This window comes from Sphaerodactylus townsendi, linkage group LG05 (genome assembly GCF_021028975.2).
Source record: "Sphaerodactylus townsendi isolate TG3544 linkage group LG05, MPM_Stown_v2.3, whole genome shotgun sequence".
NCBI classification, from domain to species: domain Eukaryota; kingdom Metazoa; phylum Chordata; class Lepidosauria; order Squamata; family Sphaerodactylidae; genus Sphaerodactylus; species Sphaerodactylus townsendi.
In genome coordinates, this window is record NC_059429.1 from 136,542,341 (window position 1) to 136,676,558 (window position 134,218).

At 52.8% G+C, this 134,218-nt stretch overlaps 2 protein-coding genes across 2 annotated transcripts; one reads left to right on the forward strand and one right to left on the reverse strand.

Moving 5' to 3' along the window:
- The first annotated feature begins 38,230 nt into the window (after positions 1–38,230).
- Positions 38,231–75,111, forward strand: BPIFB2 (BPI fold containing family B member 2). Its single transcript, XM_048498982.1, has 16 exons — positions 38,231–38,359; positions 41,470–41,605; positions 44,596–44,701; positions 48,023–48,127; positions 50,052–50,186; positions 53,034–53,091; positions 55,129–55,189; positions 57,205–57,296; positions 60,881–61,069; positions 62,250–62,303; positions 63,478–63,648; positions 64,784–64,851; positions 67,118–67,163; positions 68,615–68,678; positions 72,487–72,563; positions 74,614–75,111. Exons 2-16 carry the CDS (start codon positions 41,500–41,502, stop codon positions 74,653–74,655), a joined length of 1,374 nt encoding a protein of 457 aa, XP_048354939.1. The 5' UTR covers positions 38,231–38,359; positions 41,470–41,499; the 3' UTR covers positions 74,656–75,111.
- A 2,514-nt stretch (positions 75,112–77,625) lies between these two features.
- On the reverse strand, positions 77,626–109,500 carry LOC125433559 (BPI fold-containing family B member 4-like). The gene is made up of 14 exons (XM_048498180.1): positions 109,378–109,500; positions 107,722–107,826; positions 103,854–104,009; positions 102,853–102,916; positions 97,511–97,574; positions 96,199–96,290; positions 95,329–95,505; positions 91,723–91,779; positions 90,637–90,804; positions 88,784–88,851; positions 87,389–87,431; positions 83,103–83,166; positions 80,359–80,435; positions 77,626–78,305 (listed from the first exon to the last, which is right to left on the reverse strand). The coding sequence occupies exons 1-14, from the start codon at positions 109,404–109,406 to the stop codon at positions 78,282–78,284; spliced, it is 1,188 nt and encodes a 395-aa protein (XP_048354137.1). The 5' UTR covers positions 109,407–109,500; the 3' UTR covers positions 77,626–78,281.
- Between the last annotated feature and the right edge of the window lie 24,718 nt (positions 109,501–134,218).

Sequence of the window (134,218 nt, forward strand, 5' to 3'; positions counted from 1 at the left end):
AGCTTTCTCAAAGGCTTGGATGACTTCGATGGGAGGAGAAGTCGACCCATGCATACCTCAATCTTGATCCTTCTTTGATCTGGAGATTGCAAGGTCCTTTGCTAAGACCAGGTGGATCGAGCAACAGCTGCAGAAGGCCATTACGCGTTTCACATCCCGCATGTGAACTCCCCGGCTCGGCTGCACCTTTGTGGCCACCGGCGGTAGCAGAGAGCTGGACTAGATGGACTCTGGTCTGATCCAGCTGGCATTTTCTTATGTTCTTATGTTCTTAAGAGACAGACATCAGTTCACCTAGAGAAAATGGCCCCTTTGGAAGGTGGACTTTATGGCACCTCCCTTCCTCCTCAGGTTCTGCCCCCCCCGCCACAAATCTCTGGATGTTTCCCAACCCTGAGCCGATGGGCACAAGTATCGTTTTGTTGACTTTTGCAAAGCACCCGTCGAGGATGGTGACAAGAGACAATGATAATCAAAGTGACTTCTCTTTCCTCAGGGCTCACTGAACATTGGGAGAACTGCGGAAAGCTTTCCAAAAGTACGTAATTTTTCTTCGACCGGAAGGGCCTGTGTTTGCGGAACCTTGTGAGAGTCCCAGGCTAGGCCCAGAGGAGAGGGAAATACAGTGAATACAGATGGAACCAATTAAAAGTGTGTGTGTGTGTGTGTGTGTGTGGTTGGGGGGGGGACGGAACCTGCCAATATTCAGTGCAAACACACCTTTCCCTGTCTTAGGATGAACTCTGGAAAAAGCAACTTTGCAGATTTGTAGCATGGCCTGTTCGTTAGACCCTGCGTGTTTTCACGCTTTCCAGACAAACATGGATTCATAACTTATCAGCCCCCGCCAGCATGGTGCTGGCAGGGGCTGATGGGATTTGTAGTCCATGAACATCTGGAGAGCCGCAGGTTGCAGACCCCTGGACTAGGGAGAAGCAACTGGCCAGTGTCTATGCTGCTGCCAACATACTTCTTTGATCAGTCCTCCAGAGTGCTTTCGCACCTGTATTTAAAATATGTGCATTTGTGGCGTAGGAGGTGAAGAGCTCGTGTATCTAATCTGGAGGAACCGGGTTTGATCCCCAGCTCTGCTGCCCATTTTCGCCAAGTGAGGATCTTCTTCGGGGGGATTCAGATTAGTCCTGCGCACTTAACACACGCCAGCTGGGTGACCTTGGGCTAGTCACAGCTTCTCGGAGCTCTCTCAGCCCCACCCTCCTCACAGGGTGTTTGTTGTGAGGGGGGAAGGGCAAGGAGATTGTAAGCCCCTTTTGAGTCTCCTGCAGGAGAGAAAGGGGGATATACATCCAAACTCTTCTTCTTCTTCTTCATTAAAAAAAATAAAATGATGGATGCACAATATAAACAAAGAAGCACATCCACTTCCGCCCCCCCCCCCCGAAAAAATCCAACCACTCTAAAAAACAAGCGGTAAAACATCATTTTCTTGGCTGGTATGTCTGTCTTTGTCCCATGCACATCATGAAGCTGAGCTCATGCTGTGAGTGAAATTTCCACTGGGACTGCTTCCCCCCACACTATATTGTGTACCCTAAAAGATATGCCTTCGTCCAGGCTATTTCTGGAACGTTTTGAAGTCAGGGTAGGTATCCTTAGCGGAAAAAAACGCCTTGCCTTTTTCTGCTACAGCTTACTGGCCTGTGTACCGGAGCTGCTCATATTGTCTTGAAGATAGAATGTACCCGGATCTCCGTCGACCTGCAGCCTGGACACGCCTCTTTGTCCGCTTCCGTATCCACGTCGGGTGTGATGCGTCAAATTTCACATCGTTTCTGACATTCAGTTTGGTAAGCGGTGGTGGTGGGCAGTGGCATAGCGCCAAGGGGGTTTGTGACACACCGGGCGTGCACCGGTGCATGGACGTGGGCGTGGGTGTGGCGTGGTGGGTGGGGGCACAGCAGGGGTGCAGGGTGCATACATGCCCTGGGCGCATTTCGGCCCTCGCTATGGCTCTGGTGGCGGGGGTATAGACATTTGGGCTGTCCGGCTGTTGTTCTGCATCCCTTTATTAACTGGGCTTTGGCTCCCTCTGGGAATGAACGGATGGCTGTTGGACAGTAGCCATTCACTTGTCTATAGAGCAGTGGTGGCGAACCTATGGCACGGGTGCCAGAGGTGGCACTCAGAGCCCTCTCTGTGGGCACGCGTGCACAGAGTTCGTCATGTGATAATAGTGCAATTATTTCAGGGAGATTATTAGCATTAAACCTAAGACCTAGTTTTGGGGAAGCAGTGTAGGTAACCCTGTTAAGCGCTGTTAAACCCCACTGATTTTCATGGGAAGAACAAAAGCATGATCCTTTACATGGGAGTAAGCTTGGTTGCTGGCAATGGGGCTTGCTTCTGAGTAAACCCTCCTAGGGTCATGATTCACCCGTTGGAAGAGTTGCACGGTTGCTTCAAAGCAAAGCCACCGACAATACCAAGCTTACTCCCCGAGTAACCCCACGCCTCGAGCCAACTGTTTTTCTAAACTAAAAACCTCAATATTCAGGTTAAATTGCCGTGTTGGCCCTTTGCGATAAGTAAGTGGGTTTTGGGTTGCAATTTGGGCACTCGGTCTCGAAAAGGTTCGCCACCACTGGCCTAGTGTCAAAGGGTAAGGTGTCAATAACAGTTATGCCAAACTATTTGGGTGTCCTTCTTTGGGTCTCTGGCCTGGTAACAGGAAAATTGAGAACTAGCAAATAGTTAACATAGAAAAATAGTGAATAAAGAGAATGTCGTGAACAAAGTACACCTTATAGCCCAGTTGTGGCGAACCTTTGGCACTCCAGATGTTATGGACTACAATTCCCACCAGCCCCTGCCAGCATGGCCACCTTAAAATTCAGATGTTATGGATTACACTATTCCCACCAGCTCCCTGCCAGATGTATCTGGATTAATTCAAGCCCCTGCCAGCATGGCCAATTGGCCATGCTGGCAGGGGCTGATGGGAATTGTAGTCCATAACATCTGGAGTGCCAAAGGTTCGCCACCACAGTTATAGCCCAACCTAACTTATAAGCAACTTCAAATATTCACATAGATACTGAGCACTGGAGAGAGGCTTAAAAGACGCCTGGGAAGACCACTAAGCGTTACCATCATCACAAATGGTTAACAGTTGCATTCTCAGAATGCTATCAGTGGTCGGGGTACCATTTAATTCCTGATATGGAAGTTATCGGGACCTCTGTGGAACCTTTTTCCAACTGCCTTTGAGGGACACCCTGAGATTGTGGAGAGGCCGAACATAAGAGCATAAGAACAAGCCAGCTGGATCAGACCAGAGTCCATCTAGTCCAGCTCTCTGCTACTCGCAGTGGCCCACCAGGTGCCTTTGGGAGCTCACGTGCAGGAGGTGAAAGCAAGGGCCTTCTGCTGCTGCTGCTGCTGCTGCTCCCGAGCACCTGGTCTGCTAAGGCATTTGCAATCTCAGATCAAAGAGGATCATGGTGGCAGAAAAGCATTCAGTATCTATTCTGTAGCATTTGGCCCCATTCGTTTCATAGAGAAAGGGGTGTGGGCAAAGATCAGAGGACCTGGAGCCAGACGGGTGTGGCTATAGGGTGGAGCTTCTAGAAACTATTGCCGCCCATTTACTCTTCTAACACAACTGCCAGCCACACGCTAAGTTGGCCCTTGCTGGAGATCATCAAAAGCAGACTGGTGTTTGACTGGATTCGTGAATATATCTCAAGAGGGGACCTTTGGGTGGCAAGGCAGGGCTCCGATGCCGGATGCAGACACCCTCCAATGACCTTCCCGTTGCTTTGTGTTTTCCAATTACAGATCGGCTGTTTGAACCTGTACTTACATGTCGACTGTCATAGAGAGTTGCTGTTGGTCTCTGTGTCCCTTGGAAGGTAATAATGCCACCAAGTCTGAATTGGTGGTTTAGGCTGGGTATTTTTGAGTCAGAGAGGTGGGCATCTAGGGAGCCAGCCGGTCTGCTCTCAGATTCTCTGGGGGGGAAGCCACCCATTCGCAGTTATGGGCGGACTGGTCCTGCCATTGATAGTAGAGGTTTTCAATGGGCTACTCAAGCAGAAGACCACATCATGCTCAGCTCCAGCATCAAGGATAAGAACATAAGAACAGAAGAACAAGCCAGCTGGATCAGACCAGAGTCCATCTAGTCCAGGTCTCTGCTACTCGCAGTGGCCCACCAGCTGCCTTTGGGAGCTCACGTGCAGGATGTGAAAGCAATGGCCTTCTGCGGCTGTTGCTCCCGATCACCTGGTCTGTTAAGGCATTTGCAATATCAGATCAAGGAGGATCAAGATTGGTAGCCGTAGATCGACTTCTCCTCCATCAATCTGTCCAAGCCCCTTTTAAAGCTATCCAGGTTAGTGGCCATCACCACCTCCTGTGGCAGCATATTCCAAACACCAATCACACGTTGTGTGAAGAAGTGTTTCCTTTTATTAGTCCTAATTCTTCCCCCCCCCCCCCCCAGCCTTTTCAATGTATGCCCCCTGGTTCTAGTATTGTGAGAAAGAGAGAAAAATTTCTCTCTGTCAACATTTTCTACCCCATGTATAATTTTATAGACTTCAATCATATCCCCCCTCAGACGTCTCCTCTCCAAACTAAAGAGTCCCAAACGCTGCAGCCTCTCCTCATAAGGAAGGTGCTCCAGTCCCTCAATCATCCTCGTTGCCCTTCTCTGCACTAATTCTATCTCTTCAATATCCTTTTTGAGATGTGGCGACCAGAACTGAACACAGTACTCCAAGTGCGGTCGCACCACGGCTTTATATAAGGGCACGACAATCCTTGCAGTTTTATTATCAACTCCTTTCCTAATTATCCCTAGCATAGAGTTTGCCTTTTTCACAGCTGCCAGGCATTGAGTTGACATTCCCATGGAACTATCAACTAAGACGCCCAAATCCCTTTCCTGGTCTGTGACTGATAGCACTGACCCTTGTAGCGTGTACGTGAAGGATGATAGCTTAGGCTTGCTGGCATCATTCCTGGCTAGTGACAGCATGGGAGGAGGCCACTGGTGAGCGTACACCTCCTAACATCACCACTGTTGGCTGGGGCTGAGCCACAGTGCTCTTGAGTCATTTCCACGACTGTCCGAGCTCACTTGCCACTGGACAATTCATTGGATGACGTTTGGCCTTGAACCTTCATACTGAGCAAGTGTTTAAAACACAACCTCCCCCACTGTCCTGTTCCTTGGCTGTGAAGGGGCATTGGGGCACAAATCCCCAATGGATTCTTGGGTGGAAATTCAGGCAAAGAGGATGCAGGAATCCTATGTAACTAGTTCCGCGCTGAGTAGGGAGGGGAAGGCGTGGCCATCATCTGTGTCTTGCATCCCTGAGCCCATTTTCCTGGACCTTTTGCTGAAGAGATGGCTTCCCCCTTCTGGTAAGAAAAAGCAGTGGCGTAGGAGGTGAAGAGCTCGTGTATCTAATCTGGAGGAACCGGGTTTGATTCCCAGCTCGGCCGCCTGAGCTGTGGAGGCTCATCTGGGGAATTCGGATTAGCCTGTGCACTCCCACACATGCCAGCTGGGTGACCTTGGGCTAGTCACAGCTTCTCGGAGCTCTCTCAGCCCCACCTACCTCACAGGGTGTTTGTTGTGAGGGGGGAAGGGCAAGGAGATTGTAAGCCCCTTTGAGTCTCCTGCAGGAGAGAAAGGGGGGATATAAATCCAAAACTCTCTCTCTCTCTCTCTAATATGAATTTTCAAATAGATTTTAATGGATTCGAAATAAGTTGTATTGGTTATATATTGTAGCTGGAGTTTTTTTTTTTTAGGTTTATCGATGTGTTACGACTTTTATTAAATAACCTGCACTGAGACCTTCGGGTATTAGGTGGGCTAAAGATACAAACAAACAAACAAACAAATAAGGGGCTTCTTTTTTTTTCAGTGCGTTCCGGATCAAGACCACTTGTGCTGAAGGGGACGAGTGCGAAGGAGACGTAAGTAGCTGGTGACTTCACGTGATCTTCTTGGCGGTGCCAGCCTCACGCACCCCTGGTTTCCTTGGGCATTAATGGGTTAAATCAGTGGTTCCCAAACTTATTTGGCCTACCGCCCCCTTTCCAGAAAAAATATTACTTAGCGCCCCCTGGAAATTAATTTTTTTTAATTTTAATAGCAATTAAACAGAAAGATATATGTATTAATGTTTCTACCTTTTTCGAAAAAATATAAAGAAATGTATTAATTAGAAACATTGGACTTTGAAATTATGAAACTATTTATGAACTATTTATGAACTACGTTGTTCAAAGAAAAATTAAGCATTTTGAGCGGAATACATAAATCAATTTTTCTAAATCTTCTCTTCTTTCTTGTATGCTTTCACCGCCCCCGTACAGTTATTCATCGCCCCCCCAAATGCACCTGTGGCCATCACCGCCCCCCTGGATCGCAGCAGCACCCACCAGGGGGTGGTGGCGCCCACTTTGGGAATCACTGGGTTAAAGAGTCCTATGGAAAATTTAAGGCAGGGGTGTCCAACTCTGGTGCCCCAGATGTTTGTGGACTACAATTCCCACCAGCCCCTGCCAGCATTGGCCATGCCAATTGGTTATGCTGGCAAGGACTGATGGGAATTGTAGTCCATGAACATCTGAGGCACCAGAGTTGTACACCCCTGATTTCAGGGGTTCTCTCATGGAATTTTAGAAATCAATCCCGAGACTGCCTATGCATTCATACTCCGGCCCTTTTCGCACAAATCATCTAAAACGTTTGTGAAATGTTTGTAAAACGTTTTGAATCCCCTCCTTTACCATGATGTTTGTTTCACTCACCTCCTCGAAACGACTCACGGTTGACATGAGGGTTCCTCCTTTTTTAAAAGGTATTTGTTGAATCGTTGCCTCAACGTGTGGGCGAAACGTTAGGAGCAAAAACTACCAGACCACAGCCACACAGCCTGGAAAACCCACAACAGCCAGTTGATTCTGGCCAGGAAAGCCTTTGGCAAGACACAAAGAATCCATCTAATAACTGGCATTAGGTCTATGCAAAGATGACTGGGGCTACGATTACAGAACTGGCAAGAAGCAAACAAAAAAACTTATCTAAAGTATGACATTCCATCCTGCAGAAAAGGGGTCACTAGACAATGCAGCCATAGTAGCTGAAAAATATTTAAAAAACACTGCCATTTACTAAAAGCCCACTCCCCCATAAAAGTGTCCTCCAGATCCATCCCATTATATGACATGTGAAGAAACAGTCTTGCAAGTCCTGTTTCTTTGGGTCCCTGGAAGTCAGAAAATCTGTGGCTGCTTAACACGCTTGCCTCTTTTCCTTAGCAGAAGTGGTGTAGGAGGTTAAGAGCTCGTGTATCTTCTTCTTCTTCTTCTTCTTCTTCTTCTTCTTCTTCTTCTTCTTCTTCTTCTTCTTCTTCTTCTTCTTCTTCTTCTTCTTCTTCTTCTTCTTCTTCTTCTTCTTCTTCTTCTTGGGATGGGGGTTGGGGGGGATGGTGGTAAATTCAGATGTGGGTTCATCTTTCTCTGGAGTCATTCCCTCTCTTCCTGATCAAAAAGAATGGAAAACTAGCCATTTGGGTTTCACAATCTCCATCCCGGTGAGTCATTCTAGAAAGGTATGAGACGATACCTCTTTTGCCATTAATGTGGCCAGAGTCATTTGCATTTGAAAGCGCTAAAGTACTGGGTATTTGGGGAAAGGATGAACCAGACTGGCTGTGCTCCAGTAGCATTTCCTCCTGATGTTTTGCCTGCATTTTCAAAAGATGCCAGCCACAGATGCAGGCAAAACGTCGGGAGAAAATGCTACTGAAACACAGCCATACAGCCTGGAAACCCCACAACACCCCCAGTGATTCTGGCCGTGAAAACCTTTGACAATACATTGACTCTGAGTTGTGTCTGACCTTCTCTTGATATCTGAATGCTTTCCTTTTGCAGCAGGGTGCACTGCAGGAAATATTTCTGGAACCTTTGACAGCATGGATTATGAACCAAATAAATGGTAAGTATGGTTAAGAATTTCCATACGAGGTAAGACTGAACCATTCACTGCCTTTCTTGACTTGAAAGGTGTGTTTGACTCTATCTCGAAAGCTCTCCTGTGGAGGAAGCTAGAACTAAGTGTCATCCGCATATTACTGTTTCTCATTAAGAAGCTGCATACTTCTACAAGCTGCCACGTTAAGTGCTCTTTGACAGGACGGCTCACTGAAAAGATCCCTATTAATAAAGGAGTTAAGCAGGGCTCTTTGATCCTGTAAACTGCTGGATATCAGTTTGAGCTCTCCACCTATCTGCTCCCTGGCTTAACCCCATGCCCAGACAGCCGGGGTGGGAATCAGAGGAGGCCTCGATTGGTGTGCTGCAAGATCAGGGAGAATAATGCTTGATGGAGAAGTGGATAGGTGAGGGTTACCATCTGACCTGGACAGAGGCGTATCAGGGGGAAATGGTGCCCGGGGACAACACCTGCTCCGGATGTCCCCTGCCACTCCCTTGCCACCCATATACTTGGGAGCAGGGGCAACTTGGACAGGCACCTGGCAGCAGGCTGGCTCTGTCTTTAGGCACCTCCCCCATGCTGACCCAGCTCCTTGGAGCCGGGTCAGCATGGGGGAGGGGTGGGTGGGGGCGATTCCCCCCACCATTGCGTTTGGGGTCATTTGAGCCCCCTGACCCCATGGGCACCTGGAAGCTGAAATACTCTAAGGCTGTTTCCGCACGGGCCAAAAAAGCAGGTAAAACAATGGTGAAAACAGCGTCATGGGTGGGGAGTTCACATGGCCGCTGCTGCTAAAACAACGCTGCAGCAATGTAGCAATGCTCCAGCGGCCCCACAACGGTGTATTCAAAAATCGCTCAATGAGCAAGTCTTTTCAACAACGGCGCTCTGCAGCCGGCGTTGTGTGAAGCGCCCACCAGGAATTGGTGCCGTAGAGCCCGCCCCCCACAATGCCGGCCCGCACTGGCCAATCCTGGTGGAGAATGCCTGTGACATCTACCCTGGGGAAAAAAGAACGCCGTTTGTGAAGCCCAGCCATGTGAAGCGCTGTGGTTCAGCCGATGCACTACCTGTCCACGGAGCACCCGCCCATGCAAACGCTCCATTGCTGCAGCGTTGCCAGTAACACAGGCAGCACAACGCTGTAATTGGCTATGCAGAAACAGCCTAAGCCAGTGATGGCGAACCTTTTCGAGACCGAGTGCCCAAATTGCAACCCAAAACCCACTTATTTATTGCAAAGTGCCAACACGGCCATTTAACCAGAATACCGGGGTTTTAGTTTAGAAAAACGGTTGGTTCTGAGGCATGCATTGCTCAGGAGTAAGCTTAGTGAAGCAACTGTGCAACGCTTCAAATGGGTGAATCACGATCCTAGGAGGGTTTACTCAGAAGCAAGACCCACTGCCAGCAACCGAGCTTACTCCCAGGCCAGCCTAGATGTGTGTATGTGGGGGGGGTGATTTTCCACCCCCCTCCCAAATGATGAACTCTGTGTGCGAGTGCCCACGGAGAGGGCTCTGAGTGCCACCTCTGGCACTTGTGCCATAGGTTCGCCACCACTGGCCTAAGAGATGTTTGGATTTGAACCAAACCCTGCTTCCAGATTCTCAGAATCTCGATTCCATCCCCAGATGGGACCCTCTCTGTGTTGCCCCCCCCTTTGACTCTGGCGATCTAGAATAGTTGGCCTTGTGCTTATTGAAGTGCAGGGTAGCCATTGGTCTGTAGCCACCTTCCCCCGGGTGCATAATACAAGGCTATCCCGTGAGTAGCCTGACCTGGATGACCCAGGCTGGCCTGATCTCATGAGAACTCTGAAGCTAAGCAGGGTTGGCCCCGTTTAGCACTTGGACAGGAGACCGCCAAAGGATGACCAAGGGTGTTCTGCAGAGGAAGGCAATGGCAAAGCACCTCTGCTCATCCCTTGCCTTGAGAATCCTACATGATTGCCGCAACTCAGCTGGGACTCGATGTCACTTTTGACATGCAGCAGGGGAATGGCTGTGGCCCAGTGGCGGAGCATCTACTTAGCCTGAAGAAGAAAGGCTCAGGTAGCAGGTGATGCAGAGGACCTTTGTGACGCAGGTGACGCAGAGGAGCAGCAGTGGCGTAGGAGGTTAAGAGCTCGTGTATCTAATCTGGAGGAACGGGGTTTGATTCCCCGCTCTGCCGCCTGAGCTGTGGAGGCTTATCTGGGGAATTCAGATTAGCCTGGGCACTCCCACACACGCCAGCTGGGTGACCTTGGGCTAGGCACAGCTTCTCGCAGCTCTCTCAGCCCCACCCACCTCACAGGGTGTTTGTTGTGAAGGGGGAAGGGCAAAGATATTGTAAACCCCTTTGAGTCTCCTGCAGGAGAGAAAGGGGGGATATAAATCCAAACTCTTCTTCTTCTCTTCTTTGTCGAAAACCTGGAGAGTCTCTGCCAGATAGGTGAGACAAGACCTTCCAATTTCAATAAGCCTTTATTGGCATACAGATCATACAATGTAAATACAATTAAAATGACTAGATAAAACTTCACACTGGATCATAAGTTCAGTTCGCAAACCTCCGCCAGAAACTTTGCCACTGCGAGACAACAGTCAAGGTCATTACAGTTTAAGAGCATATTTACTTAATCTGTCAGGGTTTTCATAGAGTCAATGATTTGTAATAATAAGCTGGATCTTGGATACTGGTAAAGTGGGCAGTGGAGGAGAATGTGCCCAATGGAATCCAGCTGACCTGGACTGCAGGGGCAAAGCCTCTTATCGTTTGGTAGACCCTCAAGTCTTCCTCTATGGAGCGGGGAGGGCATAATGTTAAATCTAGCCAGCATGTAGGCTCTCCTATATATAGGGTTGGTAAGCGTTGCAATATAGTAGGCTGGGTTTCCCTGCACAAATGGAATGGCCACGTTCATGGGCGAGCAGGATTTGTTGGCCAAGCTCTGCAGTTGTTGATAATCCATTGCTAAACAAGACCTTCCTTGACAACCGAGGTGTCTGGCAGCTTCCAGAGCATTCACAGAGTTCTCCTTCGTGAGCGCAAATGTTTTCAGTCGGTGCTTTTCATGCCAGTTATGGCCAAGAATTTAAAGTTTTTCTTCTTCTCCTCCTTCTCTAGTTGTAGTAAAGGCCGGCATTCATTTACCTTCCTTGATTGGCTATCCCTGTGACTCGTGCGAGCAGACTGTCTATCTCCGGGTGAGAAGTTGTGCATTCATTTAATTGCATGGTCAATCTAGACCCTGGGGAGGCATTACCCTACTTCAGGAGGCAGCTGGGGATGGAGAGCTCCCATCTTTCCTGTGGCTCTGATGCCCTCAACATCTTCAGTGCTCACCTGTCCCTATGCGCTCAACGCTCGTCTTCTTTCACTCCTCGTCCTTTCCTGCCTCACCTTGGAAGCGTTCAGTTGGAATCGTGCACAGCTCCTGCTCCTTTCGAGTAGACTTTTGCAGGAGGACCTCTGGGTGGGGAATTCAATCTAGGATGGTGGGGGGGTGTTTTCCACCTTGGATGCCAGCACAGGTGGACGGGGGAAGGTCAAACGGCAGAAGCAAGGCTCCCTCGGTCCTGGCCCCTGCCTGGTGAGAGCCAGCATAGTGGTTAAGAGCAGGTGGATTCTACTCTGGAGAACCGGGTTTGGTTCCCTATTCCTCCACCTGAGTGGCAGAGGCTTATCTGGTGAACCAGATGTGTTTCTGCACTCCTACATTCCTGCTGGGTGACCTTGGCCTGGAAATGGTTCTTCGGGACTCTCTCAGCCCCACCTAACTCAAAAGGTGTTGTGGGGAGAGGAAGGGAAAGGAGCTTGTCAGCCATCTTGAGTCTCCTTAAAGGAAAGGAAGGTGGGGTATAAATCCAAACTCCACCTCCTCCTCCTCCTCCTCTCAGTTGTGTGAGACTAACCCTGAGGCTCGGTCTCAGTTCGGAAAGTTCGGAAAGATGGAGAAGTCCCGCCAGGCCTATGGTTGAAGACAACGATTGACATCCCCTGTTGGACCCTTCTAGGGTTTACATCCTGGTGGTTTTGCTGTTTCCCATGGCTCATCCACAGCATATGGGGGATTTAAGAACATAAGAACTAGCCTGCAGGATCAGACCAGAGTCCATCTAGTCCAGCACTCTGCTACTCGCAGTGGCCCACCAGGTGCCTTTGGGAGCTCACCTGCAGGAGGTGAAAGCAATGGCCTTCTGCTGCTGCTGCTCCTGAGCACCTGGTCTGCTAAGGCATTTGCAATCTCAGATCAAGGAGGATCAAGATTGGTAGCCATAAATCGACTTCTCCTCCATAAATCTGTCCAAGCCCCTTTTAAAGCTCTCCAGGTGAGTGGCCATCACCACCTGTGGCAGCATATTCCAAACACCAATCACACGTTGTGTGAAGAAGTGTTTCCTTTTATTAGTCCTAATACTTCCCCCCAGCATTTTCAATTAATGCCCCCTGGTTCTAGTATTGCGAGAAAGAGAGAAAAATTTCTCTCTGTCGACATTTTCTACCCCATGCATAATTTTATAGACTTCAATCCTATCCCTCCTCAGACGTCTCCTCTCCAAACTAAAGAGTCCCAAACGCTGCAGCCTCTCCTCATAAGGAAGGTGCTCCAGTCCCTCAATCATCCTCGTTGCCCTTCTCTGCACTTTTTCTATCTCTTCAATATCCTTTTTGAGATGTGGCGACCAGAACTGAACACAGGACTCCAAGTGCGGTGGTGGATTTATTACTAGGACAATATCTGTTAGGATTGTTACTGTGTTTTCATTAAGTTTTATGAAATTTGTGTAAACCAAAAGGAGGGGGAAACTTTAAGATTGCTAGCCACCCTGAGCCTGGCTTCGGTTGAGAAAGGGTGGGATACAATTCAGACAAATTGGAACCAGCCAAGGTTGGTGTCAAAAATGCTGCCAGAGGTGACCTGGTGGATGTCACCTCCTCTGGCAGGCTCAGAATAAATCAGCCCTGATAGTGTTGTGGCCACTGAACCATCTCCTGGCCACTATTGTCCCTCTAAGAGCAGCAGTGGCGCAGTGGTTAAGAGCAGGTGCATTCTGATCTGGAGGAACTGGGTTTGATTCCCCGCTCTATCGCCTGAGCTGTGGAGGCTTATGTGGGGAATTCAGGTTAGCCTGCGCACTCCCACAAATGCCAGCTGGGTGACCTTGGGCTAGTCACAGCTTCTTGGAGCTCTCTCAGCCCCACCCACCTCACAGGGTGTTTGTTGTGAGGGGGGAAGGCAAGAAGATTGTATGCCCCTTTGAGTCTCCTGCAGGAGAGAAAGGGGAGATATAAATCCAAACTCCTCCTCCTCCTCCTCCTCCTCCTCCTCCTCCTCCTCCTCCTCCTCCTCTTCTTCTTCTTCTTCTTCTTCTTCTTCTTCTTCTTCTTCTTCTTCTTCTTCTTCTTCTTCTTCTTCTTCTTCTTCTTCTTCTTCTTCTTCTTCTTCTTCTTCTTCTTCTTCTTCTTCGACAGCAGCCCAATGAGGTGCCTTCCGGTTAGTTGGTACCATAAATGCTCGACAAGGGCAGACGCGTGACCATGCGTGGCTGATGTCTACTGATATTTAATCTTCACCCTCTACTCTTCTCTCTGTGTTTTTTCGTTTTAGCGCCGGGCGTATTGTGGCTGCAGGCTAAAATATGTCCACAAGTAGTCTGAGAAGGACAGAAATGGCCGCTCTGTGGAAGTCGTATTTGATGGTTCTCGCGGGACAAGACCTGGAATGCCGGAAGCTACTAATTGTTCTGCGTCTGTTCTTGGGCGGAGTCTGTCACGAAGAGGGTGATCTTCCCAGCTTTAAATACAGCAAAGGCTTTTAGCAATTTGTCCAGAGGCGGTGTTTATGTGCTCACAGTCGATTTTATGTAAGGATGCAAAGGCTGTTTCCATTAAATAATCATTTATACTGACTTTGTAAGTCTGGAATGATGGGGGATTCTCGGGCTCGTGACTTTCTCAGTCATGTCCTTGTTAACACGAACATGGCCCTTAACACTTTTAACCCATGCCAATGGCTTTTTCTCCCACCCGGGACGTTCCACAGGTATATATACTCCACTTGCTTTACTACCATCAGATTGTCTGAAGATGCCAGCCACAGAGGCAGGCGAAACGTCAGGAGAAAAGGCTACTGGCACACGGCCATACAACCCGGAAAACCCACAACACCCTTATGTCCTCATTGCTAATTGCTAGCTGAGATATTCACACATAGAATCGTACAGACCATCTAGGGGCCATACAGACCATCTAGGCCAGGAGTCTGCAACCTGCGGCTCCCCAATTGCCATGCTGGAAGGGGCTGATGGGATTTGTAGTCCATGAACATCTGGAGAGCCGCAGGTTGCAGACCCCTGATCTAGGCCATTTAAGATCAGCCTAAAGCATCTGTGACGAGCACTTGTGCATCAGCTCACAAGTACCTTTCCACCCATAATTCATACTAGCAGGCCTGGCCACGCGTTGCTGTGGCTGAGTCTGATGAAGTGGAAAAGAAAGAAAAGGGGAAGCAAACGGTTCGAACATGTGTCATTGCACAATGCTTGCAAGGGAGGGGAGAGGCAAGGGGCCCTTCGCTCCCCTCCCTCTCTCTCGTTCCCTTGCATGGCAACACGGCCGGTCCCTCCCTAACGTTCCCCTTCCTTCGCTAGGGTGGGTGGGTCATGTCCAGATGGCGGGCCCCATCCCTTCCACTCCATAAGGTAGTGGTTTTCAAGGAAGGCATGGTTATTTCCCTTGTATCAGAGGGTGTTGCTTTGATGACCAGCAGATGGCGATGTTGCGGAACAGAACTATGGTTCCAACTGTCACAGGTGTGGCATGTACACAATAATGGGCACAGTTGTGACATGTACACAACAGGAGGTGTGGAAACAGTATGGAAACCTGGCCACACGCGAATGTGACATTGTGTGAAAATTTCAAAGCAATCAGTCCAGTAGTTTGGGAGATTACCTGTCAGCAGAAAAACGCACTGATAGATTTTTATATATATAGAAGATTGTGAGTGCTATCCTCTGCTGCCAATAGGAAGAGTTCCTTGTCCTCTAAGTGACAGCCCTTCACTTCAAGAAAGCAATCATGTCTCCCACCTCAACTTACTCTTCTCCAGACTGAACATTCCCAAGTCCCCTGAGCCATTCCTTGTAGGTCTTGGTCGCCAGACCCCTGCATTAGGTACATTTAGTTGTCCAGTCATGGAAGTGAGTTACTGAGTGCAATAAATCAACCCCCCCAGAAGTAAATTGTAAAAAGTGGAGCTTGCATTTATTCAAACAGATTCTGTTCACGTTCACATTGTAGCTGATAGAAGGACAGAAATTTAATCGGAAGAGTACATTTCCCTGTCACAAATGACCAGCTGGTCTGGCATCATGTATGTGCAAGCATGAGATATTGTTTCTACAGGACAGACCTGTAAATACATCTTACTCTATGCAGTCCATGTAGAAAGTGGGAAGAAACAATGGCTACTAAGAGAGAAATAGGAAGGGTCAGCTCCCAGGTTCAGACAAACAGAGGAACATCCCATTCAAGAAATAATCTTATGCACTTGTAGTGATTTAGCGCCCCTAAAGTCCAGGCAAGCTGAGTTACTCCCTCCAGCCCTCTGATCATCCTTGTCACCAATGCAGTGTACAGTGAGACTATGACATCTTACAGTTTGAATGTTACGCTTCTGTTGATACACGCCACGACCGCATTAGCCTTTTTTGCTGTTGCATCACACTTACTGCTCATATTCGGCTTACATTCTACCCATACCCCAAGATCTCTGAGTTACAACGATGCAAGGGCAATAAATCTGATTTCTGCGTCCCTGAGTCTGGTTATTGCGGGGAGGTCGGTGGGCAGTCCTGGTTTCCAAATCTGCTTCCCCAGCCCCCTTGTTCACTGCCAGGAGCCATCCTGGCAAAACTGTCTCCCCCACCCAAGCCAACAGCATGGCACTTGAACAGTGAAAGCTGAAACCATGGCCTCCTGGCACCTTGACTGGCACTCCTCATGCACGAAGAAGAAAAAGAAGAAGAAGAAGAAGAAGAAGAAGAAGAAGAAGAAGAAGAAGAAGAAGAAGAAGAGTTTGGATTTATATCCCCCCTTTCTCTCCTGCAGGAGACTCAAAGGGGCTTACAGTCTCCTTGCCCTTCCCCGCTCACAACAAACACCCTGTGAGGTGGGTGGGGCTGAGAGAGCTCCGAGAAGCTGTGACTAGCCCAAGGTCACCCAGCTGGCGTGTGTGGGAGTGCACAGGCTAATCTGAATTCCCCAGAGTAGCCTTCACAGCTCAGGCAGCAGAGCTGGGAATCAAACCTGGTTCCTCCAGATTAGATACACGAGCTCTTAACCTCCTACGCCACTGCTGCCCCAAAACCATGAAGAGTTGGTTTTTACACCCCGCTTTTTCTCTTCCATTAAAGAATCTCAAAAGTGGTTTACAAACACCTTCCCTTCTTTTATCCACAACAAAACCCTTTGTGCTGTAGGAGGGGCTGAGAGAGTTCTGAAAAAACCATGACCAGCCCACGGTCACCCAACAGGCTTCAGGTGGGGAAGCAAACCCAGTTCACTAGATTAGAGTCAACTGTCCTTGTGGAGGAGCGGGGAATCAAAGTCAGTCCCCCTGAGGAGAGGTCCCCCGTCTTAATCGCTACACCACGCTGGATCGGTGTATGGGGTGTGTGCAGAGGTGGGATCCAGCAGGTTCTCACAGGTTCCCGAGAGTAGGTTACTAATTATTTGTGTGTGCCGAGGGGGGTTACTAATGGGCGATTTTGCCACGTGATGTTTGCCTTAGTTATGCCCCTCCTCTCAGCAGTAGCGCGCAGAACTTGAAGCAGTCTAGCAGGAGGGGCACCGGCGTGCGTGGCAGCCTGCGCCTGCGTGCATTCGTTTCCCGCCCAAGGACCGGCACAGTGGCTGCGTCCTTGCCACAGCCCCTCCCAGGAATGCCACGCCCCTGGAATGCCTGGCCACGCCCCCGTCGTGCCCCACCCAGCCCCATTGGCGCTACGCCACAGTTTGAATCCCACCACCATGGGAACCTGTTACTAAAATTTTTGGATCCCACCACTGGGTGTGTGCATGTGGATTCATACTCTTGCAGCAGCATAGAAGAAGAAGAAGAAGAAGAGTTTGGATTTATATCCCCCCTTTCTCTCCCGAAAGGAGACTTAAAAGGGCTTACAATCTCCTTTCCCTTCCCACCTCCATCCCCCCCCACAACAAACACCCTGTGAGGTGGGTAGGGCTGAGAGAGCTCCGAAAAACTGTGACTAGCCCAAGGTCACCCAGCTGGCATGAGATGGCGTGCACAAGCTAATCTGGTTCACCGGATAAGCCTCCACAGCTCAAGTGGCAGAGCAGGGAATCAAACCCGCTTCTCCAGATTAGAGCGCACCTGCTCTTAACCAGTCATGGTTTTTTCAGAACTCTCTCAGCCCCTCCTACCCCTCTTAGGTGGTTTCTGGATCCCTCAACCGTTCCCCCACTCAATGAAGTGTTATTCCCTCTCCCCATAAAGATCCACCCTTAGGAGCAGCAGTGGCGTAGGAGGTTAAGAGCTCATGTATCTAATCTGGAGGAACCAGGTTTGATTCCCAGCTCTGCTGCCTGAGCTGTGGAGGCTTATCTGGGGAATTCAGATTAGCCTGGGCACTCCCACACACGCCAGCTGGGTGACCTTGGGCTAGTCACAGCTTCTCGGAGCTCTCTCAGCCCCACCCACCTCACAGGGTGTTTGTTGAGAGGGGGGAAGGGCAAGGAGATTGTCAGCCCCTTTGAGTCTCCTGCAGGAGAGAAAGGGGGGATATAAATCCAAAACTACTACCCTTCTTCTTCTCCTTCTCCTTCTCCTTCTCCCCCCCTTCTCCTCCTCCTCCTCCTCCTCCTCCTCCTCCTCCTCCTCCTCCTCCTCCTCCTCCTCCTCCTCCTTCTTCTTCTTCTTCTTCTTCTTCTTCTTCTTCTTCTTCTCTTATACCAGTAGTGATATCATATGCCTAGCAACGCCGATATTTTGCCAACGGGCTTGAGAGCGGCCTCCCTCCCACCCTCCCTGCCCCGGTCTTGGACCTTATCTTATTTCCCTGTAGATAATCCCCTTTGCTAACTGTCACTCACTCCTGAAGTACTGTTCTGTTGTGTGTTTTTTTAAAGTTGTCAAAATGGGAGCCTGAAGAAGGAGGGGGAGTGAGAGAGAGAGAGAGAGATGTAGAGAACAGGCTTGGCAGGTTTTTCTAAGAGATCAAAGCCGGAGGCAAACATAAATCACTGGGCAGGGTGGAGAGAAAGCGGCAGCATGAGTAACTTGAACTGACAGCCGCAGAAAGAGGGAGAGAGAGATGCGGGAAGGGAGTTTGAAGGGCAGATCCTAAGTCTAGCATCCTTCTGCTCTACCTGTTTAGGGTTGCCAACATCTGAGTCGGCCTGGAGATCCCCTGGAATTACAGCTCATCAGGGTGAAAGGTCTGGAGTCCACGCCCTACGAGGAGAGACTTAGGGAGCTGGGGATGTTTAGTCTGGAGAAGTGAAGGTTAAGGGGGAGGACATGCAGAGGTGGGGTCCCGCAGGTTCTCACAGGTTCCCGAGAGTAGGTTACTAATTATTCGTGTGTGCTGAGAGGGGGTTACTAATGGGTGATTTTGCCACGTGATTTTTGCCTTCGTTACGCCCCTCCTCTCAGCAGTAGTGCGCAGAACTGGAAGCAGTCTAGCAGGAGGTGCACCGGCATGCGTGGCAGCCTGCGCCTGCGTGCATTCGTTTCCCGCCCAAGGACCAGCGCAGCGGCTGCGTCCTTGCCACAGCCCTGCCCAAGAATGCCCCGCCCCCGGAATGCCTGGCCACGCCCCCATCCTGCCCCGCCCAGCCCATTGGCACTACGCCACAGTTTGAATCCCACCACCATGGGAACCTGTTACTAAAATTTTTGGATCCCACCACTGGTGACATGATAGCCATGTTTAAATATTTGAAGGGATGCCGTGTCAAAGAGGCAGCAAGCTTGTTTTCTGCTGCCTCAGAGGCTAGGTCCGGACATGGAGTCATGGGTTAAAGGTGCAGGAAAAGAGATTCCACCTAAACATTAGAAAGAACTTCCTGACCATCAGGGCTGTTGGCAGTGGAATTCACTGCCTCGGAGGGTAGTGGAGTCTCCTGCTTTGGAGGTTTTTAAACAGGGGCTGGATGAACATATGTCCGGACTGCTTTGATTGTGTGTTCCTGTATGGCAGGGGGTTGGACTAGATGGCCCTTGAGGTCTCTTCCAACTCTATGATTCTATGATCCTCACACTACAGTGAGATGAGTTCGCTTGGCAAAAAATCCACTGAAGTCCAAACCCCTGCCCAGATTTCACCTCTAATCTCAAGGAGTTCCCCAACCTGGATCCGGCAACCCTAACCCCCATCTCCGTCAGTGGCCAAGGGGTGGGGGCAGAGAAGGACCCGGCAGCCCTATCGGTGCCACAAGCCCCACCCTCTGCAGTCTCCGCTGCCAAATCCCCAGAAATTTCCCAACCCAAAGCTGGCATCTCTGGATCCTGTGTGGGGTGATCTTTCTGGAAATGCCCGCATTGAACTGGCAGTGCTTGAATTAGACAGGAGCAACTCCAGTTCTCAATGATGTGGTTAGTCTTTGCGTTTGTGTGGAGAGGGAGGAACAACCTTCCACAATCAGCAAATCAATTTATGAGCAAGTCAGTTTAGCTTCCTCCCTGAGAAGCTTGATTTCTGCAGGCAAGGTACTGTATTTTCTATGAGTCATAGGATTCCCCCTTCCCATTGCATATACGAATGGGTGTTGTTTGAATAGTAGAATGTCAGGTAAAACAAGCAAGATGGAAGGTCGTCAAGACCCCCTACAAGGGTCAGTGCTGTCAGTCACAGACCAGGAAAGGGATTTGGGCGTCTTAGTTGATAGTTCCATGGGAATGTCAACTCAATGCATGGTAGCTGTGAAAAAGGAAAACTATGCTGGGGATAATTAGGAAAGGTTTATATTTATTAGAGCCGTATTAACTGATATTTAATGGTTTTAATCTGACCTATGTGCTCTATTTTATATGTTGTTCGCCGCCCTGAGCCCTCCGGGGGAGGGCGGTATATAAACCTTAATAATAATAATAATAATAATAATAATAATAATAATAATAATAATAATAATAATAATAATAATAATAATAATAATAATAATAATAATAATAATAAAGCTGTGGTGCGACCGCACTTGGAGTACTGTGTTCAGTTCTGGTCGCCACATCTCAAAAAGGATATCGAAGAGATAGAAAAAGTGCAGAGAAGGGCAATGAGGATGATTGAAGGATTGGAGCACCTTCCTTATGAGGAGAGGCTGCAGCGTTTGGGACTCTTTAGTTTGGAGAGGAGAGGTCTGAGGGGGGATATGATTGAGGTCTATAAAATTATGCATGGAGTAGAAAATGTTGACAGAGATAAATTTTTCTCTCTTTCTCACAATACTAGAACCAGGGGGCATTCATTGAAAATGCTGGGGGGAAGAATTAGGACTAATAAAAGGAAACACTTCTTCATGCAACGTGTGATTGGTGTTTGGAATATGTTGCCACAGGAGGTGGTGATGGCCACTCACTTGGATAGCTTTCAAAGGGGCTTGGACAGATTTATGGAGGAGAAGTCGATCTATGGCTACCAATCTTGATCCTCCTTGATCTGAGATTGCAAATGCCTTAGCAGACCAGGTGCTCAGGAGCAGCAGCAGCAGAAGGCCATTGCTTTCACCTCCTGCAGGTGAGCTCCCAAAGGCACCTGGTGGGCCACTGCGAGTAGCAGAGAGCTGGACTAGATGGACTCTGGACTGATCCAGCAGGCATGTTCTTATGTTCTTATGGATCTCCTGGGTCCTCTTGAAATCCTCCTCATGCAACATTTGCAGTAAATACCTCCGAGGCCACGGAGTGTCTTCACTTTCCTTGTGTTTCACAACAAGACCGTCAAGCTGCAGTACTGGTGGTTCACCAAGAGATGGCATCTTGGGACATGCTAAGTCTGCTCAGCTGGATTTGAAATTTAGCTCACTTAGCCAGTCGCACGAAGCGTGTGAGAACCACAAGCGAATGTTAAACATTCAAGTTGAACCAAAGTAGCAATGGCATTTCTTTACTTGGCTACTGGTGATGAGGCAAAGGAAATAGGGTGCTGGGGTCCCCAGTCCAAACCACCCAGAGAAGTTTCGTTAGCCTTGACCACAGCCACGGCTTTTTCAACTCTGACCCCGGCTTGGCGGAACGCTCTGTCCGGTGAGACCAGGGCCTAGAGCAGGGGTAGGGAACCTTTAACACTCAAAGAGCCATTTGGACCCATTTTCCACGGGAGAAGAAAACACTTGGAGCTGCAAATAATTTTTCACATTTAAAATAAAGATAACACTATATATAGTGGGTTTTTTTCTACCTTTTACTCCGCTCATTCTGAGAAGCGCATGGATGCGCCCGCCGTGCTGCCTGCAGGGCGGGCAAGGATGGGGCCGGCGGCTCTGCTCGTGGAGCCACAGTGCAAGGGCAGAAGAGCCGCATGCGCTCTCGAGCCGCAGGTTCCCTACCCCTGGCCTAGAGGATCTTATGCAATTCTACAGGGCCAGTAATAATGCACTTTCAATCCACTTTCCACAATCTATTTTTAATCTTTCATTAACTTTAAAGGATCTCGTATCTTCAAACTTAAACAAGTTACTTAAGTAAAGAAGCGCCTTTGCACTGTGGTTATCTGTTTCATATCGGTTTAAGTTTGAAGAAGAGGAGGAGGAGGAGGAGGAGTTTGGATTTATACCCCACTTTAATCTCCTATAAAGAGACTCAAGGTGACTTACAAGCTCCTTTCCCTTCCTCTCTCCACAACAGACACCTTTTGAGGCTGGGAGAGTTCTGAGAGAACTGGGACAAGCCCAAGGTCATCCAGCAGGAATGTAGGAGTGCGGAAACACATCTAGTTCATCTAGTTCGCTCTGTCACTCAGGTGGAAGAGTGTGGAATCAAACCAGGTTCTCCAGATTAGAATCCACCTGCTGTTAACCACTACAACACGCTGGCTCTCATAAAATGCAAGGAGTTTGTAAGCTCTTTTACCAAGTGTAAATTCAAGTGTTTTGTATCGTGTGTCTGTTTCTTTGAGGTGGTGTGTAATAGAAACTTAATTCTCTAAGGCATAGGTGTCAAACTCACGGCCCTCCAGATGTTATGGACCTCAGCTTCCATCATCCCGCTGGCAGGGGATGTTGGGAACTGTAGTCCATAACATCTGGAGGGCCACACGTTTGACACCTGTACTCTAAGGTATATTATGCAATATGCAAGAAATGTGTTTCAGCGCATCTGTAAGTATTAGCATGAGCAGGTTTTGTTAAGGTGGGTGTACCTGTTTATAACTCCATTCAAACAACCGAGATTAATTATTAATAAACACAAGTACGTATCATTTAAGTTGTTTATTACATCCTTACAGTATATTTATACGTACCCATTTTTATACACTGCATAACTCATTCATAGAAATGACACGTTCACGGTTATCGTTGCCAGCGTGCATCTGGTTTTTATGTGGTTGTGAGCTGAGCTCATAGACCATTTAAATTGTTTTCCCGCATCGCTACAAGGCGAGCCAAGATTCTTCTCCTCATTACTGTCCAAAAGAGGCTGCCGACCGCTTTGCCAAAAGCCCCCAATAATTTTCCAGCTAAAGTTCAGTCCCTTCCAGAACCCGCCCCGAGGCAGCTACGCCCCAGCGGTTCCATTTAATTGTTTAAATTATTTTTATCCGGCTGAAAAAGTTCCCGAGGCTGCTTGTAAGATTCATAGCTAGAAGACAAGCAATTATAAGCAGATAATCAACAAAATCAGTGAGATAAAACTGCCTCAATAGATTCACACCAAACAACAAGATGAAACGGCTGCGTGGCGTGCGCCAAAAACCGAAAGGAAAAGAGGCATTTTTAATACTCTCATCCCTGTGATCTCAGTCCAAAATCTACCGTTCAATTTCTCAACAAGGGCATTTAAAATGCTTGGGGAATGTTTTAAAAAAAGAACTATTTTCTTAGTTTTTGTCGTCATAGCATGGAAAATTAAAGTGGTTCTGGAGGGTTTTCCGGGCCGTGTGGCCGTGGTCTGGTGGATTTTGTTCCTAACATTTCGTCTGCATCTGTGGCTGGCTTCTTCAGAGGTGTATCACAGAGGGAAGTCTGTTACACACTGTGTCTAAATGAGAAGGGAAAGTTTAGTGGGGTATATTGTCCATGTCCCAGGATGGGGAACCAGTCATTAAGTGTTTGGGTGGAACTTGCTATGCAAAGGTGTGGTTGAGTGCATTGTATTGTGGGTGGGGTTACCAGTCCATTTTTTAAGTACTGGGAGCCAGTCCACCAGACCACGGCCACACAGCCCGGAAAACCCACCAGAACCAGTTGAATCCGGCCGTGAAAGCCTTCGACAATACATTGAAAAGTAAAGTGTTTTACTTGAAAATGGTTCTTTTTTTTGTTGAGGGGAGGTGTCTTTGGAGCTATAAAATCTGTGCATATTGGCAATTCTCGTATCATTTCAACGTAGCTTCAAAGACACCTCCCTCAAAACAAAACAAAACAAAAAGACAAATGACACATTCCCATAATTGGCAGGTAAAACTGAAATGATTTGTGCACTTTATTCACGGAAATGGCAGGCAGCTGCGATGCCCAAGAAAACGTTTCCCTAGGAAACTTCAGCAAATGGGAAGAAGCATGGAGAACTAGAAGTGGCACCAAAGTGGCGTGCACAACAAAAATGAAAGCGAGGGCTTCTAAATCAGGCAGGAAATATAAAAGTTTTCCTGGGCTCCACACAGCGAACAGGAAATGTTTTAAAAACAGCTTCAGGTGAAAAGTTGCTAGTTTAGGGTTTTCAAAATAAAACATTTTGAGGAAAAATAAAACATTTCCCAAACGGGTTCTGGTGGGCTTTCCGGGCTGTGTGGCCATGCTCTGGTAGATCTTGTTCCTAACGTTTCGCCTGCATCTATGGCTGGCATCTTCAGAGGTGCGTCACAGAGAGAAGTCTGTTACACATCATGTCCACGCACTTCTCCCTGTGATACACCTCTGAAGATGCTGGCCACAGATGCAGGCGAAACATTAGGAACAAGATCCACCAGACCACGGCCACACAGCCCGGAAAACCCACCAGAACCAGTTGAATCCGGCCGTGAAAGCCTTCGACAATACATTTCCCAAACATTGTAAGCAAAAATCTGCATGGAAATCCTGCAGGAAACATTTTATTTAACTTCCTTTAAAAATTTGTTTTTGTGTGTGTGGTGTGCAAAGGGCCAGTTACAGTGAGGGAAGCTAGAAGGAAGTCCCTGTGAGAGTTGCAATCAGGGTAAACAGAGACACCAGCAGAACAGAGAAGAGGAAAATGGAAGAATCCGACCCATGTCCACCTGACAAGCTCTACAGAATCCTTGGTAGAGCCTCCGAGCTCCAGGTGGTGGCTCTCCTGAGATTACAACTGATCTCCAAACTACAGAAATCAGCTCCCGTGGAGAAAATGGCCACTTTTGGAGGTGGTCTGTATGGTATTACAGCCACTGAGGTAATGTGGTGTAGTCAGTGGTGGAATCCAACATTTTTAGTAACAGGTTCCCATGGTGGTGGGATTCAAACTGTGGCGTAGCACCAATGGAGCGGGACACGACGGGGGCGGGGCTGGGCATTCCGGGGCGGGGCATTCCTGGGCGGGGCTGTGGCAAGGACACAGCCGCTGCGCCGGTCCTTGGGCGGGAAACGAATGCACGCAGCCGCAGGCTGCCACGCACGCCGGTGCACCTCCTGCTAGACTGCTTCAAGTTTTCCAAGCATCATACCATGTATTGAATACAATTGGAGTTTCAAGAATTCTACGAAGGAAAGAAGATCAAGAAGGAAAGGAGATCAAGAACTTTCCATTGCTTGGTTAAATGCACTGGTCCGAATCAGAAGGCCTTACAACAATTGAACATTTGATTTAGAGCTGGAAACCCTGAAAGCTGCCGGTGCATATTGATTGACTTTTGTATAGAAAAATCTAGTGAGACCTAGACTGCTATTTTTTTGCTGTATTAATGGCAAACTTGCAATACATAACCCAACTTGTGTTATGGTGGAAGCAGTGGTGGGATCCAAAAATTTTAGTAACAGGTTCCCATGGTGGTGGGATTCAAACTGTGGCGTAGCACCAATAAGGCTGGGCAGGGGAAACGAATGCACGCAGGCGCAGGCTGCCACACACGCCGGTGCACCTCCTGCTAGACTGCTTCAAGTTCTGCGCGCTACTGCTGAGAGGAGGGGCGTAACTAAGGCAAAAACCACACGGCAAAATCACCAATTAGTAACCCCCTCTTGGCACACACAAATCATTAGTCACCTACTCTCGGGAACCTGTGAGAACCTGCTGGATCCCACCTCTGGTTAAGAGCAGGTGTAGCGGCACCAAAGATTCAATCTAGCATAGAAACCTGTTAGTCTTGAAAGCGCTCCAGTATGTTTGCTGTTCTTGAATGTCCCCAAATGAGCAAGTTGTTGGGGATCATGTCACCATATTGTCAAAGGCTTTCGCAGCCAGAACCAACCGGCTGTTGTGGGTTTTCCAGGCTTTGTGGCCACGGCCTGGTCGTTTTGGCTTCTGTGGCTGCCATCTTCAGAGGCGTATCATAGTGAGATGTGACATGACTCTTACCGTGGCTCTCCTCTGAAGAAGTCAGCCATTGATGCAGGTGAAATGTTAGGAGCAAAAACTACCAGACCACGGCCACACAGCCCAGAAAACCCAGAACAGCCAGATTGTCAGGCCTGGCTCCCACTGGGCCTGGAGCCAAGGTCACCCATGGCCTTGTTGTTGTCTGTAGCTTGGGACCTTGATCAGAGATGGGATCCAGCAGGTTCTCACCAGTTCCCGAGAGTGGGTTACTAATTATTTGTGTGTGCCGAGAGGGGGTTACTAATTGGGTCTGCTTTTTTGTTAGAAATTCCATTAGGTCCAAAAATCATCAAGTCCTGTTGTTCTATGTGGCTGGTTAGCGAAGGTAGAAAACGGGATAATGCTCCCCGTTGGGCTGTTTTAAAAACATGTTTTAGAAATATGGTCAAGTCCCTTGTTTAAGGAAAGTCTCCTTCTTTTGATTTCTAGAAACAAAATGAAGTATTTGAAAGTATTAAGTATTTGACAGGCAGTCAATTAGAGGAGAAGTAGTTGTTTCTGTTGGCAGGAGATGATAGGACTTGCTATGATGAGTTTAAATTATGGACAGAAAGATACCAGCTGGAAATTAGGAACTTTATTTTTACAGTAAAGGTTTTTTACAGTAACAGAGAAATTATTAATGCCCCGCCCCCGGAATGCCCGGCCATGCTCTTGTCGTGCCCCGCCCAGCCCCATTGGCGCTACGCCACTGTTTGAATCCCACCACCATGGGAACCTGTTACTAGAATTTTTGGATCCCACCACTGGCCTTGATGGTTTTCTACAGCTTGCTTTGGAACTAGTGAATTATGCAAACTTCCCTCCTATCTCCCATTTCCCGGAGAAGGGAGGATGTCTGTTGTAGCTTGGTATCTCACAATAATGTTGCTTTCACATTGTCTTTTCTTATGCCAACTGTTTTGGGAACGTCTGGGGGGGGGGGACTGTCTGAAGGAGCGATGTTTGAAGATATATACTGGGGGAAGAAGACAGAGCATTAGCTCTGGCTTTCTGAACCCCGGGTTCTGACACAGTTCAATAAAGCTCTAGAAATATTCCTGAGTCTCAATTATTGACCGGAGTAACAAGCCCTTGTACAGACTGCATCACTCTTGCCTGCTGGAGGTCTAACGCTGCATCAAACCCAGCTTGTCAGTGGAGCAGAAAGAAAGCAAACCCAGAAGGTAAATAACTCTTTGTGGAGCTTCGAGGAAAGTTTGCTCTGCCTACACGCCCTCTTTGTAAGTAGCTGTGGTTTCAAAGAGCTTCACGCTTGGCAAAGCATGAAATGACAGCGGCCCGGTCCCCTTCCATCCTGGAGATCCGCTCTGAACTGCCAAATGGTAACCCAAGGGCATATGTTATTAAGGAGGCTGGGTCGCACGACCACGCTGGCATGGTGGAAATAAGACCTCAGGGTGCAAGATTGCTCCCGTTTCCCACTCAGGGCCGTCTGTGGCTGTTCCTACAGTTACCATCCTCCAAGCCAGGATTTGGAGATCTTATGGAATTGCATAAAACTCCAGGGACTTTTACTAAGATATTACCAGTGGTGGGATCCAAAAATTTTAGTAACAGGTTCCCATGGTGATGGGATTCAAACAGTGGTGTAGCGCCAATGGGGCTGGGCGGGGCTCGACGGGGGTGTGGCCAGGCATTCCGGGGGCGGGGCATTAATAATTTCTCTGTTACTGTAAAAAACCTTTACTGTAAAAAAAAAGTTCCTAATTTCCAGCTGGTACCATAGTTCTAAAACATGTTTTTAAAACAGCCCAACAGGCTGTTTAATCCCGTTTTCTACCTCCGCTGACCAGCCACATAGGAAACAACAGGACTTGATGATTTGAATCCCACTACCATGGGAACCTGTTACTAAAATTTTTGGATCCCACCACTGTCTGTATGGCATTACAGTATGGTATTATGATTTGAATCCCACCACCATGATGATTTTTGATTTTTGGACCTAATGGAATTTATGATGATTTATGATTTTTTGACCTATTTATTTATTTATTTATTTATTTATTTATTTATTTATTTATTTATTTATTTATTTATTTATTGGATTTTTATACCGCCCCATCCCCGAAGGAATTTATACCTCCCCATCCCCTAATGGGATTTCTAATGGAAAAGCGGACCCAATTAGTAACCCCCTCTCGGCACACACAAATAATTAGTAACCCACTCGCGGGAACTGGTGAGAACCTGCTGGATCCCACCTCTGGATATTACACTTAGGAAGAAAAAATGAACTGCACAGATATAGGATGGAGGACACCTGGCTTGACAACAGCCCATGTGAAAGGGATCTGGGAGTCTTACTAGACCACAAGCTGAACATGAGTCAGGAGTGTGATGTGGCAGCAAAGAAAGCCAATGCCATTCTAGGCTTCATCAAGAGGAGTATAGTGCCTAGATTGGGGGATGTAATAGTAGCTCTGTATCCTGTGTTGATCAGACCTCATCTGGAATACTGTGTCCAGTTCTGGGCGCCACAGTTCAAGGAGGATATTGACAAGCTGGAGCATATCCAGAGGACGGCGGCAAAAATAGTAAAAGGTCTGGAATCCACACCCTATGAGGAGCAGCTTAGAAGAGAGATATGTTTAGTCTGGAAAAGGGAAGGTTAAGGGCAGAGGTGGGATCCAGCAGGATCTTACAGGTTCCCGAGAGTAGGTTACTAATTATTTGTGTGTGCCGAGAGGGGGTTACTAATTGGTGATTTTGCCATGTGATGTTTGCCTTAGTTACGCCCCTCCTCTCCGCAGTAGCGCACAGAACTTGAAGCAGTCTAGCAGGAGGCGCACCAGCGTGCGTGGCAGCCTGCGCCTGTGTGCATTCGTTTCCCGCCCAAGGACCGGTGCAGCGGCTGCGTCCTTGCCACAGCCCCGCCCAGGAATGCCCCGCCCCCGGAATGCCCGGCCACGCCCCCGTCGTGCCCCGCCCAGCCCATTGGCGCTACGCCACAGTTTGAATCCCACCACCATGGGAACCTGTTACTAAAATTTTTGGCTCCCAGCACTGGTTAAGGGGTGACATGATAGCCATGCATAAATATCAGAAGGGACGTCATGTTGAAGAAGCTTGCTTTCTGCTGCTCTGGTGACAAGGACAAGGAGTCATAGATTCAAGGTGCAGGAACTTCCTGATGGCAAGGGCTGTTGGGCACTGGAATACGCTGCCTCGGAGTGTGGTGGAGTCTACTTCTTTGGAAGTTTCTCAATGGAGGCTGGGTGGCCATCTGTCAGGAGGGCTTTCATTGTGTATTCCTGCGTGGCAGTGGTTGGACTGGATGGCCCTGGGGGTCTCTTCCAACTCTATGCTTCTATCTCCTCCCCCCACCCCAAAAATCTTCAAAGTATTTAAACAAACTGTAATGTGGAGAATGGAGTTTGATTCCTCACTCGTCCACATGTGTCGGACTCTTATCTGTTGAACCAGATTTGTTTCCCTTCTTCTACACAAAAAGCCTGCCGGGTGACCTTGGGCCAACCACAGTTCTCTCAGAACTCTCTCAGCCCCACCAACCTCTCAAGGTGTCTGTTGTGAGGAAAGGAAAGGAATTTGCAGACTGCTTTCAGACTCCTTACAGGAAAGAGGGGGTGGGTATAAATCCAAACTGTGGCGTAGGAGGTTAAGTGCTCATGTATCCAATCTGGAGGAACCGGGTTTGATTCCCTGCTCTGCTGCCTGAGCTGTGGAGGCTTCTCTGGGGAATTCAGATTAGCCTGCGCACTCCCACACACGCCAGCTGGGTGACCTTGGGCTAGTCACGGCTTCTCGGAGCTCTCTCAGCCCCACCTACCTCACAGGGTGTTTGCTGTGAGGGGGGAAGGGCAAGGAGATTGTCAGCCCCTTTGAGTCTCCTGCAGGAGAGAAAGGGGGGATATAATCCAAACTCTTCCTCCTCCTCCTCCTCCTCCTCCCCCTCCCCCTCCTCCTCCTCCTCCTCCTCCTCCTCCTCCTCCTCCTCCTCCTCCTCCTCCTCCTCCTCCTCCTCCTCTTCTTCTTCTTCTTCTTCTTCTTCAGTAGCACAATGCAAAGGAAATGTCTGTTCTAGTATTATCTGGTTGGGGTAAAAACGTCAGAAGTGTTCGGTCTTGCAGTTGTTATTCCTTCTCCCTGTTTTCAGTTTGGACATTTGTAAGAGGAAGTAATTTTTCCCCTGGGTCGTGTAATAGTGAAAACCTTGGAAAGATGAAGCAGAATCAAAAGGAGAAGTGGAGGCTCCCTTTGCTGCCCATTAATGTTGATGGCACCAAACATCTCCCGCCGAGAACATCTCCCTGCAGAAGGCACAAAGATGTCCTGCATTCCAGGCAAGAGAATTTAACTGGTTCCATCAGGCGGGACGATGCGAGAAATATCTATAGGCCAGGGCCAGTCTTACATAACTGCAAGCAATCGCTTTGCCAAGACCAGGAGGAGAAAGATGGGAAAGAGCGCAGGAGGCAAACAAACTTCTTTGTTTAGAGGAATGGGTGGGAACGGGGCATGTGGACTCAGGGCAAGGAGAACGAGCCAGCCAGCAACTGAGCCAGCCGGCAGCTGGCCCACTGGCAGGACGTGGAATGTTTTGTCAAGAAATTGACACAGGGGTGAGCGCACGCTCTCGCGCCCCGCTCACCGTTTGAGCCCTCCCCAGAGAGAGCTTTGGCATCCCACAAACTTCTTCTCCAAACTGAACTATGGGTCGGACAGGACGGTTTTGTGAATGGACTGTCCTTCACTGTCTAGATATGCTTTTTGGCTAAGCAAAAAATAGAGTTGTCGAAGGCTTCCACGGCCGGAATCGCTGGGGTGTTGTGGGGTTTCCATGTTGTATGGGTGTGTTCCAGTAGCATTTATCTCCTGATGTTTTGCCTGCATCTGGAGGACCAACAGCAGGACATAGGCGTTTTCCCCACAGACAAAATATTCTGGGATAGACCCGGGATCATATATACCAGGATGTTTTTATCCTGGTTTCTCCGTTCGCACAGCTGCCCGTCCGCTTGTTCAGGCTAGGAGGAAGAACTCCTGTGAATCATGCATGAACCCCCAGTTTATTTTCATTTTCCACATGAACGTTTACGTTGTTTACATAGTTTACGTACGTTTACGTACATTCCGTTTTTCCGACATTCTGATTGGCTGCAGCTAAGGGGCGGGGAGAGCAGGTGGCAATGTTGGAAAAATAAACTGGCCCATCTCTCACGGTGTTTGCATGGACATGGGATCGGCATGCGCTTTTTCAAAAGAACTGCTAATTTCGTCGTTTTTTGAAAGCCACGTGACAAGGCAAATCTCAGGGGGCGGGGCCCGATTTAGGCACAGAAGGCTTGCGGAATTCATGCCCAAATTGGGATGGTTCACTTTCTTATCCCAGGATATATTGGCCATGGGGAAAACGCCATAGAGACATAGGAGCCAAGACATCAGAAGAGCCCTACTGGATCAGACCAGTGCCTCATCTAGTATAGCATCCTGTCTGACACAGTGGCTTCCTCTAGATGGCCAACAACAGAGCATAGCAGTGGAGTCTTCCCCTGACATTACCTCCTGGCACTGGGATTCAGAGGTTAATCACTTCTGAACATGGGTGGTCTGTTTCTCTCATTGGTTAGTAGCCACTAATAGACCCTATGAACCTGTCTAATCCCCTTTGAAAGCCTTATATGCATGTGGTCATTACTCAGAGGTGTATCGGGGGTGGGGGAAAATGGTGCATGGGGACAATATCTGCTCCGGGTGCCCCCCAGCCCTGTGCCCTCCCACCCCTATGCCCCCCACGCTTGGGAGGCGGGTGATGGGGTGGCTTGGATGGGCACTGGAGCGACAGGCCAGCTCCAAGCCACTCCCCCCACCTCCCTGCAAGCCACCTCCTGCCCTCCCCAGACCCTGGGGAGGGTAAAATTTAATAAATAATAATAATAAATTTAAATTTAATTTTATTAAATTTATTTATTTTATTTATTTCCTTAAGCTTTTATACCGCCCCATCCCCGAGGGGCTCTGGGCGGTGTACAACATAGGAATAACAATATAAGATAACTAAAACATTTTAAAAGCAGCGATAAAACCATAAACTATTTCTAATAGATATACCATAAACCCAATAAAGTAGATGGCGTTCAGCAGTCTAATTTTAAAAGCTCCCTCCCCTCCCGTAAAAGGGGAGGGGTGGCGTCCAGCATTCTGATTATAAGTTCACTCCCCCCCCCCAAAAGGGAGGAATGGCGAGTCTCATTAGATGGCAGTTGGCCCAGATGTAAAGGGCCAGGGGAAGGGGGGCACCATCAGCGGCCGGTCCCTCCAAAGGCCCGGCGGAACAGCTCTGTCTTATAGGCCCTGCGGAACTCACTAAGGTCCCACAGGGCCCGGACAGTTGGAGGAAGAGCGTTCCACCAGGCCGGGGCCAGAGCCGTAAAGTCCCTGGCCCGTGTGGAGGCCAGCCGCATCGCCGAGGGGCCAGGGACCACTAGTAGATTGGCCTCAACTGATCGAAGAGGCCGTGTAGGGACATATGGGGTGATGCGGTCCCGAAGATACGATGGTCCCAGGCCGCGTAAGGCCTTAAAAGTCAACACCAGCACCTTGAAGATGATCCGGAACTCTACTGGGAGCCAATGCAGCTGACGCAATATGGGTTGGATATGTGCCCAGGTGGCGCTACCTGCAAGCAAACGTGCCACTGCATGCTGAACCAGTTTTAGTCTCCGGATCAAACGCAAGGGAAGGCCCGCGTAGAGCGAGTTACAATAGTCTAATCTGGAGATGACCGTTGCGTGGATCACAGTGGCTAGGTCCGCTTGGGAGAGGAAGGGAGCCAGCCGCCGGGCCTGGTGGAGATGGAAGAAAGCAGCCCGGGTTGTATGGGCTACCTGGGTCTCCATCGAAAGAGACAAATCCAGGTGGACCCCCAGGCTGCAGACATTCTATTAAATTTAATAAATAATGATGATGATGATGACGATGACGATGACGATAATAATAATAATAATAATAATAATAATAATAATAATAATAATAATAATAATAATAATAATAATAATAATATAAAAGCCAGCCTGCAGGGAGGCAGGGGGAGGGCACCACGGCAGGCAGCCCAGGAGGTTGCCTGCCGCAGTGCCCATCTGAGCCGCCTTCGCCCCCACCTCCGAGACTCACCCCTGAGAGCCAGGGGAGGGAAGGGGGCAGCTTGGATGGGCGTGACGTACTGCCTGCAGGGACAGGGGGTAAAATGACCCCCAGGTCAGCACAGGGGAGGAGGAGGTGGGGTGATTTTGTGCCCCCTGCCAGTGTGCCCGGGGTCATTTGACCCTGTCCCCATGGGCAGTACGCCCCTGCCATTACTACATCCTCAGGCAGTGCTTTCTACAGTTTAGTCACTCATTATGTAAACTGATATTTACTTTTAAAGTGTTTTTACTTGCTCCTGGCTCACTTAGTATGCTACTACCTGGTACTGCAGTCTAAAGAAGTCAACATAATTTATTCTATAATTTAGAAGAGTTGCTGATGATATATGTACATATAAAGAAACAATGTGTATATATATGGGAGATGCCATTTGGTACTTTTGCTCCCCCCCCCCCCAAATGTAGATCTTGCCCGTAGGTTCCTCAAAAGCTCCACTTGGCTTTGCGGCCGCCCTCGAAGAGCCCTTAAGGGCTTTTCCTCTCTTCATCCTGATTAAGTTGCCCGCTGGGATTAATGTCAAGAGGTAAATATTTTGTTTTTCAAACTGCTCCTTGTCTCCGTTTCAAGCCCGGAGAGATAATGCCAGGAATACGCAGGCAGGCGGCCAAAGGAACGTCCCCTCCGGTCCACAGGAAACCCAAGCAGCTCCACTCGTCTCCAGCCTTGTTCCCTGCTACGTGGCGACCTGGGATGGGAAGGAAGGGCCTCTTGGTGGTGCCGGCATCCCTTTGCCCTGTGCACCACTGCATTAATCCTGCATTGATCACTGCATTGATTGTCATGCCCTTATATAAAGCCGTGGTGCGACCGCACTTGGAGTACTGTGTTCAGTTCTGGTCGCCACATCTCAAAAAGGATATTGAAGAGATAGAAAAAGTGCAAAGAAGGGCAATGAGGATGATTGAGGGACTGGGGCACCTTCCTTATGAGGAGAGGCTGCAGCGTTTGGGACTCTTTAGTTTGGAGAGGAGACGTCTGAGGGGGGAGATGGTGGAAGTCTATAAAATTATGCATGGGACAGAAAATGTTGACAGAGATAAATTTTTCTCTCTTTCCCACAATACTAGAACCAGGGGGCGTCCATTGAAAATGCTGGGGGGAAGAATTAGGACTAATAAAAGGAAATGCTTCTTCACGCAACGTGTGATTGGTGTTTGGAATATGCTGCCACAGGAGGTGGTGACGGCCACTAACTTGGATAGCTTTAAAAAGGGCTTGGACAGATTGATGGAGGAGAAGTCGATCTATGGCTACCAATCTTGACCCTCCTTGATCTGAGATTGCAAATGCCTTAGCAGACCAGGTGCTCAGAAGCAGCAGCAGCAGCAGCAGAAGGCCATTGCTTTCACATCCTGCACGTGAGCTCCCAAAGGCACCTGGTGGGCCACTGCGAGTAGCAGAGAGCTGGACTAGATGGACTCTGGTCTGATCCAGCTGGCGTGTTCTTATGTTCTAATCCCGGATCTTCTTTCTCTTATCAGGGGCATCTGGGAACGAGAGCGGCAAAGGTGGGACTCATTCTGACGCAGGGCGCTGAAGACTCAGGAAATACAACAAGCACACGGCAGCAAGGGCCCCTCTTAGCTATTTGTTTGTTTGTTTACATTATTGGCAGCCCAATCCAGGGTGGGGTGGGCAGATCTACCTGTGGAGCCGGTGTGGCCTTCCACCAGTGTGGATGTCCACCCCACTGGAGCAAGGACCAAATTCACTGGTGGAGGACGGGGACCTGATATCCAGGCATCTGGGTGCCCTTTATCCCCACTGCCTGAAGTCCCAACCGTGGTGGGGGTGCACAGATGTCCGAAATGGATGCTAGCGTAGGGAGGGGGAGGGGGCATTCCCAGGGGGGGTAAGGTGTCAGGGGGAATTGTATCTAGATGATTCAGATGCATTCCTAGCTCAATGTAATTGCTACAGGATATATGTAACCAGCCTGCTACATGTTACCACTGCCGTTCCGGGGGCATTCTTTCCTTGATCTTTGCTTTATGGCTTCACACGCTGAGTAGATAACTAGGCTTGCCACTGTCGCGTGGGAAACGGAATTGTTTCCGTTGTTCTGTGGGGGGCAGGATGCCAGGTGGCTTTAGCTCTATCTACTGCCGACCTTGGGGAGCCTTAGCTCCAAACTAACTCTTTCTCACATACTTTGGGGAAATGGGAGGGGGGGACTCACGTTAGAATAAAGAGTAAAGAGGGTAGCAAAAGCCAGGTTCACCAGAACTGGCTGTCAATAAAAGCTGCCGATTAATAATACAGAGTCCATTTATTGTTTCAAAGTTCGAGACCTAACATAAATCCATTGGCCCCAATGAAGGGATTTTCCAAGGTAGGAAGACCTCTCTCTCCTCACACCTCCAGAAAGCCCTCAGGAGACAGCAGGGCTGTTCCCGGCTGCCTCCACGGCGTGGATTGGGCTGTTCTTTGCAATCCACTTTTCTCATTGGGGCTCAAGCTGGATTACAACACAGTGAGTCTATTCATTCATTTAACAGATTTCCAGGTTGCTCGTTTTCGGCCAGCTGGCAACATCTTCAAAACTCAGTATCACAACTCTAAAACAATACATATGCAACAACATATATAAAACAATCTATATTTACAAATTAAAACTAATTTTCGGACTAGGTACCAATCGATAATAATAAAAATCACCAATAGAGGAGGGAGGGAAAGAAAGGGAAGTCAGCCAGAAGGAAAACCTTCATTGCTCTCAATTAACAGAATGGAGCATTCAATAAACAGTGCAATAGGATTAGAATTGGAGAACCAACAAGAAAAGCTAAAACCAGAACTGAAGCGAGGTGCTAACATGACACATTAAATGATGCAAAATGACATCGTTTTGGCCCTTTCTGCCCATGCAGATTAATGGACTTTCAGTCCACTTGCACAATTGTTTGAAAGTGGGTTTTGCTGTTACGCACAGTAAGATCCAGCTGCAAAGTGGATTGAAAGTGGATTGAAAGTGCATTATTCTGTATGCGCAGAATGGGCCCTTGTCTTACTGGCCCTGTAGAATTGCATAAGATCCTAGAGGCCTAGGTGGCGGTTCTGAGCACTTCCAGATAATGGACTACTTATCAGTTCTCGCCAGCATGGCCAATTGGCCATGCTGGCAGGGGCTGATGGGAATTGTAGTCCATGACATCTGGAGTGCCAAAGGTTCGCCACCACTGCTCTAGGCCCTGGTCTCACCGGACAGAGCATTCTGCCAAGCCGGGGTCAGAGCTGAAAAAGCCCTGGCTGTGGTCAAGGCTAACGAAACTTCTCTGGGTGATTTGGATTGGGAACCACAGCACCCTATTTCAGAGGTGGGATCCAGCAGGTTCTCACCAGTTCCCGAGAGTGGGTTACTAATTATTTGTGTGTGCCGAGAGGGGGTTACTAAGTGGGTCTGCTTTTCCGTTAGAAATTCCATTAGGTCCAAAAATCATCAAGTCCTGTTGTTTGCTATGTGGCTGGTTAGCGAAGGTAGAAAACGGGATCATTCTCCCTGCTGGGCTGTTTTAAAAACATGTTTTAGAAATATGGTAAAGTTCCTTGTTTAAGGAAAGTATCCTTCTTTTGATTTCTAGAAACAAAACTAAGTATTTGAAAGTATTAAGTATTTGACAGGCAGGCAATTAGAGGAGAAGTAGTTGTTTCTGTTGGCAGTAGACGATAGGACTTGCTGTAATGAGTTTAAATTATGGACAGAAAAATACCAGCTGGAAATTAGGAACTTTTTTTTTACAGTAAGAGTTTTTTACAATAACAGAGAAATTATTAATGCCCGGTCCCCGGAATGCCCGGCCATGCCCCCATAGTGCCCCGCCTCACCCCTCCCCATTGGCGCTACGCCACTGTTTGAATCCCACCACCATAGGAACCTGTTACTAAAAATTTTGGATACCACCTCTGGCCCAGGCCCCAACCTGTAAGACCAGGGCCCTGCGGGACCTCTTGAAGTTCCTCAGAGCCCACTAGACAGAGCTGTTCCACCAAGCACATGTTTGAGGTGGCAACTTTGTTCTCCACCTTGGGCTTCCCCTTTCTCTGCGCTCCACTTTTTAATAATTTATTTTGGAACTTCTTGAACTTTATTCTCGAACTGGCTTCCTGTTGTAATAATAAGCATTGAGTGTCCGAAACAAAATTTGGGAATTTCTCGATCTTTTAGGTGGAGCCATTGAGGCAGTTGGACTGAGTTCTACCTGAACCAGTTTATTGTATGGGAATTTCTAGTAAACAGAAATTGTGTCATTCATTGATTTTGAGTAAACTACAGGATTTTAGTTATTGCACAGGTTTTATGTTATATGATGATAACGCTGTTAAAATTATTATCATGCCCTTATATAAAGTCATGAGCGCCACCCCACTGGAGGCTCGTGTCTGCCCTCTGCCTGCCACATCTCCAGCTGTCCGGGCCCTGCGGGATCTTGGGGAATTCCTCAGGGCCTGTAAAACCGTGTTGTTCCACCGGGCCTTTGGAGTGTCCAATCGCTGATGTGGTGCCCCCTCTCTGCTCTCTGCTCTTGCGCTGTTACACCAGGGTGCCCCTCATATTGAGGGGCCTGCCGTTCCTCCTTCTTGGGGTAGGTTTTAAATGGGTTTTTTTGGATGCCTCTTATTCATTCATTCATTCATTCATTCATTCATTCATTCATTCATTCATTCATTCATTCATTCATTCATTCATGTATTTAATTAATTAATTAATTAATTATTAACCACTGTTTTATATGAAGTTTTAGAATGTTTTATTGATTATTAATTGGATGGAGCCTATGTGATCGTTTATTGTGTTGTATGATTTGCTCCTTGTTCAATACTGTTTGAATTTTACGTTGTAATAATCGGGCCTCGATTCTCGGGGATCGGGCGGTATAGAAATTTAACAAACAAACAAACAAACAAACAAACAAACATCTGGAGAGCCACAGGTTGCAGACCCCTAACTGGAGATGGTGGGAATCGAACCTGAGAGCCGAAATGCCAAGTAGATACTGCGCTGCGCCGCTGAGATATTGTCCCTCCCAGCATGCAGTTCATCCCAAAGACGCTACCTACACGGTCAGTGTTCGTCCTGAAGTATTTTGCCAACAAAGAGTTCTTTGCAAATGCCCAGCAGCTGCTAATGGACTGTGAAGATCGCCTTGACGGGCTCCCAGGATGTGGCTATTGTGCCACCTCAGCGGCTTTAAGTTCTGCTAAGCCTTGATAAATTTGGGCTGGCAAAAATGGCCCTTGGTGACTGATGGCATCCCTCACTCAGAAGCACTTTGTGGGTGGTGAGCAGAAAGTGCTCCATTTTCCCACTGTGCTCGGAGCCTCAGGTAAACATCCAACACCCTTGTTAAACCTTGGGTTGGCATCTCTCCTGGCTGTGAGCTTTCTATTCCCCACTCCCTGTTGCCTATATAAAACCAAGGCATGGGCTAGACCAAGGACAAAGGAGGGACCAATCAGTGTCAACACCTTAGAGATCTGTACAGGTAAGGACCTGTTTCTGGTGTTTTAGAAGCCGTGGAGATATAGGGACCTTTTCATGCTGAGTGGTTAGTATTTGGAGGGAAGCCACCAAAGATGTTTAGGGTCACACTGCAGAGGCAAGTAGCGTTCATCTGCGCTGGCCTGGCTAGTCTGATCTCATCAGATCCTGGAAGCTAAGAAGGGTTGGCCCTGGTCAGTATGGATGGAAGACCACCATGCTATGCAGAGGTCTCTGGCAAACAATCTCTGTCTTGATCTAGGTAGCGTAGGCTAGCCTGATGTTATTGGATCTCATAAGAACATAAGAACATAAGAACTAGCCTGCTGGATCAGACCAGAGTCCATCCAGTCCAGCTCTCTGCTACTCGCAGTGGCCCACCAGGTGCCTTTGGGAGCTCACATGCAGGAGGTGAAAGCAATGACCTTCTGCTGCTGCTGCTGCTCCTGAGCACCTGGTCTGCTAAGGCATTTGCAATCTCAGATCAAGGAGGATCCAGATTGGTAGCCATAGATTGACTTCTCCTACATAAATCTGTCCCAGCCCTTTTTAAAGCTATCCAGGTTAGCGGCCATCACCACCTCCTGTGGCAGCATAGTCCAAACACCAACCACCCGGTGCATGAAGAAGTGTTTCCTTTTATTAGTCCTAATTCTTCCCAGCCCCCAATACTTTCTAATGGTATGCCCCTGGTTCTTAGTATTGTGAGAAAGAGAGAAAAAAAAATTCCCTCTCTGTCAACATTCTTTTCACCCCATGCATAATTTTATAGGACTTCAATCATATCCCCCCGTGGATGTCTCCCTCTCCAAACTAAAGAGCTCCTGTGCTGCAAACGTTGCAGCCTCTCTCCTCATAAGTGAAGGTGTGCTCCAGTCCCTTCAATCATCCCTGTTGCCCTTTCTCTGCACTTTTTTCTATCTCTTTTTGATATCCTTTTGGAGATGTGTGTGTGGCAACCAGAACTGGACACAGTACTTCCAAGTATGGGTCCCATGACCATCGGCTTCTATATATAAGGGCATGACGATCCTTGCAGTTTTATTATCAACTCCTTTCCTAATGATCCCCAGCATAGAGTTTGCCTAAAGTGAGAAAAGTTTGCCTAAAGTGAGAAAAGTTCAGAGGAGAACCAGCTGTCTAGGGAGAAGGTGAGCTCCCCCTCTCTGGCAGTCTTTAAGCAATGGCTGGACAAACACGTCTGGGTTTCTGTGGGCTGATTCTACTTTGAGCAGGGGGTTGGACTAGATGGTCTGTATAGTCCCATCCAACTCTATGATTCCATGCGTGACACCTCCTTCCTCTTGATAGAATCAGTCAATGATAGAATCAAACTCCCCCTTTTGCCTAAAATCCAGCTACACGGTTCCTTTCTCTTATCCATCTGAAATTTGTCAGGAAGGATTCTTCGAACAAAGGGTAGAATTTGTGGGATTTTACCATGACAGGAATAGAAGTGGGGAAACTCCCAGAGAGAAATATGTTTCCTTGTTGAAAGAAAAATTGTGGGGGAGAGGAACGTGAATAGATAAAAGAAATCACTTTTTAAAACTAAAGCTGTGAGTGCTTTTTAACAAAGCAAGACGAACAAGGGAGCGGGGAGAGAAGGGAGGGAACAAGGGAGGGAACTTTTGACAAAGTTCCTCACCAGAGACTGTTGAGAAAACTCAGCAATGAAGGAATAAGAGGGGAAGTCCTCCTATGGATTAAAAACTGGTTGAGGAACAGGAAAGAAAGGGTGGGTATAAATGGGAAGTTCTCACAATGGAGAGATGTAGGGAGTGGTGTCCCCCAAGGATCCGTATTGGGACCAGTGCTCTTTAACTTATTCATAATTATTTTTCCCCTAATGTCCAGTTGGTACTTTTCTGTTTGAAATTTATACTCATGATTGTGATTCCTATCCTCTGTTGCCAACGTCCTCTATGTGACAGCCCTTCCAATATTTTGAGAGAGCAATCATGCCCCCCCTAAACCTCCTCTTCTCCAGACTAAACATTCCCAAGTCCCTGAGCTATATCTTGAAAGCTGCCATGGAGCACACAAAGGGCTGAGCCTTCAAGGTAATAGTGAGCTTTTAAGAACACCACAACTTCAAAGCTGAACGAGCCTGCCTTAGAATAAGACCAGCTAGGGCATGGATAGAGTAAGAGTACACCAGTAGCAGGGCTGTTACATCACATCCAATTTAGTTGCAAAGGAAACAGAGTAGATGGGTGTTTAAGACTATTCCTAAACCAAAAACACCTGCACTTGAATATAGTGAGGAATTCTGGAGGCTTCTCTCCATTAGCCTCAGATTGTCTGTTGGTGGCATATTTTTTTAATTCTCAAAGTTTCTACCCTGCCCATTCTTGTAGGGCTCAGGGCGGCATACAACCGCTAAAAATATACAGTTAAAACACAATAAGTTCAATAAATACAATAAAATACAATATACTAAAAACAGCCCAGTGAAATGGCGCTAAAGACTCTCGCCTTTGCCCACGGGAGGCCAAGTATAATGGAATCTAACCCAGCTGGCTGGCTGGAAATGCCTGGAGGAATAGCTTCATCTTGCAGGCCCTGAAGAACTGGTTCAGATCCAGCAGGGCCCTAGTCTCATTAGGGAGCTTATTCCGCCTGGTTGGGGCCAGGACAGTAAAAAAAAGCCCTCCTGGCCCTCTTGTGCATTTTCAGCCGATGTCCTTGGGGCCGAGAGGATCACCAAAAGATTCCCTTCCTCGGATATATCTATAAAGTAAGCTCTTTTAGGGCGCTTTTCTCCCACTTTACCAGTAGCTGGGCAAGCACTACTGTAGGCAGAAGCTGGGTGGAGTCCCCCCCGGCACTCCCACCACTAAGCGGTGACAGACGAGTCACTCGGGTATGTCACCTGATGTTGTGCCAAGTTGTCGCTACTCTCAGTGCGCGCTGGCTATTCTAATGCCTTCCAAATGGCGCTTCTTCTGATGATGATGGGGAAGCCCGTTACGTGCACCAGAAATGACGCATGCCGGAGAGCAGCGCATGCATATGGGGGGTCGTGGGCAAGTGGGGGGTAAAATGCCGCCGGTAGGGTCAGAACTCATAAAGATCTCCTGGAGAGTTCTCAATTCTCACCTTCTGGTCCAGATTGCCTGGCAGTTTCATCCCTGCAGGAAGATGTTCAAGCTGTGCACTCTGGGTATCATTCTGTGCGTCTTGGCACCGTCTCACGAGACCAGCCCTGGGACTGTGGTGCGAGTCAACCAAGAAGCCCTAGAGTATGGTAATGAGTGTGCTCTGTCTGTCAGGGGAGGGGAGGCAGATCGGCTTCCCTTCAGCTTTGCATCTCTCACTCTTTAAAAAAAATGCTTTAATGGGACCTTTGAATCCCCAGTGAGGGGAGAAAAAGTGGGTAAAAATATTTACAATATATATTGGGGTGCTGTGTGGTTTCCGGTTGTATGGCGTATTATACTTAGTAAGGCATTCTCCTCCTGATATTTTGTTCAGAGCCTATTGAGATCTTCTCAGAGGATCTGGAATCCCTCTGAAGATGCCTCAGATCCTCTCTGGAAGATGCCAGCCACAGATACAGGCTATGTAAACATCAGGAGAGAATGCTGTTAGAACACTAGCTCGTTGGCAGAACATGGGCCATATGCCAGTCTCGAAACCACACAGCACCCCAGTGATTCCAGCCTTGAAAGCCTTCCACAATACATTTAATATATTTATTTATTTAAAACATTTATTAGCTGCCTTTCTTCCTTACAGAGAACAAAGTATCTTACAATAGAAATATTAAATAAAGTACATGAATACATTAAAAATGAAATCACAATTCTGGACTTCTCTAATTAAACACAGTTCGAAATAAAATTGTCTTCAGCTGCCTCTTAAAGATTGGAAGTGAAGAGGTCAGGCACACCTCCATAGGCAGGTTGCGGCGCAACTGTGGGGCTGTCACTGAAAATGCCCCGTCTCACCCACCACCCAAACAAGGCTCTTTGATTGATGGGACTAAAGTCTAGGTCACAGGAGTGAATTTGCTATCCAGGAGGTTATGGATTCAATTTCACTTCCATCACGCCAGGGGCTGGCAGGGGCTGATGGGAATTGTAGTCCATAACATCTGGAGTGCCCAAGGTTCGCCACCACTGGTCTAGAGGGCCTCACCCAGTGATCTTAAAAAGCCTGGGAAGGAATATATGGCAAAAAAAATATTCATTGAAAATGTTGTATTCACTATGAAGGAAGATCAAGCGGAATATTTTATTGTCGAAGGCTTTTGTGGCTGGAATCACTGTTTTGGGGTTTCTGGGATGCATGCAGTGGTGGGATCCAAAAATTTTAGTAACAGGTTCCCATGGTGGTGGGATTCAAACTGTGGCGTAGCACCAATAAGGCTGGGCAGGGCACGGCGGGGGCGTGGCCGCCATTCCAAGGTGGGGCATTCCTGGGCAGGGCTGTGGCATGATGCAAGCCGGCCGTGCACTGTCCTGGTGGGTAAAACGGTCGCAATCGCAGGCAGGCTTAGGCTGCCACGCGACGCCGGGTGCAACCTCCTGCAAGGATCAGTTTCAAGTTCCTGCACGCCACTTTCATGCTGAGAGGAGGGGCGAATTCAAGGGCAAAAAAAAAATCACGCGGGCAAAAATCACCTAATTAGTAAACCCCCCCTCTCGGGCACACAATAATAAAATCATTAGTAACTTACTCGAACCTGTGAGGAACCTGCTGGATCCCACCTCCTGGATGCATGGCCATGCTCCGCTATATTTTTTCTCCTGGACGCTTCACCTGCAGTCCATGGTTGGCCTCTTCAGTGTATAAGGTAGCAGTAGAAGAAGTGGAATATATATAATTCCTGTGAAATAATCTTGCGGGTGTGAGTAAAGAACCATTTGCAAATTGTTAAAGGAGTTAAAGGTGCAGTTTGCAAATGTGATTTGCATGTGTTAAGTGGAATTCCTCCATTTTAGCATTTGCATAACTTTGAAAATGAACAGTAGAGCGAATGGAGTACAGTGGTACCTCAGTTATCGTTGACTTCAGTTTTCGTTTATATTCGGCCGACTTTTTTCTCTAAGCAAAATTTGTCTCGCTTTCAAGGACTGGGACTCAAGGTTTTCGCCCTCAAACCCAGAAAAAAAATTTAATTCTAGAAAGAAAGTCCCCACAAAACCAAAACCTACGAAAAGTCCATCGATTTAAATGGAAACTGATCTGGGGGTTTGAGGGAGTTAGTTGAAAGGCAGAGGGAAGCTTCCCTTATATTTGGCAGTGACCTCTCCCTTGATGTCATCACTGCCCTAAAAAAAAAAAAGGAGCTCCCTCTGCTCTCCTGGCTTGGCTTCCTCGACAACCCCGAAGTTACGGAGAGGGCAGAGGGAGGCTCTGATCTAGCAAGTGACACCCACCGAATGTCACCGCCCAAATAAAAGCCTCTCTCTGCCTCCCCAGCTGGGGTTTAGTGAGCTTAGCCAACAATCCGTCTTCAAGGCACTTTTCTCGAAGTTCCTCAAATGGATTAATTCGATTTTATTATTGGATTCCTATGGGAAATGGTGCCTTGGTTTTCGTCGATTTCAGTTTTCGTCGATTCCTTTCCGACGAATTATCCACAAAAGCTGGGATACCACTGTATATATACTTCCAACCTGGATATTTCACAGGGTAAAACTAAATAAATATAATGAATGGAAGCTGGAGCCAATTCTTAGGAAACTAGTGTGGTCTGATGGTTAGGACATCAGAGTAGGAGGTGGTCGACCTGGGTTCAACTGTCTGCTCTGTCATAGAGGCTTGCTGGGTGACTGTAGGCCAGTCACACATAGGGTTGCCTGCCCTGGGTTGGAAAAATACCTGGAGATTTTGTGGGTGGAGCCTGGGGAGGTCAGGGATAGGGAGAGGCAGGACTTCAACAGGGTATAACGCCATACAGTTGTTGCACCAATGCAGCCATTTTGTCCAGGGGAACAGAATTTCTTTGTCTGGAGATCAACAGTAATAGCAGGAAATTTCCAGGTGCCACCTAGAGGATGGAAACCCCAGTCAAACATTCTCAGCCTAGCCTACCTCATAGGGTTGTTGTGAGGATAAAATGGAGAGAGGAGAATTATGTACGCGGAGGACAAGGGCAGGAAAGGAAGAGAGGAGGAAAGAAAAAGTAAATGTTAGAGCCGTACACCAGGATTGCACAGTGAAAGGAAGTTTTTTTTGTGACAGTTTGGGGAGGACCTTTCTCAAGCATTTTGTATCCTATCTCCACAGTCAGCCAGCAAGGACGACCATTCCTTTTGAAGGGTCTGTTGGCCATACAGATCCCAGCTTTTAAGCCCAAGGGACTAATATTCGGGTCACTCCTGAATATCGTGGGGTAAGTTGTGCCACGTCTTTAACTCCATGCATTCTGTCAAGGCAGTGTGTGGCTGTTTGTGTGAATGCAAAGAAAGAGAGGCTCAGTTTCCATCAAGCAGGAAAAAAGATTTTTCAGATCCTGGGAACTTCTCTGCCCCACAGGAAATGAATTCCAGAACAAACGTTTGGGAAAAAATGTGCTTTTTGAAAAAAATAATAATTTTCTTTTTTAAAAACCAAAATTCCTAGTCTTGGGCTGAGATTCTGTCATCAAACCTATAGGTGGTTGTGGAGACATCAAAAACACACGATGAATGTACTGTCGAAGGCTTTCACGGCCGGAATCACTGGGGTGCTGTGTGGTTTCCGGGCTGTATGGCCGTGTTCTAGCAGCATTCTCTCCTGACGTTTCGTCTGCATCTGTGGCTGGCATCTTCAGAGGATCTGATAGTAGGAATGGAAAGCAAGTGGAGTATATATACTGTGAGGTCAAAAGGTGAGGCCCTCTGAAGAAACCATGAAAATGAACAGAATTTGGCTGCCAGTGTTGAAAAACTCTAGAATCAAGACAGTAACTAACCAGCTCCACACAAACACAGGACAACTATAGACAATAGCAATCAAAGGGAACAAAGACCAGGATACTTCTATTCAGATGCAATCACCTATTGACCTTGCTATCTTCATTGTTACTCCCAGGCTACAGACTTCTTTGTGACTCACATACCAGGCTACTCTATTCAGAGGGCCTCACCTTTTGACATCACAGTATATATACTCCACTTGCTTTCCATTCCTACTATCAGATCCTCTGAAGATGCCAGCCACAGATGCAGGAGAAACATCAGGAGAGAATGCTGCTAGAACACGGCCAGACAGCCCGGAAACCACACAGCACCCCACATGATTAATTTCTTCTCTAAGCATGAAGCTAGTTTCAGAGAGTTATCTGTGCTGACTAGATTCAAGTCTAGTAGCAACTAGAGACCTTTCTTCCCAAATCCGGGTTGAACCCACTCTTGTGCGAATAGCACAGGGGCTGAAATGCTTTTTGTCCTGGCCGTTTTCCCACCTTTCCTTATTTCTGTTTAGTTTTTGCTGAGCTGCCGGCCGGTATGACTCACCCCTCGCCATTTCCCAAACGTGCCCCTAGCATGTCTTCTCCCCATGGCAGCGATCGGGAGCGCCATTTCACCCATATTTGAACAGGAACACATTCACAATAAATGGAGAAATGGACATTTTCCTTTTTTTTAACAATTGGTGCTCAAAATAAGTAGAATAGAATAGAATAGAATAGAATCTTTATTGGCCAAGTGTGATTGGACACACAAGGAATTTGTCTCCGGTGCATATGCTCTCAGTGTACATAAAGAAAATACATTTGTCAAGAATCATAAGGTACAGCACTTAATGATTGTCATATAGGTCTAGTAAGCAATCAGGAAACAATCAATAGTAATAAAAACATAAAATGTAAAATCATAAAATAAAATGAAATGTCAGCACAGGCTATAGTCATACAGTCATAATTGGGAGGAGATGGGTAATAGGAATGATGAAAAAAGTAGCTACGCAGATGCACACCTTTGAATGTCGATGGGACATATTGATTTGCTCCGGTGGTGGGATTCAAATAATTTAACAACTGGTTGTTTTACAAGCATCATTTTAACAACCGGTTCTGCCGAAGCGGTGTGAACCGGCTGGATCCCACCACAGCTTTGCTCCCCTTTTGGGCAGATTTTATTATTTTGTATATCACAACATTGGTTGTGGTGGTGGTGGTGGGGGGGGATTTGTATGCTTCATGTTTACATGTGTCACAGTTTCAAAGCCCCAAACTTTTTTCCAAGCTGGAGAAATGGGAGCCAGAGGTCCTGTTTGGGCCCCTGGGGTTAATGTAGATTCTACACCAATCAAAAGCATTCCCTTAGCAGAGGGTGGGAATGGGTGGAAGGGGGGGGGGCTGTGGTGATGGAACAGCCAATCAGAACACAGAAAAATGGGATGTTTGCGCCTGGGCAGCTTCGTTTGCATTGTAAAAAAAATAGCAAGTTCATACGAAGGGCAGAACAAAAACAGATTGTTTCCCCTGTCCTCAACTTAGTTCCTTCATGGAAAATGGGCACCCATGAGAAGGAAAAAACCAGAATAAAATGGGCCCAGATTGAAAAGTAACAGATGCAACCCATTATTATTATGCTGTGCAGAATCGACTTCCTAAGAGGACAAAATGATCGTCAGGGTATAAGCTGTTGAGAGTCACACCTCTGCAGAATCAAAGCTCCCCTATCATAGGGGAAGGAAAGGACCAAGGCAATGGTATTATGCCACAGAATCCACTGCCCAAAGCTTCTATTTTGTTCAGGAGAACTGATTTCTGTCAGCTGGATGTCAATTGGGAGATCTCCAGATCTTTCCTGTAAATTGGCAACACTAAGCTATCATATCTGTGTGTGTGTGTGTGTGTGTGTGTGTGTGTGTGTGATGTGATGCCCCATTTACATTCTAGAAAGTGAGTTGGGAGAAACTTGAGGAAGTGCAGATTTCCTTCCTTCCTTCCTTCCTTCCTTCCTTCCTTCCTTCCTTCCTTCCTTCCTTCCTTCCTTCCTTCCTTCCTTCCTTCCTTCCTTCCTTCCTTCCTTCCTTCCTTCCTTCCTTCCTTCCTTCCTTCCTTCCTTCCTTCCTTCCTTCCTTCCTTCCTTCCTTCCTTCCTTCTCACAATACTAGAACCAGGGGTCATCCATTGAAAATGCTGGGGAGAAGAATTAGGACTAATAAAAGGAAACACTTCTTCATGCAATGTGTGATTGGTGTTTGGAATATGCTGCCACAGGAGGGGGTGATAGCCACTCACCTGGATAGCTTTAAAAGGGGCTTGGACAGATTTATGGAGGAGAAGTCGATCTATGGCTCCCAATCTTGATCCTCCTTGATCTCAGATTGCAAATGCCTTAGCAGACCAGGTGCTCAGGAGCAACAGCTGCAGAAGGCCATTGCTTTCACATCCTGCATGTGAGCTCCCAAAGGCACCTGGTGGGCCACTGCGAGTAGCAGAGAGCTGGACTAGATGGACTCTGGTCTGATCCAGCTGGCTTGTTCTTATGTTCTTATGTTCTTATGTTCCTTCCTTCCTCCTTCCTTCCTTCCCTCCTTCCTTCCTTCCTCCTCCCTTCCTTCCTCCTTCCTTCCCTCCCTTCCTCCTTCCTTCCTTCCTTCCTTCCTTCCTTCCTTCCTTCCTTCCTTCCTTCCTTCCTTCCTTCCTTCCTTCCTTCCTCAGAATTTCTAAGGCTGGATGTAATTCTGGCAGTCACCTAATGATCCCTTGATTTTCCAGTATCCACATCAAGGAAGTTCAGCTCCCGCACATCTCTGTGAAGCTCATTCCAAAGACTGGCGTCCAGATTTCCTTCAGCAGCAAACTCCACATCAAAGGCAACATGTGAGTTTGCAAACAAAGCGGGAGGGCTAATTGGGAACAAGGCGTGGACCCCGTAGTTGCCAGGGGTTCCTAAGCGGGCGGACAATCTTCTTTCCTGCCCAGTCCCTGCGACTCTGAATTGTGCACCTTCCCTTAAAATCCAGGGCCACCAAAGCAGTATCCTCTCTAGTTTACCTGATGCAGCAGCAAATCTGTTTTGGTCTCAGTGTAAGTCCTGCTGATAAAGCTATCCCTTGACCTGGCTCTCTACCGCACACGCCTTTTGATTCCTGTGTTTGAAGACTAGGGATGGGGCTTTCTGCTCCCACTAACCCAGGTTGGGGTCCCTGCCTGTAGCAATGGCAGAATCATTTCTAGAGTGAGCCATGGACCAGCTCCAGGGGGACAGGGCAGGGACATATGGGGCCAAATGTCCCCGTGCTGCGGCCATTTAGTCACGTGGAGGGCAGAAAATCGCGCATTTTCAGTGGACCATTGCTGTGTTCAGATTTGGGAGTTGGGGCACGTTCTATAATGTGAGACTTTGAGATGTTTTTTGGTCATGGTGGGGGAAGGTGGCTGCCCATACTTAAGGGGCTCAGATTTTGCGCTGGGCTACATTTTCCCTAGATATGCCTCTGACTAGCTGCGTGATGGGAATTGAAAAAGGCCCCTATATCAGGTATTGGTACTGTCCATTATGCTCCATCCGTCCTATGGGGAGGGGAGCTTTTGGAGTGCAAGTTAGTTGCATCTCTGGAGGTGTTCCACAGGGTTAACTTTTTCAAAAGGGAAGGAGCTGCAGTCGGGGAGGTTCCTTGGAATGCAGAACTGATGTGAATCTCAGTTATGATTATTATACCACATTTCTTAAAAATGCAGTTTGCGCCATAAAGAGGCGGAGGCAGTTGCCTACTGTAAACAAAGTTTACTGACTAGAAAACAGGGAAGGGTAAACTTGGAGACAAAACAAGAAAATATCTTTCTAACTGGCTAGCTCCATTAGCTAGCTTGTTCCTTGGCTATTACGTGGCTAACAAGCTACTAGAGAGAGAGAGAGAGAGAGAGAGCATGTGCAGAGAGTTTCAAAGGATATATACGGTACCTATAGCCCACGCGCAGACCTGCATGTATCTCATGCCGGGTCTGCTTGACCAATATCTCAAAAAGGATATTGAAGAGAGAGAAAAAGTGCAGAGAAGGGCAACGAGGATGATTGAGGGACTGGAGCACCTTCCTTATGAGGAGAGGCTGCAGCGTTTGGGACTCTTTAGTTTGGAGAGGAGACGTCTGAGGGGGGATAGGATTGAAGTTTATGAAATTATGCATGGGGTAGAAAATGTTGACAGAGAGAAATTTCTCTCTCTTTCTCACAATACTAGAACCAGGGGGCATCCATTGAAAATGCTGGGAGGAAGAATTAGGACTAATAAAAGAAAACACACTTCTTCACGCAACGTGTGATTGGTGTTTGGAATATGCTGCCACAGGAGGTGGTGATGGCCACTAACCTGGATAGCTTTAAAAAGGGCTGGGACAGATTGATGGAGGAGAAGTCGATCTCTGGCTCCCAATCTTGATCCTCCTTGATCTGAGGTTGCAAATGCCTTAGCAGACCAGGTGCTCGGGAGCAGCAGCAGCAGCAGCAGGCCATTGCTTTCACCTCCTGCAGGTGAGCTCCCATAGGCACCTGGTGGGCCACTGTGAGTAGCAGAGAGCTGGACTAGATGGACTCTGGTCTGATCCAGCAGGCTAGTTCTTATGTTCTTAATAGGAGTCAATTACCTGGTCACTGACTTCTGACCTCACTTCTGAACTAATTAGCATGTACAACATCAACTCCTTCATTACTTGATTGTGTGACTGGCGCTTGCCAAATACCAACAAGAACATACCAGAGGGGTTCTCATTCCATACTCATCGTGTGTTTTCTTCTCTTCTGTAGCTGTGAGTGGAAACTGGGGTCATCCATCACGCTTGATGTCCGGGTCAGTCGCAGCCCCCACGGTTGCCCCGTCCTGAGTATTACCGCTTGCAAGTCCATGTTGGCCGATTTTCAAGTGCTCTTGGGCGGTCATAAGTAGGTGGCATCTATTTTATTCATTTATTTACTGACTTCTTTTATCGTCCGCCTTTCTTGCGGAGACTCCAGGCCGAGCGCTGAGCGCGACACAGTTATTCATGTTGTAAGCCACCTTGTGCTCCTACGAATTAGAAAGGCAGCTAACAAGTGTTCTACCCTTGAGGTTGATACGGAAGTTACAGCTGGTCCAAAACGCGGCGGCCCGTTTGCTCACGGGGGGCGCCTTCCGTGACCGTAGTCGACCTATATTGTGTCGCCTGCATTGGCTCCCGGTTGAGTTCCGAATCATCTTCAAGGTATGGGTGCTTACCTTTAAGGCCTTACGCGGCCTGGGACCCTCATACCTTCGGGACCGCATTACCCCATATGTCCCTACTAGGCCTCTGCGCTCAGCAGAGGCCAACTTGCTGGTAGTCCCTGGCCCCTCCATGATGTGGGCCAGGACCTTTACAGCCCTGGCCCCTGCCTGGTGGAACACTCTTCCCCCAGCTGTCTGAGCCCTGCGGGACCTTGGTGAGTTCCGCAGGGCTTGTAAGACAGAGTTGTTCCGCTGGGCTTTTGGGGTGTCCAGCCACTGAAAGTGCCCCCCCTCACCCCCCCTTTTTTCATTTTACAGGTAGGGTCCATTCCATCTGCAGGGCCCACCCTTTTTCTCTCCCCCCTCGGGAGGGTCTAAGAGGGATTTTGCGGGGCTTTGCTATATTATGTATTAACTTGTCAGTCACAAGCCTTTATTGGCATAAAATAAACATACAAAATCAGCATACAAAATTTGCCCATTATTGCTCACAATTATAGACACTGGTACTAAAATACTAAATACTAAAATATATACATGGTCCTTCTGTAACTATAGGACATTCCTTCAGCTAAGTTAACTCACTTAAACGTCATCGGATACTGACAGAAGCTAGCAAAATTACTGCTGGCTATATGTGGTCATAATACATAGACATTGGTTGGTATTCATCTAGACTTACGTCTATTATTGTTAGCAGAAATTTTGCTACATTCTCACACACTGTGGGATCCATGTTGTTCAAAAGCATAGGTATCTTAAGAGCATCAGTTAGATTGTTATACAGAAATGTATTAACTTGCTGCATTTTAAATATGTTATTAGTGATTTACTGATATTTGATTTTCTGTTTGTTTGTATTTGAATTTTATGTTGTTCACCGCCCAGAGCCCTTCGGGGGGGGTTGGGCGGTATATTAGTTTGAAAAATAAAATAAATAAATAAATAAATGCAAATAAATAAATGCAAATAAAAATTATGCTAGGTTTCAGCTCCGTCTTCAGATTTCTGCAGTCCAAAACCTGCTGCATTATTTATCAGATGCCCCATTCCTGTTAACTGAAGGGAAAGGAGCTTGTAAGCCACCTTGGGCCTTTCCCCACTTTTCCCTCGTCATTGTCACAAGCACCAAGAATTCCCAGCGCTGCATCCCTGGTGCATTTCGCTTCTCTACTCTACCTCTGCTGGCTCTGCTCTTGCTGGGTCAAAAGCTCTTTGCAAGAGCTGCTTAGGGATGCCTCAGCTGAGGGGCGCTGACAGCTGCAGCGCTGGGCTTGTAGGCTGTCGCCTCCTCGTGGGAGTGCAGGGGACCCCGCACTACTCTCCTCAAGTAGCGCGGGGCTTAAGGTAAGTGGGGAAAGGCCCCTTGAGTCTCCTTATGTAACCTCAGCTTGTGGGTTCTGTGGGGCAGTACTTGGAATGAGTTGCAACAACAATTTTTAAACAACAAAATGGTTTACTTTTCTTTACAATTAACACTTTTAAAACATCAACATTTAACGTTACAATTCAAGGTCCTGTTCAGGTTGCATTTCAAGTCCTTCTATTTACAGTCTACTGATATTGCCAAGTCCAAATCTTCTTTGCAAGTTGGCTGGCTCCTGAAGACTCCAAGGGCTTGATGAACAGGTTGCAACATGATGAAGGTCTCCAGGAGAACTCTCACCCATTACAACCACAAAAGAACCCTGAAACAATAAACTCCAACATTTACAACACAGCAAAACAACAACTACCTTCCCAGTAGTTCCCAACAATATTGCAAATTACCTTAACAAGGTGTTAAGGGCTTATAGAAATCAAGGTCCGAGTCTGGTAGCCTTGTCCTCCGCAAAAGAGCTCTTGTAACCCTCTCTGTTGTCTTCAGTCTCCACCCCCTTACTGGGTCAACCCATTCTGGGCCAACCCATTCTGGGCATGGGGGTTACACTTACAGGAGAGAAATGTGGGGTCGGACGCCACTTATATTTATCATACTTATTATATTTAGTCCTTCATTGTTTCTATCGCTGGTTTTAAAGGTTTTAGCTATTTTGGCGATTGTATTATGATCAGAGTTGTGCAATCGCCCGGATTCTTCGGGATAGGGCGGTATAAAAGTCTTTCCCGGGGAGATTTTAAAAATGGGGTTGGCGGACGCCTTTTATTGTTAACGCTGTTTTAATGGTTTTAATAATTTATTTATGTTATACCTTGTGTTGTACACCGCCCAGAGCCCTTCGGGGAGGGGGCGGTACAAAAGTTTAAGTAATAAATAAATAAAAATAAAATAAAGAATCAATCAATCAATCAATCAATCAATCAATCAATCCAAACTCCTCTTCCTCCTCTAAACCTGACCTTAGATGTCAAGCTGGGGCTTGTTTTTAATAAGAATGCTTTAGATATCTGACAACGTGGTTTGGGGGTGGAAGGGTGCGTTAAGTCCCTCCGTGCCTACTGATGCCCTTTTTTGTTAAGTACACCAACGTCTCCCCCTCCAATGACAAGTATTTATACTGTTTCTCCACGACTGATATACCTTCTTTGCTTCCTCCCTTCTTCAGTTTGCTTGGCTTCGTGAGGCCTATGCAGGACTTCTTCCGTGCCATGTTAGTGGACAAGGTACAGTAGCCCAGGAATGTCCCATTTGGCTGGCAACAGTAGCCCCCCCAAAAGCATCCAGTCTCCATCTCTCAAACACCAGGCAACTAGCACACTGGAGTGTGGTCTTTATTCCTGGGTGCGGGGAGGAGGGTGGTCGCCATCCAGAAGAGGTTGCTTTCATGAAGGTCAAATCAGAACCAACGGGTTGAAATTCAATCCGAAGAGCTTCCCCCTGAACATTAGGAAGAACTTCCGCCCAATGTTGGAATTTGGCCGAATATGGATCAGCCCAGTCCTGTGTGTGAGTGTAGCAAAGGAGCTCTTCCAAACAAGCGTCTACAAAAAAGAAGGGAAAACGTACATTTATTTCGAGTAACTTCGGCTCACAAGCATTGTTCCAGGTGAAAAACAGATAGAAACCATAGTCCATAGGCCAATTGCAGTCCAGGGATGTTAGGATTCGAGCAGTTCCCATCATCCCCTGCCAGCACCATGCTGGCAGGGGATGATGGGAACTGTAGTGCACAACATCTGGAGGGCCGCGAGTTTGACACCTATGGTCTAAAGAGAACTTTCTGTATCACAAGTGGGCATTGCAACACGCCATCAGCAGAGGTGGGATCCAGCAGGTTCTCACAGGTTCCCGAGAGTGGGTTACTAATGATTTGTGTGTGCCGAGAGGGGGTTACTAATGGGCGATTTTGCCACGTGATTTTGGCCTTCGTTACGCCCCTCCTCTCAGCAGTAGCGCACAGAACTTGAAGCAGTCTAGCAGGAGGTGCAATCAAGGCGTGGCAGCCTGGCGCTCGCATCTTCGCTTCCTCTCGCCCAAGGATCGCGAGTGTGGCTGCCCCTTGCCACAGCCCCGCCCAGGAATTCCCCTCCCCTGGAATGCCCAGCCACATCCCCGTCGTGCCCCGCCCAGCCCCATTGGCACTATGCCACAGTTTGAATCCCACCACCATGGGAACCTGTTACTAAAATTTTTGGATCCCACCACTGGCCATCAGGTATATGCAAGTGTGATATGCTTCTAGGGGAAAGCCCAGCAGGAGCAGGTAGCCATTACATGTGCTCGGTACAAAGGAGAAGAGGGAAAAAAATGGCGGTAGGGTGAAGAAGGAGGAGTTGGTGGGCGGAGCCTAGACGTGGAGAGCTAACAACAGAACAGCTTAGAGATACATAGCACCCCCATTGTCTAGGCCAGTGGTGGCGAACCTTTGGCACTCCAGATGTTATGGACTACAATTCCCATCAGCCCCTGCCAGCATGGCCAATTGACCGTGCTGGCAGGGGCTGATGGGAATTGTAGTCCATAGCATCTGGAGTGCCAAAGACTCGCCGCCACGGGTCTAGGCATTCAGAAGTCGCTTATTCCAACATTAACTTCCACCCACTTTCTAGAAGCATTTCTTGGCGGGAGAGTTGCTGCCCGTAGGCACCATTCTGGGGGACCCCTAGCTTAAGGGGAAGAATCTAATTTGAAAGTGGTTTGTCCTTTTTCAAAGCAGGAGTGCTCCGGTTTTGCTCCCGTGCCACATTGGCTTTGGAGGCAATCGGAGATCAGTCTTGCTCCACCTAACATAATGTGGACTGCAGAAGCTTTGGGTCAGGACGCCATCTGTCCAGGAACATTGTTTCTTCCCCTTTTGGCCCTGAACATCAAGCCTGAGGAAGCGTCCTGAGGAACCTGAAAGCCTGCTCACTGCGTAACAGCAATGGCTTGTTCCTGCTAAAAAGTTGTACTGTGGCTGGGTTTGTTTTCTGCTCCCAGTGAGTGGAATTCACAGAATGAATCCAGTTTGGAGTCATCCTCCCACCGTGAAGATTCAGGGATCCCTAGAATCATAGAGAGGGAGAGTCCTTAAGGCCATATAGTCTGACCCCACAATAAAAGATAGGACTGACCCTCCAGTAGTCCCTTATGGAACCTGGAGGGGGCAGGATACAAGGAAAGTTTACGGGCTGTGGGGCAAATCCCTCCAACTGGTTCATGATACAGACCAATCTGAGGTCCCTCTCACATCTTCCTTCTCTTCCTCCCTCTTCGTGCAGATGTGTCTGAGTGTCTCCAGTGTGATTCTGGACCTGAATGTCAAGTTGGGCACCATAGCTGGTAAGTTGCCGCTGAAGGCAGTGGGCACCAGTGTGGCGTAGCGGCTCAGAGCAAGTGGACTCTAATCTGGAGAACCGGGTTTGATTCCCCGCTCTGCCACTTGAGGAGCAGAGTCTTATCTGGTGAACGAGATGTGTCTCCCCACTCCTACATTCCTGCTCGGTGACCTTGGGCCAGTCTCAGTTCTCTCAGAACTCTCTCAGCCCCACCTACCTCACAAGGTGTCTGTTGTGAGGAGAAGGGAAGGAATTTGTCAGCCACTTTGAGTCTCCTTACAGGAGAGAAAGGCGGGGTATACATCCAAACTCTTCTTTTACTCTTCTAGTACAGGCAGTGGTGTAGTGCCCACGGGATGGGAGGGGGCGCAATGCCCCGGGCAGAGCAGTGGCGGAGGCATGGCCGGGCCGTCGAGAGGGCTTGGCGTGGTGTTCTGGGGACATTCTGGGGCGGGGCGGGGGTGGGAAATGTTGCGGCAGAGGTGCTGGGCGTGCACACGAGGCACAGTTTCCCCTTGCTCCACCTCTGAATGCAGATCTTGCTTGGAACTCTTCTTTTGGAACTCAACCTCAGCACAGGGCTTTAGGTAGCCACCCTGGCTGCCCCATGCCCAAGATAGCAGCTGCCTTTGGGGCAGTGGCATACCTAGGTAAACTGGAGCCCTGGGCAAAACCTGCGTTTGATGCCCTCCCCATGGGCAGCCGCCCTCCCCCACTGTGACCAAGCAATGATTTTTTCCCACCAGGTCGTTTCAAAGTCACCATCACATTATAGAACATGCCCCAACTCACAAATCTGAACACAGCAATAAGCCATGCCACACAGCAGGAATATTTTTTTTGAAAACATTTTCAAAATGCTTTCAAAATGTTTTATTATTGCTATGAAAACATTTTATGGTGCTGTATCCAGTCCCCCCAATTGGGGGAACAGCATCACTTTCAATGTTATTTAAACTGGGGACCCCAGATTCTCCCTTTAAGGTGGATTTAAAAGGAGAATCTGGGCTCCCTAGCTTAAACAAGTGATGCTGGAATCCACCCCCAAACAGCATCATTTTCAATGGTGTTTAAACTAGGGAGCCCAGATTCTCCTTTTAAATCCACCTTAAAGGGAGAATCTGGGGTTCCCAGTTTAAACAACATTGAAAGTGATGCTCTTTTGGGGTGGATTCTCCCCCACTCTGAAACAGCATCACTTCCAATGTTTAAACTAGGGACCTCAGATTCTTCCTTTAAATCCATGCCAAAGGGGGTGGATAATAATGATGATGATGATAATAATAATAATAATAACCACCTTTATTAGGCATTGAGAGAATAAAAGAAATAAATAAAACAAGCATTGGCAGGAAGGGGGTGGATTTAAAAGGAGAATCTGGGGAAATTTAGGGGGTGCCTGCTGTCAGTGGTGCAATTATTAAGTTAGCAGCACCAAACTTTCAGGGTATCTCCATGAGACCCTATTTATGATACCACCCAGGTTTGGTGAAGTTTGGTTCAGGGGGTCCAAAGTTATGGACCTCAAACCCCCATCTCCTATTAACTCCCATTGGAAACAATGGGGTGGGGGGTGGGGCACTTCCTTAGGGAGTCCATAACTTTGGACTCCCTAAACCAAACCTCACCAAACCTGGGTGATATCATCAGGAGAGTCTCCCAAAAAATCCCTGAAATTGTGGTGCTTCTAGCCTAAGAGCTGCGCCCCCTGCAGGCCAAAAACAGAAAAAACACTAAGATACCAAAAAACCACAAGTGAACCTGCATTTTTGGCACCTGCCACAAGGGGGTGCCCTGTGTAACTGCCCACCTTGTCCATAGACAGAAACGCCACTGCTTTTGGGTCCCTTTCCCTTCCTGCCTTTGTGGTAGTACCTCCATGGGCATCTGTCCTCTGTTGCTGGTGCTCCAATCAGAATCCTGTGGAGAAGTGCATGCAAATCTTATGCGCCCAGCCCTTCCTTGGGACAATGTGATGCCCAAACATGCTGCTCTAGTGCTCTGACTTATTCCCTGCAGGTATGAAACCCATCACCCCCATGTCTCACCTCCAGTACTCCATGATGGATGAACCTGAGATCACCAGTGAATACATCGATCTTGATATGGATGTAAGTTTCCCTCCCTCTGTCCAGGCCTGAATCTAAGGCCATTTCCACATGGTTCAAATAACCCGGGATGAGCAAGTGAAATGACCTATTTGTGCACATTTTTCTCACGGTTCCCGGTGCTAAAAGCGTGCCTGCCCCGGTGTTGCCCCGTGATATTTCCCTTAGCCTGGGATTTTCAAAAATCACCAAATTGTCGATTCTTTTCAAATACCCCGGGGTGAACCCACTGCCGTGCAAACGCCGCAGGAACAGAACCGGGTTATTTTTCCCGCCTCGCCACTCTGGGTGGACCAATCAAGTGGCGCATGTGGGGATGCGCTTATGGCGTAAAGACAAAAGACCCAGGCTCATTCAGGACAAATAGGAGTATTACCTCCTGGTCCTAACTCAGCTCCTGGAAAGAAATGGGCAGCCGTGCGGAGGGAGGAACCGGGAAAAAATAGGCCCAGGTTAAAAAAAAATGGTGGAACACAGGTATAACTTTGCCGAGTGGAAACGACCTAAGAGGTCAGCAGTTTGTATGCGATTGAAGCTTGGGATTTAACACTGCAATGAACGGTGCTCTTTAACTGGTTGTGGTGGGTTTTCCGGGCTGTGTGGCCGTGGTCTGGTGGATCTTGTTCCTAACGTTTCGCCTGCATCTGTGGCCGGCATCTTCAGAGATGTATCACAGAGAGAAGTCTGTTACACACGGGGTCCAGTCCTAAGAAAAGAATGGAGGACAGCAACACACTGAGCACCGATTGGGGACAAGACCCAGAGATGATCCATAATCCAACCTTTCTCAAGCCTGAGATCTGAGTCCCTGGGCTCGCCTCTCCAAATGGGAAGCTGAGCCCCAACAGTCACTTCACTCCCTCTACTAGGAGCAGCAGTGGCGTAGGAGGTTAAGAGCGCGTGTATCTAATCTGGAGGAACCGGGTTTGATTCCCAGCTCTGCCGCCTGAGCTGTGGAGGCTTATCTGGGGAATTCAGATTAGCCTGTGCACTCCCACACACGCCAGCTGGGTGACCTTGGGCTAGTCACAGCTTCTGGGAGCTCTCTCAGCCCCACCTACCTCACAGGGTGTGTTTGTTGTGAGGGGGGAAGGGCAAGGAGATTGTCAGCCCCTTTGAGTCTCCTGCAGGAGAGAAAGGGGGGATATAAATCCAAACTCCTCCTCCTCCTCCTCCTCCTCCTCCTCCTCCTCCTCTTCTTCTTCTTCTTCTTCTTCTTCTTCTTCTTCTTCTACTACTACTACTACTACTACTACTACTACTACTACTACTACTACTACTACTACTACTACTATTAAGGGGCTGTGGTCCAGTGGAAGAGCTCTGCTTGGCGTGCAGAAAATCCCCGGTTCAATTCCCAACAGCCTTAGTTAATGGATTTGGAAGTAAGTGATGAAAAAGCCAGTCTGGTCAGGCTGGGAAGAGCTAATAACACCAGTCTCTAAACAAACACAAGCATGGAACCCTTTGGTGTTCCAGCTTTCCCAAGATGACCACAGTAGGACACCAGGGACTGGGGGCTTGGCGCTAAGCCATTTTGAGGAGAAAGGTGGGTAACTGAAGGAAACAAACAAATAAACAAACAATAAATACGGGGCCACAACTTACCGTGGCCACCATTGCAGTCCTGGGAAAGAGGAGCATGCAGTCTCTCATTACTAGAACCAGGGGGCATACATTGAAAGTGCTGGGGGGAAGAATTAGGACTAATAAAAGGAAACACTTCTTCACGCAACGTGTGATGGGTGTTTGGAATATGCTGCCACAGGAGGTGGTGACGGCCACTCACCTGGATAGCTTTAAAAGGGGCTTGGACAGATTTATGGAGGAGAAGTCGATCCAAGGCTACCAATCTTGATCCTCCTTGATCTGAGGTTGCAAATGCTTTAACAGTCCAGGTGCTCAGGAGCAGCAGCAGCAGCAGAAGGCCCTTGCTTTCACCTCCTGCATGTGAGCTCCCAAAGGCACCTGGTGGGCCACTGCGAGTAGCAGAGAGCTGGACTAGATGGACTCTGGTCTGATCCAGCTGGCTTGTTCTTATGTTCTTATTCCCCTTCCTGGTCTCATGGCTTGGTCCCAAGCCCGCGGGACCAGGCAGGACCCTGTGAGTAGGCACAGAGGTCTGGGGCGCACACGTCAGGTGATTCCCTGATGCCAGCTAGGTAGGAGCCGGCCAGAGTCCATAAAAGGCCTAGCCAGCGCCTTAAGCTTCTGTTTTCCTTGAGTCAATGTGGTTTAATAAAAGGCTATGGCCAATATGTTTTTGCCACATAAGAACATAAGAACATAAGAACAAGCCAGCTGGATCAGACCAGAGTCCATCTAGTCCAGCTCTCTGCTACTCGCAGTGGCCCACCAGGTGCCTTTGGGAGCTCACGTGCAGGAGGTGAAAGCAATGGCCTTAAGAACATAAGAACGAGCCTGCTGGATCAGACCAGAGTCCATCTAGTCCAGCTCTCTGCTACTCACAGTGGCCCACCAGGTGCCTTTGGGAGCTCACGTGCAGGATGTGAAAGCAATGGCCTTAAGAACATAAGAACGAGCCTGCTGGATCAGACCAGAGTCCATCTAGTCCAGCTCTCTGCTACTCGCAGTGGCCCACCAGGTGCCTTTGGGAGCTCACGTGCAGGAGGTGAAAGCAAGGGCCTTCTGCTGCTGCTGCTCCTGAGCACCTGGACTGTTAAAGCATTTGCAACCTCAGATCGAGGAGGATCAAGATTGGGAGCCATAAATCGACTTCTCCTCCATCAATCTGTCCAAGCCCCTTTGAAAGCTATCCAGGTGAGTGGCCATCACCACCTCCTGTGGCAGCATCTTCCAAACACCAATCCCACGTTGCGTGAAGAAGTGTTTCCTTTTATTAGTCCTAATTCTCCCCCCCCAGCATTTTCAGTGGATGCCCCCTGGGTCTAGTATTGTGAGAAAGAGAGAAAAAATTCTCTTTGTGAAAGTGTGCTTGTCTTTATGTGATTCTCTAATGGGTGCTCAATTCTTCCACTCGGGCTGCAAATCAATCGGCAGGAAGGGTAGCTTCCCAAATGGCTGTGTCTCGTGTTCAAAGATGATTAGTCTCAGGTGCGCTATTAGAACTCATGACCCCGCTTACCAAGCTTTTGTGGACTTTTGAAAGGGAAGGCACACACGACGGGATTCAACCAGAGGTGGGATCCAGCAGGTTCTCACAGGTTCCCGAGTGTCGGTTACTCATTATTTGTGCGTGCCGAGAGGGGGTGACTAATGGGTGATTTTGCCACGCGATTTTTGCCTTAGTTACGCCCCTCCTCTCAGCAGTAGCGCGCAGAACTTGAAGCAGTCTAGCAAGAGGTGCACCGGCGTGTGTGGCAGCCTGCGCCTGCGTGCATTCGTTTCCTGCCCAAGGACCGGCGCGGCGGCTGCATCCTTGCCACAGCCCAGCCTAGGAATGCCCCGCCCCCGGAATGTCCCACCCAGCCCCACTGGCACTACACCAGAGTTTGAATCCCACCACCATGGGAACCTGTTACTAAAATTTTTGGATCCCACCACTGGATTCAACAGTCTTGTCCGTTATAAAAATGACCCTTCCTTCCTCTCCTTTATTCTTACAGACCGCCTTCGAACTGATGGGGAAGCCCTTGGAAGATTCCAGCCCCGTGCCCCCTTTCTCCCTGCCGCCCCAGGTGACGGCCGCCGATGACTCCATGGTGAACATGGGCCTGTCCAATTACATGTTCGAACACTTCTTTCAAACCCTGGAACAATCGGGAGCCTTTAATATGCACCTCGCAGGAAAACCGGTTAGTAGAAGGAAGGTTTTGCCTAACCACCCTCCTTGCCCAGGGACCGCTGGAATTGTGCTTAGAACTAAACCTGCCTGCCATTTATTTATTTTTATTTATTTGTTCAATTTAATATACCGCCCTATCCCCGGGGGGCTCAGGGCGGTGCACAGCATAAAAAAAAAATCATACATAATATCATCTCCAAAAATTGTCACAATAAATACAGTTAAAACAACATTTAGTTCCCAATACAGCGTCCCACGGAACCCTTACTTAAACCCTCCCCAGAAATGTATGTATATAATGGGTCCCGATAGTTTGAGGGACCCATAGGGGCCAAAAGGAGGGGCGGGGACAGGGACAGGGGGCACCCTCAGCGGCTGGTCTCACCAAAGGCCTGGTGGAACAGCTCAGTCTTACAGGCCCTGCGGAATTCTCCAAGGTCCCGCAGGGCCCGGACAGCTGGAGGGAGAGTGTTCCACCAGGCCGGGGCCAGGGCCGTAAAGGCCCTGGCCCGAGTAGAGGCCAGCCGCGTCATTGAGGGGCCAGGGACCTCCAGTAGATTGGCCTCTGCCGAGCGCAGAGGTCGAACCGGGACATATGGGGTAATGTGGTCCCGAAGGTACTTAGTGTGTGTGTGTGTGTGAATCTTTTTGCCCCCATTACCTCTTTCCAACAGCCATGGGGACAGCACAAAAAGAATGTCAACATTCATGGAGGTGATGTGCTGAAATTCCTGGAGATCTGGAGGGAGGAGGGAGGAATTTGGAGACAGATTTCACCTAAATATACTGTACAGTCTGCCCTCCGAAACTGCTGTATGGCCCATCCCTGTAGCCTGGAGATCAGTTATCATACCAGGAAAGCTCCAGACCAGGGGTCTTCAACCTGTAGCTCTCCAGATAATCATGGACTACAATTCCCATCAGCACCTGCCAGCATGGGCTGGCAGGGGCTGATGGGAACTGTAGTCCATGAACATCTAGAGAGCCACAGGTTGCAGACCCGTGCTCCAGACCATACGCAGAGATTGGCAACCTCAAACCCCCTCCCCCTTCTCTTGCTATTTTAGAGAACAGTTAGTGGCTTTGACTGCAAAAAAAATCAAAATAGCATGAACTTGTGGCCCCTCCTTCTCGCTGCTTTTCTGACCTTCCCCAAGGCAGAAAACTCAGAAGCACTTCTTTCTTTTCAGGGCTCCGGAGACTTCTACCTCTCCACTTCTCAGCTGCACTCTGCCATCCCCTCGGTAAGTGGTATCTCTTGGCCCCTTTTATCCATCCATCCATCCATCCATCCATCCATCCATCCATCCATCCATCCATCCATCCATCCATCCATCCATCCATCCATCCATCCATCCATCCATCCATCCATCCATCCATCCATCCATCCATCCATCCATCCATCCATCCATCCATCCATCCATCCATCCATCCATCCATCCATCCATCCATCCATCCATCCATCCATCCATCCATCATCTATCATCTATGGCCTCACCTTTTGACCTCACAGTATATATACTCCACTTGCTTTCCATTCCTACCATCAGATCCTCTGAAGATGCCAGCCACAGATGCAGGCGAAACATCAGGAGAGAATGCTGCTAGAACACGGCCAGACAGCCCGGAAACCACACAGCACCCCAGATATATTTTTAATTATTTTCTCATTTATATAAAATATCAACATGCAAAAAAGGGAATACAACCAAAAATAGAAAAAGAAAATGAAAAACAAATTATCATACATACACATGAAACACTGTATTTAATTTTTTTTTAATTTGAGGAGCCTTACTTTCCCTGACTTCATTTCCACTGCTATACTAATAACATTTTAATGACAACCACAATACATATTCACTTGGGGAAAAGAGTCTAGCCGTTATTTTTAATCTGAGAAATACGCAAAGATTATAAAAATAATACCATTTTTAACCATTTCTGTACTGTACGTAAAATGTAGTTTCCTTTTCTCATCACTCGTTTCCGCCTTGAGTTTACAACAGGGGTCTTCAAACTATGGCCCTCCAGATGTTCATGGACTACAATTCCCATCAGCCCCTGCCAGCATGGCCAAGTGGTAGGGCTCATGGGAATTGTAGTCTATGAACATCTGGAGGGCCGTAGTTTGAAGACCCCTGGTTTACAAGGTTAGCGAACTTGGCCATTGTTGTACATTCTCTTGATTTTCCTACCCAGTTTTCTTTTTCAGGGCAGTTCTTTGCTTTCCAGCTGGTGGCCTCCTCCTCCTCCTCCTCCTCCTCCTCCTCCTCCTCCTCCTCCTCCTCCTCCTCCTCCTCCTCCTCCTCCTCCTCCTCCTCCTCCTCCTCCTCCTCCTCCTCCTCCTCCAGGTAGCACCACACTCACAACGGGTAAATCGCTGACTTCCTTGCTGTCACTCCTTCTGCCCTGCAGCTTGCCGAAAGGTATCCCAACGATGTTGCCATCGCTTTGAATGTGGTCCTCGCGAGGGTTCCTCTAGTCACCCTGAAAGAAGGCCTAGCCATGGTGACCATCAGTCCCAGCATCCAGCTGGCCGTGGCCTCCTCAGCTTCGTCCTCCGAGACCCTCTGCACTCTGGGTTGTGTGAGTGGAAACTTGCTGGCCGTTCTTTTCTCTTTTCAGCTGTTCAGCAGCTGCGGGGGATTTCTTTTTAAATCATCACAAGGTCTCAATTTGGGTTGGGACCAGAGGTGGGATCCAGCAGGTTCTCACAGGTTCCCGAGAGTAGGTTACTCATTATTTGTGTGTGCCGAGACGGGGTTACTAATTGGTGATTTTGCCACGTGATTTTTGCCTTAGTTACGCCCCTCCTCTCAGCAGTAGCGTGCAGAACTTGAAGCAGTCTAGCAGGAGGTGCACCGGCGTGCGTGGCAGCCTGTGCCTGCGTGCATTCGTTTCCTGCCCAAGGACCGGCACAGCGGCTGCGTCCTTGCCACAGCCCCGCCCAGGAATGCCCCGCCCCTGGAATGCCCTGCAACACCCCTGTCATGCCCTGCCCAGCCCCCTTGGCGCTACGCCACAGTTTGAATCCCACCACCATGGGAACCTGTTACTAAATTTTTTGGATCCCACCACTGGTTGGGACCATCATGCAGTGATAGCAGATAGTTTCTGCCTTCCCGTTGGGTTCATTTCCTGAGCCAAAACAGCCCACGGGGCATTATTAACCACCTTTTGGAGCGGCATCTTTCTCTGCTCCAGCTAGCTCAGCAGGCAGGGGTGTGTGGAAGAGAAGAAGAGTTTGGATTTATATCCCCCCTTTCTCTCCTGTAGGAGACTTAAAGGGGCTGACAATCTCCTTGCCCGTCCCCCTCACAACAAACACCCTGTGAAGTAGGTGGGGCTGAGAAAGCTCCGAGAAGCTGTGACTGGCCCAAGGTCACCCAGCTGGCGTGTGTGGGAGTGCACAGGCTAATCTGAATTCCCCAGATCAGCCTCCAGAGCTCAGGCGGCAGAGCTGGGAATCAAACCCGGTTCCTCCAGATTAGATACACGAGCTCTTAACCTCCTACGCCACTGCTGCTCCCACACAAACCTTCCTCATTCAGCAGGGACTCTCGGGCGGCATGGGGCGCAGACCAAGGAAGGGAAGGGTAAAATCTTCACCGAACCAGTTGGTCAAAGACCCAGCATCTTTTAACATTCAATACCAACAGTGGGAAGGTCTGCACCGCTTTCTCTTGCTCCAATAGTCCTAACCTTCCTGCCTCCATTGCAGGAGCTGACTTTGGCCCTCAAACTGGACGTCACACCGACCAGTATCGAGATCGCGGTTGCCTTGCGGGGGTGAGTTCCTGTTCCCTGCTCATGGGGATGTTCGCAAGTCATGCTGTGATACGGCAGCATTGCAGTGCAAACAGCCCCTGGTGAAGGATGTACCGCAAAATGGTAAAAGGTCTGGGGTCCGTGCCCTACGAGGAGAGGCTTAGGGAGCTGGGGATGTTTAGTCTGCAAAAGTGAAGGTTAAGAGGTGACATGATAGCTATGTTTGAATATTTATATATTAATATATATATATTAAATATTTGCAATAATAACACACAAAATCATATTACAGCATGACAAATAGATCCATTTTCCATAGATTAACAAAGATAGTACTAGAGTATATTTATGTATCTAATATTAATCATTTCTACTCACTCATCTTTACGGCTCACTATATAACTAGCTTAACCATCTATTTGTCAATAATTCTACTGTGCTGCTATACTTATTTATTACTAATCTATCCCTATACTCTGACTGACTTCCCCTATTCTTTTTTCACTTCTCAGTTCTATTTGGATATTGATAAGTGTTTTCTTCAATACTAACACCCGTGGTCATCAACACATTTCTCCTATTCATCCTAGCAAATTCCAGAGAAGATCAAATATTATATATTATATATATAAATACAATTATTTGCTGTAGACATTATATTGCATATTTTCCCATTATATATTTATCCAATCTAGCCCAAGTGGGCATTTTGATTCTGTTTAGATGTTACAGGTTGATCAGCCTTCTTTATTTGCTGGGTGATTGTATCATTTATTTTCATCTCTTGAACTTTATGTTCCCATTCTTCCACAGTTGGTAATATTGAGGTTTTCCATTTGGCAGCCACTAACATCCTGGCTGCTGCTGTTAAATAAAAGAAAAGTTTCAACAAATCAGTTGAACAAATCAGTTCCAACACTTCCAGCTATGTTTGAATATTTGAAGGGATGCCATGTCGAAGAGGGAGCGAGCTTGTTTTCTGCTGCCTCAGACACTAGGACGCTGGGTAATGGATTCATGGTGCAGGACAAAAGATTCCACCTAAACATTTAGGAAGAATTTTTTGACTGTCCGGGCTGTTCGACAGTGAAACTCACTGCCTCGGAGAGTGGTGGAGTCTCCTTCTTTGGAGGTTTTTAAGCAGAGGCTGGATGGCCATCTGTTGGGAGTGCTTTGATTGTGTGTTCCTGCATGGCAGGTGGATTGGACTTGATGGCCCTTGGGGTCTCTTCCAGCTTCATGATTCTATGAGCAAGTAGACGTAAGGGGTGGAAGGGGGTTTGTCAGTTCTTCTGGGATGTCATTAAAATGCAGTTGCGCTGAGGTGGTTATCCAAAGGTGGTGGGGATGTTGAAGAGCCAAAAACCCAGACAGCCATTTCATTTCTACAATTTCATCTTTCATGTTGAACCAATTGAGAGCACATTTATCAAGAAAAAGATCATGTGCCTGATGCCGCCGGCTTGGGCAACTTCAGTTTGCCTTGGGTTTATGTGCAGAAGGAGGAAGGGCTGACCCCGCGAATTGTTCTTTTGAAAATCAAAACCTAACTCTCTGCTTTGTTAAGAACATCAGACATCAGAACGAGCCAGCTGGATCAGACCAGAGTCCATCTAGTCCAGCTCTCTGCTACTCGCAGTGGCCCACCAGGTGCCTTTGGGAGCTCACCTGCAGGAGGTGAAAGCAATGGCCTGCTGCTGCTGCTGCTCCTGAGCACCTGGTCTGCTAAGGCATTTGCAATCTGAGATCAAGGAGGATCAAGATTGGTAGCCAATCTTGTTATTAGTACTTTAGAAAAAAGAGGGTAAGCCAGTTAGTTTAATGTCTGGCCTCCAGTCTTCTGACCCCAAATGGGCTCTCCTTTATTTTTTGAAAAGCCATCCCCTACTGCTGCTATGTGGCCCAAGGAACCCCAAGTTTGAAAACTAAATGCGCAGTTTGGCCTTGCGTCTTTGCTGCAAGGTTTCAGAGCAGAGCGCTGATTATCATTCACACATTCGTGCCTGTTTTCATTTACATTACTGCAATAACCATTTTTTTTCTGTGCAGTGTTGTGGTTTTTCTGGGTTGTATGGCCATGTTCCAGTAGCATTTTTGCCAGCCACAGATGCAGGCGAAACGTCAGGAGAAAATGCTACTGGAACATGGCTATACAACCCGGAAAACCCACAACACTCTAGTGATTCAGGCTGTGAAAGCCTTTGACAATACATTTTTTTTCCTGCCTTAGATGTGGAAATGAGTGCCCATAAAACATAAAATTGTGTTGTCTCAATTTAACTTGCAGAGAGATTGGTCTGGAGGTGGTTTCTTCCAGTGTGCGAGATGTGCAGGTCAGTAACTGTTGCCTTTCGTTTTATTTTTCCTGTGGCTGCCGGTGTGAGGGTCTGTCACTCCAGTTGATAATCGAGGCTCAGGAAAGGTTCAAGAGCCTTATTGAACTGTGTCAGTATTACCCCGGGTAGAGGGAACAGGATAAGTTACCCAATTCAGATTTAGAGAATCAAAGAGACAGACAAAGAAAATGATTTCAAGAAGTTAGTAAGTTATTAGAGAGGAACAGGTTGCAATAGCACCCTGGGAGGAAAGACTCAACTTCGGCTTTGGGGACCGTCCCTTTTATAGAAAAGCATCACATGTGAAGTAATTAAATTCCTATACATCACAGAATTCTTGACACCTTGGAATAACATACAAAACTTAAAATCATTAGTCAGGCTAATGATTCTTTTGACATAAAGATGTTTTCTTTTGGCGACTCTGAGAGGTATGACCCATAGATTGATCGTTTCTTTATTACATGTTCATTCTATTACCTTGTTAAACTCAGGGTTCATTACAGGACAATCCTTAAACAATTTTCCACTTTATTAAAACAACTTTCTCCCGATGCTTCTCGACCCGTGGCCCCATCTCAGTGCCCCTTTCTTCACCCGCTTAGATGGATGGCAGAACACAGAATCTGACAAGAGGAATGCACTGAGATGGCAAAATCATAGATAAGTGTAGTCTGAACGCTTTTCTGGTGTACCCTTAAAGGCCTCCTTTTGTTATGTGTTAGGGTCTTGTTTTAGGCTATGTTTTACCTGTGCCTTTAGAGTCTGCCGAATCAGCAGAAAGTGTAGCCATCCTTGTTGTTGGGCTCTTTTTCATTCAGCTCACATTGAGAGTTAGAGGTTTTCTTACAGTAAGTAACTCCAAATAACTAGTATAACATAGGAATAAGTGTAAGAACATAAGAACATAAGAACAAGCCAGCTGGATCAGACCAGAGTCCATCTAGTCCAGCATTCTGCTACTCGCAGTGGCCCACCAGGTGCCTTTGGGAGCTCACATGCAACTTGTATCGTGATTGTTGAATATAAGTGACTAATAAGTGCGATTAAATATGATTACTGTATATACTGGCGTATAAGACTACTTTTGAACCCTGGGAAATCATCTGTAAAGTGTGGGGTCGTCTTATACGCCGGGTACTCTTATATGGCGAGTATATCCCAAACTCTATATTTTAACTGGAAAAGTGGGCGGGGGGGGGTCGTCTTATACGCCCAGTCGTCTTATACGCCGGTATATACGGTAAATGCGATTATACTTTCAGTGATAACATCAGGACCTTAGCTGAAGAAAGCCAGAGCCCGGGGCTCAGTCTTTTGCATGTCTGGTCACATGCTTCATCTCAGGAGACAGAAAACGCGAGCCCTCAGGCCTAGCTTATTGGCAGGAGATTTTCAGAGAGATTCGGTTTGCATCATTTACGCTCTGTCCTTTCATTTTTTGGCAGGTTGGGCGGCTGAGAGGGATAATCGTCTCCATGATTGAGAAGACATTCCTGGCTCATATAAACAGTAAGGAGGGCTGGTATCCTGTGCTGTACTGGGGCTAAATTGCATCCGGGGGCATGACAACCTCCCTGCGACCCCTCCGCCGACTCCCCATGCCCCACCCCCAGCAGAAGCTAGGCCCTGGGGGTGGCAGGAGCGGGCCTGCAGGGGGGCCAGGAACGGGGCTCGGTGGCATGCTGTTCGGGTGCACACTGTTTCATCATGCGGTGTGTGTATGTGTGCGCCTGTGGGGAACAAAGCAGCATGTGCAGGGGCGTAATGAGGCAAACTGTAGCCCTGAGCAAAACCTGAGTGGGATCCCCCAACCTGGGGGTGCACCATCCCCCATTCTTTGCTAAGGAGGTGGGGGCTACCCTTTTGAGGGTCCATAACTTTGGAGCCCCTGAACCAAACTGCATCAAACTTGGGGGGGGTGTGCCATCATGACAGTCTCCAGATGATACCCTGACATTTTGGTGCTGATACGGCTAAAAATGCGCCCCCTGCAGGAACATCCCAGAAATTTGCCCAAGAATCTTTGTTCTGCATTGAGTTTTCTGCATTGCTGTCAATGGGGGCTGCAGGTTGTGGGGGGGGGCACATTTCTGAAGACACAGTCTCAAAACTTTCAGGGTCTCATCAGGAGACTGCCCTAATGATACCCCCCAGGTATGGTGCAGTTTGGTTCAGGGGGGCCAAAGTTATGGACCCTCAAAACTTTAGCCCCCATCTCCTATTAGCTCCCATTGGAAACAATAGGGATGGGGTCACCCCCTTTGGGAGTCCATAACTTTGGACTCCTTGAACCAAACCTCACCAAACTTGGGGAGTAGCATAAGGACAGTCTCCTGATGATACGCTGAAACTTTGGTACCACTAGCCTAAACACTGCGCCCTCTGCAGGCCAAAAATGGAAAACCACTAAAAATACCCAAAAACGAACCCTGCATTTTGATAAGCATAAGCATTTTTATTGTCATTGTGCACGCACAACGAAATTGATGCCCCCCACAAGGTGGTGCCCTGGGCAGCTGCCCACCTTGCCCAATGGGCATTACGCCCCTAAGCATGTGTCCAGGGTTATGGGTTACCCCATGCCCCATTAGTGGTACGCCACTGCTATTATCTTTAGGCAACTGATTCATAGAATGTGTTCAGCCCCCTCCTCCAGCTTAATTTGGAAACTGACCTTTCCCTACCTGATGTGCTGAAGCACTAGTGCAGGGATCTGCAACCTGCAGGTCTCCAAATGTTCATGGACTACAATTCCCATCAGTCCCTGCCAGGGGCTGATGGGATTTGTAGTCCATGAACATCTGGAGAGCCGCCGGTTGCAGACCCCTGCACTAGTCCATGTATATAGGACTGTTGTAAATATTACCAAGCTTACGTAAAACAGAAATCATACACAATATTTTATTGATCTAATTATATTAATATTTTCCTGTATCAACCTATACTTCCTCCGTTCTCTGGGGAGTGGGTGGGGGAGGTGAGGAAAAGCAACATCTCACTATTGACACGGGATGAGACCTGGTGTAGCATTACACTAAAAATAAGATGCAATTAAAAGCACCTTGATTTTTCTAATCCTTGGAAAATCCTTAAAGTTCTTGTCACTTCATCTATATATATAAAAAGCTAACAGTGTTTTTATTGATGACAGTATACCTCTGAAACTGCTTGGCCAATTCCTTTGAAAATTCCCAGCCACTATAGTCAGCCAGGCGAGAGTGTTTTTAGATGTTCACATACCTGAAATTTCACACCTGGCCCAGGTAAAACACCTTTTCCCTGGCGCTCCCTGGTGAAGGACATGCAGCTGCCTGTGTGTCACTGTCACCCTCAGAATGTTCGTGCTGCTTAGAATGTTCACTCAGATGGCCAAATATGAGCAGTGCAAACAGTACATAGGCAGTAACTTGAGTGGAAGTGAAACACATACACACGCATACACACGAAGGGGAGGGGAGGAAGAGGGAGGGAGGGAAGGGTGGCATGCAAGGGAAGAGAGGGAGGGAGAGGAAAGGGATGGAGGGGGGCATGCAAGGGAAGAGAAGTGAGAGAGGGGAGGCAGTGAGGGGTGGCATGCAAGGGAGGGAGGCAGGAGCCCCAGCATCTTAATATGACCCACCCACCCTACCGGAGGGGAAGGAAAGAAAAGGAGGGGGAGGGGTGGCATGCAAGGGAAGAGAAGTGAGGGAGGGAAGAGAGTGAGGGGTGACATGCAAGGGACAGGAGGGAGGGGCCAGGCACCCTAGATTCTCTGAATACTGCGGTTACAGTTAAGAAAACCAGGCATGCATTACTCAGGAGTAAGCTCGGTACAGCAACTGTGACTTTGAATGACTGCGTCACGCCCTTCAGAGGGTTTCCTCAGAAGCAACACCCATTGCCACCAACCAAACTTACTCCCAGGTAAAGGATCATGACCAGCCAGCCTAGATGTGTGGGAGGGGTGCCTTTCCATTCCCCCCCCCCCCCGAATGCGGGCACACACATCAATGACATCGCACAGTATCAGGCTGCGTGTTTGCATGAGCCCGTACTGCTGGCCTCTGCAATTGATTTGCTGCTACTGTTCTTTTCCCATTTCACCACAATAAGCCACAGCAACGCGTGGCCGGGCCCCGCTAGTAAAGAATATATTTGATCTGCACAAACTAATGTGAAATGAAGAAAACAGATGCTAGGGAATCTCAATAGTAAAACAACATAATTGATACCAGCTACAGGAGTAGCGGCTTCACAGTTGTCGCATTAGTAATGCTGACTGGATCGAAACTGTCAGCATGCCCTTGTTATGCTGTTGCTGTTATATGTTTATTAATTTGTTATAAGTCTATTAATCTGGTATAGAATTATTAGTATTATTGAATTGTTGATTTATTGTTAGGACTATATTAAATGGTATTATTACTATATTTAGTCCTACTGAACTATTATGTTATTGTTTATTTCTTGTGTTGTGCACCGCCCTGAGCCCTCCAGGGGAGGGCGGTATATAAATTAAATATCTAATCTTATCGAATGATATTGAATGCAGGAGAGAAGGCCCTCTATGCTGCACCCATCATAAGAACATAAGAACAAGCCAGCTGGATCAGACCAGAGTCCATCTAGTCCAGCTCTCTGCTACTCGCAGTGGCCCACCAGGTGCCTTTGGGAGTTCACATGTAGGATGTGAAAGCAATGGCCTTCTGTGGCTGTTGCTCCCGAGCACCTGGACTGTTAAGGCATTTGCAATCTCAGATCAAAGAGGATCAAGATTGGTAGCCATAAATCGACTTCTCCTCCATAAATCTGTCCAAGCCCCTTTTAAAGCTATCCAGGTTAGTGGCCATCACCACCTCCTGCGGCAGCATATTCCAAACACCAATCACACGTTGCGTGAAGAAGTGTTTCCTTTTATTAGTCCTAATTATTCCCCCTAGCATTTTCAATGGATGCCCACTGGTTCTAGTATTGTGAGAAAGAGAGAAAAATTTCTCTCTGTCAACATTTTCTACCCCATGCATAATTTTATAGACTTCAATCATATCCCCCCTCAGACGTCTCCTCTCCAAACTAAAGAGTCCCAAACGCTGCAGCCTTTCCTCATAAGGAAGGTGCTGCAGTCCCTCAATCATCCTCGTCGCCCTTCTCTGCACTTTTTCTATCTCTTCAATATCCTTTTTGAGATGTGGCGACCAGAACTGAACACAGGACTCCAAGTGCGGTCGCACCACAGCTTTATATAAGGGCATGACAATCCTTGCAGTTTTATTCTCAATTCTGTGAATTTTTCAGTAGGAGGAGGAGATGCTAACTGCATTGGTGTTTTCCTTTTCAGCTGTTCTGTCTGCAGGAGTGTCTCTCCCCAAGATGGCCAACCTCCAGTACGTCGAAGGTGACATTGAGATTCATGAGGTGAGCTGGCTGGCAAAGCTACTTCTCCCTGCCCTCCTTAGGTGATCTCCTTAGAACCTGCTCCTTTAGGAAAGCATTTTTCAGAAGACTTGAATTAACCCCCTTCCTCCCACCCCAGCAGCTGCCTCTCCTCAAACCCTTCTGTGTCACTCCCAGTCCAGTTTCCGGCTCCCTCCCCACCTGTTGTTGATACGAAGAAGTCTGGGCGTGGGTCACCGATATGTTTTGTACAGTTCCTAGCAGGGAACTCATGTCCTCTCCTTGCTAAATGGTAATAACTGTCTGTTGAAATACAGAGCTGGAAGGGACCTCAAAGGTCAACTAGTCCAACTCCCTGCACAATGCTGGAAATTCACAACTACCTTTCCCCTCCCACAATGAGTTCTGCTCTGTGCTCAGAGGCACATATCTATGCCTGTAAAAATATATGCTGAAAAAAGTACAGAGAAGGGCAATCATGATGATCAAGGGCTCTTATATATATACACACATACACACATACATACACACATGCACGCACACACACACACACACACATGGATGGATGGATGGATGGATGGATGGATGGATGGATGGATGGATGGATGGATGGATGGATGGATGGATGGATGGATGGATGGATGGATGGATGCATGCATGCATGCATACATACATACATACATACATACATATCTAGCATAAAACCCTGCATTTTAATCCTTCAGGAAGATATACTGGACTTAATCTATATATATGCAAAGCAAACAGTGACTTTGTTAGTCACTCCCTAACGCCAAAACGGCTGGACGGATTGCCCCCAAATTTTCACATGACGTTCCTCCCTGTTGCGGGCAGGTAATGGGACCTTCAAATTGCTGAAAGTCCATACCTGAGCCAGGTAAAATGTCTTTTTCCTGGCGCACCAGACCATGAAGCTGGTTGTGTTTAACTGTCACTCTTAGAATGTTCATGCAGCCTGTCTGTCTGTGGCCTGAGGGCTTGGGATGAGGGCTGAGAATGGTCGTGCAGATGGGCAGAGATGAGCAGTGAAAACAGTAAATAGGTAATACTGTTAGGTAATACGAGTGGAAGTGAAACACATACACACTTTGCTGTGAGACGTCAGGTGGGGTCCCCCCCCTCACACGCAGGTAACTTTCACTCTTTGTGCCTCACCCACTGCTACCACACAACACACATCCAGCTCATCCTCACACACCTCACTCTGCCCTCCCTCACATCCAACCACCACTTACCCAATTCCTCACCCATATTCGCCACAGATCTCTTTTACTAAAAGCGAGCTGGAGTTTGCCTTTTTCTTCTAAGAAAATCTGCAGGGTTGGGGGCGAACCAACACTACCTGCTCCACTTCTTTTGCACGTGGCCCTTTAAGAACCCAGGGAGCTGGCCTCGATCTGAGCGCCTCACCACCCCGCCTCTTCTGCCTGACTGGGATAGCCTCCTTGCCCCAGTTCTGCCTTCCCCAAGCCAGGACTGTGCGTGTCAACCAGCCTCATGGACAGCGGGATTCACACTCTGGACAGTTCCGTTGTGGAATGGAAAGGGTTACCTTATACTAAAAAAACAAGACAGCACCACATAACGATGTGCATTGAAAAGGGAAAGAGGGATTCCATTTGACCACCCCAAAAGGCTATGCTGGGGATCATTGGACCTGCATGGACATCTGTGTGGGTTGCGGGCTGTGATGAGAAGGACAATTGCCACAGCAACGCGTGGCCGGGCCCCGCTAGTACTGTATAATAATGAATCGACCACCAGAGGGAGCAAAACACACGGGGAACTGAAACACACACAAAAAGCCTGGCTCGTGCGAAAGAAATCGGAGAATTTCCTCGCTGTCTTAACTTGATTCCTTCATGGAAACGGGCACCCATGCGAAGGGAGAAACCGGGATAAAATAGACCCGGATTTTTAAATACTGAATGTAACCTGGTATTATTATGTTGTGTGGAATCAACCACTTTCTCACGTGCACGTGTTCCCATCCCAAGCCTTTCAGGCAGGGACGTGCACTAATTCCTGCCATTTCTCTTTGCACTTTCAGGGCTATGCGCAAGTCAACTGTGACCTTGAGTACGTTCCCTGAACTGAGGCAGCGATCTAAGAATGCCTCCCTACAATACAGTTTCTGATCTATCTGATTTGCAACGCCTATAACGCGAAGACAGAAGGGGAATCTACACTTCTTTGCCGCAAGAAACACAGGGAACTTAAATGTGTGTGTCGGGAGACTTGCCCCCAGGCAAGGAACAGGGGTGGGAGTGGAAATTCATCTGCTCACATTATCTTAATGGAACATACTTCTGAATAAATGGACAGGGCTCAGTGTGGAGTTTTGCTTTCATAGTATGTCTTAGCAGCGATCCAGACAGAATTTAGCTGGGCAGAGTCTCACAGATTCCAGTGGCAGAGAGTTTAATGCCTGTTTCACTTTTCCATCGAAATCTGTGAGATGGACCTGTACTTCTCTTGTGCAAGATGCCCCTCTTCCTGATTCATTCCACTGCTCATTTCTCTTTATTAAAATGCTCTCCCTCTCGTATGTTTTTGGGCACCTGTTTTCATTGCAAAATGTCACATGATCCTCATTTAAAGTCTCCTACAGCGTTGAAGGGGAGAATTCACAGAATCCTCAGCATATTGGCAGAGAATCCTGGAGGGGGAGGTGGGGGTGATGAAGTTCTAGGATGGCTGTCCACGACCCATGCATTTGTCCTCTAGCATCCAAAGGTGCAAGCACAGGCCCATGGGGACATGTGATGTCACATGTCCCCGGTCACACACCATCTAGGGCGATTCCACACACGAGTAAAATAGGTTCGACCCAGTTCCCTGAGACGGGTACTGACCTCGGTCGAAGCCATTGTTGTTCCCCACTGTAACCAGCTCGATCCCAGCTTGGAGGGTGGGATCATCCTGTGCCTCTTCGCCGCTCCGTTCCGATTGGCTACTGTCCTACAGCCATGTTCTATCTATCCCCAAACACGTTATAAAAAAAACTGCCACAGGAATGGAGGGACAAAGGTGGCGTTTTTTGATTGGCCAGCTGTATGCATGCCCAAAACACTCAGCTATGATTGGCTGAGTGGGGGACTCCTGGCACCAGAGATTCCGCACTTTACTGGAATCGAGCTGAGTTCGAGCGTGGTTCCCTGAAAAAGTAGTCGTTCCCAACTGGAGTCGGAAATTGGACCGTTACACGGGGCGAAGCTGGTACAAAACCACGTCGATCCCAGTGGTTGTGTGGAACACTTACGTCGAACGTAGCTCGAACTTAGGTCGATAACGCAAGTGTGGAATTGACCATAGTCATGTGGGGATGGCTCTGGGTGCCCACCAGGTACTTGCTCCCAGTGTCTCCTGTGGCGCGGCACCTGGCGGCTCCCTCCATGCCAGGGCTGCGCTTGCTGGCTTTGGGCCCACAGGGCACTGGGCCCACAGGAGAAGCCAGATGCAAGGAGGTAGGGGTCCAATTTGGGGGGAGGGAGCAAATTTGGGGGGACTCAGGGGATGCCATTTTAGTTATTTCCCTCGGCCAGGGGACGCCATTTTAGTTCTTGCCCCGGGCGCCATTTTGTTTAGCTATGCCTCTGGGTGCAAGCACAGTGTTCTTCCTTATGAGCACCTTCCTTATGAGGAGAGGCTGCAGCGTTTGGGACTCTTTCGTTTGGAGAGGAGACGTCTGAGGGGGGATATGATTGAAGTCTATAAAATTATGCCTGGGGTAGAAAATGTTGACAGAGAGACATTTTTCTCTCTTTCTCACAATACTAGAACCAGGGGGCACCCATTGAAAATGCTGGGGGGAAGAATTAGGACTAATAAAAGGAAACACTTCTTCACGCAACGTGTGATTGGTGTTTGGAATATGCTGCCACAGGAGGTGGTGATGGCCACTAACCTGGATAGCTTTAAACGGGGCTCGGACAGATTTATGGAGGAGAAGTCGATCGATGGCTCCCAATCTTGATCCTCCTTGATCTCAGATTGCAAATGCCTTAGCAGACCAGGTGCTCAGGAGCAACAGCTGCAAAAGGCCACTGCTTTCACATCGTGCCCGTGAGCTCCCAAAGGCACCTGGTGGGCCACTGTGAGTAGCAGGGTGCTGGACTAGATGGACTCTGGGCTGATCCAGCAGGCTAGTTCTTATGTTCTTATGTTCCTCCTGAAATAGATTTTTCCATTGCATTTCACTTTTGAAAATACCCATGAATGTAGCAGCATCCAGTGGTCCCTTAGAACATGAACAAAGGCTTACTTTAACAGGAGCTTCCACGGATCATAACACACTTTGGCACCTGTTCCTGTCCATGGAAGCATAAGCTGGAGAAAAACCATGGTAGTCTTTAAGGTAGGTTGCCAAGCAACCTCATGGACTTGCTGGAAGTTCAAACAGGAATTAACACAAGGTAGTTCTAGAGATCCGGTAATTCCTAGAGCTGTCTTGGTTTCACCATGGCATTTCTAATGATTCCTAGAGCTACCCTAGTTTTACCATAGAGCTTCTGGTGGTTCCTACCCCAGTTTTACCAGCGGTATCCTGATTTTACCAGATTTCTAGAGCTACCCAGTGGTGGGATCCAGCAGGTTCTCATAGGTTCCCGAGAGTAGGTTACTCATTATTTGTGTGTGCCGAGAGGGGGTTACTAATTGGTGATTTTGCCACGTGATTTTTGCCTTAGTTACGCCCCTCCTCTCAGCCGTAGCGCGCAGAACTGGAAGCAGTCTAGCAGGAGGTGCACCGGCGCGCGTGGCAGCCTGCGCCTGCGTGCATTCGTTTCCCGCCCAAGGAACGGCGCAGCGGCCGCGTCCTTTCCACAGCCCTGCCCAGGAATGCCCCGCCCCGGAATGCCCGGCACACCCCCGTCATGCCCCACCCAGCCCCATTGGCGCTACGCCACAGTTTGAATCCCACCCCCGTGGGAACCTGTTACTAAAATTTTTGGATCCCACCACTGACTGGATTGAGCTCATCTTGCAGTAGCCAAGGAATCCAGAGCAGTTGTTTGCAAGGCATTATGGGAAGTGTTACAAAAACAGGAGCCCCCTCAGACACTTCAGATAGTAAAAACCTTTATTTTAAAAAGAAGCGCTACGTGTTTCTATTCCTTCAGGCAACGGTGCTGCTCCAGAAGTTGTTTTGTCTTCCATTTTGTGTGGGTGGTTGTCAGTGGTAGAAACAGAGGCTGAGACATTTTTGGATCGCCCCTTCAAAAAGCAACTGCGCAGCCAAGCTAGTGAGCAAGCGTAAAAGGACAGAAACGGGGAAGGTTGTTCTTCTGTATCACGGATGAAATCCCGCCACCATTAGCAATAATACATTTTCAGCAGTAGCCTGTGTGGAATAAATGCAACAAAAGAGAGAAGAGGGGAAAACCCAAAAGAGTGGGTGGATAAAGGAAAGGTGCAGAATGATTTTGTAGGAAATGGTTACAAGACACAAAGCGTGACCCCTAGAAAAATGTGTTCATTTCTTGGAGGTATCTCCAGTCTTGTCTGACTGTTGCAGATCCTCAGGATATTCCTCTCTGTTGTTTGAAAGTGCAACGCGGCTAGAATGTGAGCAAATTAAACAAAACCGGCCCTCAGAGCTGAGATACAATGGGAAATCAACGTAACATTAAGCATTAGATAGAGACGGACTCTTCTTTCAAAGGTCTTCCACTCCACTTCCTGCTCCCGAGTGCATTTGGTGGTAATAGCCCCTTCCTCTCAAACACACAGTGCGAGGGAGCCCTGGGGAAAAAGCAGAAGAGAAAGGGTTAGACAACTGGCTTCTACAAAGGGAAAAGGCTAGATCCTTGGTTTCCACAAAGGGAAAGGGTTAGATCCTTGGCTCCCATAAAGAAAAAAGGTTGTCGAAGGCTTTCACGGCCGGATTCAACTGGTTGTGGTGGGTTTTCTGAGCTGTGTGGCCGTGGTCTGGTGAATCTTGTTCCTAATGTTTTGTTTGCATCTGTGGCTGGCATCTTCAGAGGTGTATCACAGAGAGAAGTCTGTTACACACTGTGTCATAAGAACATAAGAACGTAAGAACTAGCCTGCTGGATCAGACCAGAGTCCATCTAGTTCAGCTCTCTGCTACTCGCAGTGGCCCACCAGGTGCCTTTGGGAGCTCACGTGCGGGATGTGAAAGCAATGGCCTTCTGCTACTGCTGCTCCCGATCACCTGGTCTGCTAAGGCATTTTGCAATCTCCAGATCAAGGAGGATCAACATTGAGTGGCCATAGAGTCGACTTTCTCCTCCATAAAATCTGTCCAAGCCCTTTTTAAAGCTATCCAGGTTAGTGGCCATCACCACCTCCTGTGGCAGCATATTCCAAACACCAATCACACGTTGCGTGAAGAAGTGTTTCCTTTTATTAGTCCTAATTCTTCCCCCCAGCATTTTCAATGGATGCCCCCTGGTTCTAGTATTGTGAGAAAGAGAGAAAAATTTCTCTCTGTCAACATTTTCTACCCCATGCATAATTTTATAGACTTCAATCATCTCCCCCCTCAGACGTCTCCTCTCCAAACTAAAGAGTCCCAAACGCTGCAGCCTCTCCTCATAGATCTTGTTCCCTAATGTTTTTTGTTTGCATCTGTGGCTGGCATCTTCAGAGGTGTATCACAGAGAGAGAAGTCTATTTACACACACTTCCTAGTGATAAGGGAATATTTAGTGGGGTATATATTGTCCCATGTCTTGGGGAGTAGGGAACCAATCAGTAAGTGTTTGGAGTGGAACTTGCGCTATGCACCATACGATGCAGATGGGACGCTAACTGCACGTCCATCCCTAATCAGCCAGATAGATTCAGAATGGAGGGACCTCTCTCTCCCACTTTTCTTATCCTTAATGGAGTTCACTGATAAAAAACTCCTCTCTTTTAGTTTAGAAACTAAGAATGACTCCGCCTCTCTTCTTCGTGCCCTCACATTGCGCACACACACATGCATGCCTGGGAATGCTCACAGCTGTGTGCTTATGGCCAGAGAAGCGTTCTCTCCCATTGGGGCCCAAAGTGGGCAGTTGCCCAGGGTGCCTATTGAGGGGCGCAAAAAACTGCAGGTTCGTTTGTGGGATTTTTCGTATTTTCAGGAGTGTTTTTTTTTTCCATTTTTGGCCTGCAGAGGGGCGCAGTTGCTAGCTAAAAGCACCAAGAATTTCAGGGATTTTCGGGAGACTCTCCTGATGATATCACACTTGAGGGTTTGGTGAGGTTTGGTCCCCATCCCCGTTGTTTCCAATGGGAGCCCCTAATGGGAGATGGGGCTACACCTTTGAGGGGTCCCATAACTTTGGACTCCCTAAACCAAACTTCAGACCTGGTGGAAAAAAAATCGTTGTTTAGTCACAGTGGGAGAGGGTGGCCGCCCATGGGGGGGGGGGAAGGGCAGCATCAAACCTCAGGTTTTGCACCCAGGGCTCCAGTTTACCCTAGGGCAGTAATTGCGCCACTGCGCCACTCTTCTCGTAATGCTGAGGTTAATGCGTCTCCCCAGAGAGATAACAGATAGCCAGTGTTTGTAGGGACAGCCGTCTTCCCTCCCTTTACAAAGCAGAAAATAACAAACAGGGATCCCAGCTTTGTACCACACTGAAAAGTGAACAGAGGTTGAAGGGTTGATACATTACTCTGCCTCTTGTGCACTTAATCCTGAGGCAACTTGCCTCCCAATTGGCCTTTTCCTCTCCCTCTTTTTTGTGAGCCCCGCTGCTCGCAGAGACAACAAAACAGAAGCAGAGAAAATGTCTGGATGGAAAAAAACAACAACACTGCCAGGTTTCATCGACAACCTTACCTGCAGAATCAAAAACTTGGCGTAATCCATTTTGATGTTCAACAGAGAAGGCACCGGGAGCCCAGCATTCAGGCAATCTGAAATAAGCCGAGAGAGGAAGATCAGACATCTAGCTCATGACAGGGTTCAAGTCCCGGCTGGAGCCCATTATTGTGGCAGACAAGTAAAGGGGTAGAATAGGGGTGCTTAGCACCCACTGGGGGCAGGGAACCCCCCACCCCTGGGCCCTGTTGCCTGCCGCCACTTTAAAGGAACAAAAATTAAAAAGAAAAATTAGGCTCCATCAACTTACAGAAAGTTTCCGCCACAGAGTTTTTGGCAGTTCCTAAAGCTACCCTTTTCAGTTTCAGTTAAATCAAGGAACTAAGTGAAGCAAGCCTTTATTGGCATAGACAGCAGTACAACAATAATAAAAAACGGATTAAAAAGCATATACAATACAGGAAATACATGTTAGGTTGAAGGAAATCTAGTGGCATTTAGTAATTTCCAGGAGAAAGTCTGCCACTATCATACAGAGAGAAGGATCAGGGTTGTCCAACACGTAGTGTAATCTAATTAAATCTGGGAGATGGGGTAAATGTAAAGGAGTGAGATTCACATACTTGGATCTGATTTCCTTGAATCTGAGACAGTGAAGTAATTGGTGGGCCAGAGATTCAACTGAGCCATCGTTACATGGGCACAATCTTTTTAGCCTTTTCTTGCTTATTAAATCTGCCATGTAACAAGGCAGAAGGCATAACATTAAACCTGGCGAGCATTATGGCTCTCCTTTGAACAGGGTTTATTAAGCAATACAGGTAGTGTGCCAGGTGGCCCCGGTCAAATGAGAGAGAAAAATACAGGGGGGAGCACGTTTTCTAAATCAAGGAATTGCCAGGAACTCTTTGGAAGGAACTTTCTATAAGTAGACAAGACATTTCTCTTCTTACATTTTTCTCCCGGGACATTGCTCTAAAACCCAGTTGCTCGGCTCTGCCCACCAACCCGTCTCGTGACTAAGCCCAGGATTGTCCTAGTGCCGGGTGCGAAAGCTTCTAAACTACACGGGAAAAGAATGGATAAAAAGTTTCCATCATCATGTTATAATGAAACATGCATGGATCAAATGGTATTTAGCCAGACGTTGCATGTGACCAATGTGTGTGACCAGTGGTGGGATCCAAAATTTTAGTAACAGGTTCCCATGGTGGTGGGATTCAAACTGTGGTATAGCGCCAATGGGGCTGGGCGGGGCACGACGGGGGCATGGCCGGGCATTCCAGGGGCGGGGCATTCCTGGGCAGGGCTGTGGCAAGGACACAGCTGCTGCGCTGATCCTTGGGTGGGAAACGAATGCACGCAGGCGCAGGCTGCCACGCACGCTGGTGCACCTCCTGCTAGACTGCTTCCAGTTCTGCGCGCTACTGCTGAGAGGAGGGGCGTAACTAAGGCAAAAATCACGTGGCAAAATCACCCATTAGTAACCCCCTCTTGGCACACACAAATAATGAGTAACCTACTCTCGGGAACCTGTGAGAACCTGCTGGATCCCACCTCTGTGTCTGACCTTTCAAACATTAACACGGAACATGCTACGACTGGTTTCTTCCCACTTCCTGGTATGTCTTTGGGCCCTCCTGTGCTTTGCTTGTAGTTCTTCTGGGGCGTATACTTGCCAATCGTTGCTAGCGTGGATGGGTCACTTAACTAATCCACGGCAATATAACAGCTTTCTCAATGGATTGCTACTGAACACACGCATGGTTTCTAATGGAAACCTCTGTGCAGAATCATGGGACTGAAACAAAACCGTGAGGAAGAGGAAGGGGTTGGTGAAGTCAACTTAGGTGGTTTCTGCACAGCCCAAATATAATTGGCTGTGGAAGCTATTTATCAAAGGGCGTTTCCCCACTTACCTGGGTGAGTGGTTGCTGTGCGCTACTTCCAGTGCGCGTCATTTCTGGCGCGCTCCCGGGCTTCCCCACGACCCTGCGCTCTGTGCGGGGTCATCAAAAGGCGCCGTTTGGAGGAGCGTCAGGAATGACGAGTGCTGAGGAGGCGCGACAGCGGAAGCGTCGGGGCGCTGCGTTGTCGCTGCCCCTGTAGTGGGGAGTGCCGGGGGACCCCGCGCTACTTGTGGAAAGTAGCACGCAGCAGCAGGTAAGTGGGGAAACGACCACATTTGGGGGAAGAATCTGCACAGGGCTCTTCCCCAAAACAAGTTCAGCCTGTTACGTTTCTCTCAACCCGGGTTTTGCAAACATCGCTGAACTGACAATCTTTTTGGAGAACCCAGCTAAAAGCTGCTCCTGAGTGAACAGCATGGAAGTGATTTCCACTTTACTTTTCCTGCCCGATGCCCGATTTTCACACCGATCCACACTGCAGATGTCTGCTATTGCATCTGACCCATCTCCCTTTAAATGTCTCAAGTGGGGGGATTCTTTTTTTGGGGGGGATGCAACCAATGCGTAGCCATGAAGATACACAGAGAATTCTTACCTCCGTTGCTACACAGTCCTCAGGGAGAAAAACAAAAGTTCCCGTGCAAAGGAGCCGCAGCAACCCAGACTGTTCGCAATAGCTTTTTGGAGGGGTGAAATCCCCACTGGGAGGGCAAACGGGGGGGAACGGGTTCATCGAGTTACACATGTTATTAAAGTGTTGTGCAGAAACCACCTCAGTTAAATGGAGAATGCTGGTGGCCGAGGTCAGGTGCCGAGTGGTGTTTGGCGCAGGAGGCAGCTAATCGGTCTTACCGTTGATGCGTGGCATGAAGGTCTCCACCAGAAGAAGATGGATCCACTTTGAGAGACTGTTAACCTGCAAGATGGAGCAGGGGTTGCGGTGATCCGAGCATGCAGAAGATGCGCACCATGTCTGATAGGGGGACTTCATATGGCACAGTACAATAAATTTCTGGGCGTTATGATTAAAGAGGACTTGACCTGGGGCGTACAGACTGCCGCGGTGGTTAAGAAGGCCCAGCAAAGACTGTACTATCTGAGACTGTGAAGGAAACAACAACGGAATGGAAAACTCTTGGTGTCCTTTTACCGCTGTGCTATAGAGAGTGACTTAACCCTACTGCATCTGTGTTTGGTTCTCCAGTTGCACAGTGGCGGATAGGAAGGCGCTCCAAAGGGTGATCACTACTGCCCAGAGGATTATCGGCTGCCCTCTCCCCTCCTTGGAAGAACTCTATAATTCCTGAAGCCTAAAGAAAGCCCAAAATAGTCTGAGAGACCCGTCTCATCCAGCACACTCTCTTTTTGAACTGTGACCATCCGGCAGATGATACAGGCCTATCAAAACTAGGACAAAGAGGCTTAGAGACAGCTTCTACTCTAGAGCTGCGGCAATGCTGAACTCCGCTGCTTCGTGTTGATGTGTTTGGGGCTGTGTAGGGATGGGTGGAGGAAGGGGAAAGTGAGGGTGGGGTATGAGCCTGGAATTGCGTGCATCAAGGAATGCTGCTGGAAATTTCGTTGTGCATGCACAATGACAATAAATGCTTATGCTTATGCTTATGCTACAGTTGTTGTAGAACGCTGCGGTCTGGTCATTGACATGAGTGGGTCACAGGGATCATATCACTCCACCTTTGTCCCATTGACAAGTTTACTTCTGGGCCCAAGTCAAGGTGTTAGTCGTCTCTTTTAAAACCGTGTATGGTTTGGGACCAACATACCTGAAGGATCTCCTTCTCCTGTATGAACCTGCGAGACCATTGTGGTAATCTCTGCAGACCCTGCTTCAAGTCCCCCCTTCAACTGAGGCAACCTGAGAAACGACCTTCCGACACCTGGTACCGACATTCTGCAACTCCCTTCCAAGAGAGATTCATCTGAATTCCTCTATGATTGTCTTCCACCAGTGGGTGAAGAATTTATTGTATTGTTTGGGATACCCCTAATAATTGTGACTGGCCCCTCCTTCTTCATTGTTTTATCTGGGTTGTGTGCAGTGGTGGGATTCAAATAATTTAACAACCGGTTCTGGAGGTGGGATTCAAATAATTTAACAACCGGTTGTCCATGTGTGATTAATGTCTGGAGCCACTTTCTGGGTTGCTGAATCTCCCCTTTCCTCTTTCCTATCTCACTGTGCTTGCAACGTAGATAATAGTGGCATCTCTGGGCTGCTCTGTGAAGGGAGGGGAGCCAGATGACTCTTTACCTTTTCCCAGACTTTGGGAAGGGACTTTCAATTTCCAGCTCTTCTTTTCCTGGTTTTACTTTGCGTAAATGGGGGGAGGGGAGGGAGTGATCAACAGAAGTAATAAAACTATGGGCAATAGGTGGGTGGGTTAGAATGGGCTTTGCAAAAACCAGGGGTTCAGTGTTATTTCCAAGGAAGACGACTGCATGATAAATCCCGGTGTCTGTCATTGAATGAATCCTAGACCTGACATCTATATATATAAAAATCTATCAGTGCATTTTTCTGCTGACAGGTAACCTCCCAAACTACTGGACCGATTGCTTTGACATTTTCACACAACGCCACATTCGCGTGCGGCCAAGTTTCCATACTGTTTCCACACCTCCTGTTGTGTACATGTCGCAACTGTGACAGTTATTGTGTACATGCCACCCCTGTGACAGTTGGAACCACAGTTCTGTTCCGCAACAGCGCCATCTGCTGGCCGTCAAAGCAACACCCTCTGATACAAGGGAACCAACCATGCCTTCCTTGAAAACCACTGCCTTATGGAGTGAAAGGGATGGGGTCCGCCATCTGGACATGACCTAGCGGAGGAAGGGGAATGTGAGGGAGGGTCTGGGGGTTTGCTGGACCAAACGCTCTGAAATTTGAACACAGCTCATGCCTCCCAGCGTGTTTTATGCTAGATAATTCGCCTGCAAGGGAAGGGAGTGAAAGGGACAGGACCAGCCACCTGCAAATGGCCCACCCACCCTAGCAGAGGAAGGGGAATGTTAGGGAGGGACCGGCCGGGTTGCCATGCAAGCCAACAGGAGAGAGGAAGGGGAGAGAGGGGCCCCTTGCCCCTCCCCTCCCTTGCAAGCATTGTGCAATGACACATGATCGAGCTGTTCGCTTCCCCTTTTCTTTCTTTTCCACTTCACCAGACTCAGCCACAGCAATGCGTGGCCGGGCCCGCTAGTTTATATATATGTGTAATATCTGTCTGTCTGTCTGTCTGTCTGTCTGTCTGTCTGTCTGTCTGTCTGTCTATTCTTTTCTTTTTTTGCTGTCTTGTCACAGCTGACTTTTTCCTTGTCATTTTCAAGGCAAAAGATGTTCAGAAGTGTTTGGCCATTGCCTTCCTCCAAATACCGAGCCTGGTTTTTTTGCTGGTCTCTAGGACTGCCAGCTCTGTGTGGGGAAACAACTGAAAATTTGGGAGGTGGGTGGGATTTGTGGATATAATGCCATAGAGTCCGCCCTCCAAAGAAGCCATTTCCCCAGGGGAAGTGATCTAGATCATATGGAGGTCAATTGAAATAGCAAGAGATATCCAGGCGCCCCCTGGAGGGTGGCAACTCTAGGAGTCTCCCATCCAAGTAGGAACTGTGGGGAAACCTGCTTAGCTTCACCAAGATCTGATGAGACTGGGTTAGTCTGAGCCATCCAGGCCATGGTGTATATACATGGTGTATATATTGCAGAGGTGTCCAACTCTGGCACTTCAAATGTTCATGGACTACAATTCCCAGCAGGGGCTGATGGGAATTGTAGTCCATGAACATCTGAAGCACCAGAGTTGGACACCCCTGCTGTATTGTAAGTGCTGCTATAATTCATTAAACGTTTTAATGCTGAAATGTTACCGTTTTGATGTTCGCTACTTGGGAGATCTTATTTGGGTGGAAAGTTGGCGTAGAAATGTTTTCAATAACTAAATACATAAATATGATGAGAAAGTGTAAGGGGCCCCCTCTGTATGTGAAGTTTCTCTGAAGTTTCTCCAGAGAAACTGATCTTTGTAGTCTGGAGATCAGTTGAAATTCCAAGGGATTCTCAGGTTGCACTGGAAAGTTGGCAACCCTATACTTTCTACCAGGAGCACATTTTAGAGCATCCTCTTCACTGTTTGTGCTAGGGAGATGCTGAAGTTAAGCGAACAGATGGACACATTGTGTGCCAAAGACCCTAGAACAGGGGTGGGCAACTATGGCCCTCCAGATGTTCGCAGACTACAATTCCCATCAGCCCCTGCCAGAATAGCCAATTGGCCATGCTGGCAAGGGCTGATGGGAATTGTAGTCCACGAACATCTGGAGGGCCATTGTTGCCCACCCCTGCCCTAGAATCTCCAACTTGGACAGGACCTTGGAGAGCGACATAGTGGGGAATCCTGTTCTCCTGAGATGTCCCATTCTTGACCTGAAACCCTAGAGAAGCTCTGCCCCTTATAGCAGATGTTCTTGAACTAGGTAGATCAATGATCCGATTCGGAACAGAGCCTCACGCGAGCGGTGAGCACTTTTTCATAAGCCGACCCTTGAAGATTGTTCCAAAACTTCAGCTAACGCAGAGAGTCCTATGAATGTTCTGCCCAAGTAAACTATCCACGTATGACTGAACGGAATGTGCTGAAACATCATCTCCCTGCCTGGAGGTGCCCCGACCCTGTGAGCTTCTGAAAAAGAATCACTGCCTTTTGCAGTTTTATTGAAGAAGAACAGTTTGGATTTATATCCCCCCTTTCTCTCCTGTAGGAGACTCAAAGGGGCTGACAATCTCCTTGCCCTTCCCCGCTCACAACAAACACCCTGTGAGGTGGGTGGGGCTGAGAGAGCTCCGAGAAGCTGTGACTAGCCCAAGGTCACCCAGCTGGCATGTTTTGGAGTGTACAGGCTAATCTGAATTCCCCAGAGAAGCCTCCACAGTTCAGGCGGCAGAGCTGGGAATCAAACCCGGTTCCTCCAGATTAGATACACGAGCTCTTAACCTCCTACGCCACTGCTGCTCTCTTTAAGAGTCTTAAACTTTAGAATGCTAGTCTTATTTTTCAATATATGCTGTTTTTGTATTATAACACACCAACCAAACTCTTATGCACAGAAAAATGACTTACAGAGATGTGTCCGATGTCTGAGGCAATCACAAACAGGTCGACTCTGTGGGGAAAGGTGACAAGGTAAGAGCCAAGCCATCGGAGTGTCCTTTGACACACACAAGTTCTGTCTCAAAACTAACCAGAGGCAGCTTCTAAATATGGGCTTAATCCAGAGGTGCCCAGTGCATTGCCTGGGGCAGCATGGTGCCTGCCAACATCTTTCTGGGTTGCTGTGTGGTTTCGGGGCTGTATGGCCGTGTTCTAGCAGCATTCTTTCCTGACGTTTCGCCTGCATCTATGGCTGGCATCTTCAGAGGATCTGATAGTAGGAATGGAAAGCAAGTGGAGTATATATACTGTGAGGTCAAAAGGTGAGGCCCTCTGAATAGAGTAGACTGGTATGTGAGTCACAAAGAAGTCTGTGGCATGTGAGTCACAATGAAGATAGCAAGGTCAATAGGGGAATGCATCTGAATAGAAGTAACCTGGCCTTTGTTCCCTTTGATTGCCATTGCCATTATTGCCATTATTAACATGGGACAACTATAGATAATGGCAATCAAAGGGAACAAAGACCAGGTTACTTCTATTCAGATGCAATCACCTATTGACCTTGCTATCTTCATTGTGGCTCACATGCTACAGACTTCATTGTTACTCACAAGCCAAGCTACTTCTATTCAGATGGCCTCATCTATTGACCTCACAGTATACATACTCCACTTGCTTTCCTTTCCTACATCAGATCCTCTGAAGCTCTCAACCTGATGCTGGCTATCAGGAGAAGAATGCTGCTAAAATTCTGACCAGACTGTCCGGAAACTCCACACAACACTAATGATTCTAACCGTGGGGAAAGCCCAACTCGACAATCTTTCTGGGTGCTTGCTAAGTGGTTTTAGAAAGGGGCAGGGCCAAGTAGGACTTTTACACAGCAGGGCTTCTGTTTGGCCATAGGGCATTTGGTCGGCTGTGTAGATTTTTGAAAACATTGTTGTACGGATTTATTAAAATCATTTATACCCTACTTTTCTCCCCTATAGGGAACCCAAGTGGTTTACATCATTCTCTCCCCTGCCATTTTATACCCATAACAACCTTATGAAGCTGTGAAAAAGATGAAGCATCAGTTCAACACAGAACTTTAAAGGGGGGTCATGTAATGGTGGCCAAGAATTGTTTTGATGTGGGGGAGTGCGGACATACATCGTTGTAAAGGGGAAGGACTAAAAATGTTTTAGAAATGTTTTAAGGGATATGTGCAAAAAGGCCCAGTCTTTCTTTCCCTTGTCGGCCTGCTGTCCAACCTAGAGATTGGCAACCCCTTGCTCCAATGTCTGGGACTGTTCTGCTTTGTTTCCCCCCAAAGACCTCCCCAGAAGTGACTACTCATGCAGCGATAAGAACAGATACTTCATCAGAGTCGCACGGAAGATCAGTTTGCAGCCGTGGACGGACATCTCAGCACTCAGCTTGAGGTTCTGAAACCAAACAGCACGAGAAACATCTCAGGGGTGAAGAAAACGAGGAGGGCACGAATGCTTTTCTTCCCTGCCATTCTTGTATGTGTGCCAACCGTCAGGACATCGACTAGAATTCCAGGGGACCAAACTATTCCCCATGAGGAAATGGCTGCTTTGGAGAATTTGGAGAATTGACTCTGTGGCATTATACCCTACATCCGTGGTGGCGAACCTTTGGCACTCCAGATGTTATGGACTACAATTCCCATCAGCCCCTGCCAGCATGGTCAATTGGCCATGCTGGCAGGTGCTGATGGGAATTGTAGTCCATAACATCTGGAGTGCCAAAGGTTCGCCACCACTGCCCTACATGATACCCAACCTCCAGGAGATCGACTGGATTTCCGGGTGATCGCCAGACTATGGAGATCTATTCCTCTAGAGAAAATGGCTGCTTTGGAGAGTGGTTTCTATGGCATTATGGGCCTTTCCCCACTCTCTTCCATCCCCCTATGCCGCGCGCTGCTCTCAGCACACAGCATCCCAGGCGCGCGCCCGGGCATCCCCACAACCCCGCGGTCTGCGCGGGGTCATCAAAAGGCGCCCTTAAGAAGAGCGCCTGGGATGCCGGGCGCTGAGGGGTCGCGACAGCGGCAGCATCGGGGCAGCTGCGCTGTCGCTGCCCCTGTCGTGGGGAGTGCCAGGGGACCCTGCGCCACTCTCCTCAAGTAGCGCGGGGCTTAAGGTAAGTGGGGAAAGGCCCTATATCCTACTGCAGAGGCGTATCTAGGGAAAATGTAGTCTGGTGCAAAATTTGAGTTTTCCACCTCCCACTGCCCCCATGTGGGCAGCTGCTCTCCCCCACCATGACCACACAACTTTTTTTGCACCAGGTCATCTCAAAGTCACCATCACAGTAAGTCAGTGTATGTACCCAGCGGGAAGGAGGAGGGAGTGTGGGGGGCAATTTTCCACCCCCACCCCCTGTGATGTGACTAAATAGCTGCAACCCAGGAACATTTGACTCGATATATCCTCCTGGGCAGTACACCCCTGTCCTACTGCGGTTCCCCCTTGTCCCTAAATCTCAGCCTCCCACCCTCCACCCAGAGGTGGGATCCAGCAGGTTCTCACCAGTTCCCGAGAGTGGGTGACTAATTATTTGTGTGTGCCGAGAGGGGGTTGCTAAGTGGGTCTGCTTTTCCGTTAGAAATTCCATTAGGTCCAAACATCATAAAGTCCTGTTGTTTCCTATGTGGCCGGTTAGCGAAGGTAGAAAACGGGATAATTCTCCCTGCTGGGCTGTTTTGAAAACATGTTTTAGAAATATGGTGAAGTTCCTTGTTTAAGGAAAGTCTCCTTCTTGTGATTTCTAGAAACAAAATTAAGTATTTGAAAGTATTAAGTATTTGACAGGCAGTCAATTAGAGGAGAAGTAGTTGTTTCTGTTGGCAGCAGACGATAGGACTTGCTAGAATGAGTCTAAATTATGGACAGAAAGATACCGGCTGGAAATTAGGAACTTTTTTTTTACAATAAGAGTTTTTTACAGTAACAGAGAAATTATGAATGCCCTGCCCCCGGAATGCCCGGCCACGCCCCCGTTGTGCCCCGCTCAGCCTCATTGGCGCTACACCACTGTTTGAATCCCACCACCATGGGAACCTGTTACTAAATTTTTTGGATCCCACCACTGCCTCCACCCCCAAATATCCAGCAATTTCTCAACATGGAGTAGTCTACCCTACGTCTTCCACTTGGGACCAGTCAGTGACGGAGCTGGCCTCTGATGCCCGGACTTACCGCCTTGAGGATGAAGAGGTCTATGATGGCCCCGAGGGGGTCTTTAGCAGCTACTGCAATCTCAACGGCCAGCTGGAGGTGGGCACTGCTGGGGTGCAGGACAATCACTGGTGGTTCGACCACCTTCAGCAAAATCTTCAGAGGAGACTTCTCGGGGCACGTGGGACACTGTTAGGGACACAGAAGTGATGCTTGGAAAGCGCTGGGCCAGCAGGCGGAGTTTCACACTGGCTGGTGGGCGTCAGCATACTGTGACGTGGGACAGATGCCAGGGTCCAGGACCTCTTGTGGAGCCCACTGCTACCGACCCCTGGTCACATATCTCTCCTGCCACCTGTCGGTACCCTGGCACTCAACTGCCCAACATCATAGCCTTTGGAAGGACCAGCCGCTGAAGGTGCCCCCCCTTTCTGGATCTTAACATCCGAGTCCTCTTGTTTAGGGGAGGATTTAAAATTGAGGTTTGTTGGACGACTCTTATTATTTTTACTGCTGTTTTTAAAGGTTTTTAGTAATTATATTTATACCTGTATCGGGATTTTATGTTGTACACCACCCAGAGCCCCTCGGGGATGGGGTGGTATAAAAGTATAAATAAATAGATAGATAGATAGATAGATAGATAGATAGATAGATAGATAGATAGATAGATAGATAGATAGATAGATAGATAGATAGATAGATGATAGATAGATAGATAGATAGATAGATAGATAGATAGATAGATAGATAGATAGAGAAAGGGCATATGGGTGGAACATTGTGGTAGCCCTTCTAGTGCCAGTGGGAAGAAGTTCTCCCAGCTGAACACACTGGCTGGCTCTACTGGGAAAAAGGATTCATTTGACGCAAATAAATTCAGCATAGATGGTGGAGGGCTGGCCAGAGGGAGAAGAATGTATGAGCAGGTGGGGGCTTGCAGGTATGGGGTTAAGTGAGGGCATACGGGGGGGGCTGGGGGTAAGCAGATGGGGTCTCGTGGTGAATGTCTACCCTCGCCACGCACCCAAACTTGAAACTGGCCCTGGATGATGGAACCTCGTTACCCAACCCAACGAACCAAAGCCATCGAGGGCTTCTTCTTACCTTGTGATGAGAAAGAAGAACGGCCACCGCATTTATGAGCTGGATGGAGCCAGAGAACTGTCAACAGGAAGCCGGGTTGTGGGGGGAGAAAATGGCAGATCCGGTTGTTAAATCTGATCTGTTCAAATTGTTTATACCCCCCTTTCCTAAAATTCAAAGCAGTTAACTTCTCCACAAAACAATCCAAGGACACAGTGATGGGATCCAAAAATTTTAGTCACAGGTTCCCATGGTGATGGGATTCAAACTGTGGCATAGCACCAATGGGGCTGGGCGGGGCACAATGGGGGCGTGGCCGGGAATTTCTGGGGAGTAGGAGGCATTCCCTGAAGTAGGGAGACTGTATGGCAAAGGATGCAGCCGCTGCGCCAGTCCTTGGGCGGGAAACGAATGCACGCAGGCGCAGGCTGCCACGCACGCCGGTGCACCTCCTGCTAGACTGCTTCAAGTCCCGCGCGCTACTGCTGAGAGGAGGGGCGCAACTAAGGCAAAAATCATGTGGCAAAATCACCAATTAGTAACCCCCTCTCGGCACACACAAATAATGAGTAACCTACTCTCGGGAACCTGTGAGAACCTGCTGGATCCCACCTCTGCAAGGACATCTCAAACTACCCTGGCAGGTCTTTCAGCAGCAGTTGGACAAATACGTGTCTGGGGTTGGCGTAGGCTGATCCTGCACTAAGCAGCGGGTTGGACTCAATGGTCTGTATGCAGAGAGAAAGGAAGAGAGAGAGAAAAGAGAGAAGAGAGAAAGAGTGTGAGGAAGAAAGAAGGAAGGAGGGAAAGAAGGAGAGAAGAAAGCAGGAAAAGAAGGAAAGAGGACAAGAGACAGGAAAAGAGAGGGTGATAGAGACAAAAAAGAGAAGGAAAGAGTGAAAGAAGGCAAGAGGGATGGAGGCAAAGAGAGGGGGAAGAGGGAGAGGGAAAGAGAGGGGGAAGAGGGAGAGAGAAAGGCCCTCTTGAACTCTGCTGCCCTAGTGCAGCCTTTGCTGCCCCTCCTCACTGAGGAAGGTCTGTGACAGCCTGTAATGGTGGGGCTGAGTCCATTGGAGAGCCTGAGCATCCCCCCCACCCAGACTCCACTGTCCCTACAAGATCTCCACAAGGGCTGCGGAGGCCGCTCGGGGGTGCCGGAGTGATTGGGGCACACCAGAGTCTGGGAAGGGGAATCCTCAACCTGAGGATTTTCCTGCCCTGACTCAGCCACCCCAGTGTGGCCTCTGGAGCCCTTCCTCAGTGGCCTGGAGGAGTTGGGGGGCATCGAGGAGAAGGGGGGAATTGCAGGGGGTGCAGGAGGAGGCAGCGGCAGGTGGCACACTGCTCCTTCAGCTCCTTGCTCCTGGTAGAGGGAGGAGGTGAGTGGCTGAACGTCTCCCCCCACGTGACCCCCCGGAGTGGTGCCCGGGGCTTCAGCCCCGTCCGTCTCCCCTGTACGGCTCCTTCCAATTCTATGATCCAGCGATTTCTATAAACAGATGCAAATTTAAAAAATAGCACCAAATCACAAAACTGCATCATGATGAATCTGAAGATAAACCACAGCATCATTTCGTTCAAATTTTAAAGTTGAATGAAGGAAAAGTAATCAAAAGCAAAATGGGATATTTCCAGGTCACGGTGGAGAAGACCCTGCCCATCATGAAACCCGGGCTTGCAGCACAGAGGCAAATAATGGCAAACCACATTTGTCCATCTCTTGCCTTGAGAACTCTTCAGGGCTACTGCGACTTGGTGGCACTTACTACCTACTACCTACTACCACTCCCATTCAAGTTCTAACCAGGGTTGACTCTTCTCCACATCTGCAATCTGATGAGAGTGAGTAGCCTGGACCATTCAGATTAGGGCAGATGAGCAGAGGTGGTTTGCCATTATCTGCCTGTGTGTAGCAACCCTGGCTTCCTTGGTGGTTTCCCATCCAAAGACCTAACCAGGGTTGACCCTACTTAACTTCTGAGGTCTGATGAGATCAGGCAAACCTGGATTTCCTTGCTGGTCTTCCATCCAAATATGTAACCAGGGGTGACACCACTTAGCTTCTGAGATCTGATGAGCTCAAACTAACCTGGACTTTTTGATAATCTCCCATCCAAGTATTAGAGCCAACCCTGCTTAACTTCTGAGGTCTGATGAGATCAGGCTAACCTGGATTTCCTTGCTGGTCTTCCATCCAAATATGTAACCAGGGGTGACACCACTTAGCTTCTGAGATCTGATGAGCTCAAGCTAACCTGGACTTCTTGATAATCTCCCATCCAAGTATCAGAGCCAACCCTGCTTAACTTCTGAGGTCTGATGAGATCAGGCTAATCTGGATTTGGATGGGAGCCAACCCTGCTTAACTTCTGAGGTCTGATGAGATCAGGCTAACCTGGATTTCCTTGCTGTCTTCCATCCAAATATGTAACCAGGGGTGACTCCACTTAGGTTCTGAGATCTGATGAGCTCAAGCTAACCTGGACTTCTTGGTAGTCTCCCATTCAAGTATCAGAGCCAATACAGCTTAGCGTCTGAGATCTGATGAGATCAGGCTAACCTGGATTTCCTTGGTGGTCTCCCATCCAAATACGTAACCAGGGTTGACCCTACTTAGCTTCTGAGATCTGATCAGATCAGGCTAACCTGGATTTCCTTGCTGGTCTTCCATCCACATACCTAACCAGGGGTGACTCTACTTAGCTTCTGAGATCTGATGAGCTCAAGCTAACCTGGACTTCTTGGCAGTCTCCCATCCAAGTATTAGAGCCAACCTTGCTTAACTTCTGAGATCTGATGAGCTCAGGCTAACCTGGATTTCCTTGCTGGTCTCCCATCCAAATATGTAACCAGGGTTGACCCTACTTAGCTTCTGAGATTTGATCAGATCAAGCTAACCTGGACTTCTTTGGTGGTCTCCCATCCAAATACGTAACCAGGGTTGACCCTACTTAGCTTCTGAGATCTGATGAGATCAGGCTAACCTGGATTTCCTTGCTGGTCTCCCATCCAAATACGTAACCAGGATTGACCCTACTTAACTTCTGAGATCTGATGAGCTCAAGCTAACCTGGATTTCCTTGCTGGTCTCCCATCCAAATATGTAACCAGAGTTGACCCTACTTAGCTTCGGAGATCTGATGAGATCAGGCTAACCTGGATTTCCTTGCTGGTCTCCCATCCAAATACGTAACCAGGGTTGACCCTACTTAACTTCTGAGATCTGATGAGATCAGGCTAACCTGGATTTCCTTGCTGGTCTTCCATCCAAATACCTAACCAGGGGTGACTCTACTTAGCTTCTGAGATCTGATGAGCTCAAGCTAACCTGGACTTCTTGATAATCTCCCATCCAAGTACCAGAGCCAACCCTGCTTAGCTTTTGAGATCTGATATCAGGCTAACCTGGATTTCCTTGCTGGTCTCCCATCCAAATATGGAACCAGGGTTGACTCTACTTAGCTTCTGAGATCTGATGAGCTCAAGCTAACCTGGACTTCTTTGGTGGTCTCCCATCCAAAACATAACCATGGTCGACCCTGCTTAACTTCTGAGATCTGATGAGATCGATCTTGCTTGCGCCATCCAGGTCAGTGCTGTTATAGACAAGACCACCCCAAAACTCACCACTTGTGGCCTGGTAATGAACTCCAGAGGCGCAACGCGGACCATCGCAGGGAGGATGGCATTAAGAGCATCCTGGGTGAACAGCAGGCAGAGATTGCTGCCTTTCAGCAAAGGGAAAACGATTGGGTGATCACTAGCGGGAACAACCAGGAATCTTCCAGCCGTTCGTATCCAAATCTGTAAAGAGAGACGGTGAAACATTGGACAGAATACAATCCTTGTTGGAAACATTCTTTACAGTGCTGCAACAGCATTTTACCATCTTCCCGAGAAACCAGTCAGAATCTTCTTCTTAACCTGTGGAACACAGGTGTCAAGCTCGTGGCCCTCAAGATGTTATGGACTACAGTTCCCATCATCCCCTGCCAGCCAATGGGGCTGGGCGGGGCACAACGGGGGTGTGGCCGGGCATTCCGTGGGCGGGGCATTAATAATTTCTCTGTTACTGTAAGAAACCGTAACAGAAAAAAAGGATACTTTCCTTAAACAAGGAACTTTACCATATTTCTAAAACATGTTTTTAAAACAGCCCAACAGGGAGAATTATCCCGTTTTCTACCTTCGCTAACCAGCAACATAGGAAACAACAGGACTTTCTGATTTTTGGACCTAATGGAATTTCTAACAGAAAAGCGGACCCAATTAGTAATCCCCTCTCGGTACACACAAATAATTAGTAACCCGCTCTCGGGAACTGGTGAGAACCTGCCGGATCCCACCTCTGACTCTGCGGATCAACAATGCAGAGTCAGTTTGTGGCTTCAAGGTTCGAGACCTAATAGTAACCCAACTTGAGTCTGTTGTACAAGGTGGGGAATAAATCTAAACAACAACAACAACAACAATAACAACAATAACCACATTGCTTACGTTTAATTTCACTGCAAAGGTGTCAGGAGTTATCTGCGGCATGGTGGCCAGCTGATACTGGAGCGTTGTCGCTGAGTGGACTGAGACCAACACTGAAGGCACAAAATTAGGCATATTATTACACATATTTCCAGCTCTGGGATTCTCCCGTGCTTTAGGAAACAGGCAAGGACAGCCCTACTTTCCATTTTGCATTTGGAAATCAGCTCTGTGGTGTGTTTATACATTAATATTTTTTAGGGCTGAATTAATTTTTAACTTGCGATGTCAAGATGTTTCCTCGGGTGATCTTGTGTACCACTTTGGAAAGCACCAGCTGAAAAAGTGTTAGAAACCTTGCACAAAAACACACCCTGGAGAACACGTCCTGATAAACTGCACGCACTAATTCAAGCAGGGCTGCCGTGTTAGTCTATCGTCATAGAAGCTCGCTGGGTGACATTATGCCCATCGCACTCTCTCAGCCAAGCCTACCTTGCAGGGCTGTGGTGAAGATAAAATGAAGGACTGCTGGCCAATGCTTTGGGTCAGTCACCCACTCTCTGCCTAACCTACCTCACAGGGTTGTTGTAAAGAGAGAGGATCAACAGAAGCTGCGCTGGATTCCCACTGGGAAGAAAGGTGCGAAATAAATGAAGTAAATGAGGTTGGGGTGGGGGTTTTAGAACTTGGGTTTTAACAGACTGAGTCTGATCCAGAAATTAAAACTGGTTCAACACAGGGCAGTCAAGCTCCTCACTGGAGCTACAGTGAGGGTGTAGGAGGTTAAGAGCGCGTGTATCTAATCTGGAGGAACCGGGTTTGATTCCCAGCTCTGCCGCCTGAGCTGTGGAGGCTGATCTGGGGAATTCAGATTAGCCTGTGCACTCCCACACATGCCAGCTGGGTGCCCTTGGGCTAGTCACAGCTTCTCAGAGCTCTCTCAGCCCCACCTACTTCACAGGGTGTTTGTTGTGAGGGGAAAAGGGCAAGGAGATTGTAAGCCCCTTTGAATCTGAGCTTGGCAACACCTTGAGCATTTTTGAAAGCTTTCATAGACCCTGCAGGCAGCAGCCCATGAAAACATATGCTAGAATAAAAATGTATTACTTTTTATGGCATAGTCTATGTTTGTGGACTTCCCAGAGGCAGGTGGTTGGTCACAATAAGATTTACTTTTACTTTTCCCTGATCACCCCTGCCCCTAATTCAAGCTTCTCTGCCACACATTTTTTTTAAAAATCCATTTTTTTTCCTGAGGAGGAGCTGTCAAAGAAAGAATCAAGGGTAAAGACGAGAGGAGCTGGTTTGGCAGTCAGTCCAAGAAACTTACCATTTGCTGTATACAGAAAATCAAATAATGCCACGTTGCCAACTTGTTGCACAGCTTGGCAAAGCTGAAATGCAAAGCAGACATGTAAAAATGCTCAGAACATGACCCTTGACCAGTGGTGGGATCCAAAAATTTTAATAACAGGTTCCGACAGTGGTGGGATTCAAACAGTGGCGCAGCCGCACACACGCACCTCCAGTCCCTATTGGGCAGGGAGGTTGCTTTAGTAACCCCTTCTCGGCACTCAGAAAAAATTAGTAACCAGTGAGAACTGGTTGGATCCCACCTCTGCCCTTGACCATCATGTCTATTGGGCTGTTTATTAAGAAAAGCCCAAGAAAATGTCACAGTCGGTCCTCCCATACGCACCTATCCCCATAACTTATTCTCCTTTGAGCAATCAAATCAAGCACATCATACATAAATACACCTTCAGATTTGAGAGGTTCTGGAGGTGAACCACTTTATTCTTTAGAAACATCTTCCAGAATCTCCATATCTTTTTGTACTGGCAATAGCGTTTCCTCGCAAGGAGCAGTGCTTCAATATTCAGAAGAGACTATTTCAGTTGGAAACCTATTTCATTCATCGTTTAAATGCAGTGGAACCCTTTGGTTTGAATCAAAACTTAGATCTGTCTTCATCTAATTGGTATTGCTGCCAGTTTATTGGCCCAACTGTTAGTCTTCCAGTTCTGTGTACTATCAAAGGCTTTCACCCTTGGCCATCATGTCTACTGGGTTGTTTACTAAGAAAAGCACCCAAGAAAATGTCACAGTCCAGTTCTTTGTTTATTAGTTTGAATCAAAAGTTAGATTGGTCTGCTTTCATCTAATTAGCAGTGTCACTGGGTAATTGGCTCACCTTTCAGTCTTTCAGTTCTTTGGGCAGTACAATGAGAAGATGCAATATGGCCATGGTGGCGAATCTTTGGCACTCCAGATTTTATGGACTACAATTCCCATCAGCCCCTGCCAGCATGGCCAATTGGGCTGATGGGAATTGTAGGGGCTGGGGCTGATGGGAATTGTAGCCCATAACATTTGGAGTGCCAAAGGTTCACCACCACTGCAATATGGTGATGCTATTTCAATTTTATACTGTGTATTTCAATGTCTTTGTAGAAATTGGATGGATAATTTATGTTGAATAATTGCCACAGTATTTAACAGGCACTTTTACCAAGTAAATGTGTAACTATAGAATTGCAGGGAATCTTTAAATTAGCACTAGTTTGCTTTTTAGTTTTAGAATTCTGACTCACTTCAAGACTAAGAAAATTTATGTGTGTCACTGGGTAATTGGCTCACCTTTCAGTCTTTCAGTTCTTTGGGCAGTACAATGAGAAGATGCAATATGGCCATGGTGGCGAATCTTTGGCACTCCAGATTTTATGGACTACAATTCCCATCAGCCCCTGCCAGTATGGCCAATTGGGCTGATGGGAATTGTAGGGGCTGGGGCTGATGGGAATTGTAGCCCATAACATTTGGAGTGCCAAAGGTTCGCCACCACTGCAATATGGTGATGCTATTTCAATTTTATACTGTGTATTTCAATGTCTTTGTAGAAATTGGATGGATAATTTATGTTGAATAATTGCCACAGTATTTAACAGGCACTTTTACCAAGTAAATGTGTAACTATAGAATTGCAGGGAATCTTTAAATTAGCACTAGTTTGCTATTTAGTTTTAGAATTCTGACTCACTTCAAGACTAAGAAAATTTTTTTTTCAAAGCAAGATAATATCTGGAAACTTGCAGCTTGAGGGATACTTAAAGTGCTGTTTTTCTTGTTAAAGCGAGTTGCGTTGATCTTTGTAATATTGGATCCTTGTAAATATTTTCATTACTGGACTTACAGCTTTTGCTTGTTCTATGGTTTGTTAATAGCATGGGATAATTGTATTTTTAATTCCCACCAAGGGCGTGAGGCGTAACTGCACCCAGGTTTTGTTCAAGACGTTGGACTGTTTTGAGTTCTGTTTCTTTAATTTCAGACGCGAGTAGATAGATTTTCCTTTTGCGTCGACAGTTCCTAGTATAATAGAAACTATTCAAAACTTGCATCGAAGGGTGGAGGTCTGCTTATTTATTGTTCTTAATATCTGGTTACAATGTTAAGTAAACACTCATTTTGTTACAGAGTTTGTTTAAATTGCGAATGCTGTTTTCACTTTTGATTGCGGTATTCCGAGGGTGACTACCCCTGAGTGGGGAGGTCCCCTTTAGTCACTATGACTAGTATTTGTTGATGGAGGCATACCTAGGCAAACTGGAGCCCTGGGCAAAACCTGAGTTTGACGCCTCCCCCCCCCCATGGGCGGCCACCCTCTCCCACCGTGACCAAACAATGATTTTTTCCACCAGGTCGTTTCAAAGTCACCATCACATTATAGAACATGCCCCAACTCACAAATCTGAACACAACAATGGGCCACACAGCAGAAATAATTTTTGGACAACATTTTCAAAATGCTTTCAAAATGTTTTATTACTGCTATGAAAACATTTTATAGCGTTGTATCCAGTCCCCCCAATTGGGGGAAACAGCATCACTTGCAATGTTATTTAAACTGGGGACCCCAGATTCTCCTTTTAAGGTGGATTTAAAAGGAGAGTCTGGGCTCCCTAGTTTAAACAAGTGATGCTGGAATCCACCCCCAAACAGCATCATTTTCAATAATAATCATAATAACCTTTATTAGGCATTGAGAGAATAAAAGAAAGAAAGAAAACAAGCATTGGCAGGAAGGGAGTGGGTTTAAAAAGAGAATCTGGGGAAATTTAGGGGGTGCCTGTTGTCAGGGGTGCAATTATTAAGATAGCAGCACCAAAATTTCACAGAATCTTTGTGAGTCTCTACTGATGATACCACCCAGGTATGGCGAAGTTTGGTTCAGAGGGTCCAAAGTTATGGACCCTCAAAGGTGTAGCCCCCATCTATTAGCTCCCATTGGAAACAATGTGGGATGGGGGCACTCCCTTTGGGAGTCCATAACTTTGGACTCCCTAAACCAAACCTCACCAAACCTGGGTCATACCATCAGGAGAGTCTCCCAAAAATCCCTGAAATTTTGGTGTTGCTAGCCTAAACTATGCGCCCCCTGCAGGCCAAAGACAGAAAAAACACTGAAAATATAACCCCCCCCCACAAACGAACCTGCATTTTTGTCACCCACCACAAGGTGGTGCCCTGGGCAGCTGGCCATTTTGCCCAATGGGAGGAAGGCCTCTGATGGACTTCTCCTTCATGGATCTGTCTGACACTTAAAAAAAAATCCGCCTGCTCTCCTACTTATTACTACAGCCATAAGCAGTGAGTAAAGAAGTTTATTTTCTTGTTTATTTTGGTGTTTGGAATATGCTGCCACAGGAGGTGGTGATGGCCACTAACCTGGATAGCTTTAAAAAGGGCTTGGACAGATTTATGGAGGAGAAGTCAATCTCTGGCTACCAATCTTGATCCTCCTTGATCTCAGATTGCAAATGCCTGAGCAGACCAGGTGCTCAGGAGCAGCAGCAGCAGAAGGCCATTGCTTTCACATCCTGCAGGTGAAGCTCCCAAAGGCACCTGGTGGGCCACTGCGAGTAGCAGTGCTGGACTAGATGGACTCTGGTCTGATCCAGCGGGCTAGTTCTTATGTTCTTAAGGCCATTGGTTTCACCTCCTGCAGGTGAGCTCCCAAAGGCACCTGGTGGGCCACTGCGAGTAGCAGAGTTCTGGACTAGATGGACTCTGGTCTGATCCAGCAGGCTAGTTCTTATGTTCTTATGTTCTTATGTGAGCTCCCAAAGGCACCTGGTGGGCCACTGCGAGTAGCAGAGAGCTGGACTAGATGGACTCTGGTCTGATCCAGCAGGCTAGTTCTTATGATGTTCTTATTCGGGTGATTGATAGACAGGGGTGCCTGGCAGGACAACTGGCAGGAGAAGAGGAGAGATGGGAACTTACTGCAGGGAGGCACAAGCTGTCTTCACTGCATGAGGATACCACTTTTGGCATGATCTGGAAGTGATGGGGTTGCACCATTCTAGCATTTATCCCCAAACGCTAGTGTTTGGCCAATTTCTAGAGCGTTGCTCCTGGTGTGAGGTTGCCATTCCTCTGATAGGGGCAGGAGATTTCCTGCTCTGAGTCCTTCCCCCCACGACTGTCAGCCAGTGGGGAGCCTTACTAGTTGCAAAGGGAGACTCCTGTCAATTTCCCTGCCAGAAGTGACATCATCACATTGCTGATGACTGCGCAGGTGCTTTGGTGTTTGAGCAAAACTTTATGGTACCGTAGAGTTTTTGCTCAAATACTTTCCTTTTCCTTTATTTACATTTCTGCCCCGCCCTACTCAAGCTGAAGGCCGCATTTCCTGAATATACTGGCAATCAATTTCATTAGTGCCTGCAATTCCCATTCTTCAGGGAGAAGGAGACAAAGGCTATTTCCGCACGGCCACGGTAGGGGTCGGGTCGGCGTACATGACGCCGACCCGACCCCTCTGGGACGGTTCACATGAACGGTCCCAGAACCTCCTGGGACGACGGCGCAGCGCTGACCTACCTGCCCTGCGGCCTTCCGGCACGTCGCCGAGGCCAGGGGACACGCCCCCTGCCCTGCGCGACCGCTCCGGGGTCGCAGGGCAGAGGGGGCGTGTCCCCAGAACTCGGCGACGCGCCTCAGGGCCGCAGGGCAGGTAGGTCTACCGCACATGGGCAGAGGGAAGACACCTTGGAGCCACTGCTGTTCGCACGGCAGCGGCTCCAAGCTGCCGTTTTCCATAAACCTCGCTAGGGAAGCGAGGTTGGAAAACGCCGGCTTTGCGCTGCTCAGGCAGCATGGCTGCAAAGCAGCTGCGCCCCCTGTGCGAACGGCTTCCTGGGGACGGCGTTTTTGCCGTCCCCAGGGCGCCATATACGGCCCGTGCGGAAAGGGCCAAAGTTATGGGCAGCTTTTTCTGCCTTCTCTGCCCCCTCCTTCCCTTTTTATCATCTGTGGCCTTTTACATCTTGGGCCTTTCCATTCCCTCCTCAGAGGGACTTTTGGATTGCCGGACGCGATGTTTTGTGCGCTTGTTTTCAATGGTTTTAATGTGAAATTTAGAGCCCGAATTTTATTATATTGTATGTATTTATTGAACGTGCTCTTCTTGTTATTTTAGATTATATCAGTTGCTGTACACCACCCAGAGCCCTCCGGGGTGGGCGGTATAGAAGTCGAAGAAGTAAGTAAGTGAGTAAGTAAGTAAGTAAGTAAGTAAGTAAGTAAGTAAGTAAGTAAGTACGTAAGTACGTAAGTACGTAAGTACGTAATTGAAAACATTTGAGTCATAACCTAGCTTGGACTCACCGCACCGGGGAGTGTAGCCTTAAGTATGTCCATCACCAGCGGCTTAACTTGTGTCTTCAATAAGCTAAAAAAAAAGCAAGGAAAAAGAAATGAAGTGAAAGATGAAAACTCCCAACTGTCGTCTGGCTAATGGAAGAAAGGTGGCAATGCAAATAAATTTGGGAATCCTATCAGGATGGTGTTATAGCGTGACCAGCCCCCTGGTCAATCTCATTTTGTTGAAAGGACTCCATTCTCTGAATGTATCCTTTATTTTGCAGATTTTAAAGGCCAATGGCTCAGGCAAACTTCTACTCGCGTGCAGACATTTTATCCCTTGCTGGGAATAGCTTACTGGAGAAGAGGATGACCACGGAATGTCCGTCCATCCATCCATCCATCCATCCATCCATCCATCCATCCATCCATCCATCCATCCATCCATCCATCCATCCATCCATCCATCCATCCATCCATCCATCCATCCATCCATCCATCCATCCATCCATCCATCCATCCATCCATCCATCCATCTATCTATCTATCTATCTATCTATCTATCTATCTATCTATCTATCTATCTATCTATCTATCTATCTATCTATCTATCTATCTATCTATCTATCTATCTATCTATCTATCTATCTATCTATCTATCTTTCAATTCATTTTAATTTTGTTAACTTTTTAGACTGCTTTTCCCCTCTTGGGCTCGGGGTGGTTTCCAGCATTAAATTCTGCCAGGGGCCTTTTGCATGCAAAACAGATGCGCTGCCACTGAGCCACTGCGGTCACCCTCCATGTCCGTCCAGTTGCAAACCCTGTTAATCCATATTGCACGATTGACATTGTAGCAATGTTCTGATTTGAGAGGTTTGGGGATGGAGAGCCCTAGACAGGATCTTTGGGCAGTGAGGCTCAAAATAGGCAAATGGCTGGAAAGGTTTGCGATTCGTTTTGTCCATTTTGGGTACTCATGGAAAGGATCACCACGACTGGGGTAATTCATTGGTAGCACTTACTATGATGGGCAGATGATTTGAGCGAGGGTGAACCGGGTGTTGCATGCCTCGTACTTGAGGTGGGCAATGCCCACCGAATAGTTCCGGAACCTGGCGCTGGCCACGAAGTGCACATCAGTGATGGCGTCGATCCTTTCAAAGAGGCGACCGAAGTGGCTAAACAAAATTTTTAAAAAGAGCATAAGAACATAAGAACGAGCCTGCTGGATCAGACCAGAGTCCATCTAGTCCAGCACTCTGCTACTCGCAGTGGCCCACCAGGTGCCTTTGGGAGCTCACATAAGAACATAAGAACGAGCCTGCTGGATCAGACCAGAGTCCATCTAGTCCAGCACTCTGCTACTCGCAGTGGCCCACCAGGTGCCTTTGGGAGCTCACATAAGAACATAAGAACATAAGAACGAGCCTGCTGGATCAGACCAGAGTCCATCTAGTCCAGCACTCTGCTACTCGCAGTGGCCCACCAGGTGCCTTTGGGAGCTCACATAAGAACATAAGAACGAGCCTGCTGGATCAGACCAGAGTCCATCTAGTCCAGCACTCTGCTACTCGCAGTGGCCCACCAGGTGCCTTTGGGAGCTCACGTGCAGGATGTGAAAGCAATGGCCTTCTGCTGCTGCTGCTGCTCCCGAGCACCTGGTCTGCTAAGGCATTTGCAATCTGAGATCAAAGAGGATCAAGATTGGTAGCCAGAGATCGACTTCTCCTCCATAAATCTTTCCAAGCCCTTTTTAAAGCTATTAAGGTTAGTGGCCGTAGGGAGCATTAAACAGAGATCTCTGCCTCTCCGGCTTAGCCCCAACCAATCGTCCCTCTGAGCGTTCCATAGGGCTGTGCGGAACTGAGCCACTGCGGGGGACCTCCCCCTGCCAGGTAGCCCCTTATGAGAACAGCACCAGTATGACGGTTAAGAACCCACCCATGCTACAGGGGACATTGACCCCAACACTTGGGAACATCGTAAAATATTGTGCTTCCTGAAAGTGGCTTTTTAAATTCTATTCATTTTATTTATTTTTGTCTTTATACCCTGCCCTCCCCCTAAGGGCTCAGGGCTGAGAACAACAACGAAATCACTGTAAAAACAGCAACCAAAGAGCATCATCACAATAAAAGCAGTAAAAGCAATTCAGATGGTGAATGTATCCACCCCCTTCCCCATAGCGCCCACTGGTGGCCAGGCATGGTAGTAGTCAGGTCAGGCTGGCCGGCCAGATGGAAACGCAGCCATGAGAGTGAAATATTCTTTGTGCCTCCTAGTCTAACTATTCAGATTAGAATGCTCTCTCTACTTATCCTATCCCAAATGGAAGACCTAGATCTGTCCAGTACCACCAAAGAGACCAACAAGATTTTCAGGGTACGAGCTGTTGAGACTCAAAGCTCCCTTCATCGGATACTGATTTGGAGCAAGCCTTTCTTGGCATAGACAGCAGTACAACAATAATAAAAACGTATTAAAAAGCATATACAATACAGGATATACATGTTAGGACGAAGGAAATCTACTAGCATTTAGTAATTTCCAGCAGAAAGTCTGCCACTATCATACAGAGAGAAGGATCAGGATTGTCTAACAAGTAGTGTGATCTAATTAAATCGGGGAGATGGGGTAAATGTAGAGTGAGATTCACATACTTGGATCTGATTTCCTTGAATCTGAGACAGTGTAGTAATTGGTGGGGCTGATTCAAGCACAGGCATCATTACATGGGCACAATCTTTTAGCCTTTTCTTGCTTATTAAATCTGCCATGTAACAAGGCAGAAGGCATAACATTAAACCTGGCGAGCATTATGGCTCTCCTTTGTACAGGGTTTATTAAGCAATACAGGCAGTGTGCCAAGTGGCCCCGTTCAAATGGGAGAGAAAAGTACAGGGGGGAGCACATTTTCTTGGCTGCGGTGATTAGGGTAGAGAACTCTCTATCCAATAGTTGACCTTTTAATTTCCTATAAGCTTCTGAATAGGACAAAGGGCAAAGTGAATCCACTGACAGTCCAATAGAGGCCATTTTTCTTCAATTATGGAAAACCAGGGGTTTCATCGGATACTGATGTCAAGAAGAAGAAGAAGAAGAGTTTGGATTTCTACCCCACCTTTCTCTCCTGTAATGAGACTCAAGGTGGCTTACATGCTCCTTTCCCTTCCTCTCCCCACAACAGACACCTTGTGAGGTAGGTGGGGCTGAGAGAGTTCTGAAGAACTGTGACGAGCCCAAGGTCACCCAGCAGGAATGTAAGAGTGCGAAAACACATCTGGTTCACCAGATAAGCCTCTGCCACTTCCATGGAGGTGTAGGGACTCAAACCTGGTTCTCCAGATTAGAATCCAACTGCTCTTAACCACTATATCACTCTGGTTCTCTTTAGCAGATACTGGGAGCTTTGATTCTTGAAAACATGATGGAAATCTTGTTGGTTTCTAAGATGCCACCAAATTTGACTCTACTACTGTAGTCCAACACGTATCAGCTCTGAAACTATCCTGAACTGAGTTCCTTTAAACAGAGGATTCATCTTTCCGTACAGAGTCATGACCCTCTAACGTCTTAGCCACGGTCCTGCCATATTTCTTCCTACAGAACCCTTACAGAGCAGCCTTGAGAACTGTTTGCTTTTCATCCGGCCTGTATTAGTCTGTCTCTTATCTTGCTTGTTAACGGTTCTGCAGCTGAGGAGTGGGGGGTGGCTATGGGTGTCTTCCCAAGTTCTCACTGTGTGAGTGTATGCATGCGACAGTGTGCTTTCCCACCAAAGGGAGAGTAGGAGGAGGGATGTGGGCAAGACATGTGGTGGGGAATATAATACTTTGCCTTAGTTCTGACAATATAAATCAACAGCTTTTCTATGCTTGTAATCAATAAATAAGAATTCTTCTCTCACAGCATCGATTCGTTTATTGGGTTCGTTTATTGGATTCGTTTATTGGGTTCGTTTATTGCAGTGATTCCCAAAGTGGGCGCCACTGCCCCCTGGTGGGTGCTGCAGCGATCCAGGGGGGCGGTGATGGCCACAGGTAGAAACATTAATACATATATCTTTCTGTGTAATTGCTATTAAAATTTTTAAAAAATAATTTCCAGGGGGCGCTAAGTAATATTTTTTTCTGGAAAGGGGGCGGTAGGCCAAATAAGTTTGGGAACCACTGGTTTATTGGGTTCGTTTATTGGGTTCGTTTATTGGGTTCTGCTTATTGGATCTTCAGTTTTACTGGATCTGGCTATTGGATTCGCTTATTGGGTTCACATTGGATTCGCCATTGGATCTTCATTATTGGATCTCGGCTTTTATTGGATCTGCTTATTGGATTCGAAGTATTGCCCTCGTTTATTGGGTTCGTTTATTGGATTCATTTATTGGATTCGTTTATTGGGTTCGTTTATTGGATTCGTTTATTGGGTTCGTTTATTGGATTCGTTTATTGGGTTCGTTTATTGGGTTCGTTTATTGGATTCATTTATTGGATTCGTTTATTGGGTTCGTTTATTGGATTCGTTTATTGGATTCGTTTATTGGATTTGTTTATTGAACCTTATTTCTTCAGCAGCAATCCAATGCAAGGGCTCCTGTGCTGCTTGTCCTCTGATCCATATATCTTGCCAATCTTTTGAGCCTGGTTTTGCGGCCTTCCTCCAGCACAAATAGAAAGAAAGAACCACCTTCAACTGAAGACCGGTGGAGGAAGATTTCCATGGTGGGATACGAGGATTATTTATGGTTAATGAATTAATTATGAACAGTTGATTGATACCAAAGGTTAAGACAGGCGTCCTCTTCTGTGAGGATTTCTCTCCACTCCCCCCTGCAACATTTATGGGGGAAATATTTCATTGGGAGAAAAAAATCTCGAAATGTGCAGGACTCACTACTGAGCGCTGAGGTGGAGCCTGGCTTTGAGGTGTAGCTGCGCCGTCGCATTTGTTTCCAGCCTCACGGAAATAATGGGAAGGTAGACTTTCACGACGTGCAACCTGCAGGTGGAAAATCAAGAAGGCATTCAGAACAGAGCTGTTCCCAGAGGGCTGGGCAGACTTCTCCTTGCAGGGGAAACGTTGTTAAAATAATATTTTTATTGATTCTCTCAGACATAATTCAAAAACAGACAAGAAAATATAGAAAAATAAAATACAGCTGCCCATAAACTATATATACATTGTATTGTCGAAGGCTTTCACGGCCGGAATCACTTGGGTGCTGTGTGGTTTCCGGGCTGTCTGGCCGTGTTCTAGCAGCATTCTCTCCTGACGTTTCGCCTGCATCTGTGGCTGAGGCATCTTCAGAGGATCTGATGTTGGGAAAGCAAGTGGAGTATATATACCTGTTGGAGCGTCCAGGGTGGGTGAAGAAGTATCCTGGCCTTTCTATTCAGATGCTCCCACCTATTGACCTTGCTATCTCCATTGTTACTCCCATGCTATAGACTTCATTGTTACTCATACTTCTATCCAGATGCCCTCAACTATTGACCTGGTTGTCTTCTTTGTTACTCACAGACAATGTTTCTTCACCCACTCTGGACACTCCAACAGGTATATACACTCCACTTGCTTTCCCAACATCAGATCCTCTGAAGATGCCAGCCACAGATGCTGGCGAAACGTCAGGAGAGAATGCTGCTAGAACACGGCCAGACAGCCCGGAAACCACACAGCACCCAAACTATATATACATTAACTTTAACACATTGGATCTGAAAATTACAACACTAATATCATTCAGAGAGAACATTACATAGTCTTAAAATTCATTACCGTCTAACCTTCAGTTCCAAAACAAGTACCTAACAAGCAGTTACTTATATCTTAATCAATAACAAATTAATATTATTACTATTATTATTCTTGCAGAATTGATTCAGCCCCAAATAAGAAAGACAGTTCCCATTTCTCATCAAACTCTTGTTTTGACCGTCTGTTTACAAGATTTGTTAATTTGGCCCTGATAGCATATTCTCTAACTTTGTCTTCCCAGAGTTCTTTCAGTTTTCCTCTACAGGGAAAGCTTGATTTGAGTCTGGTAGCACCTTAGAAACCAACAAGATTTTCGCAGTATGAAATTTCACAAGTCAAGTTTGACTCTCGAAAGTTAGTACTGTGGGAATCTTGTTGGTCTTTAAGATGTCACTTGACTGGAAACTGCTTCTTCTAGTGCAAATCAACACAGCTAGAAGAAGAAGAAGAAGAGAAGAGTTTGGATTTATATCCCCCCTTTCTCTCCTGCAGGAGACTCAAAGAGGCTGACAATCTCCTTTCCTTTCCCACCTCACAACAAACACCCTGTGAGGTGAGTGGGGCTGAGAGAGCTCCGAGAAGCTGTGACTAGCCCAAGGTCACCCAGCTGGTGTGTGTGGGAGTGCACAGGCTAATCTGAATTCCCCAGATAAGCCTCCACAGCTCAGGTGGCAGAGCTGGGAATCAAACCCGGTTCCTCCAGATTAGATACACGAGCTCTTAACCTCCTACGCCACTGCTGCTCCTGTCTTTACGAGACCAGCTACTCTCTTTACGAGGCCAGAAATCTACCTGGGACCAGGATAGAGGGAAGACTTCATCCATTTTCAAAACTTTGCATGCCCGCCTGTTTAACTGCCTTGAGCAGACGCCACGGCAAAAGAGAGGCAAGGTCTAGGTGGCAGAGAACTTCCCATTAAAGTCTTATAGGGACAAAGATCAGAACTGTGCTTGCTCTACAAACCCCCCATTCCCCCCCCCTTCCAGGTAGTTGTGCCAACACAAATGTCTTCTTTGGACCGATCCTCAAGGCATTGACACGACTCTGTTCAGTGACCCTGAAGGGGGACTGGCAAGAAAGAAAAGATTATTCTTTGAAGATTCACTTCAGTTTTGTGTTTGCCCTTTTCACAATGTCAAGGAAGCGGAGATCAAAGGCGGGCCAGCCTTACAAGACGTGGCTGTGTACACAGGGCCTAAAAGAGAGCCTTTCTTTCCAGCAGGACACGTGCCAAGATCTCAGTGTACCACAAGTCGGAGTCACCTGTTCCCTTGCCCTGGGCTGAGGTGACAGCAGCCCTGTCTTCTAAAGCTGAGGCTCTTGGACCTCAAGGAAAGAGTGCCCAAGTGTTGCACAGGCTCATTGGTAGCCACAGCGAAACAAACAATGGGATACGTCCAGAGGTGGGATCTAGCAGGTCCTCACCCGTTCCCGAGAGTGGGTTACTAATTATTTGTGTGTGCCGAGAAGGGGTTACTAATTGGGTCTGCTTTTCCGTTAGAAATCCCATTAGGTCCCAAAATCATAAAGTCCTGTTGTTTCCTATGGGGCTGGTTAGCGAAGGTAGAAAACGGGATAATTCTCCCTGTTGGGCTGTTTTAAAAACATGTTTTAGACATAGGGTAAAGTTCCTTGTTTAAGGAAAGTCTCCTTCTTTTGATTTCTACAAACAAAATTAAGTATTTGAAAGTCTTAAGTATTTGACAGGCAGTCAATTAGAGAAGAAGTAGTTGTTTCTGTTGGCAGTAGACGATAGGACTTGCTATGATGAGTTTAAATTATGGACAGAAAGATACCAGCTGGAAATTAGGAACTTTTTTTACAGTAAGAGTTTTTTACAGTTAACAGAAAAATTATTAATGCCCTGCCCCCGGAATGCCCAGCCACACCCCCATCGTGCCCCACCCAGCCCCATTGGTGCTACGCCACTGTTTGAATCCCACCACCATGGGAACCTGTTGCTAAATTTTTTGGATCCCACCACTGGATACGCCCAGTGGTAGGATTCGAATAATTTAACAACCGGTTCTGAAAGGACTCAGTGGTGGGATTACAACCAGTTCTCTGAACTAGACAAAAAAATTAGCTCCTGGTTCTACCAAACTGGTATGAATAGGTTGAATCCCACCACTGGATATGCTCCACACATGTTCTCTGCAGCCAGTAGGGATGCGTAATGAATTAATACTCAGCTCTGTTTTTGGAGGCAGCTGTCCAGTGTGTGAGGGATTCATAGAATGTGTGAGGGATTCATAGGTCGATTCTGCGCTTGGGTTATCGACCTAAGTTCGAGCTGCGTTCGAGCTAAGTGCTCCGCACAACCACTGAGATCAACGTGGTTTTGTACCAGCTTCGCCCCGTATAACGGTCAACTTTCTTACTCCAGTTGGGAACTGCTACTTTTTCAGGGAACCACGCTCGAACTCAGCTCGATTCGAGTAAAGTGCGGAATCTCTGGTGCCAGGAGTCCCCCATTCAGCCAATCACAGCTGAGTGTTTCGGGCATGCGTACAGCTGGCCAATCAAAAAACGCCACCTTTGTCCCTCCATTCCTGTGGAAGTTTTTTTTATAACGTGTGTGGGGATAGACGGAACGTGGCCGTAGAACAGTAGCCAATCGGAATGGAGCGGCGAAGAGGCACAGGATGATCCCGCCCTCCGAGCTGGGATCAAGCTGGTTGCAGTGGGGAACAACAATGGCTTCGACCTAGGTCAGTACCCTTCTCAGGGAACTGGGTCGAACCTATTTTACTCGTGTGCGGAATCGCCCATAGAATCATAGAATCACAGATTCCAAGGGCCATCTACGCTACACCCTGCTGGCTCTCATGGCTGACCTCTTCAGAGGTAGGACACAGCGAGATGATATTTTATTTTACTTCACTAATACTTCATTTATACTCCACCTTTATCCCCAGTGAGAACACAGAGCAACTTGCAACATTCTCTTCTCGAAGAATTAATTATTTTGATCACTTTTATCCAGCAAAGCCGTAGAGTAGGCACAGTGTAGTGCTTAAGAGTGGCAGACTCTAACCCGGAGAGACCCAGGTTTGATTCCTCACTTCTCCACACGAGCAGTGGACTCTGGTGAACCAAATGCAATTCCCCAAGCGAGATTAAATCACCAACTGGTTAAAAATAATACCATCTCTCCAAAAACAAAAGAGAAAACAGTACACCTGGGGGAATCTATTTTGGCTCAACTTAGAATTATTAACTGTTCTTTGCAGGGCTCCAACATGTGAGATGAAATGCCGCCAAGATCCAGTGCAAAACAAAGGGGACTCTATCAATGCTGGCGTGGCAAACCAGGAGTACATATCTTGTCTCTTACTTACCCTTGAATCCAATGGCCAAGCTCCTTCCCTATTGCAGGGGTACTTGGTGGGAACTGAATGGCCTGGATGCGACTCTGGATCAGCCGATTCTGAAGGAAGGTGGTGGAAATATCTGAAAGAATGAATGCATGAAAATATTATTTCTATACTGCTCTCTCCCGGAAAACTGGGCTCAGGGGGGCTTACATTGGAATTTCAGTAAACAATTACATACATACATACATACATACATACATACATACATACATACATACATACATACATACATACATACATAAGAACATAAGAACTAGCCTGCTGGATCAGACCAGGGTCCATCTAGTCCAGCACTCTGCTACTCGCAGTGGCCCACCAGGTGCCTTTGGGAGCTCACCTGCAGGAGGTGAAAGCAATGGCCTTCTGCGGCTGCTGCTCCCGAACACCTGGTCTGCTTTTGCAATTTCAGATTTGCAATCTCAGATCAAGGAGGATCAAAATTGGTAGCCATAGATCAACTTCTCCATAAATCTGTCCAAGCCCTTTTTAAAGCTACCCAGGTTAGTGGCCATCCCCCCTCAGCCGTCTCCTCTCCAAACTAAAGAGTCCCAAACGCTGCAGCCTCTCCTCATAAGGAAGGTGCTCCAGTCCCTCAATCATCCTTGTTGCCCTTCTCTGCACTTTTCTATCTCTTCGATATCCTTTTTGAGATGTGGCGACCAGACATATATACACACACACACACAAACATGCATACAAACATTTGAATTAAAAACCTTAGATAACTGTAAAACCTCACTAAAATATCAATATCAAAGTCATGTCAGAGTCTGTGAGGCCGTAAATGCCTGGTCCAGTACAAGTATCCACTAAGTAGGGTTGTTTGGGTTGGGAGGGCATTTTCCTGGAGATTTTGGGATGGAGGCTGGGGAGGGGAGGATTTTGGGAGGGACCTCAGTGGGGTATAATGGCACCCTGTCTATCTTCCAACGCAAAACTATGAGTGATCATTGTAATTGGTAGATCAGTTGTCATTCTAGCTCTCCAGCCCCCATCTGGAGTTTGGCAACATTAGGGCAGAGTCTGGAGTGGGGGGGGGGGTTTGAGGAAGAAGAAGAAGAAGAAGAAGAAGAAGAAGAAGAAGAAGAAGAAGAAGAAGAAGAAGAAGAAGAAGAAGAAGAAGAAGAAGAAGAAGAAGAAGAAGAAGAAGAAGAAGAAGAAGAAGAAGAAGAAGAAGAAGAAGAAGAAGAAGAAGAAGAAGAAGAAAGGAGGAGGAGGAGGAGGAGGAGGAGTTTGGATTTATACCCCACTTTTCTGTAAGGAGTTTCAAAGTGGCTGAAAACTCCTTTCCCTTCCTTTCCCCACAACAGACACCTTGTGAGGCAGGTGGGGCTGAAAGTTCCAAAGAATTGCCAGGTGCCTTTGGGAGCTCACAGGCAGGAAGTGAAAGCAATGGCCTTCTGCTGCTGCTGCTCCCGATCACCTGGTCTGCTAAGGCATTTGCAATCTCAGATCAAGGAGGATCAAGATTGGTAGCCATAGATTGACTTCTCCTCCATAAATCTGTCCAAGCCCCTTTTAAAGCTATCCAGGTGAGTGGCCATCACCCCCTCCTGTGGCAGCATCTTCCAAACACCAATCACACGTCGCGTGAAGAAGTGTTTCCTTTTATTAGTCCTAATTCTTCCCCCCAGCATTTTCAATGAATGCCCCCTGGTTCTAGTATTGTGAGAAAGAGAGAAAAATGTCTCTCTGTCAACATTTTCTACCCCAGGCATAATTTTATAGACGTCAATCATATCCCCCCTCAGCCGTCTCCTCTCCAAACTAAAGAGTCCCAAATGCTGCAGCCTCTCCTCATAAGGAAGGTGCTCCAACCCCTCAATCATCCTCGTTGCCCTTCTCTGCCCTTTTTCTATCTCCTCAATATCCTTTTCGAGATGCGGCGGCCAGAACTGGACACAGGACTCCAAGTACTGTGATTGGTAGCCGTAGATCGACTTCTCCTCCATCAATCTGTCCAAGCCCCTTTTAAAGCTATCCAGGTTAGTGGCCATCACCACCTCCTGTGGCAGCATATTCCAAACACCCATCACACGTTGCGTGAAGAAGTGTTTCCTTTTATGAGTCCTAATTCTTCCCCCCAGCATTTTCAATGGATGCCCCCCTGGTTCTAGTATTGTGAGAAAGAGAGAAAAATTTCTCTCTGTCCACATTTTCTACCCCATGCATAATTTTGTAGACTTCAATCATATCCCCCCTCCAGGGGTGTAGCTAGGGTAAATGGAGCCCGGGGCAAAATCTGAGTTTTGCGCCCCCCCCCCCATTTGGGCAGCATCCCTCCCCCACCACGACCAAACAACATTTTTTGCACCAGGTCATCTCAAAGTCACCATTGCATTATAGAACATGGCCCAACACACAAATCTGAACACACCCAGGGCTCCCTAGTTTAAACAACATTGAAAGTGATGCTATTTTTTGAAGGCAGGGAATCCACCCTGAAACAGCATCACTTTTAATGTTGTTTAAACTACAGAGCCCAGATTCTCCTTTTAAATCCACCTTAAGGGGATACTCTGGGCTCCCTAGTTTAAACAACATTGAAAGTGATGCTGTTTCAGGGTAGATTCCCCACCCCAAACAGCATCATTTTCAATGTTGGTTATTGTGGGTTTTCTGGGCTGTGTGGCCGTGGTCTGGTGTATCTTGTTCCTAATGTTTCACCTGCATCTGTGGCTGGTATTTTCAGAGGTGTATCACAGAGAGAAGTCTATTATACACTGTGTCCAGCCTTCTCTTATAACAGACTTCTCTCTGTGATACACTTCTGAAGATGCCAGCCACAGATGCAGGCGAAATGTTAGGAACAAGATCTATCAGACCACGGCTACACAGCCTGTAAAACTCACAACTACCAGTTGAATCTGGTTTTTGAAAGCCTTCAACAATACTTTTAATGTTTTTTTTAATCTAGGGAGCCCAGATTCTCCCTTTAAATCCACTCCAAAGGAGGTGGATTTAAAGAGAGAACCTGGGGAAAATTTGAGGGTGCCTGTCAGGGGAGCAATGTTTAAGCTAACAGTACCGAACTTTTAGGTTATCTTCAGAAGACTCTCCTGATTAAGCCACCCAGGTTTAGTGAAGTTTGGTTCAGGGGGTCCAAAGTTATGGACCTTCAAAAGGGTAGCCCCATCTACATTAGCTCACATTGGAAACAATGGGGGATGGAGCACCCCTTTTGGGGGTCCATAACTTTGGACCCCCTGAACCAACCTTCACCAAACCTGGGTGATATCAGAAGGAAACTATCCTTATGATACCACCTAGGTTTAGTGAAGTTTGATTCAGAGGGTCCAAATCCTTTTCGAGATGCGGCGGCCAGAACTGGACACAGGACTCCAAGTATTGTGATTGGTAGCCGTAGATCGACTTCTCCTCCATCAATCTGTCCAAGCCCCTTTTAAAGCTATCCAGGTTAGTGGCCATCACCACCTCCTGTGGCAGCATATTCCAAACACCCATCACACGTTGCGTGAAGAAGTGTTTCCTTTTATGAGTCCTAATTCTTCCCCCCAGCATTTTCAATGAATGCCCCCTGGTTCTAGTATTGTGAGAAAGAGAGAAAAATTTCTCTCTGTCCACATTTTCTACCCCATGCATAATTTTGTAGACTTCAATCATATCCCCCCTCAGACGCCTCCTCTCCAAACTAAAGAGTCCCAAACGCTGCAGCCTCTCCTCATAGGGAAGGTGCTCCAGTCCCTCAATCATCCTTGTTGCCCTTCTCTGCACTTTTTCTATCTCCTCAATATCCTTTTTGAGATGCGGCGACCAGAACTGGACACAGTACTCCAAGTGCGGTCGCACCACTGCTTTATATAAGGGCATGACAATCTTTGCAGTTTTATTATCAATTCCTTTTCTAATGATCCCCAGCATAGAGTTTGCCTTTTTTACAGCTGCCAGGCATTGAGTTGACATTCCCATGGAACTATCAACTAAGACACCTAAATCCCTTTCCTGGTCTGTGACTGATAGCACTGACCCCTGTAGCGTGTATGTGAAGTTTGGATTTTTTGCCCCTATGTGCATCACTTTGCATTTTGCTACATTGAACTGCATTTGCCATTTCTGAGCCCACTCACCTAATTTATCAATCCTACCTTGCTCTCCTGCACGGAGACTCAAGGTGGCTTATGAGCTCCTTTCCCTTCCTCTCCCCACAACAGACACCTTGTGAGGCAGGTGGGGCTGAGAGAATTTGAAGGACGGTGAGTAACCCAAGTCCACCAAGGAGCAGCAGTGGCGTAGGAGGTTAAGAGCTCGTGTATCTAATCTGGAGGAACCGGGTTTGATTCCCACCTCTGCCGCTTGAGCTGTGGAGGCTTATCTGGGGAATTCGGATTAGCCTGTGCACTCCCACACACGCCAGCTGGGTGACCTTGGGCGAGTCACAGCTTCTCGGAGCTCTCTCAGCCCCACCTACCTCACTGGGTGTTTGTTGTGAGGGGGAAAGGCAAGGAGATTGTAAGCCCCTTTGAGTCTCCTGCAGGAGAGAAAGGGGGGATATCAATCCACACTCTTGGGGTGGGGGGGGGGGGGGGTGGGGGGGGGGGGGGGTGGGGGGGGGGGGGGGTGGGGGGGGGGGGGGGTGGGGGGGGGGGGGGGTGGGGGGGGGGGGGGGTGGGGGGGGGGGGGGGTGGGGGGGGGGGGGGGTGGGGGGGGGGGGGGGTGGGGGGGGGGGGGGGTGGGGGGGGGGGGGGGTGGGGGGGGGGGGGGGTGGGGGGGGGGGGGGGTGGGGGGGGGGGGGGGTGGGGGGGGGGGGGGGTGGGGGGGGGGGGGGGTGGGGGGGGGGGGGGGTGGGGGGGGGGGGGGGTGGGGGGGGGGGGGGGTGGGGGGGGGGGGGGGTGGGGGGGGGGGGGGGTGGGGGGGGGGGGGGGTGGGGGGGGGGGGGGGTGGGGGGGGGGGGGGGTGGGGGGGGGGGGGGGTGGGGGGGGGGGGGGGTGGGGGGGGGGGGGGGTGGGGGGGGGGGGGGGTGGGGGGGGGGGGGGGTGGGGGGGGGGGGGGGTGGGGGGGGGGGGGGGTGGGGGGGGGGGGGGGTGGGGGGGGGGGGGGGTGGGGGGGGGGGGGGGTGGGGGGGGGGGGGGGTGGGGGGGGGGGGGGGTGGGGGGGGGGGGGGGTGGGGGGGGGGGGGGGTGGGGGGGGGGGGGGGTGGGGGGGGGGGGGGGTGGGGGGGGGGGGGGGTGGGGGGGGGGGGGGGTGGGGGGGGGGGGGGGTGGGGGGGGGGGGGGGTGGGGGGGGGGGGGGGTGGGGGGGGGGGGGGGTGGGGGGGGGGGGGGGTGGGGGGGGGGGGGGGTGGGGGGGGGGGGGGGTGGGGGGGGGGGGGGGTGGGGGGGGGGGGGGGTGGGGGGGGGGGGGGGTGGGGGGGGGGGGGGGTGGGGGGGGGGGGGGGTGGGGGGGGGGGGGGGTGGGGGGGGGGGGGGGTGGGGGGGGGGGGGGGTGGGGGGGGGGGGGGGTGGGGGGGGGGGGGGGTGGGGGGGGGGGGGGGTGGGGGGGGGGGGGGGTGGGGGGGGGGGGGGGTGGGGGGGGGGGGGGGTGGGGGGGGGGGGGGGTGGGGGGGGGGGGGGGTGGGGGGGGGGGGGGGTGGGGGGGGGGGGGGGTGGGGGGGGGGGGGGGTGGGGGGGGGGGGGGGTGGGGGGGGGGGGGGGTGGGGGGGGGGGGGGGTGGGGGGGGGGGGGGGTGGGGGGGGGGGGGGGTGGGGGGGGGGGGGGGTGGGGGGGGGGGGGGGTGGGGGGGGGGGGGGGTGGGGGGGGGGGGGGGTGGGGGGGGGGGGGGGTGGGGGGGGGGGGGGGTGGGGGGGGGGGGGGGTGGGGGGGGGGGGGGGTGGGGGGGGGGGGGGGTGGGGGGGGGGGGGGGTGGGGGGGGGGGGGGGTGGGGGGGGGGGGGGGTGGGGGGGGGGGGGGGTGGGGGGGGGGGGGGGTGGGGGGGGGGGGGGGTGGGGGGGGGGGGGGGTGGGGGGGGGGGGGGGTGGGGGGGGGGGGGGGTGGGGGGGGGGGGGGGTGGGGGGGGGGGGGGGTGGGGGGGGGGGGGGGTGGGGGGGGGGGGGGGTGGGGGGGGGGGGGGGTGGGGGGGGGGGGGGGTGGGGGGGGGGGGGGGTGGGGGGGGGGGGGGGTGGGGGGGGGGGGGGGTGGGGGGGGGGGGGGGTGGGGGGGGGGGGGGGTGGGGGGGGGGGGGGGTGGGGGGGGGGGGGGGTGGGGGGGGGGGGGGGTGGGGGGGGGGGGGGGTGGGGGGGGGGGGGGGTGGGGGGGGGGGGGGGTGGGGGGGGGGGGGGGTGGGGGGGGGGGGGGGTGGGGGGGGGGGGGGGTGGGGGGGGGGGGGGGTGGGGGGGGGGGGGGGTGGGGGGGGGGGGGGGTGGGGGGGGGGGGGGGTGGGGGGGGGGGGGGGTGGGGGGGGGGGGGGGTGGGGGGGGGGGGGGGTGGGGGGGGGGGGGGGTGGGGGGGGGGGGGGGTGGGGGGGGGGGGGGGTGGGGGGGGGGGGGGGTGGGGGGGGGGGGGGGTGGGGGGGGGGGGGGGTGGGGGGGGGGGGGGGTGGGGGGGGGGGGGGGTGGGGGGGGGGGGGGGTGGGGGGGGGGGGGGGTGGGGGGGGGGGGGGGTGGGGGGGGGGGGGGGTGGGGGGGGGGGGGGGTGGGGGGGGGGGGGGGTGGGGGGGGGGGGGGGTGGGGGGGGGGGGGGGTGGGGGGGGGGGGGGGTGGGGGGGGGGGGGGGTGGGGGGGGGGGGGGGTGGGGGGGGGGGGGGGTGGGGGGGGGGGGGGGTGGGGGGGGGGGGGGGTGGGGGGGGGGGGGGGTGGGGGGGGGGGGGGGTGGGGGGGGGGGGGGGTGGGGGGGGGGGGGGGTGGGGGGGGGGGGGGGTGGGGGGGGGGGGGGGTGGGGGGGGGGGGGGGTGGGGGGGGGGGGGGGTGGGGGGGGGGGGGGGTGGGGGGGGGGGGGGGTGGGGGGGGGGGGGGGTGGGGGGGGGGGGGGGTGGGGGGGGGGGGGGGTGGGGGGGGGGGGGGGTGGGGGGGGGGGGGGGTGGGGGGGGGGGGGGGTGGGGGGGGGGGGGGGTGGGGGGGGGGGGGGGTGGGGGGGGGGGGGGGTGGGGGGGGGGGGGGGTGGGGGGGGGGGGGGGTGGGGGGGGGGGGGGGTGGGGGGGGGGGGGGGTGGGGGGGGGGGGGGGTGGGGGGGGGGGGGGGTGGGGGGGGGGGGGGGTGGGGGGGGGGGGGGGTGGGGGGGGGGGGGGGTGGGGGGGGGGGGGGGTGGGGGGGGGGGGGGGTGGGGGGGGGGGGGGGTGGGGGGGGGGGGGGGTGGGGGGGGGGGGGGGTGGGGGGGGGGGGGGGTGGGGGGGGGGGGGGGTGGGGGGGGGGGGGGGTGGGGGGGGGGGGGGGTGGGGGGGGGGGGGGGTGGGGGGGGGGGGGGGTGGGGGGGGGGGGGGGTGGGGGGGGGGGGGGGTGGGGGGGGGGGGGGGTGGGGGGGGGGGGGGGTGGGGGGGGGGGGGGGTGGGGGGGGGGGGGGGTGGGGGGGGGGGGGGGTGGGGGGGGGGGGGGGTGGGGGGGGGGGGGGGTGGGGGGGGGGGGGGGTGGGGGGGGGGGGGGGTGGGGGGGGGGGGGGGTGGGGGGGGGGGGGGGTGGGGGGGGGGGGGGGTGGGGGGGGGGGGGGGTGGGGGGGGGGGGGGGTGGGGGGGGGGGGGGGTGGGGGGGGGGGGGGGTGGGGGGGGGGGGGGGTGGGGGGGGGGGGGGGTGGGGGGGGGGGGGGGTGGGGGGGGGGGGGGGTGGGGGGGGGGGGGGGTGGGGGGGGGGGGGGGTGGGGGGGGGGGGGGGTGGGGGGGGGGGGGGGTGGGGGGGGGGGGGGGTGGGGGGGGGGGGGGGTGGGGGGGGGGGGGGGTGGGGGGGGGGGGGGGTGGGGGGGGGGGGGGGTGGGGGGGGGGGGGGGTGGGGGGGGGGGGGGGTGGGGGGGGGGGGGGGTGGGGGGGGGGGGGGGTGGGGGGGGGGGGGGGTGGGGGGGGGGGGGGGTGGGGGGGGGGGGGGGTGGGGGGGGGGGGGGGTGGGGGGGGGGGGGGGTGGGGGGGGGGGGGGGTGGGGGGGGGGGGGGGTGGGGGGGGGGGGGGGTGGGGGGGGGGGGGGGTGGGGGGGGGGGGGGGTGGGGGGGGGGGGGGGTGGGGGGGGGGGGGGGTGGGGGGGGGGGGGGGTGGGGGGGGGGGGGGGTGGGGGGGGGGGGGGGTGGGGGGGGGGGGGGGTGGGGGGGGGGGGGGGTGGGGGGGGGGGGGGGTGGGGGGGGGGGGGGGTGGGGGGGGGGGGGGGTGGGGGGGGGGGGGGGTGGGGGGGGGGGGGGGTGGGGGGGGGGGGGGGTGGGGGGGGGGGGGGGTGGGGGGGGGGGGGGGTGGGGGGGGGGGGGGGTGGGGGGGGGGGGGGGTGGGGGGGGGGGGGGGTGGGGGGGGGGGGGGGTGGGGGGGGGGGGGGGTGGGGGGGGGGGGGGGTGGGGGGGGGGGGGGGTGGGGGGGGGGGGGGGTGGGGGGGGGGGGGGGTGGGGGGGGGGGGGGGTGGGGGGGGGGGGGGGTGGGGGGGGGGGGGGGTGGGGGGGGGGGGGGGTGGGGGGGGGGGGGGGTGGGGGGGGGGGGGGGTGGGGGGGGGGGGGGGTGGGGGGGGGGGGGGGTGGGGGGGGGGGGGGGTGGGGGGGGGGGGGGGTGGGGGGGGGGGGGGGTGGGGGGGGGGGGGGGTGGGGGGGGGGGGGGGTGGGGGGGGGGGGGGGTGGGGGGGGGGGGGGGTGGGGGGGGGGGGGGGTGGGGGGGGGGGGGGGTGGGGGGGGGGGGGGGTGGGGGGGGGGGGGGGTGGGGGGGGGGGGGGGTGGGGGGGGGGGGGGGTGGGGGGGGGGGGGGGTGGGGGGGGGGGGGGGTGGGGGGGGGGGGGGGTGGGGGGGGGGGGGGGTGGGGGGGGGGGGGGGTGGGGGGGGGGGGGGGTGGGGGGGGGGGGGGGTGGGGGGGGGGGGGGGTGGGGGGGGGGGGGGGTGGGGGGGGGGGGGGGTGGGGGGGGGGGGGGGTGGGGGGGGGGGGGGGTGGGGGGGGGGGGGGGTGGGGGGGGGGGGGGGTGGGGGGGGGGGGGGGTGGGGGGGGGGGGGGGTGGGGGGGGGGGGGGGTGGGGGGGGGGGGGGGTGGGGGGGGGGGGGGGTGGGGGGGGGGGGGGGTGGGGGGGGGGGGGGGTGGGGGGGGGGGGGGGTGGGGGGGGGGGGGGGTGGGGGGGGGGGGGGGTGGGGGGGGGGGGGGGTGGGGGGGGGGGGGGGTGGGGGGGGGGGGGGGTGGGGGGGGGGGGGGGTGGGGGGGGGGGGGGGTGGGGGGGGGGGGGGGTGGGGGGGGGGGGGGGTGGGGGGGGGGGGGGGTGGGGGGGGGGGGGGGTGGGGGGGGGGGGGGGTGGGGGGGGGGGGGGGTGGGGGGGGGGGGGGGTGGGGGGGGGGGGGGGTGGGGGGGGGGGGGGGTGGGGGGGGGGGGGGGTGGGGGGGGGGGGGGGTGGGGGGGGGGGGGGGTGGGGGGGGGGGGGGGTGGGGGGGGGGGGGGGTGGGGGGGGGGGGGGGTGGGGGGGGGGGGGGGTGGGGGGGGGGGGGGGTGGGGGGGGGGGGGGGTGGGGGGGGGGGGGGGTGGGGGGGGGGGGGGGTGGGGGGGGGGGGGGGTGGGGGGGGGGGGGGGTGGGGGGGGGGGGGGGTGGGGGGGGGGGGGGGTGGGGGGGGGGGGGGGTGGGGGGGGGGGGGGGTGGGGGGGGGGGGGGGTGGGGGGGGGGGGGGGTGGGGGGGGGGGGGGGTGGGGGGGGGGGGGGGTGGGGGGGGGGGGGGGTGGGGGGGGGGGGGGGTGGGGGGGGGGGGGGGTGGGGGGGGGGGGGGGTGGGGGGGGGGGGGGGTGGGGGGGGGGGGGGGTGGGGGGGGGGGGGGGTGGGGGGGGGGGGGGGTGGGGGGGGGGGGGGGTGGGGGGGGGGGGGGGTGGGGGGGGGGGGGGGTGGGGGGGGGGGGGGGTGGGGGGGGGGGGGGGTGGGGGGGGGGGGGGGTGGGGGGGGGGGGGGGTGGGGGGGGGGGGGGGTGGGGGGGGGGGGGGGTGGGGGGGGGGGGGGGTGGGGGGGGGGGGGGGTGGGGGGGGGGGGGGGTGGGGGGGGGGGGGGGTGGGGGGGGGGGGGGGTGGGGGGGGGGGGGGGTGGGGGGGGGGGGGGGTGGGGGGGGGGGGGGGTGGGGGGGGGGGGGGGTGGGGGGGGGGGGGGGTGGGGGGGGGGGGGGGTGGGGGGGGGGGGGGGTGGGGGGGGGGGGGGGTGGGGGGGGGGGGGGGTGGGGGGGGGGGGGGGTGGGGGGGGGGGGGGGTGGGGGGGGGGGGGGGTGGGGGGGGGGGGGGGTGGGGGGGGGGGGGGGTGGGGGGGGGGGGGGGTGGGGGGGGGGGGGGGTGGGGGGGGGGGGGGGTGGGGGGGGGGGGGGGTGGGGGGGGGGGGGGGTGGGGGGGGGGGGGGGTGGGGGGGGGGGGGGGTGGGGGGGGGGGGGGGTGGGGGGGGGGGGGGGTGGGGGGGGGGGGGGGTGGGGGGGGGGGGGGGTGGGGGGGGGGGGGGGTGGGGGGGGGGGGGGGTGGGGGGGGGGGGGGGTGGGGGGGGGGGGGGGTGGGGGGGGGGGGGGGTGGGGGGGGGGGGGGGTGGGGGGGGGGGGGGGTGGGGGGGGGGGGGGGTGGGGGGGGGGGGGGGTGGGGGGGGGGGGGGGTGGGGGGGGGGGGGGGTGGGGGGGGGGGGGGGTGGGGGGGGGGGGGGGTGGGGGGGGGGGGGGGTGGGGGGGGGGGGGGGTGGGGGGGGGGGGGGGTGGGGGGGGGGGGGGGTGGGGGGGGGGGGGGGTGGGGGGGGGGGGGGGTGGGGGGGGGGGGGGGTGGGGGGGGGGGGGGGTGGGGGGGGGGGGGGGTGGGGGGGGGGGGGGGTGGGGGGGGGGGGGGGTGGGGGGGGGGGGGGGTGGGGGGGGGGGGGGGTGGGGGGGGGGGGGGGTGGGGGGGGGGGGGGGTGGGGGGGGGGGGGGGTGGGGGGGGGGGGGGGTGGGGGGGGGGGGGGGTGGGGGGGGGGGGGGGTGGGGGGGGGGGGGGGTGGGGGGGGGGGGGGGTGGGGGGGGGGGGGGGTGGGGGGGGGGGGGGGTGGGGGGGGGGGGGGGTGGGGGGGGGGGGGGGTGGGGGGGGGGGGGGGTGGGGGGGGGGGGGGGTGGGGGGGGGGGGGGGTGGGGGGGGGGGGGGGTGGGGGGGGGGGGGGGTGGGGGGGGGGGGGGGTGGGGGGGGGGGGGGGTGGGGGGGGGGGGGGGTGGGGGGGGGGGGGGGTGGGGGGGGGGGGGGGTGGGGGGGGGGGGGGGTGGGGGGGGGGGGGGGTGGGGGGGGGGGGGGGTGGGGGGGGGGGGGGGTGGGGGGGGGGGGGGGTGGGGGGGGGGGGGGGTGGGGGGGGGGGGGGGTGGGGGGGGGGGGGGGTGGGGGGGGGGGGGGGTGGGGGGGGGGGGGGGTGGGGGGGGGGGGGGGTGGGGGGGGGGGGGGGTGGGGGGGGGGGGGGGTGGGGGGGGGGGGGGGTGGGGGGGGGGGGGGGTGGGGGGGGGGGGGGGTGGGGGGGGGGGGGGGTGGGGGGGGGGGGGGGTGGGGGGGGGGGGGGGTGGGGGGGGGGGGGGGTGGGGGGGGGGGGGGGTGGGGGGGGGGGGGGGTGGGGGGGGGGGGGGGTGGGGGGGGGGGGGGGTGGGGGGGGGGGGGGGTGGGGGGGGGGGGGGGTGGGGGGGGGGGGGGGTGGGGGGGGGGGGGGGTGGGGGGGGGGGGGGGTGGGGGGGGGGGGGGGTGGGGGGGGGGGGGGGTGGGGGGGGGGGGGGGTGGGGGGGGGGGGGGGTGGGGGGGGGGGGGGGTGGGGGGGGGGGGGGGTGGGGGGGGGGGGGGGTGGGGGGGGGGGGGGGTGGGGGGGGGGGGGGGTGGGGGGGGGGGGGGGTGGGGGGGGGGGGGGGTGGGGGGGGGGGGGGGTGGGGGGGGGGGGGGGTGGGGGGGGGGGGGGGTGGGGGGGGGGGGGGGTGGGGGGGGGGGGGGGTGGGGGGGGGGGGGGGTGGGGGGGGGGGGGGGTGGGGGGGGGGGGGGGTGGGGGGGGGGGGGGGTGGGGGGGGGGGGGGGTGGGGGGGGGGGGGGGTGGGGGGGGGGGGGGGTGGGGGGGGGGGGGGGTGGGGGGGGGGGGGGGTGGGGGGGGGGGGGGGTGGGGGGGGGGGGGGGTGGGGGGGGGGGGGGGTGGGGGGGGGGGGGGGTGGGGGGGGGGGGGGGTGGGGGGGGGGGGGGGTGGGGGGGGGGGGGGGTGGGGGGGGGGGGGGGTGGGGGGGGGGGGGGGTGGGGGGGGGGGGGGGTGGGGGGGGGGGGGGGTGGGGGGGGGGGGGGGTGGGGGGGGGGGGGGGTGGGGGGGGGGGGGGGTGGGGGGGGGGGGGGGTGGGGGGGGGGGGGGGTGGGGGGGGGGGGGGGTGGGGGGGGGGGGGGGTGGGGGGGGGGGGGGGTGGGGGGGGGGGGGGGTGGGGGGGGGGGGGGGTGGGGGGGGGGGGGGGTGGGGGGGGGGGGGGGTGGGGGGGGGGGGGGGTGGGGGGGGGGGGGGGTGGGGGGGGGGGGGGGTGGGGGGGGGGGGGGGTGGGGGGGGGGGGGGGTGGGGGGGGGGGGGGGTGGGGGGGGGGGGGGGTGGGGGGGGGGGGGGGTGGGGGGGGGGGGGGGTGGGGGGGGGGGGGGGTGGGGGGGGGGGGGGGTGGGGGGGGGGGGGGGTGGGGGGGGGGGGGGGTGGGGGGGGGGGGGGGTGGGGGGGGGGGGGGGTGGGGGGGGGGGGGGGTGGGGGGGGGGGGGGGTGGGGGGGGGGGGGGGTGGGGGGGGGGGGGGGTGGGGGGGGGGGGGGGTGGGGGGGGGGGGGGGTGGGGGGGGGGGGGGGTGGGGGGGGGGGGGGGTGGGGGGGGGGGGGGGTGGGGGGGGGGGGGGGTGGGGGGGGGGGGGGGTGGGGGGGGGGGGGGGTGGGGGGGGGGGGGGGTGGGGGGGGGGGGGGGTGGGGGGGGGGGGGGGTGGGGGGGGGGGGGGGTGGGGGGGGGGGGGGGTGGGGGGGGGGGGGGGTGGGGGGGGGGGGGGGTGGGGGGGGGGGGGGGTGGGGGGGGGGGGGGGTGGGGGGGGGGGGGGGTGGGGGGGGGGGGGGGTGGGGGGGGGGGGGGGTGGGGGGGGGGGGGGGTGGGGGGGGGGGGGGGTGGGGGGGGGGGGGGGTGGGGGGGGGGGGGGGTGGGGGGGGGGGGGGGTGGGGGGGGGGGGGGGTGGGGGGGGGGGGGGGTGGGGGGGGGGGGGGGTGGGGGGGGGGGGGGGTGGGGGGGGGGGGGGGTGGGGGGGGGGGGGGGTGGGGGGGGGGGGGGGTGGGGGGGGGGGGGGGTGGGGGGGGGGGGGGGTGGGGGGGGGGGGGGGTGGGGGGGGGGGGGGGTGGGGGGGGGGGGGGGTGGGGGGGGGGGGGGGTGGGGGGGGGGGGGGGTGGGGGGGGGGGGGGGTGGGGGGGGGGGGGGGTGGGGGGGGGGGGGGGTGGGGGGGGGGGGGGGTGGGGGGGGGGGGGGGTGGGGGGGGGGGGGGGTGGGGGGGGGGGGGGGTGGGGGGGGGGGGGGGTGGGGGGGGGGGGGGGTGGGGGGGGGGGGGGGTGGGGGGGGGGGGGGGTGGGGGGGGGGGGGGGTGGGGGGGGGGGGGGGTGGGGGGGGGGGGGGGTGGGGGGGGGGGGGGGTGGGGGGGGGGGGGGGTGGGGGGGGGGGGGGGTGGGGGGGGGGGGGGGTGGGGGGGGGGGGGGGTGGGGGGGGGGGGGGGTGGGGGGGGGGGGGGGTGGGGGGGGGGGGGGGTGGGGGGGGGGGGGGGTGGGGGGGGGGGGGGGTGGGGGGGGGGGGGGGTGGGGGGGGGGGGGGGTGGGGGGGGGGGGGGGTGGGGGGGGGGGGGGGTGGGGGGGGGGGGGGGTGGGGGGGGGGGGGGGTGGGGGGGGGGGGGGGTGGGGGGGGGGGGGGGTGGGGGGGGGGGGGGGTGGGGGGGGGGGGGGGTGGGGGGGGGGGGGGGTGGGGGGGGGGGGGGGTGGGGGGGGGGGGGGGTGGGGGGGGGGGGGGGTGGGGGGGGGGGGGGGTGGGGGGGGGGGGGGGTGGGGGGGGGGGGGGGTGGGGGGGGGGGGGGGTGGGGGGGGGGGGGGGTGGGGGGGGGGGGGGGTGGGGGGGGGGGGGGGTGGGGGGGGGGGGGGGTGGGGGGGGGGGGGGGTGGGGGGGGGGGGGGGTGGGGGGGGGGGGGGGTGGGGGGGGGGGGGGGTGGGGGGGGGGGGGGGTGGGGGGGGGGGGGGGTGGGGGGGGGGGGGGGTGGGGGGGGGGGGGGGTGGGGGGGGGGGGGGGTGGGGGGGGGGGGGGGTGGGGGGGGGGGGGGGTGGGGGGGGGGGGGGGTGGGGGGGGGGGGGGGTGGGGGGGGGGGGGGGTGGGGGGGGGGGGGGGTGGGGGGGGGGGGGGGTGGGGGGGGGGGGGGGTGGGGGGGGGGGGGGGTGGGGGGGGGGGGGGGTGGGGGGGGGGGGGGGTGGGGGGGGGGGGGGGTGGGGGGGGGGGGGGGTGGGGGGGGGGGGGGGTGGGGGGGGGGGGGGGTGGGGGGGGGGGGGGGTGGGGGGGGGGGGGGGTGGGGGGGGGGGGGGGTGGGGGGGGGGGGGGGTGGGGGGGGGGGGGGGTGGGGGGGGGGGGGGGTGGGGGGGGGGGGGGGTGGGGGGGGGGGGGGGTGGGGGGGGGGGGGGGTGGGGGGGGGGGGGGGTGGGGGGGGGGGGGGGTGGGGGGGGGGGGGGGTGGGGGGGGGGGGGGGTGGGGGGGGGGGGGGGTGGGGGGGGGGGGGGGTGGGGGGGGGGGGGGGTGGGGGGGGGGGGGGGTGGGGGGGGGGGGGGGTGGGGGGGGGGGGGGGTGGGGGGGGGGGGGGGTGGGGGGGGGGGGGGGTGGGGGGGGGGGGGGGTGGGGGGGGGGGGGGGTGGGGGGGGGGGGGGGTGGGGGGGGGGGGGGGTGGGGGGGGGGGGGGGTGGGGGGGGGGGGGGGTGGGGGGGGGGGGGGGTGGGGGGGGGGGGGGGTGGGGGGGGGGGGGGGTGGGGGGGGGGGGGGGTGGGGGGGGGGGGGGGTGGGGGGGGGGGGGGGTGGGGGGGGGGGGGGGTGGGGGGGGGGGGGGGTGGGGGGGGGGGGGGGTGGGGGGGGGGGGGGGTGGGGGGGGGGGGGGGTGGGGGGGGGGGGGGGTGGGGGGGGGGGGGGGTGGGGGGGGGGGGGGGTGGGGGGGGGGGGGGGTGGGGGGGGGGGGGGGTGGGGGGGGGGGGGGGTGGGGGGGGGGGGGGGTGGGGGGGGGGGGGGGTGGGGGGGGGGGGGGGTGGGGGGGGGGGGGGGTGGGGGGGGGGGGGGGTGGGGGGGGGGGGGGGTGGGGGGGGGGGGGGGTGGGGGGGGGGGGGGGTGGGGGGGGGGGGGGGTGGGGGGGGGGGGGGGTGGGGGGGGGGGGGGGTGGGGGGGGGGGGGGGTGGGGGGGGGGGGGGGTGGGGGGGGGGGGGGGTGGGGGGGGGGGGGGGTGGGGGGGGGGGGGGGTGGGGGGGGGGGGGGGTGGGGGGGGGGGGGGGTGGGGGGGGGGGGGGGTGGGGGGGGGGGGGGGTGGGGGGGGGGGGGGGTGGGGGGGGGGGGGGGTGGGGGGGGGGGGGGGTGGGGGGGGGGGGGGGTGGGGGGGGGGGGGGGTGGGGGGGGGGGGGGGTGGGGGGGGGGGGGGGTGGGGGGGGGGGGGGGTGGGGGGGGGGGGGGGTGGGGGGGGGGGGGGGTGGGGGGGGGGGGGGGTGGGGGGGGGGGGGGGTGGGGGGGGGGGGGGGTGGGGGGGGGGGGGGGTGGGGGGGGGGGGGGGTGGGGGGGGGGGGGGGTGGGGGGGGGGGGGGGTGGGGGGGGGGGGGGGTGGGGGGGGGGGGGGGTGGGGGGGGGGGGGGGTGGGGGGGGGGGGGGGTGGGGGGGGGGGGGGGTGGGGGGGGGGGGGGGTGGGGGGGGGGGGGGGTGGGGGGGGGGGGGGGTGGGGGGGGGGGGGGGTGGGGGGGGGGGGGGGTGGGGGGGGGGGGGGGTGGGGGGGGGGGGGGGTGGGGGGGGGGGGGGGTGGGGGGGGGGGGGGGTGGGGGGGGGGGGGGGTGGGGGGGGGGGGGGGTGGGGGGGGGGGGGGGTGGGGGGGGGGGGGGGTGGGGGGGGGGGGGGGTGGGGGGGGGGGGGGGTGGGGGGGGGGGGGGGTGGGGGGGGGGGGGGGTGGGGGGGGGGGGGGGTGGGGGGGGGGGGGGGTGGGGGGGGGGGGGGGTGGGGGGGGGGGGGGGTGGGGGGGGGGGGGGGTGGGGGGGGGGGGGGGTGGGGGGGGGGGGGGGTGGGGGGGGGGGGGGGTGGGGGGGGGGGGGGGTGGGGGGGGGGGGGGGTGGGGGGGGGGGGGGGTGGGGGGGGGGGGGGGTGGGGGGGGGGGGGGGTGGGGGGGGGGGGGGGTGGGGGGGGGGGGGGGTGGGGGGGGGGGGGGGTGGGGGGGGGGGGGGGTGGGGGGGGGGGGGGGTGGGGGGGGGGGGGGGTGGGGGGGGGGGGGGGTGGGGGGGGGGGGGGGTGGGGGGGGGGGGGGGTGGGGGGGGGGGGGGGTGGGGGGGGGGGGGGGTGGGGGGGGGGGGGGGTGGGGGGGGGGGGGGGTGGGGGGGGGGGGGGGTGGGGGGGGGGGGGGGTGGGGGGGGGGGGGGGTGGGGGGGGGGGGGGGTGGGGGGGGGGGGGGGTGGGGGGGGGGGGGGGTGGGGGGGGGGGGGGGTGGGGGGGGGGGGGGGTGGGGGGGGGGGGGGGTGGGGGGGGGGGGGGGTGGGGGGGGGGGGGGGTGGGGGGGGGGGGGGGTGGGGGGGGGGGGGGGTGGGGGGGGGGGGGGGTGGGGGGGGGGGGGGGTGGGGGGGGGGGGGGGTGGGGGGGGGGGGGGGTGGGGGGGGGGGGGGGTGGGGGGGGGGGGGGGTGGGGGGGGGGGGGGGTGGGGGGGGGGGGGGGTGGGGGGGGGGGGGGGTGGGGGGGGGGGGGGGTGGGGGGGGGGGGGGGTGGGGGGGGGGGGGGGTGGGGGGGGGGGGGGGTGGGGGGGGGGGGGGGTGGGGGGGGGGGGGGGTGGGGGGGGGGGGGGGTGGGGGGGGGGGGGGGTGGGGGGGGGGGGGGGTGGGGGGGGGGGGGGGTGGGGGGGGGGGGGGGTGGGGGGGGGGGGGGGTGGGGGGGGGGGGGGGTGGGGGGGGGGGGGGGTGGGGGGGGGGGGGGGTGGGGGGGGGGGGGGGTGGGGGGGGGGGGGGGTGGGGGGGGGGGGGGGTGGGGGGGGGGGGGGGTGGGGGGGGGGGGGGGTGGGGGGGGGGGGGGGTGGGGGGGGGGGGGGGTGGGGGGGGGGGGGGGTGGGGGGGGGGGGGGGTGGGGGGGGGGGGGGGTGGGGGGGGGGGGGGGTGGGGGGGGGGGGGGGTGGGGGGGGGGGGGGGTGGGGGGGGGGGGGGGTGGGGGGGGGGGGGGGTGGGGGGGGGGGGGGGTGGGGGGGGGGGGGGGTGGGGGGGGGGGGGGGTGGGGGGGGGGGGGGGTGGGGGGGGGGGGGGGTGGGGGGGGGGGGGGGTGGGGGGGGGGGGGGGTGGGGGGGGGGGGGGGTGGGGGGGGGGGGGGGTGGGGGGGGGGGGGGGTGGGGGGGGGGGGGGGTGGGGGGGGGGGGGGGTGGGGGGGGGGGGGGGTGGGGGGGGGGGGGGGTGGGGGGGGGGGGGGGTGGGGGGGGGGGGGGGTGGGGGGGGGGGGGGGTGGGGGGGGGGGGGGGTGGGGGGGGGGGGGGGTGGGGGGGGGGGGGGGTGGGGGGGGGGGGGGGTGGGGGGGGGGGGGGGTGGGGGGGGGGGGGGGTGGGGGGGGGGGGGGGTGGGGGGGGGGGGGGGTGGGGGGGGGGGGGGGTGGGGGGGGGGGGGGGTGGGGGGGGGGGGGGGTGGGGGGGGGGGGGGGTGGGGGGGGGGGGGGGTGGGGGGGGGGGGGGGTGGGGGGGGGGGGGGGTGGGGGGGGGGGGGGGTGGGGGGGGGGGGGGGTGGGGGGGGGGGGGGGTGGGGGGGGGGGGGGGTGGGGGGGGGGGGGGGTGGGGGGGGGGGGGGGTGGGGGGGGGGGGGGGTGGGGGGGGGGGGGGGTGGGGGGGGGGGGGGGTGGGGGGGGGGGGGGGTGGGGGGGGGGGGGGGTGGGGGGGGGGGGGGGTGGGGGGGGGGGGGGGTGGGGGGGGGGGGGGGTGGGGGGGGGGGGGGGTGGGGGGGGGGGGGGGTGGGGGGGGGGGGGGGTGGGGGGGGGGGGGGGTGGGGGGGGGGGGGGGTGGGGGGGGGGGGGGGTGGGGGGGGGGGGGGGTGGGGGGGGGGGGGGGTGGGGGGGGGGGGGGGTGGGGGGGGGGGGGGGTGGGGGGGGGGGGGGGTGGGGGGGGGGGGGGGTGGGGGGGGGGGGGGGTGGGGGGGGGGGGGGGTGGGGGGGGGGGGGGGTGGGGGGGGGGGGGGGTGGGGGGGGGGGGGGGTGGGGGGGGGGGGGGGTGGGGGGGGGGGGGGGTGGGGGGGGGGGGGGGTGGGGGGGGGGGGGGGTGGGGGGGGGGGGGGGTGGGGGGGGGGGGGGGTGGGGGGGGGGGGGGGTGGGGGGGGGGGGGGGTGGGGGGGGGGGGGGGTGGGGGGGGGGGGGGGTGGGGGGGGGGGGGGGTGGGGGGGGGGGGGGGTGGGGGGGGGGGGGGGTGGGGGGGGGGGGGGGTGGGGGGGGGGGGGGGTGGGGGGGGGGGGGGGTGGGGGGGGGGGGGGGTGGGGGGGGGGGGGGGTGGGGGGGGGGGGGGGTGGGGGGGGGGGGGGGTGGGGGGGGGGGGGGGTGGGGGGGGGGGGGGGTGGGGGGGGGGGGGGGTGGGGGGGGGGGGGGGTGGGGGGGGGGGGGGGTGGGGGGGGGGGGGGGTGGGGGGGGGGGGGGGTGGGGGGGGGGGGGGGTGGGGGGGGGGGGGGGTGGGGGGGGGGGGGGGTGGGGGGGGGGGGGGGTGGGGGGGGGGGGGGGTGGGGGGGGGGGGGGGTGGGGGGGGGGGGGGGTGGGGGGGGGGGGGGGTGGGGGGGGGGGGGGGTGGGGGGGGGGGGGGGTGGGGGGGGGGGGGGGTGGGGGGGGGGGGGGGTGGGGGGGGGGGGGGGTGGGGGGGGGGGGGGGTGGGGGGGGGGGGGGGTGGGGGGGGGGGGGGGTGGGGGGGGGGGGGGGTGGGGGGGGGGGGGGGTGGGGGGGGGGGGGGGTGGGGGGGGGGGGGGGTGGGGGGGGGGGGGGGTGGGGGGGGGGGGGGGTGGGGGGGGGGGGGGGTGGGGGGGGGGGGGGGTGGGGGGGGGGGGGGGTGGGGGGGGGGGGGGGTGGGGGGGGGGGGGGGTGGGGGGGGGGGGGGGTGGGGGGGGGGGGGGGTGGGGGGGGGGGGGGGTGGGGGGGGGGGGGGGTGGGGGGGGGGGGGGGTGGGGGGGGGGGGGGATGGGGAGGGGGGGGGGGGGGGCGGGGGGAGGGAGGGGGGGGGGGGAGGGTGGGGCGGGGGGGGGGGGGGGGGGGGGGGGGGGTGGTCCTACCAATTTGGGTAACAAAAAAGTGAGAAAATATAATCATAGCAAATAAGATGGAGGGGGAATAGGGTATCACACAGTCTCGCACTAGGCAAATTGCCATGCTTTGTGGTTTTCTTAGGCCTTGTCACAAGAGGTGGGGCCTGAAAACTAAGGCTTGGTCAGGAAAAGAAACCTAATGACCCCGGGTAGGGGCAGAGCAGGGTACCTTACATAGCATCCTTGCTGAGTGGTAGAGGCTGGATGAGAAAGTGGAGGAAGAATCCCTCCCCTTCCCAAACAGCAGGTAGAACTGAGACTGTCTCTTTGATTCACTCTCCAAACCCTGAGATTTTAATTCTTTCCCCAGAGAAAGAAACTAATATTCTGGGATTTCAGTCCAAACTAGGCTTTAAGATTTGGGTGCAACAAATACTAGATTCAGCCTGAATCTGGGTGGCTTCGGGTATATTTGGGTTAGGCGAATATTCCCTGCCCAAATCTGAACGCAAGGTATTCAGGCTTTTTGGTGTTTTTTGCGTTTTGGCCTGCAGAGGGTGCATTTTTAAAGTTAGCAGCACCAAAATTTCAGTGTATGATCCAGGGACTGTCCCGATGATGTCCCCCAAGTGTAGTAAAGTTTGGTTCAGGGAGGGCAAGGTTATAGACCCTCAAAGTGGGTGCCCCATCTCCTATGGTTTCCAATGGGAGCTAACAGGAGATGGGGTCTACAGCTTGGAGGGTCCATAACTTTGACCCCCCCTGAACCAAGCCTCACCAATGGGGAATTTCTGGAAGATACCCTGAAAGTTTTTTGGCTTTACATTGAAAAATATGCACCCCACAGCCCCCCCCCCAAGAAATTCCCCTTTGACTACAATAGAGTCAAGGCACTTTAGAGCACAGAATCTGGGGAAATTTCTTTGGGTGACTGTCAGGGGCGCATTTGTAAATCTACTGGCACCAAAATTTCGGGGTCTCATCCAGAGACTGTCCTTATGATACCACCCATGTTTGGTGAAGTTTGGTTCGGGGGGGGCAAAGTTATGGACCATCCAAGGGGTAGACCCCGTCTCCTGTTAGATCCCATTGGAAACCACAGGAGATGGGGCACCCACTTTGAGGGTCTATAACTTTGCCCTCCCTGAACCAAACTTTACTACACTTGGGGGGCATCATCAGGACAGTCCCTGGATCATACTCTGAAATGCTGGTACCACTAGCTTTAAAAATGCCCCCACCCTGCAGGCCAAAATGCAAAAACACCCCAAAATACAAAAAAATTCAAACGGACCTGAATTTTTCAGATATACCCGAATATTCAGGTATATCTGAATATGTTATTTGTCTTATTTGGGCCTACAGATAATTTTATCTCTGAATAAATCCGAATCCGAATTTTTCCAAATTTTTAGTGTATTTACCGAGCCTAGTCCAAACCTATACAACTGGGAATGCCAGCTATATCCTAGTCCCAGTTATCAGAGCCTCATAGTCCATATTCAAGCGTCCAGAACCGCTTTTCTGTTCACCTTGCCCTCTGGACATGGGCGCAAGAGTGATGTCATGAAAAAAATTATTCTTGGTAGACCTCATGACTTCCTTTTGAGCTTAAAGGTGAGATTGGGGCTTAGTTGTTTTGAAATCTGCTGAGGCCGAGTGAGCTGAAAAGAACCTAAGATGGCACCTTATCCTCCTGAAAGCTTTTCAAGGTATGGCACGGAAAGTCTTGGTTAGAGACTTAGCCTGTATAGGATAGAGAAGGGTCCTATTACCTGCCACAAAAGCATCTTTTATGATTCGTCTGAGTAATCATAAATCCCTATTAACTCTAAAATCTTAAGGCTCTGTCGGATAAAGGAGTAAATCTCCCAAACTGGAATTTCAAGCACATGAATTTCAACACATGAGCTGCTAAGAGGAAGCGGGACACAAACGCTGCAGTTGCCCCTTTCTGATAGTTGGATAAGTTTGGCCAATTTTGTAAGCCAGGCAGAGATGAGGGGTGATGGGAGATGCGGGGAAGAAATCAAAGGGCTGCTAAAGCAAGTCAAAAGGAATCCTTCTGCCAGTGTGAAAATACAACGTTTGCACTGGTCGGCCTGGAGGGAGGCGCAACGGCAGGGTGGATAAGCATACTATATTGCTATAATGGTATTCAATTAATTTTTTTTAAAAAAACCCTGGTAATCTGCAAAAAGGAAATAGCAGCTATGGCAGCCGAACCTCTTTGCAGTTCAAGCCATTTTCTGGATGTAGAGAGCAGGATAGACTCATAGTAGAAGAAGAAGAAGAAGAAGAAGAAGAAGAAGAAGAAGAAGAAGAAGAAGAAGAAGAAGAAGAAGAAGAAGAAGAAGAAGAAGAAGAAGAAGAAGAAGAAGAAGAGGAGGAGGAGGAGGAGGAGGAGGAGGAGGAGGAGGAGGAAGAGGAGGAGGAGGAGGAGGAGGGTTTTAATTTATACCCCACCTTTCTTTCCTGTAAGGACACTCAAGGTGGCTTACAAGCTCCTTTCCTGTCCCCACAACAGACACAGGGGGGCTTTCCCCACTCACCTTCTGCTGCGCGTCACTCTTGCACCCCCTCAGCAAACGTCATTCCTGGCGCGCTCTCGGGGTTCCCCACGACCGGGGTTCTTCAGTGCCAGGAATGACGCACTCTGAGGTGGTGCAAGAGCAGCAGCGTCGGGGCAGCTGCGTGGTTGCCGCCCTTACAAGTGGGGAGCACCGCTGGACCCCGCGCTACTTTCCT

Excerpts from the sequence above, each read along its gene's own strand:
- BPIFB2 (XM_048498982.1), top strand. The coding sequence starts at position 41,500 with ATGTTCAAGCTGTGCACTCTGGGTATCATTCTGTGCGTCTTGGCACCG. Across the intron at positions 44,702-48,022 it reads TCACTCCTGAATATCGTGGG|TATCCACATCAAGGAAGTTC; the intron begins GTAAGTTGTGCC and ends TTGATTTTCCAG. Across the intron at positions 48,128-50,051 it reads CTCCACATCAAAGGCAACAT|CTGTGAGTGGAAACTGGGGT; the intron begins GTGAGTTTGCAA and ends TCTCTTCTGTAG.
- LOC125433559 (XM_048498180.1), bottom strand. The coding sequence starts at position 109,406 with ATGAAGTCTTCCCTCTATCCTGGTCCCAG. Across the intron at positions 97,575-102,852 it reads AGGCTACACTCCCCGGTGCG|CTTTGCCAAGCTGTGCAACA; the intron begins GTGAGTCCAAGC and ends TTTGCATTTCAG. Across the intron at positions 80,436-83,102 it reads CTTCATGCCACGCATCAACG|ATTGCCTGAATGCTGGGCTC; the intron begins GTAAGACCGATT and ends GGCTTATTTCAG.